This window comes from Tachypleus tridentatus, chromosome 5 (genome assembly GCF_004210375.1).
Source record: "Tachypleus tridentatus isolate NWPU-2018 chromosome 5, ASM421037v1, whole genome shotgun sequence".
In the NCBI taxonomy this organism is placed as follows: Eukaryota; Metazoa; Arthropoda; class Merostomata; order Xiphosura; family Limulidae; genus Tachypleus; species Tachypleus tridentatus.
Window position 1 is genome coordinate 33,174,339 of NC_134829.1, and position 132,134 is coordinate 33,306,472.

At 33.1% G+C, this 132,134-nt stretch overlaps 2 protein-coding genes across 19 annotated transcripts; both read right to left on the reverse strand.

The window, feature by feature from the left end:
- Positions 1-1,899: 1,899 nt before the first annotated feature.
- Positions 1,900-34,155, reverse strand: LOC143250877 (homocysteine-responsive endoplasmic reticulum-resident ubiquitin-like domain member 2 protein). Of its 4 annotated transcripts, XM_076502011.1 has the most exons (10): positions 33,834-34,051; positions 29,938-30,117; positions 23,857-24,013; positions 20,960-21,049; positions 17,055-17,144; positions 13,480-13,625; positions 12,393-12,536; positions 11,107-11,424; positions 10,062-10,230; positions 1,900-4,031 (listed from the first exon to the last, which is right to left on the reverse strand). In XM_076502011.1, the coding sequence occupies exons 3-10, from the start codon at positions 23,998-24,000 to the stop codon at positions 3,852-3,854; spliced, it is 1,281 nt and encodes a 426-aa protein (XP_076358126.1). In that variant the 5' UTR covers positions 24,001-24,013; positions 29,938-30,117; positions 33,834-34,051; the 3' UTR covers positions 1,900-3,851. The 4 variants fall into 4 exon arrangements, with proteins under 4 accessions (XP_076358126.1, XP_076358127.1, XP_076358125.1 ...); XM_076502012.1 differs by lacking the exon at positions 29,938-30,117 and having other exon boundaries at positions 34,004-34,155; XM_076502010.1 differs by lacking the exon at positions 29,938-30,117 and having other exon boundaries at positions 33,834-34,086.
- Positions 34,156-46,413: 12,258 nt separating this feature from the next.
- On the reverse strand, positions 46,414-117,777 carry LOC143250878 (5'-nucleotidase-like). Of its 15 annotated transcripts, none has more exons than XM_076502017.1 (17): positions 116,746-117,777; positions 113,830-113,883; positions 107,841-107,987; positions 106,735-106,807; positions 105,822-106,056; positions 102,430-102,516; positions 98,066-98,205; positions 79,145-79,270; positions 76,771-76,896; positions 73,358-73,523; positions 68,989-69,084; positions 68,162-68,329; positions 67,396-67,568; positions 66,698-66,775; positions 65,287-65,414; positions 61,513-61,711; positions 46,414-52,155 (listed from the first exon to the last, which is right to left on the reverse strand). In XM_076502017.1, the coding sequence occupies exons 5-17, from the start codon at positions 105,994-105,996 to the stop codon at positions 52,033-52,035; spliced, it is 1,785 nt and encodes a 594-aa protein (XP_076358132.1). In that variant the 5' UTR covers positions 105,997-106,056; positions 106,735-106,807; positions 107,841-107,987; positions 113,830-113,883; positions 116,746-117,777; the 3' UTR covers positions 46,414-52,032. The 15 variants fall into 15 exon arrangements, with proteins under 15 accessions (XP_076358132.1, XP_076358145.1, XP_076358134.1 ...); XM_076502030.1 differs by lacking the exon at positions 116,746-117,777 and adding an exon at positions 116,358-116,647 and having other exon boundaries at positions 46,414-49,462; XM_076502019.1 differs by lacking the exon at positions 116,746-117,777 and adding an exon at positions 116,385-116,644.
- Positions 117,778-132,134: the final 14,357 nt, after the last annotated feature.

A 132,134-nucleotide genomic window follows, 5' to 3' on the forward strand; every position in this document is an offset into this window, starting at 1 on the left:
AAACCTGTTATTTTCAAGTTGATAGTTGTCAATGTGTCATGGATGATCTACAAAATGTAAACTAATGTGCAATATTGAACAAATAGATGTGCATTGTGTGTGTGTATATTATACAATTACATTAAAATATTTTAAAGACAGAAATAAAAGTTACTGATGCTGATTTTTTTTTTTAAAGAATCAAGCCATTTTGTCATCACACATTTAAACCCTTGTAATCTATAACAATTTCCCACTTAGTGAGTCAATATTTTACTTCAGGTTGAATTATGTTGCAAGAATTGTTACAATTCATGTTTCTTATGTAATTTTAAGCAGGTAAGAAAATTCAACTGGCAAGGCCAACTTTTTGCCACTGAAAAGGAAATTTGAACAATCAAGGTTTAATCCAAATTTTTAGTTAACATGGTAAGAAAACTTATTTTTGCAAATTATATATATTTTTCACTTTTCATCTATGATGATACATCAGTATTAGAAAACAAAATGTAAATTATCCATTGATAAACAAATTCAAGATAATAGTACTGGACCCAATATAACTAAGACTTATTTTAAAGCAGTATGCATCAATTTTGTAACATGTTACTGTTACTTTAAGATATTTTATTCATTAGTTATTAATTCAAGCATCTTACAGTATTGACCTATCTAGTAAAAATTCAATTACAAATAGCACACCCAATTTTGTAAATACACCCATGTCTTTCTTTAGATAATCAGTAATGGTTAGAAAATAAACCTTGTAAGTTAAAATGTTTTCTGGCTATAGCTTACAACACTAGAATCTGATAAGGAAGAGATCTGGTATCTGATTACAGTTGTAGCTGAAATAACTATTTCATTCTTCCATACCTGATATAGAATACATCAATACCTCATTTAGTGCTCAGGAATGGTTCCTGAGAACAGAGCTCTAAACAGGGTCATTTTAACATTACCTTGAATGGAGAGATGTAACGGAAGGCATTGTTTTGTACCTGTGACTGATGTACAAGTGCTTTATTTAGGTATTGGTACACTTAGTGTAAATTACTATAATAACATCATTGTTGATGGAAAAAATTCAAATTTTTAATGGCATCCAATATTTGGTTACATATCCATCAAATAGTAGATTACACAATCTTCCTGTGTTTACAACTTGTACTAGTTACAATTAATACAAAAGTAAGATTTTAATTTATCAAATGTATTACATGTTTCTGTATAGAGGTTCATGGACTGTTTTTCTAAGAGTGATTTTTTACTGCATGCAAATATGGTGGAGATGGATGACATTTTAATGGTTCATACTCCATCACTGTAAATTCCAGAAACATTATGATAATTATAGGACATTACTTTTTGCATATTATTATTCTTTGCAGCATTGTTTTAATAAATAATTTTAGTGCAGTATGAGTTGTAATGTTCAGTTTTGGAGTATCAATTTTTTCTTTTGTTTCTTGTGAAAAAACAAACTTGAGGAGACAGCAGCTCTGTAACAAATCAGCTTAAAATGACATGGCACTGACCAGGATCTGATTGTATATATTTATTATGGTATTTTCATATAATTTTTTTCTAAATTGTCTTGCAGGTTTTCTACATGTAGTTGTAACATTCTCACTAACAAAATGTCAACATGTACTAATTTTTACTTGCACAGGAGTTGTGTGTAACCAAAGCTCAGTTTTTTTCTTATCGAGGAGCGATACTGATGCTTGTACAAATTGATATGAATGTTTGTTCTATTCTGTTTAAGTTAGTAATTTAGAATAGGCAATAAGTATACAGCTTGGGATTGTGATTTTGTGTCTGTGTGGATGTTGAAGTGTCCTCTTCACCACAGCAGCCAATGAGAAGTCATTATATAAAATACAGAGGTTGGCCACTAAGTTAAGACATACACAGCTGTGGTAGATGAAGGTTTTATTTGTTCAATTACGTACTACAGATTTAACTTCTGTTTTTGTTCAACTAATAGTCCTGAATTTACTATGAAGTATAAATGCTGAGCCAAAATTATTTGAAGATAAATAAAAACAAGAACTGAAAAAAATCTTAATATAAATTTAAAAATGTAATTAATAAACCTGATGGACCAACATAAGTTTGGTATATGAATTATAACAAACTAAAGTTATACATACAGTGCAAAGATCTTGGGCAAAGTGGTACAAAATGTTATTAAAAACAACATAAAACAGTAAATGTACCATCAAGTGAAATAAATCCTTGCTATAGTTGTAACAATGACTATCATCAGTTTAAAAGAATCTAATTTTATATGTTCAACACACATACATGAAAAAGGAAAGCATGCTACGGACTTCAAATTTGGAGCTTAGAGCCAGTAACCAAGATAAATTCAAAAGCATCTCTGGTCCATTATTTACAAGTGAAATACAAATGATAACATCAAAATAAATCCAACAATTACCAAAGTGCCTTACAAGGAATACATTTTAAAATGTCTTATAATTTTCTATGAATCTCTTCTGAAATATCATATTTGTACCTTTGCAAGATGAAACATGGGTGTATTGAACTGCTTACTCTTTCAGTTACATTTAAAAATAGTCATTATAAAAGTATTCTGAGAAACTATCTGTGGAAAAATGTCTTTATTTATTCATTATATGTACAGGTAAAACAGTTGAAACTGATACAGCACTGACTAGGTTAGAACTGGGTGCTACTTTGCAACCCATAAAAATAAAAGGAAAAGCTTACTGGCATCATATCATCAAAATAGGAAGAAAAAATATTACTGGCATATCATCAAAACTGGAAGAAATACACCAAGCTACTTAAAATATTTATTGACATTTTTTGCAATAACTCCAGCTAGAACATACAATACTTTATTTCCATATACACCACATATTTTACCAAATAACATATCTCTTAGTTCCATCAAGTCCTGTGTGTAAAATAAAAACTAGCAAACAACCAATTTTTCTTTCAGAAACACATTTTGCACAGTTATGTTTAAACATAATTAGAGATTAATTCCTTTTACTATAATGTTTAGTACTTCTTCTTAGAGAATCAACTCCTACCAAACAATATTCCATTTTAGACCGAGTTTTTCTTATTTTGTTTTTATTAGAAAGTAATTTGGCACAGAAAAGCGTGCAGTGAGATTTTCTTGTAAAGCTATGCAAATTTTCACATGTAAAATGTTACACTGTACTGGTTTTCCTGCTTAAATTGTATGGCATTACAAATACATAAATAGGTATTCGACAGAAGCACCACAGATGTTCATGGTAATTTTTCAATCTAACACCAAACGTTTTTGTTTTATATAACACATAATTCAACATTATATTAAGGTTTGTGTAGGGTATAAAAACACTTACAAATGGTGTTATAGTTGCATATTATATCTACCAAGGTTCTCGGAAAGTTAAAATATTAACTAATTAATCTCGTACAAACCATATTTTCAGTACTTTGAGGGTTTTAATTTTTTTGAGTTGGGTTTGTACAAAATATAAGCTAAAAAAATGGGTGTGGAAGGCCTTCCCTGATTGAATTAGAACAAGAAAAAGGAATGTTAATTTTTTTTCAAGCTTAGTGCAGCATAAATTTAAATTTATGAATAACATTTAACTTGAAAAACAGCAACTCAATGCTGACTTTCAAGAAAATAAATACAGTTAACTTGCAGGAAAAATATATTGCAAAAGAATCATCATAAATTCCAGTTTGAGACCAATAATTATCATGTGAGCTTTAGACATAACCTACGATATGCTGTTACAATCCTCACTCTTGAGTACTAGGATAAAAATTGTCAATGTTTTCCAACCTACCAACAAATATGAAAAGAAGAAATCACAGGATTCAAATCGAGCATGTTAATTAATGTTGACAGGAGGAGGTTGCTCAGGTATCAGAGACAAGAAAAAACTAGAGATAAAGCTCCACAAGCTGACTAACAGAGAGGGTTGCGGAGTAACAACTGGCCATCGTTCAGTCTGATGTGGGTCATTCTCGGCATCCATTATAGCTTCTAGCTGACGAATCTCTTCAGCATCCTAAAGAAAGAAAAACATTTAAATGTTACACATGCTAAGCAGTGACACAACCAGTCTAAAAAATGTTAACAAAAATATTTTATTTTGAAAAAAATAAGTAAGTACATAAAAATGCTATATACAAGTTGCTGTTTCATTAACTTGTTTTCCATAAAAACATTATTTCTTTTTCTTAGTCAGAAAATACATAAATGTTGAGAAGAAACAAATGTAAAAACACTATATACAGGTAGCTTGAATAATTTGTTGTTTTTTCTGTTACAAGGTGTTCCGCGAGTTTGATCGATAGAAAGCTGAAACGAACGCCCTCTTTAACGCACATAATTTTATTGGACGTGAAGATCACGAGGCTCACTTGCTTCAACAAATTAATAGTTCTTGTTTCCAATAATCAAGCCCATACACTTTACCTTGCAGTTATACCAGGCTCTCCAAACATATTTGCAAATCTTTCAAGAAAATTTTGTTAAAAGAGAAAAAAAACAAATAGTAATGAATGATTGACAGTTTGAGAAGGCTAAATGTGTCAGTCCCAATAAGATCTGTTCAAAGTTCCCATCCAACAGTTGCTAGTCGAAAGATGTAGTTACAACTAAAAGCATCAGTACTTTAATTTAAAAGTAAAACATTACCATGAAACTTCAACATTACACTGAAAAACTAACTATCAACTCAGAACCCATTGGGATCCTCTTAAAATTGGTCATAAAGTGTATTCCATAAGTAAAACTAATCTACAACTAGAGTAGAAAACAAAAGTTTTGGCTGTTATTTATAAGGGCTGCACTCTTTTGCTGGATTGTTCTGATTGCTGATACAAAATGTATCTTTACATGGCAGTAAAGTATTTATAGTATCCTACATAAGTTTATGGGTTGCTAGTAACTGAAGAACTTTGGAAAACAAATGAAATAAACAAGTAACCTCATTATTCTGAACAATAACTAAAAAAAAAGCACTAAAATAATATTTACAAAATCAATTTGTACTTGCCCCAAGGAATGTATATGTATGCATGACTCAACTTCAGAACCATTTCAACCTTATTTGTATTTTATTAATAAAGTAATCAATTAATGGTAGATTAATTAGATAATAGGTGATCACACATCACATGACCCTATGCAACATTATTACACAATTAAACATCCAAGATAAATTATACATATATTATTGTAAAAATCTTCCTTAAATGTTTCACTCATTCACATCGTTCAAACACACAGTAAATTTAAGGAACATTGGTTAAATCAAACATATTTCAAAAGGGAGCCTAAGTACTTCAGTTGACAACAAAGAACGTCTACACCAAGATGGTTCAATCTTTCAGTGAAGCTTCCTCAGTTAGTAAACGTATGGAGCTGTTTTCTTTGGAAAGGTTTGCGTTATTTACCTGTGATGAATTTTCAGACTTGTCATCTAGCTATTGATCCACAAGCTCACCTTTAAAACAATTTTTCATATTCCTTTTGTCAAAATTTAGAATTCCTTTCAGAGTTTCTCAGCCCTGGCATAAAAGTAAGCTGGTTCCTTAGAAAAGACAGCAGAATTATTCAGTTCTTTTTTTTTTGAGTAAAATACAGTATTCAGGTATTGTTTTAACCTTCTACAACAGGAAGGTAATAATGCTTACATAAGTTATACATATAAAGAGAACACAGTTGTTTTGAATAATAACAACTGTTCCTCCTTTAAAAGTTTAATTTCATACAGAGTTGGTTCATACGCAATGAAAAACAAAAGTGTATTTTGAGTTGTGGAGCAAAATTTATAGTACAGAATCTGAAAAAGAAAATCCTAATTTAAAGGTACTCTTAGTTTTCATATCTACTGTGTTAGTTTTAATTTTGTCTTAAATATTAGTAGTATTGTTTTAATTTAAAATTATGTATTTTTTATATAAATATTATTACACTGACTACAAACTTAAGCCAATTTGGAGAAATGTAACCAAGAAACTATATTTACTGTAATTCTGAATGTAATAAATATATTTTCATGAAATTTGGAAATCTTCTAGTAAACAGTACATGTTTGTTGTACCCAAAATATCAGGTTTTTTAAGAATGGATTTTTTATTACAATTTGGTATGTGAATTAAGTTAGTCTAACTCTTATTCTGCTTGTTTTGAGCGAGGTGTTTTCCTTGGACCTCCTTAATGAATATCAAAGCTTATTTTAGTGAAACTTTATATTTAATGGATTATTTTCTCTACCCTAACACTAACTGCAGTAAAATCAACAATCAGAGTAAAATTAAAAGTTAAGGAATACAAACAAATAATTCTCAGTTTTCCTTTTTAGCCATGGTGCAGCAGCTCGTAGCATAGCAGCTCATTGAATAGCTTAGTTTTTTTAATTTGTTTTTTAGAGTACACATTTGGTATAGCTGGCACACAAATATATATAATAAAAAGGAAAAAAAGGTCTCATTAATTTACTCTAGTCCTGCCTAAAATAATTTCAAGTGCCACAGCAATTGAGGATTCCTTCTTGTTTCTTTCAACAATAATGACATGTTTTAATAAACAATTAAATACCACTTACTCTTCAACCAAAGCTAGTATTTACTTTTCAAATTTGGTTCTATTTAGATTTGTTTTAAAGCTACATTTAAGACTCTCACAGATATTGGCTAAAACCATTTATTACAGCTGGACAAATGTGTGTAAACAAATGATCAAGTTATAAACTAGCTTCAAAATGTGTGCACACTGGCACTATAGTATCCCAAGTATTTTTACGTTTTCATGTCTAATCTAGTAAATATATAATTTTTTACTTTTATAACAATAAGTACAAAATATTCATAACAAACAAGAAATTTAATATTTAAATTATGGTTTTTCTTTTGGAAGTCAGAAAATAAAGCTCTGTAAACCTTTTTTTTTTTTAACAATGTTAGTATTCCAAAATATGATTGTTTTATTGAAATATGCAATTTAGAACACAAAATACTATTACTCACAAGAAAAGATAAAATGTTCTGAAACTTTATAACTGAGCTATACACAAGTTACAAAAATGTCTTATAAAACTAAACCACCAGAGTAAAAATGAAACTTGGACCAAATATTTTCCAAACAGTTAAACTAACAGCGTAATAATAAATTTAGTAAAGTGGAATCTTCAATTTGTATTAGTTATAAATAATCAAATATCAGAGGAAATTGTTCACATTATTTGAAAGACAGGATGTAACAGAAGGGGAGTGATGTGGGTTTTACAAGTTCACATTAAGATTATACATTACAGTAAAGTTATTTATAAATTTGTACCAAACTCAAAAGATCATATGATTTGTGATGCAATGTTTGTGAAATGTGCGCTTTTACTTATATTTGCAGAGTTTACAATATAAATTTTATCAGAATGTTGTGAAACAGTCTCAGGAATCAGTGATGTCAAGAAAACCCACTTATATATTTCTCTACATGTAAAAACACCTTGTTTGGGTTAAGAAAATTTTTTACGTAGAGGAGCGAACAACGTTTCGACCTTCTTCGGTCATCGTCAGGTTCAGAGATTTACGGACTTATACAACGAACATAAACCAAATCAACACTAGGAATGATAGAGACAAAAAAGATCTGCTGAAACAAAAAACCTAAGATGCAAACAACAGAAAAGACATCAACATGACAAACCATTGACTAACCTCATAATTAACAGATCAGACCAACAATTAAACACAGACGAGATACATCTACTTAACAAAGGACTCAACTTCGCAATAGCACCTAGGTACATTCCAACTTTAGAAATCAAAACATGTTTAGAAGATCTAGCCAGGAGACTTGTGATACTTTTCACAAAAAACAAAAACAAGAAAACAACCAACAGAAACAAGACAACTTAGACAATTTTATTGACATCCAACAGCCAAACTTCCCAGGTAAAATTAAAAATTTATTTTCCAGAAACACCTAAAAACAAAATTTTAAACAATTTTTTCAAAGAATTGTCTCGCAAAAACTATCAACATAATTTCACAAAACCAAAAGTTAAAAAATAATCTTACAAAAAGAGACATTAATTCCATTGAAAACCTAAAACAAGACAAAAATATTAAAATTCTAAAAGCAGATAAAGGAAACGCTATAGTCATAATGAACACGAATGAATACGTCCAAGAAATGAATAACATCCTATCAGACACGAACAAATTTAAACCAATACACACAAATCTAACAAAGACACATGAAACGCAACTAAACAAAATACTACTACAAATGAAAAAAAGCCAACACAATTTCACAAACACTTTATTCCTACCTACGTAAAACCGACTCACGCACACCGCAAATATACGGCATCCCCAAACCTCATAAACCAGATTGTCCATTACGACCAATAATATCCACATATGAATCGTTTAATTACAATCTTGGTAAATACATAGCATGGGTATTCTCCAAATATGTAACATCAGCCAGCTCATTCATCAAAGGCTCTTTTAATTTCAAGTCTAATCTAAATCAACTTAATCATAAAGCCTTAATGGCCAGTTTCGATGTTATATCCCTCTTTACAGAAGTTCCAACCGCTGAAGCCTGCAAGATAGCCTTAGAACTCTATATCCGAGACCCTAACCCATCAATAGACATTTCCAGCAACCAATTAGCAACCCTCATAAAATTCACCACGATGAAGACAAACTTCATGTTCAACAACCACAACTATATACAAACAAATGGCCTAAGCATGGGCAACTCAGTATCACCAGTTCTAGCCAATATTTGTATGACACAAGTTGAAACACAAGCAATTAACACAGCATTACATCCAACACTATACTGGTACAGATATGTAGATGACATGATTGTGGGATTCAGATCTACAGAACACACTTAAATTTTTTCAATATGCTATACATCCCAACATCAACTTCACATGTGAACAAGAAGGAAGCAATCAAATATCATTCTTAACCTCAAAATTACAAGAACTGATACACAATTTAAAACAAATCCACCAAAAAATCACCCATACTGGACTATACATTCCCTTGGGACTCAGTACATGAAACAAAACAAAAACTCAACATACTAAGAAACCAAATAAACAGCCATAAAACTATGCTCACAAGATAAAATTTATGATGAATTAAACAAAATAAAACAATACTTCATCAACATCAATAAGTTTCCTCCACAAACCGTAAAAAACATTATATGCACATACCTAGACAGAAAGCAAAATCAATCAGCAAAAGTAAATATATCTCACGAATCAAAAAATCATGAAACCATATACTGCTGCATACCATAGACTCCCAACATCAGTAGAAAAATAACCACCACTTGGCAAAAACTAGTAACAAAATATGATATTCCAGTTAATACCAAATTTATTCAAAACCCGGCACAAAACTGAGGTCTATATTATGTAAAAACTACACTGACAAACACCACACCAACATTATTTATAAAATACAATGTGATAACTGCCACGACTTCTATATTGGAGAAACAAGTAGAAAAATGGAAACCAGATACAAAGAACATAAAAAGTCAACTTCACAAGTTTTAAACACTGCAAGTCAAATAAACACAACATAACCATAAAAAACACTCAAATACTAAATAAAGAAACAAACATAAACAAATGCAAAATTAAAGAAGCCTTACTTATACAACAACTTAAGCTCAAAATAAACCAATACAAAGAACACCTTTATACTTATATTAAAAAATAATATAATAAATAATAATAATAATAAAATAAATAATATAAAATTATATATTCAAACATCTAAACCCGCCCTCTACATTCCGACACTCAGTTACACAACCCTTTTAAAAAGTGAACCTGACGATGACCGAAGGTCGAAATGTTGTTCGCTCTTCTACATAAAAAATTTTCTTAACCCAAACGAGCCATTTTTACATACATGTCTCAGAAATATTTAAGATTAATCAAATATTCTTCAGAATGGTAAAATTTGTTCTTTTACTATAAAAATCCCAAAAGAAACTGTAGGAATGCCTTAGAAAGCTTGGCAACATGTACTTAATAAAGTATTTTCACCTGGTCTTGAGGATAGCCTCTTGGATGTTCCTCTGGTGCTGGAGAGAAAGGATTTTGGTGCTGCTCACCAGCAAGATAATTTCTTTCATTGTCTTCTTCTTGATTTCCAGCTACCTGGTTTTCACGAGCAGGTGTCTGTACTCTTCTAGCAAAGAATCCTCCGTGGTAGCTATACAGTGTTAAGTATAATACTTTCACTGCAATTTCATGTAATTTAGTTAAATAGCTACTGCCACGGAAAACATACATTCCATAGGTTAGAAATGTTATAATATTACTCAAATTTTACTAAACATACAAACATTAAATTTTCAGTAACTTACTAAAGGGTTAATTCATTTTCAATATGTTTTTATATAATAATTAGATCTTACTTTTAACACTCTGCTATCAGAAACTTGTTATATATTTACTTGCTGTGTCTTAAGTTTAATATTCATTTTAAACAAAAGGAAAACCTATGTCGCAACCAAAATGATTCCAGATGGCTAAAATGACCCAAATAGTTTTCATGCATATTTTGGTTTCTTTACATTTATTATTTTTGCACACTTCCAACGTATGAACTATCTACGAAATATGATACTTTATTACTGTCGTAGAATTTTTATGCCAGGTTGATAATCAAGTAATCTCTCTCCAAGAATGATTTTAAAAACATTATTGCAGGTTTGTATGTTAATAAAATTAGGTCTGTAATGAGATGTACAACTTTCAAATACAATATTGTTTTTACCATTGCATCAAGGTGAGGAAGGTTAACATGTTAACACTTGAAAATAATTTTTATATCAACACAAATAAATAAGAAAATTATGAAGAATTAACTTTCAAGCAGCAAAATTTGGCTTTGTTACCAGTGAGTACTAAACTAATACAAAGGAATACTTTTAAATATTGTATACAATATCACCAGCACTTCTGAATGGTTGAATTACATCTAATACTTCTGAGATATAGAAAAGCTTGGCAAGGAAGACAAGCTTCAATACACATGTATATTATTAAGGTAGTCTGATCATTACAAATACTCTTCTGTACTTACAGATACATTAATAAGGAAATTCCCATGACAACTAAGAATCTTCCAAATGATGAGTAGAAGTAAACAATGCTGAAAAGAACAAGGCTGCGGCAGATAACGTAGAAGTAGTCCAGCCAGTCCCGATTCATAACTCCTTCCTCTTCGTCATCCAGTAGAGGACCCCCTTGAGCATTCATTCGAACATTGTTATTGTTGGCAGGTTGAGGCTGGACTCTCTGGTTTTCATTGGCAATATTGATGTCAGCTCCTGTTTGGGATGCAGATCCAGCTGTTGCAGAAGTCCTTGGCTGGAGATTATTGTTAGTCCCTGCCTGAGCACTGAAAATATCCAAGCCAAAGTTCATGATCAATAGACTGAATTTTATTTTTTAATCTAATGCTCAGATACTTTGTTCATGATCGATAGACTGAATTTTATTTTTTAATCTAATGCTCAGAGAGATTTAAGAAAATGTGGGGGTGGATGCTATGATACATAAGACAAAAATCTTAACTTTCACACAATGTACTTATAACACATTATTACTTTACCCAAAGTTTTTAATAAACTTTAAGAACTCATTATGTATATATATTGATGTACAATGTGCGATGGTAAAGGGGACAATCTAGAAAAAGAAGTGATCAAAGTAGTGGCTTTAAGAGAGTTTTTTTCTGTTATCCAATTTAACCCAGCTCTTAATGTCCTTCCACACTGTTTCACATAATTAATGAAGTGACTGTCACTGGCTGAAGAAGTGTCCTATGGGATAAAGTTATAAGGTCACGAGTCAAAGTAAAAGATGGATATAATTCAAGACACGGTTATTCATGCCAAGAGTTATGGCGGCTGTTGTAGTAGAAACCTCATCCGAGTTTATTTATTATTACAACAGTGTGGCCATAGAGACTACTGGCATACTGTCCGAGATAGACACAGTGTGTATGTTGTGTTATTTTTTTTTGTTTATTGTAAGACCATAGACCCATCTGTAAATGTAGTTAATGTTATCTTATAACAAAGTTAATAAATGGTCAATAGCATCAATAGTAATGGGTGGAGAGTGTTTCAAACCCCAATTAACATGCCTCATGTTCCAAATTATCATCCCATAAACTTAACATAAAGTTTGATTGAGACTAATCCAGCAACTTAGTGGTAGTTACGTAATGGACAGACATACAGATTTTTGTGTTTTGTGTGTGTAAATTACAAAGAGTAGTAAAATATAAGCTAATTATTAAAAGTTTCTCTAAAGTAAATCTACTAAAACAGAAATAAAAACAATTGTGTTTCTGTAACTTACTGCTGCATGTACTGGGCTATGTACTGTGCATACATCTGCTGAATGGCAACCATCTGCTCCATCATGTGTTCAGGATTTATGGGAACACCTGGGACAGATGGAGATAAATGCAGCAGCTGTTCTAGGTACTGGTAGCTGGGAAAGCTGTATAAAACCAATATTTATTAACATAATCATATCAATATAACATTAATTTTAAATGTTTTCATAAGGTTCTTAATAATCTTTTTCTCATGTAAGTAAAAAGTATGTTAAGATATAATAACCTAGATATTTATTTAAAATACTCTTAGAAATGTTTGTACTAATTTTTCACATCAGTCAAAGATAGTGTCACAGTGTAACAAAAGTTCACCTTTGAATGCTCTTGGTTTCAATACAAATTCAACAAGATTTCAGAAAAATTTCTCAATAAATGTAGATACTTTGGAAAGGCTTTGATATTCAAACTGTGTATTACCCCTGTTGAGACTAGTATACTTATGACTGAAAACAAATTTTGTGATTTCCTTTATGGGTCCAAACATTTACCAATATTCATCAAGACTTATACCAAATGTGCCTACTGCAGAGGAGCTATAACTGTGCAACTATTATGTACACCAAATAGATTATGCACAAGAATACCAAGCAACCTTAAACAAAAACGTCTGAGATTATGGCATAGATTTAAATTATTAAAACAGTGTGTCGTTCTTGTTCTAGTAGGACAACATTCCATGCCACAAACTGTCAAGATTCATGCATGGTTTCGCAGTGTCTATCAATGTGACTCCCTTAGAAAGGCTTGCTCAGAGCTCAAATCTTAACCCAAAGGAACATCAGATACCTTCTGAAGAAATTACTTTGAATATTAAGACTGGACATCTAGACAGCAACAGGCTGATTTTTTAAAATAACAAGAGATAAACTACAGTGCACACTTACCAGAACCTGATTGAGAACCTTTCCTATCAGAACAGAGAAACTAATCAGGGTAAGATAAGTACTTACAATATAGAAGTGTGATACTAGTAATACAGCAACAATAATATACCTTATTTGATAGATGTATTACAATGTAGAAAGTACTACTATAGGGTATAACCTGTTAGCATTTAAATGAGTTGTTGACCGGTGGTGAAGAGTTTCAGTACTAGCAGCTGAAGACAAAGAATCACTTTGATTACTGATATTTGTGTGGCTTGAACTGGAAATGATGTTTTCAGCACTGTTAGAATTTTCACAGGCCTTCTGGCAAAGACACAAAATTAATGTATGAAGCAAATTCATTAAAAACATCAGATAAAAGTAGACTCACAATATAGATCATAGCTAGTACAATTTAAATAGCAATTTAAAATTTAAGCAACACAATACAACAAACTGACAACAAATACAGAATATTATAAATACATTAGAAACATGAAGACTGAATAAAATGCACTGATTAGTTAGATCTATACAGTCAACTATTAATAGCATTTTGGTCTGCTCGTTCGTTTTGAATTCGTGCAAAGCTACTCAAGGGCTATCTGCGCTAGCCATCTCTAATTTAACAGTGTATGACTAAAGAGAAGGCAGTTAGTCATCACCACCCACCGCCAACTCTTAGGCTACTCTTTTACCAACGAATAGTGGGATCGACCATCACATTATAATGCCCCAATGGCTGAAAGGGTAGGCATGTTTGGTGCGACAGGGATTCGAACCCACAACCTTCAGATTATGAGTCGAATGCCTTAGCCCACCTGGCCATGCTGGGCCATTTTGGTTTGCAATCCTATTATTATTTCAATAGGTTTTATCAACAAAGTCACCTATACAAATGGAATAGCTTAGTAACTTAAAAAACAAAAAGCCATTTGTGACTAAGATCCACACACACTTTATCAATACATAATCCAAGAACATAGTGATCAGTTTAGTTTTGGCCTGCCTTTACTGTAAACCAACTTCAATCCATTGTGAACCTGTCTCATAATAATAAAATTGTTCAAAATTAAATGTAACTAAAAAAGAAAAATAAGTTTTTGAAGAAGACAAAGCAGCAGTAAATGATATTTCAAAACCACTGGAAGTGACACCCACTGGAAGTGACACATTCCTTTATTGTCAGAAAATGATATTCACCAGCAGTGGAAGGTGTTGGTGAGACCATCAATTAAACTAAAACATATATTAGCCAGTTTTGTAGGTTTTTAATCTTAATACCAAGCTTTTACTGGCTTTGTTCACTTTAAAACAGTAGTTTAATTCTCAAACTACATAATTTAATTTATCTTACAGACTTACTGCAAATTTTATTGTTTGTTATACTTGTGCAATATTCTAATAGTTCAAAACATACACTTTGGAGATTTGGATTTAAGTTACGACTTTTATTATAGAACAACTATATACTGTGTAACAGGCTCAATCTATAAGTAACAAATTTAAGAGAGGAACCAGCATGGGTAAGATAAGTATGGTTTGGCATGTTTTGAATTTTGCACAAACCTACTTGAGGGCTGTCTGAGCAAGCCATCCCTAGTTTAGCAGTGTAAGACTAAAGGGAAGGCAGTTAGTCATTACTACCCACTGCCAGCTCTTGGGCTACTCTTTTACCAATGAATAGTGGATTGACCATCATATTATAACACCCCCACGACTAAAAGGGTGAGCAGGTTTGGTGTGACAGGGGTTTGAACCCTTGACCCTCAGATAATGAGTTCAGTGCCTTAACCATCTGGCCATGCTGGACCTAAGATGAGTATGTTTTCAGTACATCACATAACAGTTTTAGTACAAGTACAGATTACATTTCTTTAGCAGTGTTACAGACCCAATAATTTTATAAAACAGATTTTATTTTGATAATGAAGTGCTTCATTATTAACAAATTACCTGGTTAGAAATTAAAGAAAAAAAATTTGTTTGATTAATATACATTACAAAATATCCAATTTAATTATTTGCATAAAAACACTTCAAGAAAAACTATAATACTGATGTTTTAGAAGCAAAAACTCTTTGTTCACTTTCCAAAACTAGATACTGCTACAAAACAGGAGAGAAAGATTAATCAAAAATGTGTAGACTAGTTACAAAAATGAATATTTTCTACCTTAAGAAGTTACTTTTGTTTTTACTTAGTTAACACTTTTATTACACGGTCAGTCCCAGGTACTGACCTCATAACTGTTTTGCATTTCTTGTAGTTTTCAAACTACAACTTTTAATACAGGAAGTACATCTTCACAGAAGTTTGCCAAATATCAGAAAACATTACATTTGTGTACGAAAACCTCGTAAGATTTAAGTAATGTTTTGCTATGCATGTTTTCTTTTCAAATTATTCTACTAAATATGCAAAGTAATTTTGATTTTAAAATTTAAAATAATTTTATGCATCAGAAAATTTTCAAATTTCCTATCCAAAATCTTTATAATCTCCAGATAGCTATCAAGCAATGCTTTAGAAAAAAAACAACTATTTTGTTTATTACTTTCACTAACAAATATATTGGTCTTCCAGCAATGTCTGGCTAATAATACAGGCTTTGTAATGACATGGAGCACGTGTATTCTTGCTACCATAATCAATAATACAAAAATTGGCTTTTGCAAAGTGACCTGTCTTAATTGTGTTTTAGTAGCACAGTATTTTGTAAAATAGTCACATTTCAGTTATAATACATTATATATGTGTATGTACATTATTATTATTATTTACAAATAAGTTCTTCAGCTTGTTTTTTGTAAAACACAAAACAGTAAATACAAAAATAAAGCAAACAATTGTTTCTTCTAATTATGAACTTTGAACTTGTTTGATGATTGTTGTAAATTGCTAAGCCTTATCCAATTTCACATATGGAGAATGTGAAGCAAAATAATTTTTTTAAAGTTTAAAATGTACATTTTGAAATAACCGAAATCATAAATTACTATAACAATATCACAGAATTCCACTACAATTTATTAAGCCCAGTACCTAAACTATATTTGGGTCTACAAAAAATCAAACTCACTAATGTCTTACCACATGAAATCTAGTAAGTAAGAGAGGAAGCTTTTTACTCAAACACTTTGCAAAAGCTGAGTAAACCACTAGGGGACATTCTGAGCTTTCAAGTGGTTATTCACATATTAGAGACAGGTGTACATGCATGTAAGCATTTCCAAAAATAGAAAGATGTGGGTGGGGCCACTGTGTTTGATTTACCAATTGTAGCAATATCTCAGTAAATATAAAAGATAGTAGGTTCTTATTTTAAATTCTAGCTGGCCAGTATCAGTATCAGTTTACTAATTCATTATAAACTAAATACTTTGCATTTTAACATCATAAACACCTAATTTGAACCAAAGCTGCATTCAACATACCATGTGACACACAAAAATCAATAATTTGTACAACTGTATTCAATGTATAATACTAAACTAAGTTATAATCTGCAATTTCATACAAAACTTATTACCATACATTCATAAAATAATAATTCAATAAAAATTTAAATGTTAAGTCTACCAAAGAAAGACCTGTAGTGAGAAGGTTAAGACAACCTGAGTAAGATACCCTGTAAAGTTTATAAGACCATTTAGGAAACACTAAATATGTTTACAAATTATGCATCCTGGTGAAAGTATAAAAATTAACATTTTTTTTTGTTTCCCTATATAAAACTCAAAAACTTGTACCTCTCTGGTTTCTTCACTGGAATCTGTCATATCTGCTTCTTTTATTGTTGAACATACAAGATGAACTGTATGAGTTTGGTCTTCTACATCCTGTTAAAAAGAAAACGAAAATTTTAGGAAACTAAAAAAAGACAACTTATTTTCATGTGAAAAAACTTATATATAGCATAAAACATTTGCATCAGCATTATGAATGAATTTTTCTCTATTAGAACATGCTTTCGATATAAACACACAACCAGGTCCTGGCCTAGTCTTAAACTTGTACAGAAAAAAAGGAATTATCATTTAACTCACTACATATCTAGTAGATAACCACATTTCTGACAGGTTTTAGCTTCTCTCAACTATTTTGGTTAGATAATTTTGCAATATCATGAACAACTTACCATTAATTATTACTTTTATGTCATACATTAAAGAGGTAAAGAAATGTGAAAGAGATAAAATAGATTAAGAAAAATATTACTTTTAAAACTGTGGTTATAATTTATTAACTTGGTGACATTTCATACAAATGCTCTTTCTCAAGTCAGAAACAAGCCTGTCAGTTAACACATTATTGGTGAACACATCTAAATAGCTTACATCACATAACATTATACATCTATAAACATTTTTCTTTGGTATTTTATCCATGTCTAATATTACAGAAGTTGCAAAAGTTTGTTTATGGATTAAAAAATGTTTTCTTGAAATGTTGTCAAGTCAATAAATTATCACAGTTTTTAAAAGTGATTTTTTCCTCCAAAAGGTTAATTTTTATAATGCAAAATATGGCTTAGGCTCATTATTAATGCAACAATTTATATCTATTAGTAATTATTTTATTTTATTGAAACAGCTCTTCAGACAAAAGAGTATTTGTAACAAATAAATTTCCTAAATTCTGTTTTCCTTATATTTACTTCGTAGCTTTTGTTTTTTTGAAACTGCACCAAACAAATTCTGATTAATATTTTTTGTTGAATTTTATTCCTAGAAGTTGAATTTATGTCCATACAATTATTGCTTTATACATAAAAACACTAACAATTATTTAAATTCAGTACTTTCTTAGTTTAAAAGCTGTTCATCAAAAAGCAAAAATCCTCAACAAGAAATGCTCACACAGGGGTTCTCAATAAGGGGGGGAATTTTAGGATTTCAGGGAAGAAAATTGGGACCACAGATTGGCAGACTCAAACTGTTGGAATATTGATCTTTCTACAAACTACAATCTGTAGAATCGTAGTTTGTTTTTTATTTAATCTGTGACATTCAATTGAGTTTATTGAATGTCACAGATTAAATTAAAAATAAAGATAAATATTTCACTTTTTAACTGTGGAAATATTCCATGTGTAGTTATCTTTGACTTATTCTTGTTTTTTTATTCACGGAATTGGGAGCCCATCATGAGTGTCAAAAAAAAGAGGGTACAATGATTCATATATTCAACATGGAATAATGTCCATCATCATCATCAATGAAGAAGAAAGGCCTCATTGTGTTATTTGTATCAAAGCTTTGTCAAATGATTCATTGAAACCAACAAAGGTGAAGCAACATTTGCAGAATGTTCATCCTCAACACAAGGACAAGAGCAAAAGCTTTTCTGAATATCACAGAAATGTTCTCAAGAAGATGAAGCTGGATTCAACAGGGGCATACCAAGAAATGAACCAAAAGGTTATTGATGCTTTTTATATAATAGCACTGGAGATAGCAAAGCAGAAAAAACATATACAACTGGGGAAACTTTGATCAAACCCTGCACTCTCAAAATAGTAAAACTGTCTTGGGAAATGGATTGGAGAAACAACTTGCAGCACTTTCACTATCAAACAGTACTGCTCAAAGGAGGATCAGCGGCATGGCCATTGACATCAAGGATAAAGTTGTGCAGATCAAGTCTGTAGCATCTGGCTTATTTTCAGTTAAACTTCATATGATGTAGCATCATATTCCCAGTTGCTGGTATTTGCAAGATATGATCATTCAGGTTCATTTAAAGAGTAATTTTTTGTTCACCTCTTGAAACAACTACCAAGGTCTCAGATATTTTGGAAAAGGTTTCATCTTTCTTTGAATCAGAATATCTTTTGTAAAATAATGTCTGTGGGCACTTTACAGAAGGAGCACCAGCTATGTTAAGGACAAAATCTGGATTTCAAGTTTGTGTAAAAAAGCAAGCTCCAAAAGTAAAAGGCATTCATTGTATGATCCATTGTCATGCACAGGCCTCAAAAACACTTCCAGCTCCACTAGAGATGGTTTAAACAATTCAAATTGTGAATTTTGTCAAAGGAGGAGCTCTCAACTCATGACTTTTCAGGCAGTTATGTACTGACATGGATGCACAAAATGTTCAATGGCTTTCAAGAGGAAATGTAACTGAGCAAGTATTTGAGCTTAGAGATGAGCTCAAATTATTTTTTGAAGTTCAGGGTAAGATGAAATTTTTTGCCTGGCTGGATGATGAGGAATGGATCATGCACCTTGCCTGTTTGGTTGACATTTTTGAGCAGCTAAATAAACTGAATCTTCAGATACAAGGAAGGAATACAATCATAAACTTCATGATTCCTTGAAAGCTTTCATAAGCAAGCTGGAAAAGTGGAAGAGAAAGGTCAAGATAAAAAATGTTAATATGTTCAAGAAACTTTTATCAATTATTGTTACTGGTGGTGAAGAGCAAGTGCTTCCAGAATTTACAAAAAATGAAATTTTGTTGCATTTGACAGCACTGGAAAATGAATTCAGTTGATATTTTCCTAAACTCGTTGATGAGGAGTTGGATTTAATGCAAAATCCATTTAAACTGTCAGTTGAAAAAGTTCCTGATGATTGTCAAGATGAATTTCTGGAGCTGAAGACTGATTCAGGAGCAAGAGATATGTTTGATGAGAAATCAATCACAGAATTTTGACCCTTTATGTGAAATTCTTATCCAAAAGTGGCAGAAAGAGTTATCCATGTATTGCTTCCATTTGTGTCGACATATCTTTGCGAGTCAGGCTTTAACTCTGTTGTAAATAAAATCTAAACAATGAAGTAGATTGGAGGTTGAAAATGACTTGCATTGTGTCCTTTCAAGCTCTCCTCCATGCATCCAAGAATTGGCGAAGAAAAACAATCATAGGTTTCTTATTGACTGTGATCTTCATCAGAATAAAATGAATTACAATATCCTGGTATTCTATTGGACTTTTTGTTTATTGAAGTATGCTTCAACAACTGTAAGTCTGTTATTAGTTGTGAATATAAAAAAAACTACTTGTATACCAAGTTCTAAAATCCATCATCATTTTCTATTGCTATTAAATTTGTAAAACTACATTATAAAAATAATCCAAGTAAGTATATATGTACTAATATAGAAAAAATAAGAGATTTTCAATATTATATGCATATAATTTAAAATGCATCTTTTGAGTCGAACAATCTTGGAAAGGGAGTAATGACATTCTGACATATGGTGAAAAGGGTGCATGGGACAAAAAAGGTTGAGAACCACTGCACTAGCTGTTACAGTAACCATAAGTCTTTTCACTTTCCATCACCTCAATGATCAAAATGTCTCCATTAATTATGCTTTAAGTACTTTGAAAACATTTCTAATGTGACAAATGACAATGAGTGTAGGTCAAAATCCATTCACATAAGAATCTAAAATGTTACCAAAATGTATTGCTATTAATAATGTATACATTCGTACAAACAACAATTTCACACAGCTGAAATACTTGAATACATTTTTATTCCATGGAACTGAACTGAGATTTCTCTGAAAGGACATCAAGTGTTTTACTTTATATATCAAATCTACTAAATAAGTCTTACTTAATAACTTGTACTGAATAAGCTTCACTACAGCAAGAGTGCTTTCAATTGCATAACATATACATGTGGCTCTTTCTTACATGGTTACTAACTTGTCTCAAAACATCCTTTAGCCTGAGGTGATCATGTAACAGCCGTCCAGAGTAAATAAGCCTTTGGTCTTCGGCTTTCTAAAGACAAAAAAAATTTAAACAAGTTATTTTTGAAGGATTTAAAAATGAAACTAAAATATATAGCATAATATTACAAAAGTTCATACATATAAAATATTACAAAGAAAATAAAGGGTACACAATTTCCTTTTCTACAGTCAGCAAATTTAACTGCACTGTTTAAACTTCATTTGTACTCAAGTACAAATAGATAATCCTTATTTAATCTTACATGTTTTCAATTAAAAGTTATTTTAAAAATCTCATATGCTCAAACACAGATAATAAATCATTAATAAATTAATACAACTGTTGATTTTAATACAAATTATTTGCAGTTATCAAAATGGGCAAAAAATCTTATAGTACCTACTTATATAAAGTTCTAACATACAACCATACAAGTAAGCTACTAAATATTATGTACTTTAAAACACGTATTACATAATAGTACTTTGGTCAAGACCTTCAACATGTAATTATGAAATACATGCAGGACTATGAAAAATTATAGTGCTATCAAAAAACAGCCAAAAGCAAAATGATAAAATATTTTACCATTAAGGTGAAAGTCCATATGAAGAATAATTGTTTTATGTATGTCTAAACTTACAGATATGATACATAAACTGATATGCAACTTTCTGATGTACAGTAAAATGGAAAATATATTGAAAAAAAATTTTTTTTTACTAGGAAAAATATTTACTTGAAGTAAATCCCTATCACACAGAAGAAAGATGGTATTGCTAATATACATGTATTTTGCTAAATAAACTACAATTAATTAACTAATAGCATCTCACATGACATTGTGTCAATAGCTTGTACCATTAACCAGTACAGTAACAATGTAATTCAGCTTAAAAGCAGGTGTATTTATTCACATACATAACATGTACAGTTCTTCAGAAATGACCAATCACTGAATAGCATTTACAACTAGTCAAAAGAAGCTAAAATAATCACTTTATACAATTGCTTTTTTGCAATATTACTTGGAAGTAGTTTCAATTGAATAATTTTTCAGTATTTACATCATGAATTACAAACATTTATAATTTGACAAAGAAAATGAAGCAAATAATTACATTAAATTTACTAAATCTAAAAGACTGTATAAAATAATAGTATTAAAAAGTCCTTTCAAAATTCTCTTTTAAGACTACTGTTTTAAAATTTAAAATGATGCATATATTTGAGGAAGAAAAAAGACAAAGTGAATATCAGTGCTGAAGGTTATTGAAGTACATGTACAGTATCAATAATCACATATATTGACCAAAAGAATCTAAAACTAACTACAACATAATATTTGTGTACAAGCAAAAACAAATGTAATCTACAGACAATATGAAGTAAGTATGCTTGAGAAATGTTAGTTTTATAAGACATTCCATAAAAAAACAACTTGTATTTTGACCAAAGTCTCTTAGCTAATAATGTTTTGTCTTAAACTGTTTAGGAAAATTTTCTCCTGTTTTAAGTTTTTAAATGAAGTGCTTTCAATAATTATTAATAAACAACATTATAGTCCTAGAATACCAATGAGATCCAAAAGTCCAATCAAATTTCTAAACATCTCTTTTAAACTATGTTTGCATGAAATTGTTTCTGGATTTGTGACTTTGATCACATGGTCCCTAATAGTATAAAAGTAATAAAAGTTGTAATGTTAATACCATACATACTACAGTTACTTCCATTACATGAAATTCACTTATTTATAATGTAAGATATATAGCAATAAAAAAAATTCACCCTTTCATTTTAGGCATCTTTTTAAATATGATACAATGTACAGATTCTACTCATACTAAATGATATGTAATCAAAGTTGGTAGTTCAAAAGTCAACAAAAATATGATTTTAGTCATATAAAGGGCAACAGAAATCCTATTCTGCAAAACACATGGTGAAGATACTTTTCAAAATATTTTTAGAAACATATCACCAAAAAATATTCCATAGAGAAGTCAATAGAAAAAAATAAAGGTCGACATGGACACCTGAAATATTTTGAAAATTAAGTACTCTAACAGCAATTCTGAGTATATTTGAGATACAAAATATGAAAATTTTCAGGTGAAAACTCCACTGTTTCTCTTAATGAAAGGGCTTATCTATTCTGGTTCTTTACCCACAAACAATAAACAGTCAATTGCTATGTCCATTACATTAGCAAATAACCCTATTATTGCCCATATGAAACCAGTGAAGTTCCTACCTAAAGTTGAAAATTTTCAGCTTTCAGAACAAATGTATTCCTTTAGAATCAAGTATTTTCATCTCAAAGACCTGGTATTTATTTATATTACAACATGTGGCTAAAATAGTTCATGTAACTGTCAAAATGTGACTGATTGTCACCATGATGAAAAATATCTATACAGTTTTCATCCAAGTTTCATGGTTCATTTCAGGATAAAAGTTTTGATATATCTAATAAATATGTTAACATATGAAAAGATGTTGGTCCAATGATTAGGTTTTTGAAGTTGGATGGTGAATTATAAAGATTAAAACCATGTATGTATCCACTGAAAATTGACATATAGTTTCCAGAAATAGTCATCTTTGAAATTTATGTTAACATGTATTTGATTTTCATTGTACACTTTATGTTTATAAAATAAATGTAAATATTTACTCACATACATAAAATTTTCTCTCTTTTCCACTTACTTTTTAAAAGCAGTTTTATTGTTTGATGCATTATAAAACCTGCAGAAAACACACACACACACAGAAAGGTGATACAATATCTCACTTATTATCAAAAGCATAAATATATATAAGTAATAAATATTACAAGGGAAACTTACTGGTTTGCATGAATAGACATCTGATAAATGACTTTTTAGCTTTTCTACTGTCCAGTCCAATTCACAGTCAACTGTTTTATCTTCTACTTTCTGATTTGGAACTTTCACAACCAATTTCACAGGCATACTAAGGGTTGTCTCCATGTCAATTTTTTTTCTTGTGGAGTAAAAAAAATAGTATTAAAAGCACTAAATACATAAAAGAAAATCACAAAAAGACATGTATACATTAAATAATTTTAAATATGCAAGTCAGCAACTCACATAGCAAAAACCAATATAAACCTGTGATAGAGTAACATATATAAAAACAAGGTTTTGAGACTGATATTCCATGGGTAGTGTGACACTACTGAACATTAATTACTTTTGGAAAGGGTATGTAACAACCCTTTCTGATCCAAGTATTCATAACCCAGATCATAAAGATGTACAGGGTGTTTGGAAAGTCACTGTGTACTTACATATTTATTAACAGACATGTTTCAATATAGAATACAGGAGGTAAGTATGAATGATAATTATAAACAATGTTGAAAGTGACCCCTGTTGGCATCAATACAGGCCTGGATCCTTCTTATTTTGTTTCTAAACACTGCTATCAGTTGCTGGATTTAAACAGACTGAATAAAATATGATTATAAAACTGCACAGTGACTTTCCAAACACCCTGTATTTAGATTATGGATATCCTTTATACTTAATGGTATTGGAAAACAAAGAAATATGCATCATCTTGGGATACCAGGGTCATTCACAAAGAGATCTGCAACAACTTATACCCCAAAAGTAGTAAGCAGAGTGTAATATACTGTAACTAGTAAGAATCCACAAACAGAAATGTCAGTAACAAAATGCAGTCCATGTGCCTCAGGTAACTAACACAATCAATGACCTCAATACAGACACAAAGATAAGACTTCAAGAGATGACCCCCACTGATGAATGAAATGGGTATTTATGCTATTCCATATGGAGACATACTGGTTACATTAGCACATAACAGAGCCTTCTACAGTAGAAACTATGTTTCAGGGTTCTTGTAAATATACATGATCATCAGGAAGAGTACAAACAGACACAATAATATGTGCTGTAATTATTTGGTGAAGCTCCAAAAATCATTTTAACAAAAATTAACTAAGCCCCCTATTGATGCCTGATATCTCACCAAGAGATTACACTTTACACATTACATTAATTAAAATAGACTTTGAAAATTAATTGCAATATTCTCTACCAATTGAAGTTATGTTAATATGACTGAAATAAACTAATGTCCTCTGAGATTAGAAAAGACTCCAAGGTCTGTCAACTATGACAAATGAAAAGAGAAGTTTTAATCCTTAACCTTATGTGCATATGCTCAGTTGATTTGACAGAAGCCTATACTACTGAACTTACGTTTACTAAATTCTGAATTTACATAAGTATATCTTTCTGAAGTCTAGTAGGCTTTCAATAAACATTAGAAGTAGGCTGCAAGTAAAAATCAGAATTTTTAATATGCTATTTTTGATAATTTGTCATGAATTTATGGAGACAGTGTGATTCTGATAAGTCTAAATGCAGGTTAGTTTTTATTAAAGAATTGAAATACTTATTTTGATCTATAATTTGCATAACCTATCAAATCTCCTAAATGAATATCACTTTCTTTCAGTAAAACATTATTTTATCTTATTTTCTCTACATTAACCCTTTCTACATGGATCATAGGTCAAATGCCATGTCACCATGATTATTGATTAGTACATGAATTTCGGTCAATAAGCTTGGTATTAAACTGTAAATTATAATTCAGATTTTTGTACTATACATTTAAATTTCTTAATTTAAAAATAAATATTAAAAAACACCTACACAGCACTGGTTCAGTTTAGACATTGATGAAGTCAAAATACAAAGTCTATACTTTTGTATGACTTAGAAACTTAAATAACCAACATGAATGAGCTAGAATATAAAATAAAAACCTACTATTTTTCTATTTGCTGAGATTTGCTCATGCATTGAATCAAACAGTGGCTCTGATCACCTCTTTCCATTTCTGGAAATGTCCCCCTATACACACTTGCTTCTATCTTTGACATGTAAATAACTAATCAAAAACTCAGAATGTCCCCCTAATGGCTTTCTCAGCCACTTAAGTATTACTACATCATTTCATTTTTCTGATACAACATTTAAGGTAGCAAGTTCAGCCTTTAGTCTGTTCAAAATTTCGTATTTTTTTAGTTTTAGGCACAAGTTATTAAACTTGATAAATTACAGAGGACTACTAGAGTACTGATATAACAATTTATAATTTTATATATATATATAAAACATAAAAAATTAAATTGTTTCACATCATCTGTGTGTGAAAGTTTAAAAGGCTTAGCAACCTATGGCAAGCAGCAAACAAGTTCAAAACTCATAACTAAATGAGATATTATTTGATTGACTTCTTTATCTACTGTTTTATGTTTTGAGAAAAATAGATTTAAGAATTTATTTGTAAACAGTAATACTGTATAATAAAATGCATGTAAAGTATAATAATTAAAATACATAATATATATATAAAATTGTATAACGTTATGAGATTTAAGTTATTTAGTCTAAACATTTTGTTTTCATGTTATAATCTACAGTCATTCTAGAACATAAAGGGCATAATCTGTGTTTATTTACTAATTTTTTTAATGGTAGTTATGAGATCTATCAAATAGACTGAATCCATACAGAAATTCATAACTGAAAACAACAGATAAAATATATATTGTTTTCTTAAATATTAATAGATTTTGCATGTCAAATTTGAAAATATTCTGATGCATAAAAGTATTTTAAATCTTAAAATGAAAATTACTTTACATGTCTGATAGGCAAGAATGGAAAAGACATAGGACATGAGAAAAACATTACATAAATCTTAATACTATATTATTAACATTTTTTCTTTTGCAAATGAAAGCCTTCTAATGCTTACTGATAATCTGCTAAATTCATGAACACATACTTATTTAAAATTCAAGCATGAAAACCACAGAACCATAAAATGGTTACAAGGTCAGTCCTGGGGACTGAGCCCATGCTGAACAAGTTGAGCTATATCAGAAATGTAAAAAAAATAAGAAGTTAAAAAATATAAAGTAAATCTAAGTTACATTTTTTCTTTCTAGAATGACTGCACAATTTATCACTAGAGCTAACAGACTAACTATGGGTCACTTAATTTTATAGTTTTATAGCTACTGAGGACAATTTCAGCATAAAATAATGGCCAAACACCATAAAGGCAAACAACAAAGCAGAAGTAAAAGATTGCCAATCACAGTGCCTAAATGGAATAGCTTCATGAGGAATATTGCACAATATGACCTTTTCTTTCTATTGATTACAAATGAGGCAACAACAAACAACAAGAATCATTACTATTTTTTAGAAAGATGGGATGAGATAGGAGTAGACGATATGTGGGTTTGACTTTCTTGTCTGTACGTCACAAGAAGCTTTGACATTCTAAATTTACATTTCGGTATAGCAATATTTCAAAATAAGTGTTTAATTGGTGGCAAAAGAAGAAACTCACATGGGTAAAAAGAATATTTAAAATGGTCAATCTAGAGAGAAGAAGAGTCAGTTCAGAAGTGAAAACAGAAAATTTATTTCAATATTTCGCTTTGAAAGTCAAGAAACTGAATCTCAGATAGCACAGAAAATTTGAATCACAAATTACATTTTTATGCAAAACTTAGTGACATATATTGAGAATTAGTTTTTAATTATATTTTGAATGCCATACATACTATGACCCCCACCAATAAACACTGGATTGTAAAAATAAAGTTAGCCCAATAACAACTATATCTGAATAAACATGTCAAGTTTTGCACCAAAATTTTATAAAATGAAATGACAGATTATATATACAATGTCTTTATAATCTTTATAATATAAAGATTTTAAAAACTTCCACTCTGTCCCTGATATCCAATTTATAAAAATTAACATTGAATACAAGTCCAAAAAGCCAGACTTCTTGAAAAATTAATACAAATCCCAAACAAAATTTACAGAAGAACTTTATCACATTTAACATACACAATTGAAACTGCTAGATACTTCTCACTCCACAGTGTGTTAGCACCAGCATCTTGGTTGCTCTTCTGTACTGCTTTTTAATAAAATTAATCTTTCCTACAACAAAGATTAAAACCAAGAAAAGCATTCCAAATGGAAATTAATAAATCTTGTATAAAAAACAACAACAACCTTATTCCTAAATTAATAATTTCCATCTTTGACTCAGTTAATGTGAGCTAATGTATTACAATCAGTTTCTAAAATACTTCTCTATCTTTATACTACCAATATCTTCATAGCAGCAGGTCTCAGCTTCTGTATACAGTTACCCTTTGCTTTTGTGAGAGGCAGGTTCTAGAAAATGCTGGAAATGCTATAGCAATGAACAGCATTAGTAACAGAGATGATTGGCAGCAGGCAAAGGATTCAGAGAAACACTGTGGTTGAATAAAGACTGATAACATATGGGATATTGTGGTTCATGGTGCAAGAGCATGGGATGCACAGTGCAGCACAATGGAAGACTTGCACTAGTTTTAGGGATGGACTCTAGCTGTACCAAAAATACTTGAAACTGCAAGTGGTAAAACCCCAAATGTCAAGAAAAAAACTGTACAATGAGATTCCAATAAAACATATATGTGAAGCAGCACCAAACTAGACTACAATATACTTTTACTTTAATGATGTCTAAAAATAGATTACTGCACTTTACAAATCATAGATGTCAAACTGAAAGGTACAAATTATGATTCTTCAGAACATTTTGAAAAATACACTACATCTCCATAGTTTTATTATTAAAGCATTCACCAATAATTACCAATATACCAAAGAACATTGGCTTGTTTCATTAGTAGAGCATTCCAATGTTAACAAATACTTTTCTAGGTGTACTGTGTATCAATTACTACCAATGCTTTTGAAACAATATCACTTTGTTTCATTACTTGGGCATTAGAACATTGCTGGACTACTTTAATAGGCACTGTGTTCACCCATTAGTGTATGTGCATAAAGCAATACTGGCATGTTCCATTACTAAAGCATAACAATGTTGTCAGACTAGTTCATTGGATGGAGTGTGATACGTCATCCACTGGCCAAGACAATGGAAGACGTTATATTCCTGCATATTGCTTTTTTTACTGCTGTATTTATTGTTGTTCAGCAATACATAAATAATTTGATTTTAAGATTAAAAATACTTTTACACATCAGAAAACAGACAAAATTCACAAGCAAAATCTCTATAACTTCCAGATTATTTAAAAATTTCTTTTGAAAAATTTTATCTATTAATTTCCATAATATATCTCTCTATGGGTCTGGTTGATTTGACCACTCTTGTAACCACCATAAAGAAAATTAAGAAACAGATATGAATTATGGTTTTTACATTCTAGAAAGACTACAAATTATAAACACAAAACCACAACTGTTTAGTCTAAATAATTTAAATCTCATAACATTATCCATCTATCTATCTATACATATATATATTTTAATTGACCTTTCAGTCGTGTCCAACATTACAGAAGTTGCAATGACACAACATACATGCACTCATATTATTGTATCCAACAGTATAAAACTGGCTTTACACCCATCTTTATTTTGTTATAGTGGACCATTATTTTGTAAAATATAGTCATTTATTACTTATGTAACATTACTTGTGTGTGTGTATTATTACCATTTACAAATATGTTTTTAATTTTCAGTTATTTTCTTAAAACATAGAACAGTACATAAAGAAGTATTGAAAACAATGTCTTCTACTTATGAGCTTTGTACTAACCATAATTTGCTAAGCCTTGTCAAATTTTACAAGTGGAAGATGTAAAAAAAAAACAATTTTCCTTAGGTTTAATATATGCATTTTAAAATAACAAAAAGTCAAAAATTACATTATGAAAACTGCAGTATTATATTATAACTTATTAAGCTTAGTAAGCAAGCTGTATGAGAGTTTAAAAAAAAACATATTTCAAGCTCCATATCTCCTACCTTTCTGCTATGGTTCAACCATAAAAGGGAAGGTTTTCCAGTGTTAACACTTCACAGTGTATGAGAACATTCTATCTTTCAATACAACATGCTCACATAAAAGAGTAAAGTGTGTGTAAGGCATGCATTTCCAAATATGGTAGAGTTTGGTGTGGCCACTTTGGTAGATTCACTAAATATCTAAAAGATATGAAGTCCTTATTCTATATTTTAGCTTGTCAATACCAGGAATTTGAGTTTCTAACTTGTAAGAAACAACAAACTTTGTATTTGAACATCACACAACATCTAATTTGAACCAAAGCTGCATTTAATATACCACGTGGCACACAAAAATTGATATTTAGGATTTGTTTTTAATATTTACTTTTGAATCAAGAAATTATCTAATATATAATATTAAAATTTGAATTATAGCCTTATTGTCATACATTAATAAAATAGGGAGTGTTTCATGAAATTGAATGTAAATCTACAAACATGATGACATGCCCTTTAAACCCTGACAATAGAAAGACCCATTGAAATAGTGTTAAAGCATTAAACTAAATTTTTTTGGTGTTTCTAGATGTATTGAATATATTGATGTACTTATAGAATGATTTGGATCAATTTGTAAGTTACTTTTGAGTACAGTAAGAACACTGGAATGATATGTTAAATACAAATGGGAACACAAAAAACAGTTTGTCAGAAGAAAAGGAACTTGGCATAATGGTGGACAAATCACTTAGGCCATTAACAAACAAGCTTGTTTTTGGCTTGTAAAAAACCTAACAGTTTTAAAGGTGATTTTTCTGTAAAAGTCTAATTTTCTTTATATTATATATATATATGCATACATACAGACACACATTTTAAATTATGTACAATTACAGTTCCTATATCCATTACAATAATACTGATGGGAATAATCTTAACAGTGTTATGAAAGAAAAACATTTTAGGGTTTACGCTGATCATTGCTCATGTCATCCAAGCAGTACACTGTTACTAATGGTAGAGCAAATAAGATTTTAGGTTGAATGAACAAAAATAATACGAATTTAAAAAGGTTATAATTTCATTCTATATCACTGTTTTGGGCTCATCTACCTTGAGTTTATCTTAAAAAGAATATTGAATCCTGGAAAGGAGGAGTAAAAAGATGAAGAGGCTGTCATACAAGGGTGGCTTAAGATCTCTAAAACTACTTTCTCTGTAAAAAAGATTTAAATGGAATTTGATCAAGGTGTCTTATATTGTTAGGGAAGTTGATAGACTTGATGTTTTTTTTTGTTTTGTTTTTTTCCTTACTAATGAAAATGGTACAAGATGAGGAAAATATAAATTTTGGCAAATGTAATATTGACCTATGACAGTTTTTTTCTTTTTTAGCAGGACAACTGACCTTTGGAATGGGTTGTTTTCAGAGGTAATAGATGTAGTAATTTTAATGGAGTTAAGAAGGTTAGATAAATGTATAAATGATAAAAGATGGCTTTCAGTTTTTTGAAGTTTAGTGGATGGGGAAGTCTCCTATAACCAATAGGCTCCTTTCTGTCTAACTGAAGTTCTGGTAGATATTTTGGTTTTAAGCCTTCAGAGGAAAACCTAGAAGAACAACTGGAGGAACTTGGAAACAGCTTTTTCCCTTCATCCTACTTGAGGCTAAGATAGGAGCTGCATCTTGGTTATGAATTTACAGCTTAAGTGGCTGAATTGCATGTTTACAGAATTGGTAACTCAAAATTCAAACAAACGGATGACTTTGGATTGGTAAGGCACCAATACTTTACCAATGCCCAATTAATATGAAGATAGTAAAAGACACTTGGTACAATAAGCAAGACTATAGGTTAATTAAAGTGATATAGAGTTTCTCGGGCAGCAAACTACTCTTTGGAAGGAACTATGGCTAGAGAGAAATTTGTTTGAGGTGGGGAATCTTCGTTATCACTGGTGAAAGGCAACAGAAGAGAGAGGAGTGCAAGAGCAACTCACCTGTTTGATTATTCAGTGGAGTAATGTTGGTAGATGTATCAATTAGTAATGCATTTAGTGAATTTGATGATGAATATTCAGGTCTGATTTACAGGAGAAGAATGGTTGTAAACTATTCAGGTTGCTGGTTTGTTGTGATTTCTGGCTGAACATGGTCTTTTCGAGGCAGCTGGGTCTGGGTTGCTTTTTCCTTGTTGCTATTTTTGTTTCAGTTGTCTTGTTGTTCAACTTCTGTGGTAGATGTTATCTGGGTCTGTTGGTCCTTTAGTGTTGTTTGTTGCAAGCTATGGGTTTTGGTACTGATTGGGTATGTTGAAGGGAGGTATGCTGGTTAGGATTGTGGAAAGACAAGGTTTATGGGTTTTTCTGCCTTGAAGCAGTAAAAGTTAAAAGAAACAACCATGTGAAAGCATGAAGTCTGTTTGGATGGTTACAATTTTTATAAAATGTGAGAGTGGTCCTGATTTCCAAGATATTATTTGGTGAATTGCAAGGATATATGAATGGGTGGTAATTTTGAGAGCCTGATGGATTTCATCAGTAGCAAAGGATTGGTTAACATTTCTTTAAAAGATAGCAAGTAGGCTGGAACTGCTTTTAGAAGGACCCCAGGTTACAGGTGGGTTTGAATACTCTGATCAGCATAAGTATCTATGCTCATCTGAAGTCTTGGGCTGAAAAAGAATACCCCCTTTCCATAGTTATCTGATGAGTTTAAAAATTCATTTAACTTGAAGTTTATAACTTCAGATAAAGTTTGTTGCATGCCACGGATAGAAGTTGAAAGTTAACCCATCAATTATTACCAGAAGCATCAGAGAAGTGGTGATTAGCTTAGTAAGGGGAAACATAGCTGAAAAAGTCTCACTGGCTCGATAACTAGGCTGAGAACTCTGACTTTATCTTTCAATGTTATATGTGGGACACAGATATAGCACTAGTTCATCCCTTAGTTAGCATTAAACAAATATTTAGATGCTCCCCTTCCACCAACAAGACCCTAGAATGATCCCTAATTGATGAATGTAACTTTTAGTAATATTAACACTAAAGCATTATACTAACATACTACATCATTCATTGCAGTAATAACAGTTTTTCTACTATACTATGGATTGAAACAGCTCCCACAATAGTATTAATGTACATTTTATGTTACATACTTGCAAAACTGAACACATAATGTCTCAAAACACCAAAAGCTCACAATCATAGTACTGTGCAACGTGAGATCTGCACAGGTAATACCATTTCATTAAACAAGTAAGTTTTTAATACTGCCATGCTTTTAATTGCACATTGCTATACATATATATTTTTTGACACTGAATAATGGGAAAATACGTTAATTATTAATTAATAAAAACAGCTTCTTGGGTAGAAGAAGTCTTTCAAAAACATGGGGTCCAGGAGGAATAAACAATAATAAACGGGAATTTTGGAGACAAAAGGGTTGGAAACCAGTTGCCTAGACAGACTGTAGTCATAAAATTTACAAATTCTGCCCACTGCCGCTGTATCAGCTGTATTACTACGAGTCATTGTCATAATACAAATACAGCATATTTTACATTAAAAAAAAAACGTTGTGAAATATCACCGTTATTATTTTGTAATTTAACTTAAAACTTTAAACAACTGAAACTAAAACAATTACAATTAATTAACTAAGCTTAGTCTATGTAATTAATCAAAACAAGCCTTAGGCCTGTACTTGTTTTAGTTAACTTTTGATATTAAACAGTAAATAAGATTGGTATTAATGTTACTAATTATTAATAGAAATACGATTTTGGTTCTCACAAACAAACCTTCCTTTAAGGTTTAACATTAATGTTTTGCTTTTGGAACTTGCAAGTCCAACAGTCCAATCAAATGAAACATGTAAACATATATTTCGGTATCAAACTTACCTTATCGCTTGAAAATTTAATTTCCAGTTAAGAGTTGAAACTAAAACACATGAAATAATTTGGTGACGTAATTTATACTCCCTCCCAGCCCAAATTAATTTTGCAAATACTGTAAACTACGCTTACAACATATCTTAGTCTTGTTTTAATAAACAAAACATTTAGCTTACGTGTTGCACTTCCACACCCATCTAAACCAATGTAAACATGGCACGGGGCATTCCCTGATGCGCTTCGAAAAACCATGGAACTAGTACCAGTCGCGAAATTTATTAGTCGATGAATTATTTTGCTAAGTATATTAAAAAAAAGAAAAGAAACTTTGGTTACGCGTGTGATGTATTTTATAACAATAGTGGTATTAAATTAATTTAAATAAAATAAATGTCTCAAAGATCTTTTAGTTTGAAAAAGTTATTTCTGCAAAATTAGTAGATGTTATTATACTTTTATTTTATCGCAACATTGTTTTTAAAATCATTAACAGAAAGAAAATAATTTCACTTGATAATAATATATTTGTTTGTTTTTGAATTTTGTGCAAAGCTTCGCGAGAGCTATGTGCGCTGGCCGTCCCTAATTTAGCAGTGTAAGACTAGAGGGAAGGCAACAAGTTATCACCACCTATCGCTAACTCTTGGACTACTCTTTTACCAACATCACATTATAACGCCCCTACGGGTGAAAGGGCAAACATGTTTGATGTGACGGGGATTCGAACCCGCGACCTGCGCATTATGAGTCAAGCGCCTTAACTACCTGGCCATTCCGTGCCGCTTACTATTGTTACTTTCTTTATAGTACAAAGCTACATAATATGTTATCTATATGTGATCTTTTGTAGGTGATCCTGTGTGCTAACTGCTTAACCTGAATAGGTTATCTATGTTAAGCCTAGCAAGTATAATGGACCCCTTGAGTTTAGCATTGTAAGTCCGTATGCATGCCGCTGACCATTTGTAGACCACCCTGCATATAAGTAAGTTAAATGATGCAAACATTTTTAAAAGAAAATCCACAAGCGACTTTTATACTCCCCTTGAATAAATGACTGCGCCAGTTTATAATACAAGAAAAAATTATGTCGGAAAATAATGTGAAAAACAAACGTATCGAATTTAAAAAGAGTTTAAATTGGTTTTGTGAAACTGAAGGATACGAAAATTTCGTTTGCTTATTTAATTAAGCATAAAGTTGCATAATAGGCTATCTGCAGTGTGCCAACCACAAAAGTCAAAGTTTGATTTTTTGTTATAAAACCTCAGATTAACGGTTGCTTTCTGATAACAAAAGGAAAAAAAAATTAATAAGAACAAATGAATTTTTAAATTTTGTCTTTCTTTTTTAGTGTTAACGGAATGCGCCCAACATTTTTTGCACATTGAAGTATAATAAACACGTATGCTCTTTAAATTGCTAGATTTTGATATTTTGAATAATAAATATGAAATTAGCAGCATTAATATTATCTCTGTAAGAGTTATCGTCCTGTCTTAGCCAGGCTTCTGTCCAGTGGTGTTGCCAGCACCCTTTTTTTTTGGAGGGGGGATAGGGAGGTGGTTGCCAAATGTGAAGCTTTCTTGTTACCTCTCTTGATTTGAAAACCTGTTAAAAGACTCAATGACTTAAATGCCCGATACATTTTGGTCCAGGCCTGGCATGGCCGAGCGCGTAAGGCGTGCGACTCGTAATCTGAGGGTCGCGGGTTCGCATTCCCGTCGCGCCAAACATGCTCGCCCTTTCAGCCGTGGGAGCGTTATAATGTGTCGGTCAATCCCACTATTCGTTGGTACAAGAGTAGCCCAAGCGTTGGCGGTGGGTGGTGATGACTAGCTGCCTTCCCTCTAGTCTTACACTGCTAAATTAGGGACGGCTAGCACAGATAGCCCTCGAGTAGCTTTGTGCGAAATTCCAAAAACAAACAAACAAACGATACATTTTGGCATTTAATAAACGGTCTGAATTGCTGTCACTTGTGTCATCTTACCACAAAAATTAAATAAAACAGTGAAACCTTACTTCAGTTGTACTAAAAGCACGCTCCTGGCAAGTTCATCTTATTTCTGATGCTGTTTTAAATTTTACAAGTTTTTCATTTGGATGAATGTCTTTTCTATTTAGGAAGCAATCCACTGTGTATGAGCATTAGAACGACCTTAAAAAATTGTAGCAAGTCTTAAACATTGAGAGAAAGTCAGCCACAAGGGTAATAGATTTTTAAGATGGTGACCAAAACAGTACATGTAGATGGCTAAAGGTACAATTTGTCTTATTTTCTGTTGAACCCCAGAACACTAGTTTCTTATGATAGTGGTGCCATCATATCCTTTTCCAATTAGATTTGTGATACCAAGCCCATTATCCTTTAATTTAATTCCGCCAGAATATATTTGTACAACAATTCTGCCTTGAGTTCATCAACGACTTCCCAATTAAAAAAATTAAGAAACTTCTAAATCATTATGGAGTGCTGAAGTGTTAAACTAATCGGCTCTTTTTTTGGAGAGATTTTTAGTTTCATCAACTAGGAGTAAAACGTACTGAGCTTCACTTATTCCTTCTTTTCGTTCGTCAAAAATTATCAGCGGAAATATCCAAAACGCATCTGGTACACTATAGTGCGTATATCTGGGATTTTTGAAGTCACTGAATTGATGCAGTTGTTTATTTAGTATCGGGGAATGAGTCTTTAAGAAGTTTAATATTATTAAAATGTTTCTTGTATTTTCAACTTTGTATCTTTTACGAAGACCTTTCAAACATATCACGTATTTTAATGTATTCCATATTTTTCTCCACAATCAGCTGGTGAGCTTCATTAACGTGGTCCGCTAATGTTTTCCTTAAAACAAGATTTGATGTTAAATAAGTATTACATTTGCATAAGTGGTTCAAATGTGCATCAGACAGCTTGAGTTTGAGAGGTTTATTGTGTTTTGAAAATTCACCCGTACACTTTTTTCATGTGTTGAAGCCTTCAGACACAAAACTTGCTTACCTGTAGTAAAGTGACTACAAATAAAAACAATAAACTTTGTCAGTAGATGCAGAATATTCAAGCGAAAGCTATGCTTTCTTCCATTTAGTTATGAAGTTTTGTCCATGAGTTTTTGGAAAGTAAAAGGGCTCATTAAGACCTGGTCTAATTGATCCATTATCAGGCGTTCAGGATATGTCAGCTGGACCACCTACTCTAAGAATTAACCTAGGCAGAGTTGATATTTCCTATGCTTCTGCTTAGCTTTTGTAATTCTCCAAAACTATCGGGTTCGTCCAATGTATTTCCATGTTCTTTATCATTAGTATCTACACTACCTTTTCTATTCAATAATCTATCCTTTGGAGAGTAATTAAGTATGACTATTTTCATCTTCAGTACTTCGGTGTTTCTCACTTTGCCCTTCTGTCTCCTCGATAGATTAGATTAATCGTCATAGAATTCTGTGATTTATGCAAGTTTTTGCAAAATTTTCTGAAAGCCATTTTATCGATAACTTGAAAACAATAACTTCATGTAACAATTAACAACAGTAAAATTTATCGCTTAAAAATACCAACGGCCATTTGACCTAGAAACTTGAAGAACAGCCTTGCAATAAGTACTGAGTCGCAAAGTAAAAGCGCCAAAGATAGCTTGGTGCACAACAAGCTCGTGTTTGTCACAACTGCTTATCGTAAAACCGGTCTGACGATTTTATTTATCAACGTTTCTGAGAAAGGCCGGGCTAGGTTTCTTTTGAACCCTATTACAGGAGACAGTATAATATCATCATTGCTCAAAAAAGCATAATACTTATAGCTTTCAGTCTTAATTAATAACAGAGCTATCAAATAGAAAATCAAACCCCTCTTGCCACACACACTTTTAGATCATCATTTTCTGAACTCGTCAATAGTTGTCTCTATCTTTTAGGTTTATATTATGGATAACCAACAGAAAATCAAAGGTTCTGCCTTTAAGGCCCGGCATGGCCAAGCGTGTTAAGGCGTGCGACTCGTAATTTGAGGGTCACGGGTTCGCATTCCCGTCGCACCAAACATGCTCGCCCTTTCAGCCGTGGGAGCGTTATAATGTGTCGGTCAATCCCACTATTCGTTGGTAAAAGAGTAGCCCAAGAGTTGGCGGTGGGTGGTGATGACTAGCTACCTTTCCTCTAGTCTTACACTGCTAAATGAGGGACGGCTAGCACAGATAGCCCTCGAGTAGCTTTGTGCGAAATTCAAAAACAAGCAAAACAAATCTGCCTTTAAATTGGCGTATTATTCTACTTTCTTTTTTCTTCAGAGATAATGTGTAGATTCGGTTTCAGTTTTACTTTTGTTCCAATGGGAAACATATCAACCAGCTCTGCTTATTTTCTGGCATAGTTAGAAAGACAGAAAACTGTAATAGTTATGACACATGCTCTGTTTTTTGCATGTTATTATTCTCTGTTCTTTCAAATATTATTTAATTAAATAAATAATTATTTAGTGCCATTTATACCATTAGTATAAAAGTTTTACTTTTTTTTGGAATTAAGCACAAAGCTGTAGAATGGGTTATCTGTTCCAGAGTTAGAAGAGAAGTGAACCAAAAGGCTGGCAACTCACATGATAATGTGCTCCAAATGCATAGTAAAGTCTACCTATAACAGGAACAGCAGGTTGAGAGGGCAGCCTCATGGACAAGTTTGTTGAGGGACTTTCAGGTTAAGACATGATACAACTACCTGAGTGTGAAGAATATTCTATCCTTTACATACAAGTTTCTGTTGCAATCTGGAATGAAGTGGTGATTTTGAGCCAATCAATAGAGGAAATATTACAAAAACTGTGGCGGCTACATCTAAGGTTGACTGACCTCCTGAGGTACCTCCACCATGAGAAACGAAAGCCATATCAATGTTTAACTAGCCACAAACATATCCAGCAATGCAATGCTACCACATTGGTTTCCAGTGAATTAGCAGGACTATCAAAACTTAACCTGGGGTTACATGACAATTATCCTATCTAGATACTATTCAAAATAGAAGGAACAAAGCCGATAGACTGGTGAGGTATGGTTGGTTAGTTTGTATCTGCTAAGTTATTGACTGAAACTCAAAGGCCTAATCGTTTTGCTGCTCAGCAAAGTACAGCTAGCTCATTCACATATACTTTACCGATTATCACAACCACCAGGGCTATCGATTTCAGTTGAAAATTAAGCTGATACCAGAATCAATCAACAGTGCCTATATTATAACAAGTACAAAAGTAGACACAATTATCAGACCAATCTGATGACTCAGTATATTCAGGATAACAAGCATCAAGCAGCAGATGCTATGTAAAATGCTTTGGAAACCTAAGAGTCCAAGTTGGGTTCGCTTAAGTGGATTGTTTACACTGAAGATGTAAACCTGGGTGAGTTATCCAAAATCAGGCAGATCAAGCCCAGGAACAGTGAAATGCATGAATACATGTAACTGAGAGAATAACAATAATTCCATATATACAAGTGTCATTCCATAGTTAACTATATATGAAGTGTATTAACATGGTGTTATATGGCTATGTAGCCACAGATGAAATGAACCATTTCTTATCTAAAAATGCAGCATTAGTTCAGATAACCCACTTACTATTGTTTTGTAATTATGGGTGACTAACTATCTATCTGTAAATTGTAATTGTTACAGGTGTGGTGAGCATGACAGAAGTAATCAATGCTGAAAATAATGCTTAAGCTACTTCCATCACATCATGGCTACAGTATACAGTATCTAGTATACAGCTGACAACAAATCTGAGATTGGTGGTTGTAGATTGTTCAAATAATTTAGATCCTTTGCAATTAAAGAAATTAAGTGTCTTTTTTGAATATGCCAATATATTTGTGGGACCAGATGGGTGATTAGGAAAACCATGGTAAGTCAGCAAAACATAAATATAAGTAATATATTTCTGATTAAGCAATCGCTGTGCTCGTTTTCCAAGATCTTCAGTATCGTCATCAGCATTGAAACACTGGGATGTTGAGTGATAAAGTTAAACAATCTTTCAATAGAGCTTGTTATCTCCAGTAGCGATTGTCAAGTAGAGGGAAGGTATACAAGAGTTTTGTGCTGGTTTTAGATAGGCAATCATAATAAACTGCAATGATGCATTCCCTTCACCATAAAAAATAAACATCTTGATGTGTTTGAAGTTTTTTTTTTTGGCTCATCATGACATATGGATACTGGAAAGTCAAAATAGATGATGTGAGCAAGCCTTAGGCTGCTTTTAACATGGTAAATGGCTTGAATTAAATCCATATGGTGCCATTTGGGACTGGAAAATGATTACTCACGTGAATGAAAGTGAAATTTTATTGTAGTGAGAGATTAAGTTTTTTAAACCTGACTAAGATAGCCATGATGAGAAATTGGCACCAACTTATGAACAAATGAGAAGTCAACAGATTCCTACGTTTTGTATCATATTACTGATGAGTTGGACCAGCCTCTCCAAGATAGCAACACCATTGTTTTATCCTACAAAAATTGAAAAGCACTTTGTATGAAGGAAGGAATTTAATCAAGTATTCTAATCTCTAAGTTTTGTTTCAATTAATGCTCCAGTGCTATCTATCCCATTGGACACTGATACCAGTAACAATGGAATCAGGGTAGTTTTATTACAAGTGCATGATGTTGTAAAATTTATAAGCATGCACATTACTCATATGTTCGTGACTTCTGAATGCAGATATTGTACGGCAAAGAGGGAAATGTTTTCAATTGTGGTCTCTGTGAAACACAACAGCCACTACTTGTACAACAAAGCGTTCACTGTCTTAGTGGACCATACTTTGCTGAATGACTAATGAACTTTAAAAATCTGGAAGGGATAGTAGCACACTGGATAAAAACATTGCAATAATATGATTTTGTTATAGTGCAACATGCAAACATGGATGAACTATCTCCCTGTACAATTATACCTTGTTCATTTAGGTAATCTTCTAATACTGCAAATTTTATGTAAGATTAAACCATACACATTTCTGCAATATCAAAGACAAATTAAGAAATAGAAGATTCAGCTGGTAGATGGATATCATATTCCTACTTCGAGAATTCCAGAAAGAGCCACTGAAGGACCATGACCTAGCATGAGTGATCTCTCCCACGCAATAAAGTAAATCTTAACCAACAGTTACATAAAAGCATATCATGGACCCACAAAATTTGTAGCACATTATGGTCAGTTGCAGAACCGTGTTTTGTACTGCTTCTTGAAACATTAAGCCGTGGTTCTCAGACTGTGTTGCAGTTAGTGGTCCTCCGAGCTCTACAACAAAAGATTTTCCAGACTTTGCATAACATAAAGACTGGAGGGCACCAAAGAATTGCCTACAGTTGTGATAATATTCAATGATAAAGACATAAACATAAAGACTGGAGGGCACCAAGGAATTGCCTACAGTTGTGATAACATTCAATGATAGTTCTTCTGGCTGCTTTCAGGTTGAGATATCTAGTGGTGATGTGAGTACACAGAAAGAACTGGCCAAAACAGGGCAAAGTTTGAAATATAATTTTTGTGACTTTTCTGCAGAGGATAACCGTATCTATTACTAATCCAACATCATAAACTGAGAGGTCATTGGTACATACTGGTCACTATCAACCTCTTCACAAATTGAAGTGAGAATCTGTTGCTTAATATATTACCAAAGTCTATTATTGAAGCAATTAACTGAAAGGAAGGCAGCTTGTCAACTACCCATTGCTAATTCTTGGACTACTCTTTATTTTTCTTTTGAATTTCTAACAAAGTTACAAGAGGACTATCTGCGCTAGCCGTCCCTACTTTAACAGTGTAAGACTAGATGAAAGACAGCTGGTCATCACCACCTACAGCCAACTCTTGAGCTACTCTTTTACCAATGAATAGTGAGATTGACCAAAACATTATAACGCCCCCACGGTTGAAAAGGCATCTTTGGTGTGACGGGGATTCGAGCCCGCAAACATCAGATTAGGAGTCAAGCGCTATAACCACCTGGCCTACTCTTTGTTAATGTCTAGTGGGATTAACTGCTACCTCATAACACCACTATGACTGAGTGGGTGAATATATTTGGTTATGGGGTTTTAACATGAAACCAGTAGATTATGAGTCGAGTGTCCTAATCACTAGGATTTGACAGGATAATGGAGATTTTTAAATGAATTAATATTGGTGTTAAAAATCTAAATGAATCTTAAAATATAGAATGTAAATATACCACAAAGAAGGAGTTAGAATTAGTTAATTTTTTGAGTGTCAGTTATTTCACTGAAATTAGTGATTAAATTGTTTGCCTAGTGCAAAGCTAAACAACGAGCTATCTAAAGTTAAGCTGTTCACCACGGAGAAATGAACTCTAGATTTTATCACTGTAAATCCATAAATTTGCCACTGACCCATTGGAGGACTTCAGTTTGTCCATCCGTGAATGTTTCAGTCATTTGATTAATTATTGAGTAAGAATTGGACTTTATTATTTCTACTAAAAAATCGATAATAGTCTGTCCAACAACATAATGCGCCACAAGTAGGATTATTTTGACGAAACCAAAATAGAGTTTTGACTAAAGAGTACGAGCACAAAACTAAATTAAAAATTTTCTGCAGGTGATGAAACAATGGAAAGATAAACTAGCAAAAAGAAACAGGGCATTAAAAGCCCAAAGAGAAAGAGACAGGAGTTTAAGAGAAAAATTAAAAAAGAAACATATATGTAAAGGAAAATGAAAAATAAAAATAAATGAATAATGAAGACAGGATTTATGAAGCTATTGGTGGAATTACAAGAAGCAGTGACGATGATATACGAAAGGACATCAATAATATGCTGAAAGACTATAATTACCCAAATAATAAAAAAGTACAAAATAAATCTATGAGGTACAGAAGCAAATAAATAACAGAATAAAACATTTGAAATATGAACTGATAAATGAAACGCCATTCATATGGAGTAGAAAATCCTATTTAGTTTACATCTACTACCACTTCTCCTGTTCTATAGTTCTATATGTAACTGCAGAATCTTTCTGGACTACTACATCTAAGTTACAACTAAAAACAGGTGTAGATTTTAGATAGCTAACACATTAACGCCGCTCAGGAAAAAAAAAAAAAAGACCATGGGTTTTGTTTGTTTGTTTTTAAATTTCGCACAAAGCTACTCGAGAGCTATCTGTGCTAGCCGTCCCTAATTTAGCAGTGTAAGACTAGAGGGAAGGCAGCTAGTCAACACCACCCACCGCCAACTCTTGGGCTACTCTTTTACCAACGAATAGTGGGATTGACCGAATATAATAACGCCCCCACGGCTGAAAGGGGCGAGCATGTTTGGCGCGACGGGGATGCGAACCCGCGACCCTCAGATTACGAGTCGCACGCGTTAACACGCTTGGCCATGCCGGACCAAGACCATGGGTCGTATATCAGAATCTGTTCAAATTAATGTATACAATGAATAGGTGGGATGGTGAATAAAAAACCATTCATTGTACTGTATATTTAGGATATTAAATAACCTTCCATTTAAAAGCTGTAACAACTATCTCAATTAATGGTTTACGAGTAACACACCAGACTGAAGTTTCCAAAGCAACATTGAAAAGCAGAGTAAAAAAAAAGAAAAGAAGAAGAGACCACCTCAGTTGAACATGTAGAAGGTATGGAAAGGCTTGCCTAGTTACCTTACCCTGATGCACTGCATGAAATGATGGATTCATTGGCTGAAAGAAAGCAGGTGTACATTTTAAAGGAAGCTCTCCAGATGGTAATGGAACTTTAATATATTAAACAATTAAATACACCATCTAGTAGTTATGGAACCATTAGATGAAGTAGTATCGAAACCAACTCCCCATGGTGAAGTGAAAGGATTGGTTAGACTACTAGTTACATAGAAGAAATAAACCATAAGGCAATAGGCATTTCAAGTGTAACTTGATGAAACATAACGAAAGGAACTGCGAATAAAAGTATTTAGTTAGAAAGCTATTTATTTTGATGAGGAATTAAACAAGAGAGAGAAGGTGTTAGTACTGTAATGTATGAGAACGTATTTCTATGAAGTGTCCCTGAAGAATAACAGTAGATAAGAGCTGTTATAAAGTGCAGAAAACCCGGATATTACATGTGAAACTGTGTGGAGTCATTAACTGATAATGAAAAAGGAAAATGAAATATTGAAGATGGGAATACTTCATTTACCCGAATCGAAATAAGAAGTGTATTATTATATAAAGAAATTAGTCAATAAATCAATGAGGTAGAAGCTTTGTAGTAAATTAATTAATACTTGTTATACAGCTACAATAATTTGACGATGAAAGGTGAGAAATTACCACTAAGTATAAAGCAAGAATTCTGATTGGATGTAGATAACATGTGATCATGCAGTTTCAATGAGATGAAAGTCACTCTCAATGTTGGGATCTTCCATACATAAAATGATGTGTGGGGAATTGGTATTAAAGAAAAGTCCATGTTAGTAAGCGACTCTAATTCGATACAGGGATGAACAATTTGTTCCTCAGTGAAGTGTATGACAGTTACACCGAGAGGTTTTAAACTTTCAGTGACAAGAAATACGGACAGAGTAGGGAAGACAACTGACCAGGAGTGCAGCTGATCCAAACCAAAAGCCATACGTTGTAATCGTCCATGGAGGAATGGCAATGAAAGTGCAGCCGATTGCGTAAAATCACATGAAACTTCACCCGTAGAATAGTGTCAAGATAACTTTAGAAAGCCGACTATTGAACAGCTCAGAATTCTTATCAAGACCACTTTCAGAGGATAGAAGCACCAGTGACTTCACTCATTGATTTACCAAAAAAGAACTCCCACAGTGACAAGAGAGCAAGTGGATTATTAAGGTACAAAAGGTCATCTCATCTGCATATTATAAGTCTAGGAAAAGCCACTAAAAATGGGTATTTCAGACCAGTAAAATAAAACATTAGAGATCTTTTCGTTAGTCGGAATTATTTACTTTGCTTAAAACACTTAATCGATCGTGCTTTTAAAATCAGTTTAGGCATATTAATTTTTATTAACCATTTTCAGATTAAATATTTACGAGTATTTAACAGTGATTCCGAACACAAATATCATAATTTGAATATAAATAATGACTGAATTATAGCAAATAATTGTTCATAATCAATACCGTCTGGATGTACAATAAAATTCAAAACAGTTTCTATCTTGGTTGAGACACAAGTTCGCTCCACAGTGAGTGGACATAAAATGAGTGGAGTGGCAGTTTTCTTCCTAAGTCACTCGTGTGCCCTCATTCGAATTTCCATATTTGCACATACCTCTTGCTCTTGTATTCCTTTCATTACAAACTCCACAGTTACGAACGGTTTCAGCAAACAATGGAAGATATTTTTCCACTCTCTGAGCATCAGGTAAAACTCTAGTTGATAGTTGACCAGGTCGTTTCCAAAATGTTTTACTGCCAATAAGTAAGGCATCTATTATCAGCAAAAACTAACTCTGTTCTTTCAAACTCAGCAAAAACTAACTCTGTTCTTTCAAACTCAGCAAAAACTAACTCTGTTCTTTCAAACTCGGCAAAAACTAACTCTGTTCTTTCAAACTCAGCAAAAACTAACTCTGTTCTTTCAAACTCGGCAAAAACTAACTCTGTTCTTTCAAACTCAGCAAAACTAACTCTGTTCTTTCAAACTCAGCAAAACTAACTCTGTTCTTTCAAAAGCTAACTCTGTTCTTTCAAACTCGGCAAAAACTAACTCTGTTCTTTCAAACTCGGCAAAAACTAACTCTGTTCTTTCAAACTCGGCAAAAACTAACTCTGTTCTTTCAAACTCGGCAAAAACTAACTCTGTTCTTTCAAACTCGGCAAAAACTAACTCTGTTCTTTCAAACTCGGCAAAAACTAACTCTGTTCTTTCAAACTCAGCAAAAACTAACTCTGTTCTTTCAAACTCGGCAAAAACTAACTCTGTTCTTTCAAACTCGGCAAAAACTGCTACCTTATGAAGTGAACCGAACTCCTCCACTGTTGTGAAAGAGCATCTGGAAAGAGTTAATGGTAAATAATGACTTTATTGCTAATTATGTGTTGTGTATTAGCATTCCTCACAGGACTTCATAATCCAGGAAGAAGCAGTGATATAGTCTATATATATTTAATATTTTGACATATTGTTCATTAGAGGTTTTTTTTTTAATGATGTAATGATTGTGTGAAAAATTAAACTTCTGTGGCATCCAGAAGGTTCGTGAAATAGACTGCACTGTAAAAATGCGAGATTGAGTTAGAATTAATTAATCAGTCCAATAAGAGTTAGTGATTAAACCATCAAGTTAGTTAGTTATTGATGAGCGAGTAGATTTTGAACATGAACGTTTTACGAATTTCAGAATTTCTGTTGAAAAGTTGATTCTGAAGTTAGTTCTACCAGTAGACATGGACATTATAAGAACGTTAATAAAGAAATTAATTACTTATAATTAAATGAACTGAAATTTGCTATATTTTCATCAAATAACCAACAAGCAACCGCCGACGAAACAACACATTACAACAATACACTGTTTATTAATTATTTCTTTACTAATATCAATAAAATATATTTCACATAATTCATTCAGTGAAAGGAACTGTAAATATTTGAAATTAAGTGTCACTATTTTCATAAATGGATTAGGTAACTGTTCATTTTCTAGTTACACCTTCACAAATAAGGAACGTTTCCAAGCGTAACGTTCTATACTATTGATTTAGCTGTGCACTATCGAGAGATAATACCATTGGAAACTATCAGCTGGTTATAGCAGGTTTGTATTTTATACAGTGTGTGCTAACACATTTTATTTTACAGTAATTATTGAATATTTTCTAAAAAATGGAGATACTTTGAGTTAGGGACTTGAGCTCACGCACAATCGCTGAAACCCAAACACTCTTTTTCACACAAATCTAAAATGCATGTATATAAATATATAATTTGTGGATGTTATACAAGGATTTAAATTATTAAGAAATACAAAGTGCCAGCTAATCATTCCTTTCGATATTATGAAAGCTATAGTCCTATTTCCTTAAAGAGAAATGATTGGTGACCATTTAGAATCTCAGTAATTTATTACAAAACTGTGTTATAATTCTTTGGCACCCTCTGATTGTATTATTTACGTTTACATTATTGGACTTCTTAAGTTCAAAAGCATCAATCTCTCCACCCACACACTATCATACAAAGAACGATGTACAGAACAATCTTAAATTATAATCCTAGAAAGGTTTTAAAAGTGTCAAATGTTGTTAAGCAAACAATCGCACACTGAAAAGTACAAACTATTATAATAATTATTCTCGCACTTATGAAACAGAACAACAACAAAACATTTCATCTATACTCTACAGCATTGGTATTAAAGTCTACTACATAACACTGGTGTTTAAGAATATAGCGTCATAAAACTTTTATAAAACTCAACAACAGTAAAATCATACAAATGCATGAAACAAGACGTTATAATTAACCATAACCATAATCTTACTATTGTATTATGTTTCATAATTAAGTTTCATTTCGAGACCTGGGTCTATGGAATATTAAGCTTCAAGTAAAAACAAAACAAACTTTATTGTAATATTTTTTTACATCTGTTAATCAACACTAGTGGCTCTCAACGTGGGTTACATAATTACTTCCACGGCAGCGGTTCAGCATAGTAGGTATAAGAAAGCACAAGTCTAACAAAAGCTGATGTCTGATGCAGACACTGTGAACGCACACGATGGGGCTGAAAATTAACTAGGGATACATGACTGGAATAAGTTAAGAACCACTGAACTACAGCACGTACTTCAGAACAACTACTGCTTAAAAACTTGTCTTAACAATAACTTATTCACTGAAACTGAACTTCATTATCGATCTCGCAAGTGCACATGCAAGTTCTTCAATTCATATCGATCTCACAACACCACATGCAAGTTCTTCAATTCATCATCGATCTCTCAACACCACATGCAAGTTCTTCAATTGATGATCGATCTCACAACACCACATGCAAGTTCTTCAATTTAGCATCGATCTCACAACACCACATGCAAGTTCTTCAATTTAGCATCGATCTCACAACACCACATGCAAGTTCTTCAATTCATTATCGATCTCGCAACACACCATGCAAGTTCGTCAATTCATTATCGATCTCGCAACACCACATGCAAGTTCGTCAATTCATTATCGATCTCACAACACCACGTGCAAGTTCTTCAATTCATTATCGATCTCGCAACACCACATGCAAGTTCTTCAATTCATTATCGATCTCACAACTTCACGTGCAAGTTTGTCAATTCATTATCGATCTCGCAACACCACATACAAGTTCTTCAATTCATCATCGATCTCGCAACATCACATGCAAGTTCTTCAATTCATTATCGATCTCACAACTTCACGTGCAAGTTCGTCAATTCATTATCGATTTCTCAACACCACGTGCAAGTTCTTCAATTCAGTATCGATCTCACAACTTCACGTGCAAGTTCGTCAATTCATTATCGATCTCGCAACACCACATACAAGTTCTTCAATTCATTATCGATCTCGCAACATCACGTGCAAGTTCGTCAATTCATTATCGATCTCGCAACACCACGTACAAGTTCTTCAATTCATTATCGATCTCGCAACACCACATGCAAGTTCTTCAATTCATTATCGATCTCTCAACACCACATGCAAGTTCGTCAATTCATTATCGATCTCGCAACATCACATGCAAGTTCGTCAATTCATTATCGATCTCCCAACATCACATGCAAGTTCTTCAATTGATGATCGATCTCCCAACACCACATGCAAGTTCTTCAATTGATGATCGATCTCCCAACACCACATGCAAGTTCTTCAATTTAGCATCGATCTCACAACACCACATGCAAGTTCTTCAATTCATCATCGATCTCACAACACCACATGCAAGTTCTTCAATTCATTATCGATCTCACAACACCACATGCAAGTTCTTCAATTTAGCATCGATCTCACAACACCACATGCAAGTTCTTCAATTTAACATCGATCTCACAACACCACATGCAAGTTCTTCAATTTAGCATCGATCTCACAACACCACATGCAAGTTCTTCAATTCATCATCGATCTCACAACACCACGTGCATGTTTCGAAATCTTCTTCTTCTATCTGGTTCAAAATGGAAACTACAAGACATCGTAAGGATATCATATTTCTTTACATTTTTGTATTTGTTTACAGATTAAACGCTATTAGAATATCTTTAGTCTTTAAAAAAAAAAAGCGAATGGACAACGCCAAAGGTTAAATATAAATAATATGGGGACTTACTACATGTTCTAGGAAGTAGCTAAGACTAATACGTAACTATAAAAAATGTTTGTTTGCAGTGTAAGACTAGAGGGAAGGCAGCTAGTCACCGTCAACTCTTGGGCTATTCTTTTACCAGTAGATAGTGGGATTTACCAAACATAATAACGCCCTCACAGCTAAGAGAACGAGCATGTATGATGGGATGGAGGTTTGAATCCCCAACTCTTAGACTACGAGTCGAGCGTTCTATCCATTTGGCAATGCTGGGCCTATAAAAATGGAAATTTTCGACTGAAGAACTAACTTCTAGGTTTACTTTCATCACGAACTTGAAAATTCGATAACTTGTATTTGACCCATTTTTAACTGTCAAAATACATTCATGTGGAAATATAACTAATATTATAATAAAAAATAACACTGACTTAAAGGTTAATAAAATATATTTATATACAAGATATGAGCCTAACATACTTGAACATTCAATCACTATGTTCATAATTATGCGTCTCCTACCCCAGTAGCATAGCAGTATGTCTTCGGACTTGCAAAGCTAGAAATCGGGTTTCGATACCCGTTATGGGCAGAGCAGAGATAGCTGAATGAATACCTTTGTGCGTAACTGCAAAGACTAAACAATCGTTATAAACCCCACCCCTCAAGTGGCACAGTGGTATGTCGATACCTGTGATGGGCAGAGCACAGATAACCCTTTGTGTAGCTTTGTGTTTAATAACAAACAACAACGACGACATAACTGTACTTCCTCACACTTCTAAATAAGCATATGATAAAAAAACAACACGAGCTATCATATATCGCATGGTGTTATTGTTACGTCTGTTGACATACGTTTGTTTCAGACCATTAACCATACTACCGTACTTTATCTGTTTGATGCAATGAGCACCCAATATCTCACCATTTTTTGATGTTGGTTGTCTCATGTAGGAGCACAAATCACACTTACGTAGAAAACTTTGACAGGGATTCTCAAACTATGGTACGCGAAGCATTTAACGGAAACAGTATAAGCTCTATAATAGGTCCAAGCAGAATTTCTCACTTACACATGCGCACTATTGTCCTCACGTTTAGACTCGTCAGGGTTTTCTTACGTTCAATTTAACAAAAATCACATCTCATATCCCTCAGTTGTTCCAGAAGAAAACAATGACGTCTTTCCAATTAAGAGTTAAGGGCGTAAAAATGTTAATTTTTGACACTAAGTTTTAGTTTTCTTTAAAATTAAGCTTGGGTTTGTATTTCAAGAAAACAAAGGTGGGTAGTGTGTTAGCTTGAAAAGTTTGAGAGCCACTGAATTATGATTTGTGCTCAGTGGCGAAAGAGAACAGCCTCTGAGCACTCGCACCTACAAATACCATTCACAACATCCCTACATCAAAACCAGAAGGACTGGACGATACACATTACTATTCATAGATCTGACAGACCAGTTGATTGAACGTAAACTGACTTTCTTGTTTTTCAAAAAACTAAAGCGAACAACGCCTTACGAACGAAGACATAAATAAACAGTTTGAATAATCAGATTTGACACCTGCACATCAAATAGACTTTAACAGGTAGCATAGAATTGGTAAACAAAACCCATAACATATGAATCTCAAAGACAACTTATACTTGATAAATCTACAAAGAAATACGTTTTAACAGGCAGTTGAGACTTAGCAATATTTATAACACAAACATTTAACAGGCAACGTACGCTTGGCACCTTTACACCAAACGGAATTTAAAGGTAGCATAGACTTCGTCAAATTTATAACACGTGGATTTAACAGACAACTTATACGTAGCACCTTTACACGAAATGGAATGCAGCTGGGATATACTTGGTAATATTTATAACATATGGATTTAACGTAGAACGTATACTTGGTACTTTCACACCAAATGGTTCTTAACAGACAACACAGATCTGAAACGACTTCCATGAAATGAACCATTCATATCTGACAATTTAAATTTATTAAGTAACTTAAACTTAGTGCCCCGAAATAAAATGGACCATTTGGATGTTTTATATTGGATGGATTTACTTTGCATTTTGTGTTCCTTACGTCTTTGCATACACAACAATTTTATAAACATATTTTACTACACTGTATACACATAAAAGTAACATACTCCTGTATGTTATGTGCGTCATTTGGTTCAAATGTGCTTATTTCACTTCACTTTTAAACCCAAACAAATATTTAAAACAACAGATTTTAAGACACGGTAACAAGAATATTAAAAAGATACAATTTTAACAGGTTAAAAATAAAAAGTAATGTTTGCTTATAACTCATAACATCGGTTTAGTTAATAAATAAATATATTACGACTTTTACCACAATCAATCAACAAGTTTTGACTTGGTAAATAACAACGTTTCTGTTTCAGTATGCTATTTAAACATATTAAACTCTTCATAGTGTAACGATTATTCCTATATATATATATATATATACATAACATTCAAAAGACCCCAACTTTAAACCAAAAACATTATTCATACGCAATATATAACACTTTTCAACTGATCAAAAACCTTAAAGTTATTGACAAAACTGTCAATAATTTTTCTTTAGTTCAATAAGAAGTTTGAATTTCAAAAGTATAGTCACCAAAACTGAAATATATGTCAAGTATCTTGTATGTGAAAATGTTGGGACCGGATAACAACATTTCTCTTCAAAACCCGTTTACACGTTTAAAAGTACATTACATTCAAAATTCTTCACAATAGACGACGTACCTGTAATCATTTTAAAATCAGGATAGCACTTAGATATAATTTATATACATACAGGAAAAAGTAGGTAATGGCTTAGAAATGAAGCTTTGATAGTGTGTTTTTATCGAAACTGCCGAAAAACGACTCTTCTTCTGTGACTTCGTCCATAAAGTGACTCATTTGTTCCTCTCTCTCTTGCTCCAGTTTTTCTCTGACCTAATGATATTAACTATTGTTAGTAAGTATAGTTTAAATAGCTACCGGCTAAACATCAAACTTGTGTTAAGTTTCCTGGTCATCATAACCATCATGACATTGCTCAAAACCATCTTTGGTGAAAACTTAACAAAAGATGTTTTTATTTAAGTCAGTGATATAATGTGTGAATTTCAAAACAGTCCAGGTTGGTGCGTTCCCAAATACCATTTTCTTCAAATTCTGTATCTTTGATCATAATGCGCATGTGCTAGATGTTCATTATAACTATACATACTTAGCTATCATGTAGGTAAGTATTTTTTTCACATTTTTCAACAGTTTGGTGGCAGTTCACCATCATCAGGGCAAATGACAAAAACAACTATTGTTATTCCTAAATAAGTGGTCAAATTATAAGGAAGGTATTATTTTAAATAACAAGAGAAAATGTTATGTATGGCGAGAAACCATATTGTACTTCGCACAAAACATGTGTTACGTAGAATGTCTATTTTTAACACTTTGAACCATGAATTCAATAATAAACTTTTTTCGTCAATTGTATTGACGGTGGTGAACTGTATAGTCTTCGAAACGTTATAAATTTAAAGAAGTTATTTTTAATCTTCAGTACGTATAAATATAATACGCCTTGCAATACTCAACCGATTAATCTTCAAGAAACTAAAATAAAAGCATAAACGTACAACATTTCTAATGAAGTATATTATTGTTATAAATTACATACTTTTATCATGTTATCTAATGTTACCTAGAGGGTGCACAACGTTGAAATCAAGAAAGTTTAGGGATGTAGGCCTAGAAAGTTCTAAAAGCGACGTCACAAAAATCTAGTAAATTAAAGAAGTATTTAGAGTAGATTATAAATACAAAGTTTGGTTTTAATATAACGTAAAGCTACACAAGGCCTTTGTGTGCTAGTTGTTTCTAATTTAGCAGTGAAAGACTAAAGAAAAATTAGCTAGTCAATACCATCCACTGCCAACTCTTGTACCAACGAATAGTGGGATTGACTATCACAATATAACGCTTCCATGGTTGAAAGAACGAGCACGTTTGGTGTGACGGGAATTCGAATCCATGACCCTCACATTGCAAGTCGAGCACTCTAATCACCAGGCAATGCCAGGCTCATAAATACAAGGAATAGCAAACGACTATTATTTTCAGTCATTTAGTGAAGATATGCCCAGCATGGCCAGGTGGTTAAGGCACTCGACTTGTAATCCGAAGGTCATGGATTCGAATCCCCATCACTCAAAACACGCTCGCCATTTCAGCCGTGGGGCGTTATAACGTGATGGCCAATCCCACTATTCTTTGGTAAAACAGTCTCCAAGTGGTGGTGGGTGACTGCTAAATTAGGGATGGCTAGTGCAGATAGCCCTTGAGTAGCTTTGCATGAAATTCAAAACAAACCAAGTGAAGACATAGATCTGTTTTAATTATTGCATATGTTCAGTTATTTTATCACTCAGCCATGAAAGTCAGTTTATTTTCATCTGGTCGTAATAAATATAATATGTAAACATATGCCTACAACTTACAATGTGTATAAGCTTGTAGAAATGTTGAAGAAATAAACTAAGTTATTATCATACCTGGACTGGACTTATTATATTCACTAGATAATTTAAAATATTCAGATATCAGTGATTGGTTAATGGGAGCAGTGTTGCCATAAGTACAACACAGAAAGTAACCCGCGAGTGCCTGTGAAAAGAAAAGTAATGAATGGTGCAAAAGAGAGCTACTGTACAATTTAAAAAGAACCAGTAAGTGTTGTTCAAGATCTAAACCATCAATACTTATATGGACAAAAGTTTACACTCCAGAGAGAAGTGTTGAAGTGGCTGGTGAATTTTACAGTCTAGAAGGTCTGAGAACTTTAATATTGTATACCACTCTGGGTGGAACTGAGAAAATGCTTACTCATTATTTCTGATATCATAATTTAACGAAGAATGTAAACATTGTAAAAAAGAGGGAAGCAGGAGATAAAGATGACCAACCTAAAGTACAACAGAGTGTAGTCCATAAGTAATGGTGAAGAATTAATGTCGTTCAACACTCAACTGAAGGATACTCAAAAAAGAGATACAAGGTTGGAGCCAATGACTCAATTGGGCAAGATTAGTGTAGAAAACAGTTGTTCCACAGAGCCCACGGATGAAGATGTATCTGGCATAATGAGATTTATTACAACAACAAAAATGGTTGTTACATTGGAAGTGAAAAGATGCCATTGGACAGAAACAATGACTTCATTTTTTTTACTTCCACAGTTCTTACATTCTGAAGCACTGCTATCTTCACAGCCTTCCAACAGCTGGACACTTCAATGTTAAGAAGACAATGGAGTGAGCAAGAGAACAGTTATATTGGGTTAAGTATCAGAAATATGAAAACATGGTGTACAATTTCATGAAGTATATTATGAGCAAAAAATTGTCCATAAAAGAAATATCATGAGCAGTTTCAGCATTATTATGCGGGGCACTATTAAAGAGTTACTGTCGACATGCTTTTATGAGTAACTGTAAAAATAAATACATCATGGCTCTGACTGATTATTTCATCAAATAGCCAGAAGCATGTACTGTTCTTAACAAGACATTCTAACGAGGACACTTGCCAAATAATTCAAGGTTTTAGGTGCCTATTAAATGACACTCAGATTAGGGAAGAAATTTTGTATCAGTTTTGTTTGTGAACATTTTGAAAATCCTCGTATTGAGAAAAGACCTGGACAAGAGCCCTTTACTCATCTGATGGTATGATTAAGAGGTACAAAGAAGACACGTTTTAAACCAATTAGTCATTTTTGTGAATGAAAATTCACAACACACTATCATCAGTGATATTTTGGAGGGAGCTTGAAAATGTCATTGGACATTCTGTACTCGCATCTAGAAAAAGACAGTAACTGATCAGATACATATAGAATATGCAGGTAGACCAAGATTCACCATTGATGTCATACATGACTTTACCTGTCTGGTTATAAGATGAAATGTCATGCTGATGTTAAAGCTGATATGTTTTCAACAAAGTGACATGATATGGCTGTACAACCTCCATTGTACAAAAGGTCAAACTCCAAATCACTTTCCAAAGTATGCCAGTGAGAAAATGGCCAACTGTATAAATCCAGAGAAGAATTTGTGAGCAGAATTTCAACTTTCTGAGGGCTCCCCAGTTCCTATTGAAACTACTTCCCCTAAACATAGTTGCCACTGGATTCACTCAAATGCTTACCTAAGAAAAGTTCTCTCAGTGAAAGAACAGCTAGTGATGAAAAGAATAAATAGTTATTCCATCTGCATACAATAGGTCATTGAAGAGACAACAATGCACACAAAAAAAAGATTTGGTGGATGGACAGTCCAATTTAATGTTTTTTTGTGTGTATTAGTTTTGCTTACAATTTAAAAAGGGAGCAGTGTTGTAAGCTATATTTTCAATGTTAAAATTTAGTTGTTTGCTAAAAGGAGCTACTAATCATTATAATAATGATGTTAGTTCGAAGAATTTCATAAATGTTGTCTTAGAATTCCTAGAAAATCCAAGAATATGTAATAAACTGGAATTTGGAAGAACACAAATGTACAATAAATATGAGTAATCAGTGAGTTTACAAATTCAGTGTCAAAAAAGTTGTTCAAAGTGAATTTTACTGCATATGTTAGCAAGGAAATTCTGTAAGTTTACTTGCGAGTTAAACATACTTACTACAGTCTCTGAATTGTTGTTAAAATGTTGTTTTTTTGTGCACTTAGGCCTACAACTACAAATGAAAGTAGCCTGTAGCAACTGTTATGGTAGAAATAAGCTGTTATTTTTACGTTGCTGGATATCACAATATTTTTAACAAATCATCCAAAAGAATACATTCAAAGGTAAAATGTGTCACGACAATGTATTATGCACTGTTCACAAGGGTAGCTTGTCACATGAATCAGACAATTGGTAATTGATTTTGGGATATTTATCTGACCACTCTGCAAAAACTAATTATTATTTTTAGTGTGTGTGTTTTCATATAGCAAAGAAACATCGGGCTATCTGCTGGGTCCACCAAGGGGAACTGTACCCCTGTTTTAGTTCTTTTTCAGTGAGTCATGTTCTTACAACATGCCAAGTAATGATCAGTGTTTTAAGGTTCAATAATAAGTCTTTTGAGAATTATTATAAAAAGTATGACAATAACACTTAATAAAATTACTGTGTAAATCCTAATATTTGCAAAATTTTAACTGAAAACTAAATAAAATCTGTTGTGTAGCAATATATCTGCATAATATTGTAGGCCTTCTTGTAAAGTTTTCAGTTAGACTTCAATGGTCTCATGCAAACTAGGCCTTCCTTTGATTCCATACCATTTTTTGAAAGCTCAGGTGAGAAGTGACAACTGAGGTTGTTCTAGAATTATTCAACAAGACTGACAGTGAGAGACTTGTTGTTCAAAATGTATCCTCATGTTTTGTGTTTTTCCAACATTTTCAAAATTACCAACAAACTCTCTTTCATACAAATATATTAAGAAAACTTGCAAAATACTATGCTCAAACTTTCTTAACTTAGTGAATGAGAAATAAGACAAAAGCATTCAGAAGTCATGAAGAAACTTACTTTAATTTTTAGATCACCACAGTTATTTACATCCAGCTTAATTTAAATTAGCAAATTAACTATTCCCATTAATCAGTAGCCATGTTACACCTGTAACATATTCTTGTAACAGTATCATGAACAATCACGTCAATGTGGGAAACACAACATTCTAACAATGTAAGAGATGTGAAGAATGCCAGATTTATTGTACTAACAAAAAACACTGAAATAACAGCAAAGATAATTGAATTGAGACATAATTTTTCTATGGACTAACACATAATAACCATTCCAAGATATTGTTACCTATCATTTTATTTTCTTAAAACTTCAGCTACTTTAGTTTATTGCACACTACACTTCTTATGAAGTGTTACACACTGTTTGAAATACAGTCATGTGAAAAAATTAGGACACCTTATGAAAGCCTGTGTATATATGTAACAATTTTGGATAAATGGATAAGTAATCTCAATTGTAACAATACTGAGATATTAAAGTAATATAACTAAACAATTACAACTGAAGAAAAGATTTTTCAAGATCTTCTGTAAAATGTAATTTGACAAAAATGCATATTCTAACTGAGGAAATAGTTAAGACATCCTCACATTTATACCCACATAAAATGGCTCAATTCACACACAGGTGTATCACACCAGGTGCACAAACAGAACAATAATAAATGCCAGGAACATTTCAGAACCAAACAATAATCAAATAAGCTCAATTGAGGGAAAACTATATATACATAAATTTACATGAAAGCATAGTGTAAACTTTCAAATTATGATCTCTTTGAAAGAGCTTAAATTAAAAGTTTGGTAACTATAGCCAATATATTTTGTTTTGCATGTGTTTTCCTACACCCAATATATCTTGTTTTGCATGTGTTTTCCTACAACCAATATATCTTGTTTTGCATGTGTTTCCTACACCCAATATATGTTGTTTTGCATGTGTTTTCCTACACCCAATATATGTTGTTTTGCATGTGTTTTCCTACAACCAGTATATCTTGTTTTGCATGTGTTTTCCTACAACCAGTATATCTTGTTTTGCATGTGTTTTCCTACACCCAATATATTTTGTTTTGCATGTGTTTTCCTACACCCAATATATCTTGTTTTGCATGTGTTTTCCTACACCCAATATATCTTGTTTTGCATGTGTTTTCCTATAACCAATATATCTTGTTTTGCATGTGTTTTCCTACACCCAATATATTTTGTTTTGCACGTGTTTTCCTACAACCAGTATATCTTGTTTTGCATGTGTTTTCCTACACCCAATATATTTTGTTTTGCATGTGTTTTCCTACACCCAATATATTTTGTTTTGCATGTGTTTTCCTACAACCAGTATATCTTGTTTTGCATGTGTTTTCCTATAACCAATATATTTTGTTTTGCATGTGTTTTCCTACAACCAGTATATCTTGTTTTGCATGTTTTCCTATAACCAATATATTTTGTTTTGCATGTGTTTTCCTACAACCAGTATATCTTGTTTTGCATGTGTTTTCCTACACCCAATATATCTTGTTTTGCATGTGTTTTCCTACACCCAATATATCTTGTTTTGCATGCATTTTCCTACACCCAAAATATTTTGTTTTGCATGCGTTTTCCTACAACCAATATATCTTGTTTTGCATGTGTTTTCTACACCCAATATATCTTGTTTTGCATCTGTTTTCCTACAACCAGTATATCTTGTTTTGCATATGTTATCCTACAAAACATTAAGAAAAGGTTAAGAATGACACAATTTTGAATTTTTGAAGAACCTATATAAGAGTCTGGCTATCTACTGAGCCCAACAAAGGGAATCTAACCCCTAATTTTGGCGTTGTAAATCTGTAGACTTACCGCTGTACTAGCGGGGGCCTATATAAGAAATAGATATCGAAGTCAAAATTTAGGTTAAAACTAAATTCAATCAACATTTTCTGTAGGTTAAGCACAAAACAAGAGGTATTAAAGAAGTTTCAATAATAAGCATACTGTAGATTACAAATATTAAAAGTACATTGCATTAAAACAATTTTGGAGCCCACAACCTTATTAAATATTTAAGTTCCCATGTCCAGTCACACTTTACCTACCAACCAATGGTGGCTCAGAGTTAATATTGAGAAGAGGGTTGGCAATATTTTAACCCTAATCCCCAAAAGTAAAGATCAGTCAAGCAAGTACTTAACCTCAGCATCTCAACTTATTTATATATGAATCAGTCAATCTTTCATAACTTCAAATATGTTGGTAACATTATCACGCCAGACAAAGCATAATTACTGTTCAAACTGTTAAAATCTGAACTAACATCCAAATCAAGAAAAATCATTACAGTTTACAACTGAGTCACTAAATATCACTTAATGAAACTAAATTTTGTTTATATTCCTGAAAATACAAAATAATCTCAGAAACTGTTGAATTTGTACTAGACCTTAACTAAACACCATAACCTTATGAAGCTTGCATGCTCGTTGTGGTTGCAAACACTTTTTATGAGTTGCATTGGTTTTCATTTTTTAAAAACTCAGATTATGACTCATTCCATTGTGTGTAGTTCAGCTGTTTTCGTGACAGCACAGAGAGCCAGGAGACACAACTACTCTGTACCATATACTACGAGATGTCACCTTAGTGATTGCCATAGAGTGCAACATGAAGATCATTGAATATTTTGCTACAAAATTATGCAGCTTTCCAAGAGCTATATGCCCAAAACAAATAAAATATAGATATTGTTATAAATATAAAAAATATTTCATTAGTTCAAAATTTTTAAGGAGGCATGGTATCCTTTTATTCCTCTAAAAAGCAGCCAACCATGCAACATGACAACAGAATTACTGCACTGTTTCCATTGCGAGAGGCTTTTCACAAGACTACCATGTCTAAAGCACACTCTCCCTGTAGGATTTCTAGGTTCAGTATGAATATCTGTTTCAGTTGTTTGTGGTATGCAACAGTTGAATGGATATGTCATAAATGCAACTTTCGTATACATGACTGGTGGGTCTCTTTCAGACAGAGATCCTTTTTTTATTATGTTGTTGTATTGCTACCTGAGGCACATGGATGGCTTTCCCACTAATTTTTGTGTTTATGGATTTCCACAAAAAGACACCATATTTTCCATACCATAGCTGAAGTACAACTTGTTGCAGATTTTTTTCTGGATAATCCTGGTGCTACAAGTTGATATATATTCCTATGTATTTTTAATGCCTTTAAGTATGAAAGATATCCCAGTCTTGAAAATTCTAAATCCCAATATGAACACATCTTTAAGATCTAAGTTGTATGAATACTTTGTGTTGAAAGAGATGACAGTATCCTTTCCAAAACTGATCAATTTCTAGTTGATCATATTACCTACATGCTATTCCACAACAACCTTATATCACTGTGTTTGATGTGTGATTTGCTGACTTGTATATTCAAAATTATTTTAATATAACATACACAGTCTTCTCTATAAGATAACTAAAAAAACAAAATGCCTAGATATGTCATCTTGTAATACATTTGACTACATAACTTAGAAATAAAACACCTATATACGTTATCTAGCAGTATATCTGATGTTATTGTCTTATATATCACTAACCATTAATACTGATTTTGATCATTACAAAGCTCAGATATCAATCCCAGATGAGTAATCCTCAATGTTCTGACATTAATATATTATCCTTTTCTATTTCAATTTTTTGTTAGTTAACGTCTAGTTTCTCACAACTGTTTCTGGATATAAGTGAAGTTTAGACGACATGAGCTGGAGCACCTTGTATGTTTCAAGTTTTAATTTAAATTCTGAATTAATTCCACCTGTTATTTAGTTTGAATCAGTTAGATAGTGTATCCCTGTAAGAGTTTCAGTCAATACTACTTCTGCAAATATCACTCCCACAGGTAAAATTTTATCATTCTCACTTGGTCCATGGTTTTATTTCCATTAACATGTGACTTACCTTAACAAAAGCATAAAGACGTTTTCTTATGCTATCTTCCCTTTAGATGATAAAATGAAAATATTCAGTTTACATATATTAATATCAGGTTCTTATTAAAAGCTTTAATTCCATCAAGTATAATTATACAAGCTACAAAATAATTGGTATTTTCTAAAAGTAATTATTTCTGTGATTTTGCTGTTAAAGACATACTTGATATTTTATTTTATTGTATTTTGAGTTTCAGCTTTATGTTTTTCTCAGCAAAAAAAAACAAAACGTAAATACTTTTAAATCATGCTTATCTCGTAAAATTAGTTAGATGATCTTGGTACATGAAAGAAAGCAAACAAAATTTATACAGCAGACTACATATTTAAGATTATATCCACTGATAATCTTGCACAGTAAGTTTATATACTGTATTTTAACTAAGGTGGATAACTATTTAGATAGTACTTCAAGCACAAATATAGGTAAGAGCTAAGCATATAGTTATATGTATATTAAAGTTCAGTTTTAAACAAAACTATTTAAAAATTGTGAATCAATTATAATTAGTGTTTACAATAATAAATTTTCTAGTATTTCTCTCACCTAAGTCTTAAATCCTTACACTGATTGCATCACTGTCTATTTCAGGTAATGCAACCAGACATGTAACAGTTACAAATTAATAAAAACCCTGATCTTGGGGTATAATGCTAAGTACAAACATTTTACAGAGAGCTAGGCTGCATTCTTTGGAACACAGATTGAATAGCAAAACTCACCTCTCTAGTCAAGATAGAAATTCGACCATCTTCTTTTGGCTCCAACTTGCATGTTTCTTGCTCTATGTCATCAAGTGATGGTTGTCTTGTAGCATGAAACAGTTTTCGTTTACTTGCTGCATCCAAGCTAGTCCCACGTTGTAGAGGAGCACGATGAATTTGACGGTTACTGTCCTCACACATTTTAACGATACTGTGCCTAAAAGAAAGCATAAGTGTTATAAATTTTTTGTTTTTAAGTGAGATATTAATGAAGAAAGACAAAATATTTCTTGGGTAAAAGGTATGTATGCCTTATCACTATATGCATATACCAATATAGCAGAATTTATTGTACACTTATGAAAAAAAGTTAATTAACAGACCAAAAATTCATATATTATACTTGTGTGGTCTTCTTGTAATGTAAATATGTTTCAAAATCTTTCTTAAAAAAAGTTTGTTGCAATCATTATATAACCTGCACTAACTGATCAGCAATTTTATTGTTTTCTTACACTGAGAATAATTTCCAATAGATATTTACTCACACAGCTGCTTTTATAGATCTAATTCTGCTTCCTAATGAACTGAAAAGAAATGTTGTCACTTGATGCACCAGTCTATGTACCCCTTAGTTTGAACTACTCATTCAGCATGCATATAACAACCCTCCATCAATAGGAGTGCAACATACACTTCAATGCAGTTGGTTCCCTCTGTATTACATTACATGTATTTCACTTTCAAAATAAGGCACATCAGAAGACAGAAGAACAACAGAAACAGGGAAGAAGGATGGGAAGTGTGTGAGAGGAGGTAAGTATCCATCAGAAATCTATTTTCAGTGTAAGAAAATGAAGCTTCCAATACAATACATGGAAGAAGGATGGGAAGTGTGTGAGAGGAGGTAAGTATCCATCAGAAATCTATTTTCAGTGTAAGAAAATGAAGCTTCCAATACAATACATCCCTCCTCTCTCACAGCAGCTACAATCCTACATTGAACAGGTAAGGGGAGTGGTTTAACAGAGAAAACATGAGACCCACCATGGTAAATCAAACAACTATGTCCTTCACACTCAAAGAAGTGAATTGTTGCGAAATAGGATCAAACTGCTTATGAAAGGTCCCATAAAACATTATGAAGTCCCCAACCTCCTGTTTGGTGTTACAAGGCAGAAGTTAGAGTGAAAGTAGCAGAAAAAAATATATATATGATGGAGTGTGGGCATGGAAAGTGGACCATGAACAATATATAAATAAACCTCAAATACAAAAAGAACAACAAAGTGACACATTGCAAACAGCTGGAATTACAGTGAGGAGGTAATCAAACAGTCATCACCAGACAGACTTTCACATCAACTGTAGGAGTCAGGTAGTATGCCAAACTGAACCCACAATAACAGGGCAGCATCCCAGTCTCAATTACACCATATGAAAAGGAAATCACCCTGTAGTTGGTATTATGAGTAGGAAAAGAACAAGATCTACTCAGTCTAAGAGTAGGGAAGAAATCACATGCATCCAGTATTACAAGTAGGATTTGAAATGTCTACTCAACTATAGGAGCAAGGTATCATATGTTCCACAACTAGCATTACAAAACTCAACCACAAGGGCTGGGAAAAGAAATGTCCTGCAACTTGAATTACTGAGATGAGGAACATCTACAGATTTTAATCACAGGAACAGGGTGTTATCAACCTGAACCTATATTATAAGGAAAAATCTAGAAGTGGCTGGCCAGGTTCCTCCCACATCAGACCTCTGGGAACAATACTCCAGAAGGGAAAAGAAATGAGGATACCCAGCTTTGTCCTCCTCTCAATATAACATAGTTAAATGTAATGTTATGACCTGATTCTATGGTCCACCACCCCAGCAGTTAGAAACTGTAAATTGGCAAGGACTCCCAAACTTCACATGAGAATGAGAAGGGCCCAAGAGTGGTGGAAAGTCCAGAGGTGAAACACAGTGGAAAAAGTGAAATAGATGACCAAAACACCTTATTTTAAAAAAACAGACCACTCCCAATTTATTCAACTGAGGGAAAAGCAACAATGGACAGCAATTTTCTTCTGCTTTACTCATGATAGTTCATGAGTGATGGTATATTAAGTATATGACAAAGAAATATAAGTATGTACACCATTAGGTAAGCTGCTAGAGGTATTGTGGAACATCCCATCTCAATAGTAAAGGTAGTTGACGTACGTTCAAGTAAAGCATACATGACCAAGTAATTCTCACCACTGAGCAGGATCCAAGTATGTTTGAAAAAAAGTAGAGGTTCCTGTAAGACAAAATAGCAGGCAAATAAAACACTTACCCAAGCCAGAATCAAATCGGAGCACAGAAAATCACCACAATTTTGAGATTTTATCCACAAGAAATAGATACATCCAAATGGTGCAAGTAACGAGAGACAAAAGTATGAGTAGTAATCTACAATTGACTCAGACAATATCCTCCAGAGAATGACAAAAATAAGCCACCATAGACATGGTGACATGTTGAATCTGATGAGAGGAGAAACTACAAAAAATGCAATCTTCAGAGGAAAGGAAAGAGTAAGCGAACTCAACCATTTGGGATAATGGGTAAAGGATTATGAGACACAGAAGGATTCCAGGGAAGAAATAAACAAGAACTACGAAAGGAAGATGTACAAGAAACAAAACAGTACAAAACCAATAACAAACGAAGGAGGCAGTCAGGACGTGATCTAGAATAACAATGAGAAAGGGAAGGGATGGAGGGGTGAGTGAAGGAATATTCACACCCCTGGGCTGCAGAGGTCTTAGAAAGGAATGAATAATCTTGATAGAGCACAATATAGGTTCTGGGATAAAAGGTAAGGGAAATGTCAATGGCAAAAAGGTCAGGCTAACACTGAGTTCAAGCCAGAACCTGACAATGACTGAAGAAGGTTGAAATGTTGTTCTCTCCTCTGGATAAAAATTTTTCTCAACCCAAACCAGCCGTTTCTACATATATAAATTAAGGTTTGCACCTCCTTGGCTGGTAGCATTGATCCTGTTGTTTGGATGATGGGAATAAGTATGTCTCCAGAAAGGGACAGAAACTGTAGAGGTGGTCACATAAAATTGTGAATTCCTAATTCACACTAATCATGAAAAAAATAATAATATGAGCATGTATGAAACCAAATACAAATTCACACAATGTGTGAAAACCAGCAATAAGCAAAAAGCATGTCCAACTCTCAGGGTGCCAATGCAATAAAGTGAGGTATGCATAACATAATACAGAGAAAACCAGGTACTCTGGGAATGTGTTTCATGCTTGTATTGGTAGAGGATTGTTGTATGTCCTATCATGCTAAATGAGCAGACTGAACAGAGGGATATTCAGGCTAGTGCATCAAGTGAGAAAGTTTCTTTACAACACATTAGGAAAAAGAAAAGCTACTGTGTGAGTGAATATTGGTAACAAATCAGAAAACTGTTTTCTCTATTAATTCCCCTTGGTAGATTCAGCAGATAGCTCAATATGGCTTTGCTATAAGAAAACACACACACTCTATTAATTAGTTTAATAGCTTGATATTTTTAATCTGTAAAATCTTTAAACTCAATTTTCTAAAGATTTTTTCAAGTGCATGAGCTTAGAGACTAAGGTTTATTAATTAAAACTACTGTAGCCTTCAGTACACTGTGAAATCTAACTTATAAAGAGAAAGTTTCCAATAATAATACTAAATATTATCTTACATATATAGTCTATAAATGTGGTTTTTGATTATTTAGTAACAGTAACCTATCTTGCCTGCGAGATAAACACACTAGACTTTGACGGTGACGAGAGTGTCGACGGATAGCACCTGTGAGTACTCTGATGGACTCAAAGTGATTTATTATAGCAGTACGTAACTCTGGACTTTCCTCTTCTGTCAACTGCATGATGGTAAAAAGAAAAAAACGAAACAAATTGAAAACAAAAAAGTGTTATTACCATTATTATTACAACATTTTTAAAAGTCAGAATTATGTCTCAATGTTTGTCTTTAGAAAGGTGCTCAGTGTAATATTTTAAGAAGACTGGAAGAAATAAAAGTTTTCATTTTCATTAACAGAGTTCAAAGAATGACAAACTTCCACCCACAAGTGACATTACTGTAAAGTATGAGCAATCCAGTTACTTACGACTACAAAGATTTACACATGTACATCTAAAATGAATTGTTAGTAAAACATAAAACGTTGAGGGCATCTTTTGATCAAATAACTTAGAAATTTTCTTTTTTAAGTTTTGTATGATATAAAACCAATAGCACACTTACAATAGAACTTATCTAAAATGTTTTTTCCACACAAGATAAAGTAAAAACTAGAACATTCAAAGGACATATAACACCAGTAGTAACACTTCACAACAAAAACATGAAAAATGAAATCAAAACATAAGAGAACATTTTAAAACAAAAGATGACACAGTGAAGTAAACAACCATGATAAAATGGACACATACAAGAAGAACAAGAAAAGTGTCCATGACATCCAAAAAGAGAAACAGAAGCTACTTAATTATGGATAAATAACACTTGTAGTTGTTATCAGTGAAAACAAATTAAATATAAAAACTAAAACTGTAACAAAACCAGGAAATAACATTAAAAGTTGTCTACTAAAGTTATATAATAATAAAAATATGGCAATGTCACAGTGTATAAAATAAAATGTTTAGACTGCAAATGTTTCTTTATAGCAGAAGCAGGTAGGAAACTTAAGACTAAATGCAAGAAAAATGAAAAACAAAAAGTTGAACATAAATGAACATGTTAAAACATAACACAAATTATTAGAGTATTCAATACAGAAAAAAAAATCTGAAAGTACTAAGAATCAAAGAATTAAAACCTAACATTAATAAAACATCAGGAGTACCATTTTATTTGTATTAAAAGTTAGTTACATTTAAAACCAGAGGGAGCTAGTATCATAAGCCTAATTTCTTGATTAGATATACTCGCATCTTAAAATGTCTTAAATGCTGATTGCAATCATGTCTCACTGTTTCATATGAAATGTTGTACAGAGATAAATTAATTTTCTCACAAACTGATGTTTCAAAACTTCATATTGTTTGTAAGTTAAGTGAGTATAAAACAAATAGTCCATAAATATATTATCTCACAACTATATGTGTTAGCATAGTTTAGGATAGGATCAATACTCACCAGAACTTCACAATCTTTGAGTGCATCATATCCATCTCTTCCTTGAGCCAGATAGCTCTTTGTCACTAACTTGTATTTCTGGAACAAACAACTTAATAAAATCAACACTGACTAATTCACATCATCTACATATACACAGTTCCTGCATATCGTTACATATTAACTTTTTCAAACAACCTTAGAGTACTCAATGCTAAGGATAACTTGTTTAATCCATCTTTAAGTGTTTAAAGGCTCAACTGATTTGAAAGTGTTTAGTTTAAAATGGTTAACACTTTCATAGATCTTTACATATTTGTTAGATCTGTTGAAATAATTGTGCATATGTTTGTTATCACTGAAAATGCTTACCTTTTGTTTTTAGGTTTCAATTACTTACCTTTATGTCTTCCTATGTTCTCCTAAAATGTTCCTAGTTTTAATTTTATAAAAAAGAAAATGTTATCTTTGTTTTGATCCCAAAACATTACACACAACTTCACTGTGCTTGCAACAATTGACACACAATAAAAATAATTGTTTCTATTGTTAGCTGGAAGGTTTCTTTTAACATATGTGAAAATTTTTATAGCTGTTTTATGTACACATTTTGTACATTTCTTTTCAGTTGTGACTTAGGTGCCTACTACATTATTCATAAAGCTCACAGTTCTCAACCAATGCATTCTTATCAAATTACTTATTCCTAACATAATCACCTGGTCAAGCTTCATAAACTCATCTCCAATTCTTATATATTTGGGGTCAATTCTACTTCCAGGGCATTTTGTTGGATCGAAAGCAAAACTGACTCCAGCAACTTGAGGGAATCTGCCTTCTAGCTTTGGATATTGAGATACAGAATTCTCTAAAGCTTTCCATATTTGTTCCCCTGATGTTAGAGACAAAATAAATTTAGTAAAACAAAAAGTAGCATTGATATTTCTTTGTTATTAGTTAGAATTTTATTTTATTTTTTTTGTCCTTAGTGTTTCTATATAGCAGGCAAATATTTCTTCAAACAAGGGTTAGCCCAGTTCCAGTGCTTCTTGACAAATACTGTTCAACAGATTTGTTACTAAATTTTGGCTGACTGTTTAAATACATTATGAATTATTTTTTTGTATTTTAATTTACTGTGTATAAGATGGTTGATTAAGAACTGTGTGAAAGCCAAAGCTGGCATTATCGAAGAAAATCCCACTAAAATGCCATTGACCCTCCAAGCTAATGCCATCCATTAACCTGATTATAAATTTATCTTAGATTTGACCCCATTAAATATCTCACTGCCCTTCCAAGTTAAAAAAAAGGCTGGAGATGAAACTGATGAATAATATCCTTTTATTACATTCTTACAGAAAAAAAATTTTCTATTATTGATGAGTACCTCTACCTTAAAAATTCTGACATGATCTAAAATCAGTTAACTCTCTGTAACATTAAAAAAAACCCACAAAAACAAACTTTTACACCAGTGATTACCTGTAGCATTAAGAACTATAAGGGGATCCAGCATGGGCAGGATTGTCACTAAGTTTCTCATCGTGAAAACCCCTGCTGGGTGAATCCTATCTAAACGTAAGGTTCCAGAGTTAAGAATTGCCAGATCGGAGTGAGTAGAAGACAACATTGTGTCACAAATAAAATTACCTAAAAATAAGAACCAAAAACCATCTGTCACAAGGTACATGCTATACAATAATATAATCACTTATTTCAGTTGAACATTATTTTCAGTAAACTAAATGTCTAATAACAAATATTTTGGTCTAGATAAGTCAGAAGTTATTAGTTTGAAATATAGGAACAAAAAAGTTATGGTGATAAAAACGTTAATTAAGTTTGGATTGACATTATAAAATTGGATTGAAACTAAACATAGTGAAGGCACTAGGGTTATTATTATTTATCAAATGAATTTAGAGTTTTGAAAAATTATGAAGTTACACAAATCAACTCTGCAAGGTACCTCTTAGAGAAGTTATGGATTTCAGTTAAATCAAGTAAATCCTGAGGAAATCAAGTTAGGTGTAAAACAGTACCACTCAGACCTAAAAGTCCTTATTTTGTATCTGAGTTAATTCACTAATTCAATCAGATCTAAGAACAGTTCTGATCCAGATTTGAAAGTCCTTATTTTAAATAAAGTCTTTATAAATTACAGATAACCCAACTTTTTCAAGCACTTTAAGTTCATGAAACAGATGCTAACTTGAGTATCAAATGAAAAACTAGTTCAGATAAAGTTTAAAAGCTTCATATATGAGTTTGCCTTGTTTTAATTTATATATTAAACCTTTTCAACTTACCAAGATTTGTCTCTTTAGTTCGAACGCTGGTAAAACGGCCATCCAGATCAACAGTAAAATGGCCAAGAAGTGTGTCCATCTTTCCTTCCACAACCTCTGTACAATAAAAACAAAGCAACTCAGTATAGCCTAGGCATATACAGAATTAAGTACAAGAGATGAAAGACAAAATCCTACAAACATTTTATAAAGGTTACATCTATAATGTCTGTAAAAAAAACTTTATCAAGTTTTCAAACAAAATTTACGAGTGTTACCAGAAAGTAATAAAACTTAACTCTTAGATTAACAGCTTGGTGCAAATGATACAGAATTATATTAATCTTGAAGTAAATACACTATTTATTGGTTTCAAAGATTCATTCTCATGTTTACAACATAATCAATTAGTTTTAAAAATAGTAACTGGTCAATTACAAAAGAACACATCAGTACTCACCTGACTGAAAAATTTACAGACTTAACAGCTCAAACATAATAAATAAGATAATTTAATATCTAAAAAATACTTTTAAGTTTTGTAGTGATTAATGAAGTCTTCCTTTCAAACTGACTCAAAACAGAAGTCAAAGTGTACAAATTCAAATGAGAAAAAATTAAAATTTTGGACAACAAAGGTATATTGCTATATAAGTATCTTGTTTTGACACAGTAGTTTCAAATATACACAATGAAAAAAGAAAGCTTGTTCTGATCATAAGCAAGCAATTCCAGAAAGAGAATGGCAATAATTAAGCAAAGATAATTTTGATAAGTTCCAGACAATTTTGTGTACTTTTTTAAGATTTGAGTTCAATTTCATACACATGAAGCTAGGTCTAATTACTTTTATGAAGAACTGTTACAAGTCTACATTTGGTTAACATACAGGAAATCTGTATTTGATGATTTACTATTTTCTTACAACATCTCATTTTGGCTGCTTTTTTTCATCCCTATCAACGATTCACAATAGTGATCACTTCTGGAACTTATCAAAATACTTGGGCTTGAACACTGAATCAAATAATGCCAACATGTAGTCTCTCATATATAATGGTTGAACTCTTTGAAGTTTTGCATTTGTTAATCAACCAATCATTCGCATTAATAGAAGAGGTGAATTAATAGCTTCAAAGTAAAATTACAACTTTTCTTTTTTTTATAGCTCCATGAAACATTTTTAAACACATTTAGCATTAAAATGTATGTTTTCAAGTACTATTGGAATATAAAACAGTTTTTATATAATTACCTATTACAAGGTTTCCTTTAACACCCATTCTTCAAGTCAGTGAGACCAAATTCAAAAGGACTGACTGGGCTATGGAGGGGGTCATGGCTTCCGATATTCGAGTTAGAACCCAAAAAATTGTTAAAGGTTCTGATCTTTTAAACTAGAAAAAAACACACTTTACTGTCAAAGGAACTCACCTCTCAGGAGTGTTCAGGCATGAAGCTGTGGGCTGTGTTTCTGTTGCACAAAATACACTGGTTTACAAAGAAATTGAGGCAAGCATAAAAATAGCTGTTTTAACCTAATTTGGGGGTGCTGAATTCAGATTTGAAATCAGTTTTTACTCATCACCTCTAGTTTTTTAGATATAAATACTGTACATTTTGTACACATACTGTACATAAAGGCGTATATGCATTCAGGGTTAATTTCTAATATTGTGTGACTTATGTCTTCTTTTTTAGTTATTATGCAATAAGTGTAAGTGATAGCATTACATTATATATATATATAGAGCTATATATCAAGACGGATTTTGGCAGTTAAGCGTAGCCAACATGTCTCAATCAACACCCAGTAGTGCACTGGCAGTCAGCGCAGGAGGTTGGTGTCCCTCGACAATTGTGTTACACAATCTTTTGGGTATATATTTGTATTACAATTTCCAACGACGCACATAATTATTATTGCCTTACATATGATTTAATTTTACTTTGTTTTTTTTCAGATTCTCCAATGGCTTCAAGCTCGTCAAAACACCGAGGATGCCTCAACAAGGCCAATTCTTTCTGCTATGTGTGTGGGGACTTCACGACAGTTGCACAGCGTCGAACCATCACTTCCCTCCTCCGAACTGCCTACTTTCATTATTTTGACTGTAAAATTGGTGATCAGGACAAATCTTGGGCTCCACACACCTGTTGTAAACCCTGCTACAATGAACTAACTGCTTGGTTTAATGGCAAGAAAGCGGCTTTCAACTTTGCAGTCCCGATGGTTTGGAGAGAGCCACGAAGCCATGCAGATGATTGTTATTTTTGTCTAACAAATATAACTGGTTTCAATGCATCTTCTAGAAAAAAGATCAAATATCCCAACCTTCCATCTGCTATGAGACCCGCTCCCCATTCAGATGATCATCCTGTCCCAACACCTCCAGTAAATAAGGACCTTCTTTCCTCATCAGATGAAGAAATGCCTCCAAGGGAAGATTCTGCCAAGTCAATCTCTTCTGAAGATATTTACTCTTCTTATTCAGGAACAAGTGGCAACGAGCCACACTGGATCACGCAAGAAGACCTGAATGACCTTGCTCGTGATTTGTATCTGTCAAAACAGCAGTCAGAGCTCTTGGCTTCTCGGCTTAAACAGTGGAACCTAGTCCAGGAAGATGTAAGGATCACCAGTTTCAGGAATCGGAACAAAGACCTTGCTTCATTTTTCGACATGGAAAACAAGTTGTGCTACTGCACAAATGTACCTGGCTTGTTCACTTTCCTTGGTTTGCCACATAATCCTTCAGACTGGCGTCTTTTCATAGACTCTTCCAAGCAAAGTCTCAAGGCTGTGCTTCTGCACAACGGGAATAAATATCCCAGCATTCCCACTGCACACTCTGTCCATCTAAAGGAGTCCTATGACAATATGGAGCTTCTTTTAGAAGCTGTTAAGTACAACCAGTACCAGTGGAGTCTGTGTGGGGACCTCAAGGTCATTGGTCTTCTTATGGGTATGCAAGCGAGCTTCACAAAGTACTGTTGCTTTCTCTGTCTCTGGGATAGTCGAGCTGTATCCCAGCATTACAAGCAGAAAGACTGGGGGTCTAGAAGCACTTTCGTTCCTGGCGAACACAGCATCAAGGAGAATCCTCTGGTTGACATGAAGAAGGTGCTTCTTCCTCCTCTTCACATCAAGCTTGGTTTGATGAAGAATTTCGTGAAGGCCATGGACAAAAATGGTGCTGCCTTCCAACACTTGTCTACTGTGTTCCCAGGTCTCAGTGCTGCTAAGCTCAAAGAGGGCATCTTTGTCAGACCTCAAATCCGAGAAGTGCTGAAGGATACTGATTTTGAGGAGCTTCTTACCTAAAAGGAACTGAGAGCATGGGAAGCATTTAAGTCAGTCTGTAGTGGCTTCCTTGGTAACACACGCGTACCAAATTACCAAGTCTGTATTGAGAAGTTGCTAAAGACTTATGAGAATATGGGATGTCGAATGTCACTCAAAATTCATTTTCTGCATTCCCACCTCAACTTCTTCCCTCCAAACCTTGGAGCAGTGAGTGATGAGCACAGAGAAAGATTCCACCAAGACATTACGAAGATGAAGAGCAACTACCAAGGCAAGTGGAACCCCAGCATGATGGGAGACTTCTGCTGGATGCTCTTGCGTGACATCCTGGAGGCAAAATACACCAGATCATCTAAGAAAACACACTTCTAACTGTCTGTGGTACTATGAATTGTGTACATTGTGTCATCCAAGTATATTTATTCTGTCAATGTTCTTTATCTATCCTGTTTTATCTGTAATAAGCTGCTGCAACTGTTGAAATAAGCACGTATATACTCTGTATATACTAAAATGAGACTATTTAAAAGCCAGAAAACTAGAGGTGATAGAGCAAAACTGTTTATAAATTTGAATTCAGCACACCCAAATTAGTAAAAAACACCTATTCACATTCTTGCCTCAGAAAAAAAAAATTTTTTTGTAAACCAGTGATATTAGAAGTATTCATGTTCAGGTAGGTACTTCACTAAACCATTTTACACAACAAGCTTCATTGACCCTTCCTTGACCACCTTTACCAATAAATGTTGTAAAAGACTATAAAGAAAATGGCTTTATACAGCTAAGGAACCAGATCTTAAACAGCCTTCTATGGTGGTATGTACAAAACACTGGGTTGGGATGTGGGTTTTTTACTCCTTTGTAGCCTGGAAAGTTGTATGAAATTGGTTTTACTTGTAGGCAATTCAGATTTCAGATTTTACAAACAGTTCAAATCTCTATTAAAATTAAAAAAAAGAATATTCTGGAAAGCTCTGTTTGGGAGTCAACCCACCAAGCATGTTTCCCTGACTAGCAGACTGGATGCTAATATATACAATGTGTTTCTGAAATAAATGTTTTATATGATTAGCAAAATACCAGTGTACTTTTCCAGTAGGTTTTTTAAATCTGGATCCTCTCCAAACTTGGATGACACTTCAATCCTCTCAATTTCCAGATCCACAACAGAGTGAGCAAAAGTCAGTGTGAGAATGGAAAATTCTCTGAAGTCTGTCCCACTTTTAACCACATATTTTTCATTGACCTGCAAGTACAATTGGAAATTAGTTTCATCTTTATATTTTTGAGTAAATAACTGGCACTTTTATGTACTCTGAAAGCAATAGCCCATTTCTTTTTTTCTTCACAATTAGTTTCATAAAATTATATTGGTTATAATGTGTATAATAACATTGAGTATTTTTGTAATTACAGTTACACTTAGAAAGATTACTTGCCATTGTTGTCTTAATGTGTCAACTAAACGTCTCCTTTTATACCCATAATATTATGCTGGAATTATTTTCATGATATCCTTACAATTTTCACCATATTTTATAAAAGATAGATAACAGCATGGTTTGGGTTAGTTTTCAGCCAAAGAGACATAAATGTAATTGTACCCTGTCACCAACTGATGCATAAATTGGAATTTTCATTCAGGTGCTGACAGCATCCACTCAAGGTTAAGAAATTAAGATGGCCAGTTATTGCATTCACACACAAAATATTACTGATACACAGCAAGGTTTCTCAGCTGATGGTTAAATGCATTCTAAGAGCCATTACATATTTTAGTACTCTAGTGTATTTCTAGCTAATTTGTCAAACTAGATTAACTTCATTAATGTTGATTTTTGATTGCTTCAGTTATGATATATAAAGTTGTCTGACATTTTACTAGAAGTTCTTAATAATATAAGGATAAAGAGAAAAGTGTTTTTTCCAACATCCAAAAGTTCAGCCTGTTCTCCATCTCACAACTTTTAAAGTAAGATCAACATATTTTATGATCTTTTTTGATATCACTATAAATATTATCTCAAAAATAAAGCCACTAGCTAAAGTAAGAGCTAATTAGATGAGTGCAATGAGTGAGATAAAAACATTAAATACTAGAAGATTAACACAGGGGTTGAAATATTCAAAACTGTCTCATATTTGCAAGCAGTATTTGGTCAAAATTTGTAAGACTAAATGACTGAAATAATGTATAATTTCTGAAAATTAATACCTTAAAAACCATCAACCTGATATTCAAGAATAACTGATGTAGCCTTGGAAATAAATGGCATCCTTCATATAGTTCTTCTGCGTAAGAAAGGCTTCACAGAAAAAAAACAAATGTCAGTCCCTGTAACAAATTACAAGCTAAGGTACCCAGCCTTTGCCTAAGTTATGAACTTAAAAAAAAAACATGTGAGAGGAACGCTATGATAAATAACACAAAAATCCTAAACTTCACACAATTTAATTATAAGATAAACACATTGTTACCGTATTCTTTGTTACCTCATCCAAAGATTTGTATAATCTTTAAGAACTCATTACGTATACACTTAGAACATGGTGTAACTATGAAATTGTCAGGGTGACTTTGTATAAAGAGGTAGCAGCCAAAGTTGTGGCAATATGGATGCTTCCTTTTACCCATTTTCAAAACCAGGGTCTTAAGGTTCACACTATTTTACATCTGTTAATTAATGGTCATTGGGCACAGAAGTCTCTTATGAAATGAAGATGTAAAATCATTTATCAAAGTAGGAATAGGGTATAATTCAAGGAATGGCTCTTTGTATTAGCATTACAGTAGTTGTTGTAGCATAAATTCATCTTAGTTTACACATTATTATAACAGTGGCAGTCATTTTTCATTGCACATTTCTTCCACTGCACTCCTCTATGGAGAGTACTAGCATGTTCTCTGAGATATACAAGATGTTTGTGTGCTCTCTTCCCACACTGTGGATGTTGTGATATTGAAAACTTATAATATATTTTGTGTTTGGTGTAAGAATATGATGCTAACTATGAATATAGTTAACATAAACTTACATCAAAGATAATAAATAGTCAATAACATCAATAATGAAGGTGGAGAGAGTTTTGAACCCTTAATAGCATGCCCCTTGTTCCAAACTATCATCCCATAAAGCTTGATTGAGATTGGTCCAGCAACTCAGTATTAGTTAAATAACACACAGACACACATATTTTCTGTGCTTTATATAAATAGATTAAGAAGAATTATAGCACAAGAAAAGTATAATAAATTAAAACAAAACCAATATGAAATAATCACTAGTTTTACTTAGTTCCAATCAGAGTATCTTACTATAATTGACATAGCATTTATATATGTATCTCACTATGTATGTGACCGAAATAATAAATATAATGAGGCAACATCTACTGACTGGCAAAAAAACAAAATTTCATAAAAAATTTCACTTTGGGTATTTGAGATTCAAAAAATAAGAAAAATAACTGTATGCATGTACAACAACAATTTCTTTATAGTACAACATAATTTTAAATAAAAACACTCTCCTCATAACAAAGGCACTACTTTCACTAGGACTGTAGGTGAGGATTTGATTATATCTTTATTAATGTAATTTGTAAGTACAATACTAAATAATTAATTTCTTAAAAAAACTACTACTTTTTCAATAAAGTGTATCACTTTTAATTTTTAAAAATATTACAATTGATATCAGCACTATCCAAACACTTTTTCTAAGAAAAAAATCCATTTTTAGAAAATGTTCACTTTTCAAAACTTTTTAAAATTAGGTATGAATAGTATGAATAGTAATTATTAGCACAAACAGCTACCCATAAAGCAGCATTTCTCATAGTAATAATAACTACAATTTTTCATTTTAAAAATTAATAGGATGAGTGAACATTACTATCATCAGTCCCATTGAAGAAGTTTGCCTTCTAAACTTTTGAAAACCTCATAACGTTATAAATAATTCTGAAAAACCTGAATATTCAAAAATACAGTTAATAGTAGTATTCTATATTAAATTTAAGCACAGTTGAAAAGAATATGGTTACACATAAAAAAATATAAAATGTTGTTAATAATGAACTGTGTTACTCCCAAAATCAAAGATACCCAGTTGACAGAGACGTTCATATTAACAAAAAGTTTTCTAATCTAATTAACAAGCAACAGTAGTACTGATTTCAAACATACAGTTTAATGAAAAAATATGTTAAGGTATTGCGACGTAATTTGATGTAACTTACTTAAATAAGTCATGATAATTCAAGTAGCTATATATTGTGTGTGTGCTATAAAACGATTTGAAATCATTTCAGAACAAAACTCATTTTATAGCAAGTAAGGAGAAGTAATAATAAGAATAAAAATGTCACAAGATGTGCCATAACCATATATGAGTTAAATTTATATTTAACCTGGCTTACTATAAATATACTAGATACTATACTGATACAATTCTACAACTTTTGAAACATATTTTTTTCAAGTTCCCTACCTTTTTGACTTCGTAATCGTGATCGTGGCCTCCAAGGATAAGATCTATTTCATCAACATTTTCGGCAAGTTTACAATCATTGGGCCACCTCATGTGGGTAAGAGCAATGACGTAATCAACTTCCTCCTAAACAGTTGGGAAGATCTAGTTATTTACTTCATTAAACTTGAGAATTAGTAACATGTAACTACCAGTTAATTCTGAATTGAACAAAAATAATAATTTCTGTAAGACGTATATTGCTGTAAAGTAGGCAATAAACAGGCTTTCATGCTGGTTCTAACAAAAGGCTCTCACACTTCCACTAACAGACTCTAAAATAGGTTCTTACACTGTCTCTAACAATTTGCTCTCATAAAGGCCCCAACAACATGCTCTATCAACAAGCTCTGACAATAAGCTCTACCAAACAGTTCTCACACTGATTCTAACAATAGACTACCACAACAGTTCTACCAATAAGTTCTCACACTAGCTCCTACTCTCACAATGATTCGGACTCTTGCAACAGGTTCTCAAACTGACTAACAGTAGGCTCCATCACTTACTCCAACAATAGTGTCTCAGAAAATATTTAATAACTGAATCTAACAATAAGCTCTACTAATAAGCTTTAACAGCAGGCTCTTACACTGACCCTAACAGTAAGTTAACAATAGTAATTCTAACAATAGGCTTTCACACTGATGCTGCTAACAATTAATAAACTTTCATACTAACTCTAAGAATAAGCTTTCACACTAATGCTAACAAATAAGCTCTCACATATATTCTGACAAAAGGTACCAACACTACTTCTAACAACAGGGTCTCATGCTAACTCTTAAGAGTTAAAAAGCTCTCATGCTAACTCTAAAAACTAATAATCTCTCTCAGTAACTCTTAACAATAGACTCTGGTAGTTTTTCTAATAATAGACTATTACTAAACCTAACAACAGATTGTCCCACTGGCTCTAATAATAGGCTGTAATACAACCATCATGTTTCACTCTGAATGTGACCATGAATGTAATGAACTTACATTTTTTTGTATTTTTAATATTTGATATTCAAAGTTAAACAGAATTTATTAAGATGTAGATTTGTTTTCCAGAAGAAGTCTGAGCACATTGTCTTCATCACCACCACAGCATTTTATTATACCATGAGATATCATCTTGCCATTTATTAATATTCTCAAAACAAACTTAAATACAGTGTTTAAAAGATAAGCTTATTCATCATAGGAGTCACATTTTAGATGGATGAAAGCTGTGTTTTTTGTACAGTCCTACATATAGGATCAAAATATTGGACATCTATATAATGATACTTTTGTCTCAAACTTTGAGACAGAATGTTTACATTAGTAAATCTATATAATAGGCTAAATTATATATAAATATTAGTTACATCCTTCAGTGTGTGCTTACAATGCAACATTCAAAAGCTTTATAACAAACAACTGCACCCTGTGATTATCAACATGGGTACATTATCCAGCCCCAGTTTTGCATTAGTTTTTTCTTTAACTAATTTTGGTATATTTTATTAGGTAACATTAAAATATATTTTTTAAATAAGCTGAAAGAAATAAGTTAACCTTTTAACTATAGAAATCCCACTCTTTTCAGTAATAACAACCAACATAAATTGTGCTTTTGTATCTACTTGAAGTTTTTAAAGGCTAAATAAGGGTATATACTGACTTGTGTTTTAGAGCTCCATTTAATGAATGTACACATAAATTTTGATCAGAGATTAATAATTAAATTCATTACAGTACATCACATCCCTGGGCATTCTTTTCTTCTATCTCTCTTTCTTCTTTGTTTTATTCATAAGTATAGGGCAAATTAAAACTGTTCTAATATTTTACAGACAATACCTTCATTGATGTTATGCTACAATGGTTTAACAGGGAGATGAACTATTCTTATGACTGAAATGCTGTACACAAACCAAAAATTTCTAGAAGCTATCAATTCACACAAATAATAACTAATTTTTGTAGACAAAATTAAAAATCTGAGCTTCAAATATATTTTTGATCACTAATTAATATTTGTACAACATTACCTCTTTGAATCAATTTTCTCTTGTGGTGGTACTTAACAAAGTTTAACAAATTACATAAATTATTCACTACATAAAGTTAAAGCAAAGCTCTATATAGAAATAACTTCAAAAAAATATTAAAGCATATCAGATGTTCAACTTTTCTTTTTAGTGAAAAAATTAGCTAGCTGTTATGTATATTTACCAAACATTTACATATAATGAAATTCCCAGTGGTTTATATTTATTTTTGCACATTGGAAAAAATCATATTCATAAGTATTGGTGTTTTTCTATGAAAATTGTTTCTAGATAAAACAAAAAGCGACACAAACCTCATCCTTTAACTGACGAGCCAACTTGCGGCCTTCTGTTACAAAGTCTATGTAAGTAACAACATTTGGGTCTATAGTAGCAAGTGTTGCTAACCATTCTTCTTCCACTAAACCAATCAACCCAAACTAGAATAACAAATAACAGCAAATAGAGACATGTTTAAACTCCATAGAGAACTTTAGATCATAACAGAATTCCATTTTTAATATTACATTCCTGTCTCTAATCTTATAAAAGTTATAATTTTCTTATGCTGAAGATATATTTCCAATAAGTACTTCTTCCTCTCACAAACATAGCTATTTTTGTTCAGTACTGCCCTCTATTTCACAAAGCTTTCACTTCCACATACTCCTCAGAAAAGGTGTAACAGATCTGGGCAGAAAAGTGTGAACAACACATCCCAATTGCAGAGACAACTGTTGGACAGTGGACATTACTACAATATATTATAATTTTGATCTCCCTGATGAACAGAATACAAAGGATGTGCTCCAAGATGTATAGTAGCTAGGGCGTAATGGACCATCCATGGCACATCAACAACTGCATCCAATACTTGACCTACAAGAACCAATATCCATGTAGGAGTAAAATGAGGATCATACTGTTGGAAAGCTAACAACAATCCAAAACTCAACTGCTAGGAACAGATATCCATGTGGAAGAAGAAAAGAGGATCATTCCATCTTCCTCTCAAGTTTAACAGATTGTAGGAAAAAATACTATCAACAATTGAGAAACAAGAAATATGTGAGCAAAGAAAAAAACAAATATATTCAATCCAAGTCAGACTGACCGGACAACCTCAAACACAGTAACATCCTTGACATAAGGGCACTGATGGTCAGTACAAGAAGAAGCAGAGCAACCAACAAGTGCACCTACTGTGACCCATAACACTAAGGCAGTGCATCCAAAGCAAAATGAGTTAGATACAATGCACTCTCTGAACATGCATGCGAGAACTTATAGTGATTGGTTCAGCTCTAAATCTAAACTGCTGAATCTGGCATCCATACAGAGGTTGGATGAAGGATCCCTATCACACAACATGTGTGAGTACATATTGTGATTGATCCTACTCTGAATCAAAAGTTCAATGTCAAGAAACTGACAATCATGTGGATATAGGATGAGGGATTCCAGTCATTGTAATACAAGTGTTGGCAATAGGGCAATTAGTTCAGCTTCAAATTCAAAACTCAACAGCTAAAAACTTCCATTCAGGTGTAAGATGAGGAATCCCAATCATCATGACAGCTCACTCCAAAGCTACACCATCCCCTCAGATAAGCCTGTGCAGAGATGGGGCATCTTTTTGGAGGATATCTATCAACTACACCAGCAGAGCATCACCACCCTATTCTCAATTAAATGGAGTTGTTATTGTCTATATCCTGTATATCTCATTGAGGAAGATACCCTCCATGTTACTTCCTCATAGCAGCTTGGAATTAGAAAGTGGTTAGAACTCTCTTACTTCACTGGAAAAAAAGGGAGGAGTAGAGAAAAACATGGTGGAAAGTCTGGAAAAATGTTCACACTTTAAACAGTGAAATGGTTAACCACCACAAAGCCCTATTTTGAAGACAGAGCAAACATGATTTATTCAATCTGAGAAATGACAAGGATGGACAGCAATCTCCTTCTACTTTACCCATTGAATCCAGGGCTTTGTATTGTCTGGTGAGGGCATATTTACAAAGCAAAAGGTATTACAAGGAATAACCTACAGTTCCTGAAAAAATATATACAATAAAATAAAGAAAACTTACCCAGTTATCATCGCACCGAAGTCTGAAGAATGGTAACCGGTGGAAGATGATAACCCAATTAAAAAGAAACAGCAACACAATGCAGAAAGATGAAAACATGGAAATTGCTCTACATGCCTGCTTAAAGAATTTCCTCCAAAGGATGAAGCAAATAAGATGCTAGTGAAAAGTAAAGTGCTTAATCTATTAGGAAGACATTTGGAATAACTGATGAGAAAAAGGAGACTAGGAGAAGGGGAATAAAAAAATAAACCAATTGAATTAAAAGCCAACACCAATTGGTAAAAATGGAACGAGAGAGATGACAAACACAGAATATTTGCCAAGGGATAAATAGGTGTAATCAGTTATGACAAAAGACATGTGGGCAGTATAACAACAGATAGCATGAAATGGACTTAAACATCTATCCAGATCAGATCTGGAATAGTACCAAGAAATGGAAGGAGGAAATACCATCCCAAGATGCCAAGGTTTTGGGAAGGAAAGAACTATCCAGGTAAAAATGAAGATAACAGAAATTGTACAGAGTAGATGAAAATGCCAATGGCAAACAAAACCAACCAACTACATCTACAGGCCAAAAGATAGAAGAGATATACCTTAAAGAATAAAATAAAATTTGGAACAAGAAGACAAAGGTTCAAGTGGAAGTAAAGGAAGGCAGTGAAGCACCATATCAATATCCCAATCTAAAAGAGCTGCATTTTGTGGAGGTCAAGGATTTCAGAAATAGCATAACAAGAATGATAAGGTAAGAAAACAAAAACTTTAAGGTAAAGGGAGAAACAAAAGTATGGGATAAACAGTGATCAAGAAGACCAAAGACTCCTGGTCGAATAACTAAGTGAGAAAATCTGTAATAAAAGAAACAGTGGGATGAGCAAGCAGGTGAGAACCCACAATCCAAAGACCAATGATGGAAGTAGGTAAAAAAAACATGCCATTATCAAAGATACTCGCCATGATAAATCACTAAGGACTGAAAAAATACCTAGTGTGAAGACAAAAGATAAAAATGATAGGATGAATCACCTGGGACTGTAGTTGCCACAGAAGGAATAGAGTTCTAGTAAGAGGCAATCAGAAGCCAAAAAGGAGAAGGTTGGGTCTGACTAAGATGAACAAAACACCCAAATGAATAAGCTATTGAGTAAGAACAAGGAAGGATTTCTCCAAATTGGTCAAACAACTGACCCAAGCCCCTTCCAAAAGAAACGCTGTGTGTCAGATGGACTTCAGTTTGGAATGAGCCAACAGAAGCTAGTTTCCACATAACAGTGAAAGAACAACCATTGAGTATGCACATGTCTAGCAAAAGCCTTGGCCCCTGCCTCCTGCTCGATGCTGTTGCAAGTCCAAAATGTAGAGTACAAAACTGATAAAACACACCATGACAAAAAAAAAAAGGTGGCATCTCAACTGCTGCAATATAGAAATATGGGAAAATGTTGAGCTTGGTCATCCATAAACCTGGAGAAAAAGCCCACCTGTGGGTGAAGAACAACTCCATGGTAAAATGAAGTAGCACTAAGAAGTGATTGAGGCATGACAGATTGAATATAGGCCATCAGTCTCTGGTTTTCTTTCTTGGATACAGCAAACAGCTTGGAATAAAACCTCAGAGAAGTGTGAACCACAGATTCAATGGAATTCTGAAAAAGAAGATCCTGTACTTCCTTGGATACATCCCAACATGTAGTAGGATATCAAGGCAATGAAACAGAAATGTGCATCAGAGACACAGAGTTGAGAAGAGGAAGATAACGACAAGCCCCTGAGATAAACCCTGAAGGACCCATATATTTCTGGCAAATCCTCAACATAGATGAACAAACAGCAATAAATGAGTCCCCACTGAATCAGAATTCATAAGATAGTCACCCAAACTGTGTCTCTCCCAATAAAAAGTACAAGTCAACAAATGTGCCAACAAGGATACAAATAGGGCAAATTTATCCCCCTGAAAAACCCTCAGGATCTTGTCCAATGGACAAGTACTGTAACATAGACATGAGGGTAGGACAGTGGTAAAAATATTGGATCTGGGATAAAAGAACAAGCTAATCAAGTTCCCTCCTTTCCAAATGGGTAAGATGGATTCCAGTTGCTGAGAATCAAAGAACTGAAAATCAGCCTAATGGTAAGCTACAATAAATTGATTTGAAGCCCACAGATGGTGAGGCATGCCAACACCCTCACATAACAATAGTATGAAATGTAACATGTAAGGGAGCAAATTAGAGGAAATTGTGATGATGGACAAAACAGAACATACCTGAGAAATCATGTCTAAAAAAAGCCATATTAGATCTAATGGAACTCACAGTAGGAACTTGGGAAGACATGGCAAATTCAGGTGGAGGAAAAGGGGTGTCAAATACTTCATCATTCCAAATAGACTTGGCTTGTTCAGAAGGAAGTTGGGCAACATTGGAAGAAGGCTGGCTCAAATAACAATTAATCTCTTCACAAATAACTGCTGATAATTCAAGTTGAGTTTCCCCTCCACATGAAGCCTAAGTAAATGTGCTGATACAGGATACACTCTCAGACATGATAGTAACTTGTACTTTGGAGTTCATAGCTCAATTGAAAACCAAATACAACTGTATTAGTAAAGAAAGAAAAGAACTGAAAAGGATTAAGTTCCATAACTGAATAGAAAATTATATGATATCACAACTGTATGAGGTACAAATTAAAACTGGGTAAAATAAGTAGGAAACTAAAAAATGTAAAAATTTAAATAAATTTCTAAATTAGAAGAGAGTACTAAATAAAACACTGAAACTAACACACTGCCAAATAAGAAGTGATATTTAGGTAAAGCATATATAGGGGAGTAATGAGTTGTGTGTGAAGGGCACACTTATTGATGGAAGTTTGTCATGTGATAATTTGCATGCAAAATTCAATTAAAATATGTAAATCAAGGGATATATGAGAGTGAAAGCCTTGTGGTATGGGGAAAATTATTGAAAATAGAGGGTAACAATGAATGATAATAGCTTTGTATGTAAAAAGAGATAAGGTATCTTGTTGTAGCTTCCATTGCCTCATATGCTATATATACCTATAATAATAAAAAATGTGTGACCACTTACAAATTATATAATTTAATCTGAGAAGGCTAGATTATACTACACTTATAGTCTGGAAACATCCTAGCCAAAAACATTTAATTCCATAAAAACTAATTCAACATTTTTACATCTTGAAAATTATCTTGATTTAAGTTAAAATTAAATACAAGTGTACCACAACCTTCGTTTTATCTAGACTTAGAGGATTTAAGTTTTTGCACTAGAAGGCACCTTAGTAAGTAAATTAGTTGGATGCAGCTATAAATCATAACTTATTTGAAAGTAATTAATTCATTATAAATATATTAAATACACATTTTAAAGCTGAACTACTAATAGGCGTTTTCTTAGAAAAAAATGTTTTTTTTTAAAGTCATTACTGTTATATTTAAATTCAACTAATCTGATCAAGTACTTTCAAAAGACAAAACATTATAAAAAGGAAAATTATAAATATGTGGTAGAGCTCAATTAGTCCACTGTATAGCTTTGCTTAACAGCAGACAATAAACAGCTTCAAACAGAAATTCAAATTACACAGTACACTACAAAACTATCTGCATGTTAAATTCCTTGTGTTCACTAGAAGTTAACATTTTCCTACTCTGAAATTGTATCTCTAAGAGATATTTATCTCATTTAACATAACGTTTCTCAACTTGTTTTTGCCCCTTGTATTTACACATTTCCCTCACCATTAGCCTTGATGTTCTCAACTACTCTCACATGATTACATGTGGTACAGTTGCACTGTAAAATACAAATGAGCATGCAACAACCCTCCATCAACAGGTGTGCAACACATCCTCTTAAAGCAACTGACTTCCTATGTACTGCAGAGCACTATCCTCAGTTCAAGATTATTCCAAAAAAAATGCACCCAAATTGAGAAGGATGGGTGGGAAGTATGGGAAGGGGTGAATATCTATCACAAATATATTTTGTTTTGCCAAATGTTGACTTCTACCACAATACCTTACCTCCTCTCACATAATAACTAGAATCTCACATTAAAACAGTGGAGGGTCAGGTGCAAAAATTACCAAGCTTAGCACTCTTCAGAAGGAGCCCAAAGAGAACCCATACAGTGTGATACCCTAATGTATGGATCATACTCAAGGGAGATCACATCACATCACATTTGTCTATTGTAAAGATATTTGTCACTAAACCATGTTGACAAAATGCACATCCAATCTGTAATGGGATATAGTAGATGGTATAGAGTGGCTAGGGTATGTCAGATTGTATTCAATAGGTCAACTCCAATCCAAAATCAGGCAGCATTTGGTAGATGTATTCCAGCTCATGGAAGGAGGAGAATTCCAACCATCTTTACCTCAAGACCAAGAAGCAGAAGTGAAAAATAACATTCATTCTGACAACCCAAACAGGGCTTATGTGTACACACTTAGCACACAACAAACATCAAACACTGACTTCTGGTTTGCAATTTTATAATCCTGTCCATGTTAGAAGGAGAGTCCCTGCCAATCATATGTGTCAGGACTTACGTTGTTTGATCTTATGCTAATCCAATATCTGACCACCCAGAAAACGACTTCTAGGTGATCATAGGATGGGGAAAGCCTGCTGGAGATGTAAACTTCCAAAACCAGGCAACAATGAGTAGTTGTCTTCTGGTTTGCAGTGAGAGGTTGGGACTCACCTTCTACATCAACAAAACACCATTGCCCTACTCTTACATGAGTAGAATTTGTCATACCCTGGTGGAAGCCTCAATGGTCCACCCCTGTAACAGCTAGAATTGGTAAGTGGTAGATGGAGGAAAGCATGAAGCAGAGCCCAGAGGAATGAAACACTGTAATACAGTTCAAAGGATATCCACAGAAACCATATTTTGAAAAGTGGGCCACACCTAGTTATTGTAACAAGGATCAGACAGATGGGCAACAATCCCAACACTGCTTTTCTTATGATAGACCATGAGTTGTTGTGGCCTGGTATTGGGCTTAATTATGAAGAAAGATACCATGAGAAACACTGTTGGAACACCCTATTTCTTAAGTGAGAACTATAGACTTATAAGGTCATATAGTGCAGATTTAAAATTAAGTATGCCTGTAGAGGCACCACTTGCCACAGAGTGAGATACAGTGAAGTAGAAAGGGGTCACTGTAAGAGATAAAAATGAAAAAACTTACCCTTTCAGAGCCAATACAGGGTATGAATAATAGTGATTGGTGATAAGTAATAACCAGATGAAGAAGATATGACCAAATGGTGTAGGTAGTGCATAATAAATGTGTGAGATGTAGTCCACATGCTAGCCCACACAATTTTCTCTAATACATGATGGAAGTGATTGGCCAGGGAGATGACAGACTGGGTGAGAGAAAATGTGGAAGACATGATAAGACTCTTCAGATGTGACGCATAAGCGAGAAGACTAAGCTAATGGAGCAATGTGGTGTGACAGAAAAAAATGTTGGGTAATGAGGAATTTCAAGGTATAAAAAGATAATAACTAAAAACTACAAAATGAAGCTGCATAGATGAAATAACAATGCACAGTCAACACCTAATAAAAAAGACAACCAGAATTAGAACAGACATTGCTCCCTTCATGCATTCCCAACATTTGGGGGGAAAAGCTACAATCTGGATAAAAAACACTTAAATAGTATGAGAAACAATAAGAGCAAGAACACCTGACTTACAACATCCACAAACAAAAGGAATAAATCTAAGTCTTGAGAAAGAGGTGGTACAAAGAGACAAAAAAACAAATGTTTAAATGAAGGAAGGGTAAGAGCATGAAGACCAACACTGATATTCTAACCTGGTAAGGGTACTGGATGGGGCAGATGAATCAGGTGAAAGGACTGAAAAAGAAGAGAAATAAGATGAGAGGAAAGATAGTAGGTAATGGACAAGGCCACTCTATAGCCCATAATGGTAGAAACAAATAAACTTTATGTCAAGAAACCAAGTGAAAAAAGTCAGAAATGAAGGGAACATTTGATATGGAAGATGAGAAGCTAATATGCAAAAACAATGAAAAAAATATGCCATGATTGCTGGTAAACCAGCAAAGAAGAGGATGAGATCAAGTTAAAAAGAAAAAAGGCTACCAGTGTAGAGTGAATGGATCACTTTGCAAGGGAGCATACAAAACACATGTGACGAGGGGAAGTTTGGTATTGGCCAACCACAGGAGTGGATGAGGAGTAAGGGACCATCCATATAATCTTGGCAGGACAGAAGAGCTAACCTGTCAAAAGATTCAGAACACCTAGTATACGACAAGTAAGATAAACTTGTTGATATTGGGCCCAGAATACAAAATCCAGTATTCAAAAACAAAGCAAAAAAAGTCATGCCCCACTCCCTGACATGACAGTTGATGTAAGAGATACTGGTTGAATTATTAGAATGAATCAGGACCAGATGGCTCTGCATAATAGGCAAGAAATAATCTAATATTCAACAAACAGACAGGATTTTTAAAAAGTTAATGTTTGGGAAGATTTAACCTTTAAGTAATGAGCAGCTATCACCTAAAAATCCAAATATTCCCCCATTACATAACAGAAGCTTATGTTAAGAGATGTAAATTGAGACAAGAAGGAGGTAGAAGAATGTCATATTAGTTACTGTCTCTGTTGAGTCATTAGACAAAATCAACCTGTAGGGAGTGAGGAAGGTGGATGGTAAAGTCCAAGGAATCCAGAATGAGATTGCATTGAATGTGCAACACCCATTAAAGGCAACACGTGTGCATGACCACAAAGGATTAGGTATACCATGTAAGTTTAGGTTCCCCAAAGAGAGAGAACACTGCATACAAGAAGAAAAGTTTTGGTCTTGGACACCAAAGGTTTCATATTCTTGAAACACAGAAGATAATGTTGGGCTCTGCTGAGATAGATGTTAAAAAACATTGCAAGATAAGATACTGGGGAGTGAGCTAGGGCTTCTACAATTTGACAAACCATCCCAAACAAGATTCACCATGTAGGAGGAAATTGACATGGTTGTAAGAAGTTTAATGGGAAGGATCCAAACGGAGTCAACTGATCCTATAATGGTGAAACCACTTACTCTGTTCATGAATATGGCAGGAAAAGACTTTGATTATGCAACAGGAGATATATAAAGTTGATGCCAGACCAAACACTATAGTTCAGATTTGAAATACCTGACCTTCACAAACAAACCAAAAGTAATGTCTGGAATCAGGAGAAACAGGAAGAAGAATATAAGTATCTGAAATGCTAACTTTGGTCACCATAGACTTCAACTGAATGATCATCTGAAGATGAGGAAATAGTTCACGGTAAAACACGGAGGTTGATGAAGAAGTTGTGGTTCAAGAGAGTGATTACATGATACCAATTCCCTCTTTATCTGGGAATAAACAACATATAAAAATAAAACCCAGTGAATATTGAAACATCTTTTCTATAACATCCTTCATCAAGAGATCTTAAACCACGTCTGAGAGATCCTGGCAAGAATGTGGATCTAGAAGTTGAGAGAAATGGGAAGTGTCAGTTAAGGAGGATTGGAAAATGAAGAAATAGTTCTTTTGTTTGAACCTGAAAACTCCAAGTGGTTTCCCCACTATACTGAGTTCAAAAAAGGAAGTGAAGGGATGAGACATGACAGATGATGGTTGTATCAGATGAAGATGAAAGAACTAGGCTGGAAGAAAATCTAGGATAATGGAAACATAATAATTTCATGCCTGAATCAATGATTCTAAGATCTGAAAATCCAGAAACTGAGATTTCATCCTATGATATGCCAAAATATGTGAGTTAGCTGAATGTGGGGACTGAAGCATGCTGGGTAAAGAACTGTTCAGCATGGGCCCGAATATCAGGGGAAGATGGTGGAATCAAATAATCAGTCTTCAGACCAGAATGAAGAAAAGAGTGGAAGAATCATAAACAAGGGAAAGAGACAAATGGTAAAAATATGTGAGAAATTATGTCTGGAAGGGCAGTAATAGGATTAAACAGATCCAGAGATATATACAAAGAAGGAACAGCAAAAGCAGGAGGTGGAAATAGGTTGTCCAAGTCTTTGTCTTCAGGAACAGATTCCCCAGGAAATGGGATTTACTTAAGCTCAGGAGACATTGCAGGCCACACAAAATATACTATTTTGCAATGTACCAAATACAAGACTTTCTTTGCTAAAAGTGTGGAGCCTGAGGCTATATTAGTATTAAGTGGGGTTGGATTAGTAGTGGTCAGATATATATAAGTCATTGTAGTAACATTACATCGAAAATTCATCATGTGAAAAAGAAAAGAAAAATTTTCCATAAAAACATTTTGTTACAATAAAAAATAAATGATAACAAATGAAAGTTGCAAATACGTTAGCAAAAAGTTAAAGTGAACACAAAGCACTGATCAAAGCTTTAAGCACAACTACACACTAGAATGTCAAATCAAGAAATGATCACATTGTTCTATGGTATAGAGGGAGTTAGCTGTGCTAGAAGAGTGTGTTGTATATTTATGGGTGAAACATTGTAAAATGCTCGTTTTAATGCTAGAAGCATTAAGGTTAGTGGCAAACAAAAATTGTGCACATGGAAGGCACCATAAATCAAGAAAAGATATTATGTGAGAGAAGGTATGATATCATATTGGAATGCCAAAGTTATCAGATTTTAGTTATATAAAGCTCCATTAGTTCACACTCTATACAGACAGCTAAAAAAAGATGAAACTGAACACTCAACTGTGCTGTTTTCTATACATGAACTTTTTATAACATACCACAAACCTTTCTCATTCCCTGTTGGAAACTTTGATTCCAACATGTCTCTTATGCAAAGCATCATGTGTCATCTCTCCACCAACATAAGAGCAACATTATCACATGATTCATGTTATTTCTTTTATGCACCACTACTGAACTACAACTTTGAAGTTTTGGCAGAACACATAAGCACTGGAAGACTGTGGGAATGAGGGTGGGAAGTGTGAAAGAAGGGAATTACATGCCAGAAATACATTTTCATTGCAGGAAAAATTAAACTTCCAATACAGTACTTTTCTCCACTTAAAAGGTTAGCTAGAATCCCATATTGAAAAGAAGGAGGAGCAGGTGAGAGGGAAGAACAGGTGTACCCCCAAGAGCATCCAAAGGATGTGTCTGTAGATGAGAGAAATAGATCAGATGATCTGAGGAGGGACACCACAACACTTCTGAATAAGATATTTCTTCACCATGAACAAAAATGAATACACATGGAAAAGAAAGGGAGAACATCCAAGTGGATTTAGGATAAGTTAGGAAAATAATCTCAGCCAGATAAATAACTCAATCTTACAGAAGGAAAGTGGGTAAAGGAGAATGTGTTCCATGGTGTAGAATGGTTAGGGCATGGTGGACCCTACTCAGTAAGTCAATTCCACCCAAGTCTCCTCACTAGGTACCAAAATCTACAAAGTGTAGGATAAAGATCATACTATCTTCACTTTGAGCCTTAAAATTGGGGGCGTGAGGAAATGACCAGTTCCATGGCATGACACAGAGTAGCATGAAACCAGGGATTCAAGAAAGTGTCATCCAGTATATAAAGGAAGCCATTACATGCAATAAACTCCTACAATCATGACACTGGTCTGAAACATTCAAAGGTCAATATCATCACCATTGCAAGAGAAAACGAGAGAATGCCCAGGATAAAGATGGAAACAATCCATCTACATCCTTCATAACCCACAACACAAAAGGAAGGATCATGGGAGCAAGATGGACAACCTCAAACCTGTGTGAGGACATGTTGATTGGTTCACTTGATACACAAAACCAGCATGCAGAGGGCCAACACCCACACAAAGGTAGAATGAGGGCAGCCAATGGAATGGATGAACTGCATTGAAACTTCTCATTCTGTTTATGTATCATTAAATCCAGAGGGTGACATGGCCAACTACACCAGCAGAACATCACCACCTACTCTGAACTGAATAGTTACAGCCATCTATGTGAAAACCATCCAGCAGAATTCCTCCATAGTCAACCACTCCCATGCAAGGACTCTCGTGCTCCATGGAATGAAAGGAGAGAAAAGAGCACTGGATAGTATGGAGGGACTGCTACACCCCAGGCATTTTGATCACAAAACATTTTGAAATTGACAATTTTTCAATCAAGGGATGGGCAGTTATCCTCCTCTGCTTTATTCATGCTGTCTATTGGTAGTACAGTTTAGAATGGGACTATTTATGAAGAATATATCATGAGGTTAGTAATTCTTCAGTGATTTTGTGAAATATCCATCTCAAAGATGAACATGAGGATCCATGGAAAAAGTACACAAATCAACATGGCATACAGTGCAAATTATCCAGATGGATGGGTAAACCCAGTCTAGTTATGAAAGACAATCCACCACAAAGTTGAAAACACCAAACAAAAGTAATGATTGCAGGTACCACTTGCCACAGAGTGAAAACCAAGAGAGGAAAGTTGAAGCAGAAGCTCCTGGAAGAAACGAAAGCATTGATATAGACTTGCATTGTGTCATAGCTGCCAGAAAGTATGACATATAGTCATAGGTGATATGTGATACATTGAGGATGTAGACACTGTGGCATAATAAGAGATGAATGTCTGAGAGATAGTCAACATGCCCAATTGCAGTATCTCCTCCAAGACCAACCGAGATTAGAATCAAAGTGAAGTGGAAGGATGGGAGGTAACATGAAACAACATACATTGGGAAGAGGGAAAAGGAGGAATAAACTATCTGGATTAAATGAAGAAACCAACTGGTAAGGGTAAAGGGAGAAAAATCTCTAAAGGAAAAAGGTTACCATGAAAGAAACAGATGGGAATGAAGCCCCTTAAGGAAAACATGCAGGCCTTATAAAAACAAAGGGCACTCACCAGGCATAAATGTATATACAGATCAGGACAAGGGCAGAAAGGAGAAAAAAAAAGAAAAGAAATGCATGAAAAGGAGGAGTTCCTTCATAAGCTACCAAGGCATGGAGAGGGAAGAAACTATTCAGTTAAATGAGAAGATAGGTTTGGTGGTACAGATGATGAATGATGTCAATAACAAATATATTTGACTGATTATGTTTTCAGGCCAAAAAGAAAAAGAAATATCCTTAGAGGATAGGTTAAACAATGAACACAAGATAATGGGCTCAAATGGAGGTAAAGTAAGAGAATAGAATGCAACATTAATGTCCCAATCTGGAAGCACCAAATGCCTAGGCAACCAATTTCATCCAGAAAGAATGAATCAGATGGGTAATAACAGGGAAAAGAAAGATCCTGTGATAAAGAGAAAAAATAGAAAGTATGGGGCAGGGCTGTCCAATACTCAGATGTCAAGGAGATCAAAGGACACTCTCAAAAATTGACAAATGAAACTCAGAGACACCAACAACTATTGATTCAAAGCTGAGACCCCTTCCTGAGCCAGAGCCCAGGTGCAAATGATGAATGAAATGGGCTAAATGAAATGTCACTCAATGTGAAGAACTGGATCTCCTTGCCAGAGACTGTACAACAGTGAGGCATGAAAATGGAGGATGTGAAATGCAGGATACAGAACTGGCAGCTGTGATTGACATAGGAAGTTGGGAAATAAAAGGAATGGGATGGGAGGGAACAACTGTAACTGAAGGAAGCAAGGAAACCATGGTTAAGTGGGCCAATAAGGAGCAATCAAAAGGATTGTGCACAGGGTGAAATGGATGAGGACAACTATCAACAAAGTAACTGGACAAAAGGATAAATATAAAGTAATACATCTGATCAATCCTGGTTGGAAGCATTTATAGCTAAAGCTCGAGGACGGGAAAATAGGGACCAAAACAAAGGAAACCGGTGACTGACAGAGGTGGTAAATGTATATATATGAAAACACCAATGATTGACAATGACACCAAAAACTAGGGGATGAAGGGACCATGTAGATGGGTAAACCCAGTCTAGTTAAGAAAAACAATGCACCACACAGTTGAAAGCACCTGGTATGTGACATACCTTCAAATGAAAGTGATGTTGCAGGTTTAGAAAAGAAGATCCAAGGTGAGTAAACATAGAGATTTTGACTGGGTTTCCCTTTGGTGATGATAAGAGCCACTACTATACAATTGTTGGAGTGTATCATGACCAACCAGCCTTTGGAAATAGAAAGAAATGATTTGAAGCCTAATGAATAGAAAGAAGTTTGAGGACATTGAAAAAATGGAATATTTTTCTATAGATCAATGATCCAAAGTATCTCGGTGGTTGACCCACACACCCCAGCCTTAAAGGGATGCAACCTTGAGCATGTGTAAATATGATCATGGAAGAGGAAGTGTAACACTCATCAATAGATGAGCCTTATCAAACCTCCAAAGACTGTCCACAATGTAGGAAAAAAGGTCGATGAGAAACCTAAGGGATCCCAAGAAAAGTTCCATTGGTCGTGGACAACCCATTGAAGGGATCAAGAATCCAACCTGAAAAATGTGAGAGAAGTCATTGAAGATCACATCCACGTAAATGATAGAAGCTCGTGAGTATAATCTGAAGGAGCTGACAAGGCATTCCGAAATCCAGTTCCAAAGAATGGAGACAGAAAGGAGAAGGTTAGGACTTACTGAGATAAGTGTTGAAAAAAACACCCAAATGAACTAGGCACTAAGTACAATGAAACAGGACTTACCCTTTCAACAATCAGTCCACCTGAGCAGCTTCAAGAAGAAATTGATGAGTATGATAGGCTGACTCCCCTTCAGAAAGAACCAGGAGTAGCCAGTTGTCTATGTAAAAGTGAAAGTACAACCCCAGTGCATAAAGATGTATAGTGAAGGTTTGCACCACCAACCAAAAAACCACAAGGTGCCAAGCCAACCCAAAGAATAGAGAATAAAAGTGATAAACCATCCCATGATGGACAATCTGAAGATAAGGAATATGCAGATTAGAATTGGAGTTGTCCAACAAGATCATCCAATGTCCCACCAAAAAAAAAAGACATAATTTTATGGTGAAGTGTAAACATAACAACTGAGACAGGACAGATCAATGATCACCTCCCAGTACTCAGCCTTTTAGGGAACCACAAAGATGAGGAAGTAAAAACTCCCAAATTGCATGGAGCAAGTGTGATAGCCTGTCATAAAAGGAGGTCCTGTATTGCCTCAGACAGACACTAGCACAACAAGAGATCCTGAAAAGATAGAATGGAAAGTAAAATGCTAGAGAGGGGAGAAAGGGTAAAAAAAAGTATGATTACACCTTCTTACAAGACTATGGGAACCCAAACAAGGGAGATCAAAGGGTTTTTCTCAAAAATGAAGGCCACCAGATGTGCTCCCATCAGACCCAATGCCCCAGGGTAATTGCTAGAATGAGAAAGAGTGGATTATTGTTGGACCAGAGATATCCTCAACCACAAACACTCCAGGATTGTGTCAAACATAAAACACCTAAAAACCAGGGGCATATGAAGGTAGTAAAGTAAGAAGGAAATACTTGCCATCAGGAAGATGAATGAAATATTTGAAACCAGCTCTCCAAATAAGCAAGACCAAATCCAATAATTGTTTGTCCAAATATGGACACTCCACCCTATGACAAGAGAGAGCAGACTGATCCAAACCATGACAGATGAAGCATGCTAACACCATCACCCAGCTGGGAGGCAAAACTATTACCATGAACTTAAATATCAGGAGTCGAGTGAAAACTAAATAAATCTGAAAGCAAAATCATGTTATAGGGAAAGACTTGGATCATAAGAAATATGAATAATAAACAAAACTACACATACATGAGTAATAAATCTGAGAAAGTCGATTAAAGCCAAACAAAATCCTCAGGAAGTAGTCTGAGAAGGTGTGGTAAACTCTATAGGAGGAATATTCAAAATTCTTGTCAAATTGGCTAGGATCAAAAGGCAGAGGTGTTCTACGAGAATGGCAAGAGCAGGAGACAAAAATTGTTCCATATAATGCTTAATCTCCCTGCAAATGAATGCCAATTAATCCTCTGATGGATCACCTGCACCTATGATCTGAATTATGGCATCAGATGAATGAAATGTACCCAAAGTAGTAACATTAAATTTGTAATTCAAGTTTGATATCAAGAAATTACCAAAATATTTAGTGACAAAACATGAGTAACTCAAATGCTTTTGAAACTAAAGTGGAAAATTCTTGAAATAAAGTTAATTTAAACCACTGCAAGAAGTAGTAAACAAAACGAAAGTTGTCTGAACACAAGTACAGCCAAACGAGAAGAGATGGTTTGCTATTGGTACACAGAGGAAGTCACATGTCCTATAATAATAGTACTCTTCTATTTGTGGAGAGGTTATTTATGATGTTTTGCAAAAGAGGCATGTTGGAATTTTTACTCCAATAAAGGAGGGTTGCACATCGCTTGTGGCATGATTTATAAAAAGAGTTTGCATATAGAGGGCAGCACAAAACAGGAAAGGCTAATCTTGTGAGAGGATGGTAAGCCCCATATTGGAATAATTTGTTGTTGTTTTTTTTAAATCTACAAATGTGCATGTTACCAAAATACTTTTATACTTTAAAAAATTATATAAGGACCACAGCCTATATGATTTTTCTAATATGGGCACATTTATGGTATCTGTGTGTGTGTGTACCTGATAAAGATTCTGACAAAGGAAAATTATGGTTTTAAAAACAAAGTAGTTTTTAAATTTTCTTCCAAAAATTTCTAACTATAAATGATGGTGTGCCACCATTACAAGTTTTAAGATATTAAAATAGCCTTTTTACCTAATATGAACTTGATGTATTTCATGGTTTGTGTGATATGCAGTTTTAAAATTAAATGTGTTAGATAAAACAAAATAAAAAAACGAATACTATAGCCAATTCTGGCTTAAGAAAGACACTCAAAGTTTTTTTTAACATATAACTTCAGGGTGAATGTATAAATCCATATATTAAATTGGATCTACATTGCTTGGGTCATTTCTGTTCAGTTCTAGAAAAGCTAATTCAACCTGCTTAACAAATAAACACCAAATACATATACTTAACATGCAGGTATAAAAATTTTAATGTGAAATGTTATTTTTTGCTCCAATAAAATTATCAGTTTTAGTAAACCTGACACATCTTGAAACTGATGCAGTTTCATAAAATATTATGTTTATGTGAGAATATAAAAAGACATTGTACCAACTAAATATTTTTTTAATTATTCATTAAGAGTTTTACAGAAAAATTAGTGATGCTAATATATATTTTATAGTAGTATTTGAATACAGGTTTTGATTTTTCTAAGATGTTCTGTTTCCTCACTTATAATTACTAAACATTATACGGTCAGCCTTGTGTATCTGTGTTTACAGCAGTATTGATTCTTCATTCCTAAGTTATCATAAGTATTCAAATTTATTCTGTCCTATCCTGTGTAAAAATGAAACAGTAATAATGTTATTCTGTCCAAGCCTTTATAAAATTAGATGGTAATAAAACTGACTTTCTCCCATTTTGTGTCAAATTAGGTGGTAGTCAAACTGATTTTTCTCTTCATGTGTAAAATTAGAAAGGATCCATATTGAATCTGTCGCATTCTGTGCAATATTAGAAAGTAGTTTATTCTATCCCACTCTGTGAAAAATTCGATAAGAATTTGAGTAAACAGAACACAGTATGTATCTGTTCTTAGACAAACTGAGTTTTGATTGCCTAGTTATCATTAGCATGCATAATTACTAAACAGAGAAAGATTACACTGATGTATCTGTGTTATTACTCAGTTTAGTTTTAATATCTAAGTTATCATCACTAAACAGATCATAGTCAGTTTCATATATATATATGTTTATAACCAGATTGAGCCTTGATGCCTCAATTTTCAGTACTAAATAGAACACAGTTGGTTTCATTTATCTGCTTACAGGTTAAGTCTTGATCTCTCAGTTATAATTAGCATGTACAGTTACTAAACAGAACACTATCAGCTTCACAAATGTGTTCATTTCTCAGCTATCATTAGCATGTATAGTTACTAAATTGAACACAGTCACTTTTGTGTATCTGCATCCATAGCCAGATAAAGCTTAAGTCATGATTGTGACTTTTCCAATAGATTATCTGCTTACACTTCTGAAACATATTTGATCTTCAATTCTTAATTTTTTCAAGAAATATCATATAAGTGAATTTAAGTTATTTGAGCTAACTGCACATCTGTCAGAAAACACTTAAGTTTTCTTGTTTATACATGTAAGATAGTCACCTGTCAATCCTAAAATAAAGTTTCCAGATATGATAATAATAAAAATTCAAAAACTGAAAATCTGCAGAAACTGCAAGTTGAGTTGAAAAACCATATGGCCAAGGGCCTGAGGGCCTTCAAGGATCCCAGTAGCTGATGTATTTTAGACTCTCTATAATGCATCATTAGCTTTTCCTGGTTCCAAATCTAATATCTTTATAAATTAGTTATTATTCATGTTAACCTTATTTTCCTAAAAGATTCACATTCTCAGGCATCATAATTTTCTATAGATTTGTAGACACAAGTGATTTTCAATGTACTTACAGACATATAAGTCAACTTATGATTCTATTAGCTGAATTTTTGCTTTTGTTTTTTGAGTAATATAATTACTTGAATGTTCCTAGTAGTTAATTATAGTTTTTAAAACCCATTATCTTTTCTCAAATGTATGAATAGCATTAATATATTTAACAAGTAATACTTCAAATTGAAATTAATATTTTATTGACACAATTATAAGAATTAGCAATCAAATGTTTTTATTCCTTAAAATACTGAAGGAAGAATCTGATCTAGGAAGTATTTACTGCTATAATAAATATATAAATTAGTATTTAAATAGTTAATTTTTTATATAATATTACATACAATACTGTTCTTTTATAAAATATAAAAAATAAATCTGAGTGAAAACATGTTAATTCAGAAAGAAATTATAGTAGCCAAAATGCTTACAATATTTTTAAGAACAGTAGCATAAAACATTAATAGCAGTTGAAATGAGAAGTTGAAGCTTCTTTCATAGTTTTTCAATAGTAGATAATTATCTTGTTCCCACCTTTATTCCATCTTTCTCAATGATAAAGGTAGTTTGGCCATCTGCTAAAGGCTGGTCAGTATCATTGTCAATCACATTACTAATTAACCATGGAAAATTTGTCTGCTTCACACAGTCGCTTAGATTATCTACCCCAAAATCTATAAAATATTTTCATTCAACAAAATAGACACATTTCATAAAATTAGCTATAGCACTCTATTTTGTTCCAAAATTTAAGAAAATGCAAAACTATAAAAATAAAATCAAATTTTAAATAAGTCTGTATAGAAGTATAAAAGTGTTCTGCCTAAGCAGTGTATTTTTTAAAGTATTCAAATAATAAAATATAAAACTATGTTGGCTGAAAATGTAAAACTTAGCAGCGAGGATTTATTTAAATACATTAAGGGTAAACAGAATGTTAAGAAGGGAATAGGATCCTTGAGGGATGATAAAGGAAGACTTGAATCTAAAGGTTATGAGATGTATTGAATTTTACTTGTTCTTAAGTTTTTAATAACAAAGATTTAAGCAGCATTCCATTTCTTGAACAGTTAATGGATAGAAACAGATCAAACAAGATACCTGCATTAATTCTGAGTTGGTTAAGAAAAATATTAGGAAGTTTAAAGAATGATAAGGCTCCTGGACCAGATAATATTTCCCTAAGTGCTTTGAAGGAGGATAAGAATTAGATATGTAAAACACTTGCTAATATTTCTTATCAGTCCTTGAACAGAGGGCAGGTACCAGATAATTGGAAGTTACATAATATAATTCTTCTAAAAAGTACTTCCCTCCCTGACAAGATTAGCTATTTTCATTCATTGCTGCCCTCTATATTTGAACCTTTTCTTTATGCATGCCACAATCCTTCTGTTCTCTCCCATTAGAATCAAGTGATTCCAACATGTCTCTCACGTAAATCATCATGCATCACCTCTCCATCAATAGGAACATACTACACTCATGTGGGACATGTGACTCCCTCTATGCACTTCTCCTGAACTATCACTTCAAAATTTGGCAGAATATGGAAACACCAGAAGATTGTGAGAAGGAAGGGTGATCAAAGGGAAGTACCTATCATAAATACATTTTCAGTACAGGAAAATTATAATCTCCAATATGGTACTTCCCTCCTTTCACAAGATTAGCTAAAATCCCACACTGATTAGAAGGAGAAATTAGTTTTAAAGAGGAACAGACATACCACCCAAAAGCATTTGAAGGAAACCTCTGCAGATGAAAGAATCTGATCAGAAGACCTGAAGAGGGTAACTGCATCACTTCTGCATCAAAGAAGGTCGGAACGTTGTTCGCTCCTCTACGTAAAATATTTTCTCAACCCAAATGAGCCATTTTTACATATATATTTCTCTATAAGTGGGTTTTCTCAACATCACTGTTATTGTAACTCAATCCCACAACAAGAAAAGTGGGTAAACAAGGATACTCCCCTCAGTGTAGAACACCTAGGGCATGGCAGACTGTACACAGAAAATCAACTACATCCAAAATCTCCTCACAGGGTACCAACATCCACTCAAGGGTAGGATGAAGATCATAAAGGTTCCACCTCAAACTTAGCTCTAAACTATCAATCTAGGATCTTAAGATCCAGTGCCATAAGGCTATCTATTGCATGCATTTAATTTCCTCAACCATAAAAAAGGATGAGATCATCCAAATGGCAAAAGCATCTTGTTAAGAAAATGGAGAGAATGAGGAATAACCAAGAACAGAGCTAAAACAACCCTACTTACCACTGCTGTGACCCATGATATAAATGGAGGAAGTTGAGGGAGGAAGATGACAACCTGAAACCTATGTGAGAACTTATGTTGCTTGGTTCACTCTAAATCCAAAGCCTGTCCATGTGGTAATGACATATATACGTGAGGGTAGGATGAGAGCTCCCAATCAAAGGGGTGAATTGCATACTGATGTCTCACTCCAATGTACTGTTATTGCAAATTGAAGTACATTATGTCATCTACACTAGTTAAACACCACCGTCCCACTCTGCACTGAATGGTTATAGCCATCTTTGTGTGGAACCCATTCAGGAAGGTGCCTTCACAGCCAATCATTCCAACAGCTTTGAAGTGGTAAGGGCTCTCATGCTCTACTAGAAGAAAGGGAAAGGTGAGAATATAATGGAGAGTTCAGAGAAATGTCATCTACTAAGACAGGACAATGGGTTATCAAAAAAACTCTATTTTGAAAAGCAGACCATAATAATTTATTCAATTAAGGTATGGCAGGGATGTTCAGCTAACCCATTCTGCTTTACCAAGAAGTACATGGGTGGTACAGTCTAGAATGGGTAACTTATGAAGCAAAGATTGTGATTTCTTCATCTACAAGTGACATGGCCATGTAAGATAAAGGGCAACATACAGTCTAGAATGCCCATTCTGGTAACTTATAAAGCAAAGCCATGTAAGATAAAGTGATTTCTTCATCTACAAGTGACCTTTTAAAATACCTTATCTCAACAGTGAGTACTACAAAGCCATGTAAGATAAAGTGCAAGGCAACATGGTTGTACAGTATGGATTTAATGCCCATTCTGTGGGATATACTCACTTGGGATACAAAAGACAATCCATGAACAGATTGGAAGCAGCTGAAACATGGCATGCAATAAGATGAATGTAATGTGTAAGGCTCCAGTATAGGAGATCCAACTTCCAAGAACAAAAATCTCCTAGAAATATGGGGAATGGGTTCACTGCAACAGCGATTTCTGAATTACTTCTAACCAATGCTGGTTTTTCATAGGATCTTGAAAAGGAAGAAAAGAAACTGGGAAGGAGAAACCAGAGGTTCAATAATGTATGGGACTATATTAATTAAAAACATATCTCCAAAATGAAGCCATATGTAAACCATAAGAGAAGTCAAGGGTAAATGGGGCTAAGCCACATGGCACCATAACAACCTAGAAGGTCCCACCAACAAATTAAACTACATATTTAATGACAGAGCCAAAAACAAGACATAGGCTAAAGTGTAGGAGAGAAGGACAAAGGTATATCAAAAACAAACCCAGCAAGATTTCTGTAGAAAGCCTAGTAAGGAAGTGCATGTAAGAAGGATACCTTAAGAGGTTGTTAATGGGAAGATATAAGCAAGAATATTGGAGAGGGAAGAAACCAAAGAGTTTGGTAAGATTTTTTAAGTAAAAAAAAGAAAGAGGTGAATAAGAAATGGATAACAAGAATAAAACATTACAAACCCAAGATATAAAATCCATGAAGACTAAATTATGCCTAGGATTCTCCCCAGGTTGAAAATGGGAATGATCGGCAAACTCTGGAGGAGAAAAAGATGATCAAAGTGTCATCACCAATCAGCAAAGGCTCAACATTTTTCATAGGAGTCTTAATAATATCTGGGGATAAAGGTTCGACTATGTTCAAGCTCCTGTTGTATACAACTCAATAAATTTATTGTCAGGTTGTCTGCACCTGCAGCCTGAGGAAAACTCTGGTCATTGATGTAACCATCCAAAGTGGTAAAGTGAACTTCAGAATCACTGCAGAAAAAATTTTACCCAATTCAAGTGCAGAAATAAAGCAACTTAAACAAACTTATAAATATGAATATAAGAATCAGGTACAATAAATCAAATTAAGGTGAAAAAATAACCACTTCATGAGAAAAACAAAGTCAGAAATGCAAAAATAAACAAACAAGTGAACATATTTGAACTAAAATGATGTGCAATGAAAAGTGGTAGTTCAGGAGAGGCACACAGAGGGAGTCACATGATGATTTATAATTTGGAATCACTTGATTCCAATAGGGGGGAGCAGAAGGCTTGTGGCATACACACACAAAAAAATGTTTGCATAACTAACCTTGTGAGAGGAGAAAAGCACCATATCGGACAATATGGATTGAAGTGTTTTGCCTAAATAGCATATTAAAAAAAATTTTAAAAAATGACACCATGTTTTTAAATAATTTTGTGTCATCCATAGATTGAAGCAGAAAACAATGTTTTTCAGTATGTCGATATAACTGTCAAAATGTGTAAGCAATGGAGTAAAGAATAATATTTTGAATAAAGTTATAAACTTTCAAATATTTAAATACTAGCATTTATCTCAGAACAAAATAACATTATATACATTATAAGCAGTTTTCTTCATAAAGATTATACAGATAATGAAGAGTAACAAAGTTAGTACACACAACAGTTGAAGCAGAAACAAAGTCTCCTTAAATCTAATGAGTACATTATAGTAAACCTAAACAGAAACTTTAGACAAGCAAACAAATAAGTTGAGTTAATCTGTATATATGTACTAACCCAGCAATGTACTACATAAGATAATGCTTGGGCTATTATGAAGAATAAGTTAACAAACCAAAGTCATGATTTCCAAAAACAGCACAATGGACACCAAAAGCATTGAGGGAAGGTATCATTTGTTCTCCCTTGGTGAAGGTGCTCACTGAAAGTTTACAAAACAAGAAGTATTACAGAAGTGATAAAGCTAACTTATAAAGTGTTTTTTTCCAAGGTATATTTAAAGTTATAAACATTAGTTCAACAATTTTTTTTTAAAATATCAAACCTGAGGTTGTAATGAATTGCTTCAACCTATTATCAAATGTTATTTTTGAAAACCTTAACTTCAAGTTATAAGCATATTTCTTAACTATTACTTGACAGCAAATAAAAGCTTTATCTCAACTACTTAAATTTATCAAGCAGATAGTTAATAAAAACATTATAATATACTATTTCAAAGCACTTATAAAACTTCAAAGCTTGTACTAGCTTCATATTTCTTAACTAAAACCAGTGTGATATGCTAATTTTATGTTAAGCAAAATTTCAAAACCCAATGGAATAAAGAGAGGGTCTTCTCATTCTAACTACAGAGTGACAAAATGCAAGAAAATTAACCCTTTACTTTCCTAAAATATACCATTCCAATATAAAATAATGTGAAGTTCAAATTCTAATCAGAAGATAGTATGCTCAAATATGATTTGATAAACGTAAGTTTGAGTAAACCTTGACTTTTTTCTAGTCCAGCATAGGTTTATAGGGTTAGACAAATCCTGGGAGCAAGGTTGCTATAATGACTAAACATTTTATAGTGGCACCTAGTACTTTCTACCATTTTATTCATACATAGGGCTGTGCTAAATAGAATTTGAATGTAGAACAGTTCTAGAATCTATTTTTGCATTCTTTGAGTCCTATATTGAACGTTTTTCTAGGATTTTAACAGCATGTTCAGCACTTCTTCATGTTTTTTTTTAAAAAAGGCACTACAATTGCACAACACATTAATAATTTCACATCATTTTATTTTTCATCTTTCTTCCATTTCAACCAATCAATGAGCATGTAGACTAATATGGGACCAAAGATAGTTAGTTCAAGCAATACTAGCAAAGTGGTTGTTAATATCATGTGACTGTTAACATTCACTCATTACTGTGAAAGTAATGAAATATATGTAGCCCTCATTTCCTAGTATAAACAGTAGTTAAGTTTGGTTAGGCACATCTGGTTCCTGAGTTTTTAAGCTGGATTTCCTAGAATTAAAAATATTTGTCAAAGTCTAGTATAGCAACAAAGAATAAAACAAAAGCAGACACTGTATCAACACTTATAAGAAATACATCGTTTTGTTCAGTTTTCTGTAGAAGTAAAAGAATTCTATACTTATGAAACCAAAACTAATGGAAAATATAAACTATGTTCCATATTATAATGTTTATTATTTATATTTATAGTTTTTGTCTTCTCATATAGCAACAATGTTCACATACATTTTAACCTTATGAGACTGAGGAAAAATACGTTTGACACCATATTAATCTTGGCAGTGTTTTCACAAGCATTAGAGTTTATTTCAGATTTAGGTTAGTGAAACAGAAGGCCTGTCGCATCAAATATATTACACTTGTATGATAATTGTACTCAGAAACCAATTTATTATCAAATTAATGACTTGAAAGTAAAAACATCCCTATATTTATGTTCATTAATACTTAAAGATTTTATAATTTTCAGAGTACTTTAATCAAGCATCTAGAACCAGAAAGTCATAACAAGTGCTCAGGCTGTAATAATCTGTCTATACTAACAAAAACATAAAACAATATGTTCCTATAAGTGATTTAGATAGGTTATAATTTACTAACACTTGTCTTTCTGATTTACTTCATGTTCAACACATTAAAACCTACCTAAACATATTAACAATCTCTGAAGCACTTGACAGAGATTAAAAAATAACTCAGGTGTGCTTATGTTAACTATCCATGTTTTTTCAACTGATTTTTCCTTCTACATTTAATCTTCAGTCAACAAAGTATCACATTAAATCAACAACAAAAGCACCTATTACTGCTGATAAGTATCATGATGGCCATTTTTAGTTTTGTTATCTTATCATTTTCAGTACAAAAATCTGAAAATTTTCTTTCCTTCTTTCCCAGGTAAGGACAAGATCTTAACGAAATGTAGCGTTTTTTGATAGGTCAGATACAACAACAAAAATTATGAAACACAGCTACTAAAAAATAAACTAGCAATACATTTTTAATTTTCTACTTATCAGAAACTTGCCAAAAACCACAAGAAGCAGCTGATAAAAAGCAGGTTAAAAGTATTTTCACTTATCTAAATATTAGCACTTTTTTAAAGCTCTCCTCTATGTCCACCCTTCAATGATTTCTTTTATTTACTTTTTTGAAAAAACTTCTTAATAGTAACAAACAAGTAATTTATTTACAATATTTTATTTTTTTGAATAAATTATATAAAAAAATCCTGAAGTATTACATTCATGACATGTTAGAGGTGACAGTCTTATGCCCACAAAACATCTATTAGATACTGGTAACAAATCATAATACCCTCCTTTCAAGACTCACGGCTTTGGACAATGTATATTATTTTCCATTACAAGATGTTTTTATATAATTACTATAACTGATCTATTCCTACATAAAGTTCTTACACTAACAGGTGTGGTAAAAGTTAATTTGCTACACAAAACTATTTTGGAAATACCATGAAGTAAAACAAAAGCAGCTCCTATGTAAAGCAACTATAAAATAGGTAATTCCTGTTCAAACAAACCTATCTGAATATAAAATAGTAATCAATTTTGTAAAGTTGGTTCCTCCCTAGATTTTCAAAAATTGAAGTATGAATACAACAACTTTAAAATACCCTTATTGATTTTAGATTGTACAAACCAAGTTTCTAGCTTCTTGGAAGATATGACATTGTAGTGTACGACCTCAGTAAAACATGCATCTCTTACTTTGCTAAGTTCTTACTGACTTCAAACATTTGGTTTGTAATGAGATAATGTTAATCCCTTTTTAGTTATAGATTATGCAAACAACTAGTGCACACTATCTTCACCAGAATCTTAATGTAGCTATCTGCATATTTTATTTTCTATACAATACCTTTAACAACATATGAAAGCCAAAATAACTGATAAAACAGAAACTTTCCATTTCATACTAGTCTCATTGCTTATGACAATTAGCATCTCTTTTAGTTACATAAAAGGTTAAAGTATCTTAAGATACTTTATCTCACTTATAAAATCAAGTAATTAATAAAATGTCTCTTATTATCAAGTATTACTCTCAACCTATTAAAAGAGTATCATTATATTTTACCCATTAGTTTTAGAAACTAACACAATTACATTTCACATTATATGTTTACAGATTGTACTCCCCATTTTACCTGCAAAAACTGAAATTCACTTACTAAATGATGGAGCAAATATGTCACCACTAAAAAGTATCAGAGGATCCAAGTCACTGAAGCTCTTGAGAGCATGACAAAATCTTGCTGCTCCTGCAGCAGGTTCTTGGGGCTGAGATTCGACATTGTAGCAATCGTTGAAATGAAGAATGGTCACAACAGTTTCCTCTGCTGGCATGGCCGTTTATGGAATGTCTTCACAGCAACTGCAGCAGCAGTTAGCCTCAAATAATGTTTGCTAGAATGAAAGAAAAATATGATTCTATATTTAGTAATCTGTATACATGTTAGAAAGCCATTTCATAAAACCAGTCCAAAATTTGCAAAACAGGTACTTCCATATAATAATGAAATTCACTCAAACCACTTTATTACATGTAGTTTTACAGATATTTCAAGTATCTGTAAACAGTGTGATACAGGCTGTGCTTTCAGCTGTGTCAACTTTGTTAGTTTTATTATTTAAATCTTATAGGTCAGTAGAGAACTTTCTTCTCTTAGAAGTTAAGCATCTTATAAAGAACACATAATTTCCTAAACTGACAAAGGCATATCTATTTTTTCCTTTAAAATACAAAACTATATTCAAAATTTAAACATTTTAATCTCATTAGACTGTTTTATATTTCACATTCACTATTTTTTTTAATGTGTAATATGCAAATTTCTTACCGCACTGCTTCTCTGTATACTGTTTTGTCAATTTCTGTTAAAAGTATCTAACAGTGTACAATGAATGTTTGTTTTATATATATTCCACACACACATACTCAACTTGTGATTTGACAATAAAGCTTAAAACCATGTACAAATATGTAGCTCTGCAAAAAATTTGCCATTTCTCAATACATGTTATACAAAGACTTTTCTTTACAACCACTTTTGAGCAATAACAGCATTTTCTTTGTTTACTTACACACTGAACAATTACCACGTGATGATAAAAGGCAATCAAAGTTCATGTAACATAAGTTCAGGTTACTTGTTATCTACAGTATAAACAAGAAAAGGAACCTATTAATTGGATTTTCAAAATGTCTGTTTCAACAAATTGTCCAATGGATTACTTACCTAAGGTTGATAAACCTTATCATAAGCAAAATATTTATTAAGTATACAAACACTTCTTTCTGTAAACAATTTAAAAAATGGTTACACAAAAACAACTAGACATTTTGGAAGCACATATATGTTTTTATTATCTTAAAAAAATTAACTTCACTTATGCTTGTTAACTGTAGTTTATGTTAGTTACTTGTCTGAGTGCAGGTTGATAATTTTAAGCCTGCATTCTGTTCTGTAATTTGTTCTTAGCATAATTATTACACAAAAAGTTATAAGAATGCATGGATTAAAGTTTCCCCACTAAATGTGGATCACTGACCCAGTTTGTCCCTAAAGCTAGATATTAATTTCCTGTTAGATTTACTCAAGATTTATGACTCCATGTTTGACACTTTAACATTTGAACTCAACAGAATAGCAAACTGTTTCACTCTTACTTCTTTTTACTAACAATCAGTTTCAGTAATAAGTAGAAGGTAATGTTTTTAACTTATAAATATTAAAAAAACTTCAAGTTCTCATTAACATTTGATATATTCTAATTGTCCATCACCTCTTTCACAGTTTTCAAAACATTAGAAAAGTTATATGGTATATTGACAGATTATTTCACTAAAATCAAGGGTAACACAAGACATGAACAATATAATAAAAAACTTAATTAGCCGTTATCATATAACTTTACATCTTGCATAAATTCTGGAGAAAAGAAAAGAAAAAAAGACTTAACATAAGTACATAAATAACATGACAGTAGCCACTTACACCAAACCTAACAATGTAATGAGGTATATATATATATATATAAATAATTTTACATTAAAAGGGAGCCACTGGCTTACTCTGATACTGCTAAAGACAACATAAATATTAGGATATTTATTTCTTGACTTTTATGCCTTTGCTAGTATTATATTTATATAAATATTACAACTAACAGTTTTGCATCATACTTACATGAAAAGATGGTGATCTGTCTCCCGTGATCTACAAGCATACAGGCTACAATGTTAAAGTGTCCAATTCTACACCTTAGTTCTGACATCCTGTAGGAAAGGTGTACCACTCAGACTCACCTACTGAGTCACCATGACTGGTCAACATCTGATAATGTTAAGGGGGATGGAAATTCTTAGTGTTATTGTTCTCCTAACCATGCTGCATAGTTTTTAATGCAAGATAAGTGGAAAACAACACTTAGTTGAAAGTAGGCAGCATGAATTATACATAACTCATTTAAGTTAAGCATAAACTTTTGCAGTATACTGTGACTCAGAAAATTATTTTCAGCAACTTCTGATATAATCACTAAATCTTAAATTAGGTGACACTACATTACAGCAAAAACTGTATTGAAATATAGCTTTTTAATACAAGAAGTAAGGAAATTCAAAACATGCTAAAACTATCCACATAAAACACATGTTTAACTTAATAAAATTACCTTCAACTCTAGATAAAGGTCATTTAACTAAAATATTAACCAGGTTTTAAGAATTAACACCTTTCCTCAACCTAACTTAGATTACAAAAGGTAATGTATAAATGTGTTCTTCATTTAAATGTTTCAAAGAAAATTAAAACTTAGTATTAACAGCTCCACATTTTCTTTAAATATGAGAATTATTAAACCTAAGAAAGAAATTCAGAACTGCAGATTAAACTTTAAATGCATCAGAATATCTATTTCTAAAAGTATAATTTAATACATTAAAAAATTAAAATATCCAATCAAGAACTTTATAATTTTATATTAATTTTGCAGTGATACTTTGAAAAATAATGTTTAAAGAAAAATACAATTCTAAGTGCAATGTATAAATGTATATTCACTGGAAGGAAAAACCAAAGTACAAAAATATAAATTAAAAAATTTGTAAGAATATAAAACTTAAATTACATCTTAGAATAACATTTTTTTATTGGTTTGCAAAGCTTTAAAATAATTAAACAAAGGAAAATTCTTTATTTGTATTAATATATGATATACTTTTAAGTTCTTTCTACATAAATAAAATAACCAATAAAATTTTGTTATTATACAAGCCTCTTGTGCCATAAGTAAAAATAATAATATAAATATAACATCTATTTTTTAACAAATTATTTAAAAATGTCTTTCACTGACACAAAAATCTCAATGTCGAAGAATTTCAATGAATAAAATAATTTATGTTTGTAATATGAAATAAGAAACAGAAAATCCCAAGTTTCATCACTATTATTGTTCTTCAAGTCTTAATCCTGAGTACACATAAAAGTTTTACCCTCTAGAGTATGATCCCACAAATAAACCATAAAAATTATAAAATATGTAAACTTCTTATAAACTCACTGTAGTGTTATTTTATACACATAGTTGAGAATATATATTACAGGTACTTTCCATCTATACAACATTTGAAAATAACACTACAGTTAGAAAAAGTATCATATTAGATTGTGTTTTACATAATTAGTGATTTGTTATTATTTAAATGTTTTATTAAATCACATCTCACATTTGTAGTGTGTAAATATCTGAGTTTTCTTCATATATATATAAAAAACGTGTATTGTATTTTATAAATGAAAACAAGATTATAACACAGTATACTACAGGGTGTTCTGAATGTCACTGTGCACTTATATATTTATTAAGAGACATGTTTCAATATAGAATACAGGAGGTAAATATGAATGACAATTATAAACAATGTTGAAAGTGACCCCCATTGGCATCAATACAGGCCTGGATCCTTCTTATTTTGTTTCTAAACACTGCTATTAGTTGCTGGCTTGAAATAGACTGAATAAAATATAATTACAAAACTGCACAGTGACTTTCTGAACACTCTGTACTTTCTCAGTCATGGTGCTGTATTAACTGAAAAAAAACACCAAAAAACCTCATCAAATAAATCCTTTTTTATATGCTGTTACTAAATCTGTAAAGATGGCTAGCAAAATATAATAGTAACATATATTTCTCCCTGTAATGTCATATTTTCAACAAACATGTGAAATTTCTTCTTTCAAGAAAAATATCCAACTCACAAACAACAAGGTTTATGACATAAAAACACCATGGTATTCAAAGATGATTGTTTTCAACACTTTGCATGTGATTTGGAAATTTCATGGCAAATTAAACAATTTATTGTTGTTGTTTTTTTCTTGTAAAATCTACTTAATTAGATAGTATGAGTATGCCAACATTTATGAAACAAGTCTCATAAATATGTCCAAGTCAGGTCATTACCAAAATGTTATATATGTACAAGTTGTTTGTTAGATGCATCTGATTTATAATACTTTCTCCCTTATTCACCAAAATCCACCTAATTAACTTTAAAACAGTTTTTAAATACTATTTCCAGACACTTGCCTTTAAAAGGCCATCTATAGCAAAAGTGTTTGTTCAGACATTCAAAGTCAAATGCGACCACTTGCTGATTATATGTCCTGAAATGTGTACTATTAATCTTCTAATAGTTTCTAGTTATTAGGCAAATGTGTGTAAAAAAGATGTAGTGTACAACAGTGGTCAGTTTATTGAAATCCTTCATTATAATTATTATAATGCACTTGAACACTTACTACTGTCTGTTATATCTATTGTAGTTAGAAACTAGAAACTATTAGAAGATTAATAACCATCATGAAGGATTTCAATAAATTGACCACTGTTGTACACATTTTTTTACATACATTTGCCCAATGATTTCCCACAGTGTAACTGGAATATGCCATTCATTTCTGAAAATGTCTCAAAAACCATGAAAATCTAGCAGAAAAATATTCAAAGTTTTTCTTCTAATGCATCTATTTTTGAAATTCAGTTCAATATTTTAAATAAAAAGCAGCAATTCCATATGTCATACAATAAACTTACTACCACACCATCTAAAACTGCTAAACATTTTCATTTTGGGGTAACTCTAGGCTAGTTCACATTATCTTATCAAAAGTAAGACCAATTGCTATTTTTAACAACAAGAATTAAATTTCAATCTCACAAACTATTTTTTTCTTCGATCACATAACTATTTGCAACAGAAGAAAGATTTTTTTGTCCTCACAAAATGCCCATTTTCATTGAATTATGTTCATGAATGATTTATTTCATAAATGCTGCTAGTACCTGATATATTTGCTACCTCATGAATGACTTGATGTATGTATCCAAACAGAAATATAAAACAGACTGTCATGTGATGCTATAATCCTTTGTAAGGTAATAATATCCATAAAAGCTTATTTCTTCAGTCTGTCCTGTCAATAAGATATATGCACATGTGAAAGCTTTATTGTACATACTAAAGACTTGACAAACTATTTTGTTATAGTAGCCAGGCTTTGAAAGAATGTAGTTAGTGACAGAAACAACGTACACAAATGCAAGTTTTTTAAAGTTAACAATATATTTTAGGGGAAAAGACAATTTCATATATTTAACATTCTTTAATGTATTATCAAACATTTGAAAAAGTTGGTAATAATCAAAAATTCACTAAAATATACTCTGGTACTCACTTAAGCTTTAGCTATTATAGTAAGAATAAGAATCTAACTTGTTAATACTCACTCAATATATTAGTAAAAGTACTCACTATTATGACTGCAGAGGTGCTTTTTTTAATCTTTAGAACAAATAGCTTCCTAGACATGTATATTTTCATACTTCAGATATTACCTTAGTGGCAGATTTAAGGTTGTGTGGGCCCAAGGACCAATAATTTATTTGAACCCTACATCCCATGTAATTTTATACAGAATAAAATTATCAATGGGACTCTATTAAGACCATGGGCCTTGGGGCTGAGCCTCCTCTAGCCTCTACCTAAATATGCCACTGCATTACCTAAAATTTGAAATTGTTCTTTAATTTATAGAGATCAATAATTTATTGAACTAAAAAGTTTTTAAATATTATCCTTGATAACCTAAAATTACTGTTTTCTCTGAACATTATCAACTGTTAAAACAGTTATTGTGCAATTATATCCAACTGACATTAATACAAACATTTATAGAAGTTATTTTACATTATACACAAATGATTTTTATGCCTAGTTTAGAATTATATCCAATCAACTTTTTGCTCTGGTTATTTTAAAATTATAACTAAACAACTGTAATGTGGTCATTTGATAATTTTAACCAATTTTTTTTTTACAAATCTTTGTTGTGGTTATTTTAGATTTATCTACTAAACATTTCTGTACAAATACAAGGTATTTATTAGTTTTTTTTTATGTTAACAGTCATATACGAATAACAGAGGTAACAAACATTTATATTTGAAATAACTTCTAGGCTATTAAAGTTCAGCATACCTGAGAAAGAGAACATTCTGTTTACTGGTACATTAATAATCTATTTCTATTTAATCCGTAAACAGCAGGAATGTGGTAAGTAGTGACATCAGTTGATGACACTTAAAGGTTAATAGGAAGTACACTGTGAGGCTGTAACAGGTTTGGCTAGATAAATATCTTCTGGAACCATTTAATTTTTGACCTTGGAATTTGATAAAAACCAGTTAATCACTATATTTAGTATACTACCAGTTTAGGAACAACCTTGGATACTGTTATACAATAATAAGAGGAGGTAAAATCAAATTTATTGTTACATAGTTTTCTCTACTACAAACAAATCCTTTAAATAGGTTGAACAATTTACTGATTCACCTAACTACATCTTTCCTCTTTTTTTCCTTCCTAGTTGGAAAAAATTCGTTTTGATTGATTAGGCCATTAAATCCTGTATGAACATGGCACTTAAGTTTTAAAACACAAAACTTGGAAAAAAGCCTACAGTGTCACACATTCATTTTTTTTCTTTCTGGATGCTTCCTTTGTTAATTTCACAAATTTACTTGTATCTAATACTTTAGTTTTGAAACTTTCTAACAGATATCTTTGTTAGAGGTCAGTTAACCTACACTCTCATTTGAAAATGTAACATAACACAAGGAATGGATTACTTAGCTTTTTCCATACATGTATTATTTCTTGAAGTTTAATAGCAGATTCTTTTTTATGTTGCATATCTACTTTATCATTTTTTGAACTTTTTACAATGTGAATGTTAGGTCATAAATTCCCTTCATTTTTCTATTTTTTTCTTCTGGTCACTGATAAAGCAAAGAGTAACATATATAGAAATTAACATATCTCATAGTGTATACTAATTATATTTATAGATCTGATGATCCATGACTAATACATTATCTGATTGATATTAATCTATAAAATTCAAAACATGAAAAATAATATATACAAAAGACTGATATGAAATAAACTGTAATCACAAGCTAATTATGCAATGATCTAATTTAATGTGACATTAATATTTCATATTTAGTACACATGTATGGTTATAAACTGATTGGACAAGAATTACAGGTAGCAATCTTCCCATGGTCTGATAAGACACTAAACTGTTGAAAAAACTTAAGTCAAGTTGCCATTTGGAATAATTGGACCATGCACTAATCTATAAATGTATCATGTGATGATCAATGTAATCTTCTGCAGCAGTAAACTGTATTCACACAGTAATCACTGAATTGATGTTGGAAGCAAGATGAATATTGACTTTTTACATTATCTGCAGTCATCATTAAAATAGTATTCAAAACACAATAAATAATGGCTTTCAAAATATCTGCTATTTTTGTATAAACACAGCCATAAAACCTATTATGCAGTGATCAATGAATTGGTAAAAAAATAAACCTATAATGAATAAGTATTTTTTAGTTTATCTGATAAGTGATAACAATTATACCAAATTTATTATGGAAGGATCATTTAACTAGTGTCAAATTAATAACGAATAATAATTTTTCAATTATCTGATGTAGTAATATAAATAACTGAAATGGTGTTAAAATAACAATTATTCTAATTATCTGGTAATGTAATAATCACAACTCTTAACACCATTTTAAACCTACCACCAAATTGAAGTCACAAGTTCATTGAAGAGAGTGCGTTTTTCTTCATATTATCTGACAATAAACAAAAGATAAATTACAAAAGTAGTGAGCTTTCATACTCTGATCACTTGCTAAAGAAGTAAACTAGAGACCTACTACGCAGTGATCATCATCTGGTATGGTATTTTTAAAGTACTAAACTACTAACACTCAAAAACTTAATACACTGTGTCCTATGCAACATGTTGTGCAATGCTAAAGTTGTGTGAAAAAGCTATTAATCAATAATACTTAGATCATTTGATGTTGTACAAACTGTAATTGCAAAAGTGTTCTTTAGACCATTTGATATAGTACAAAGCTTTCATTATATGAGCCACTGCTTAGGCCACATTTGGAGTATTGCATTTTGTCTTTGGCTCCTTACTTCAGAAAAGGGTTCAAGGGAGAGTTACTAGAATGGTGCCTGAAAAAGAGGGTTGTCATACAGAGAGAGGTTAAGATGTCTCAGATTGTTTTCTATTGAAAAAAAGAATGGTTAATGGGTTCTGATTGAGATGTAAAGGGAATTGATAGTGTTGATACACTATCATTGTTCACACTTAACAGTAACAAAGTAAAATTGCAGAACAAAATACATATATTTTGACAGCTATGACAGTTTTATTATTCTAACAGGGTGGTTGGTCTTTGGAAGGGGCTGCCTTCAGATGTTATAGAGCCAGTAGGTTTAAGTGAGTTAATTAATGTACTGTAGTGTCAGTTCACTGCTCACTCGATTTATCACTACAGTTTAACATAACATAATGTTTTGGAACAATGTGGGACCTATTAGTTTATCCCCTAAAGTACACTAAAACTATTAAATAAATTAATTAAAAACATGAAAACCCTTAAAGCCATCCCTTATCATTCATAGAGTTTTCAAGCTTTCTCTTAACTCCTATAATAACAAATGATTTGTAAATAATCTGTTAAAAAATTTAATAAACCTGTTATATATGATAATATAATGTGATTATTTTGTTAGCACTGATCTCTACAAAGTTTAATATGGTGTTTATACCAGCTATACAATGATCCTTCCATCACATGACATGATATTAATATGTGTATGGTTGTTACAAATATATTAAGCTGTAAAACTAGCACAAAATTCAATGAAAACAGTATTAGTGTGAGCTAGTTTAACACAGTTACTTTAATATAGGCTAAAAGTTTATAAGAAGATAGGTTATAAAAGACTAAGTTATGATAATTTCACAGTTCTATCTAAATAACATTTGAAGGAAATTAATGGTGCAATTTTATGCCTGGTTGACTATCAGGAATGTTCAAACTTGTCTGTATTTCCTATAAACATAAATCAGAAGCAGATCAAGAATTTGCAAAATGAGGATCCACATGAATCCTCAGAGAATCTGAGAGGGTGATCCCCTCTCTGAGAAGTTAAAGAATTTTTTTTACTTCAAAATCTAAGTCCAATTCCTGAAACTTTCCATTGATTTTTGCCAGCTACTCTCACTTGCAAATTTACAATAAGAAATCAAAATGACCTATATTTTCTGCTACCATTTGAACATCTTTCTCTTAATTTGTGAACCTGATTGTTAAAATCAGGTTCTTGAAGTGACCCTCAGAATCAAGTTGTATCATGTGCTGATGAAAAAGACCCTTCAGAGATGTGTAGTATGTTTTTAACTGATCATAATATTTTGGAAAAAAGGAACCTTTATGGCTACTTTCAACATTTTACACATTACAAAAGGTCCAGGATCCCTTTCCATACAGTAAAAGAATCATACATGATCCCATAAAATATTTAAGGATATCTACTGCTTTTATATCTATTTTTCTCTTTATTTCTGCTTAGTATTTTACTGTTTCCTTCAATTTTATGTTTTGCATTGGAAAGAAAGGAGATCTTAACCCTTTGGATCTGCTACTGATGAATATTACCAAACAATGTAGCTATAAAAAAAAAAAACAGTTCAGTTCTTTCTTCATACAAACAAAAAATACTGGAAAGAACAAATACGAGAAAGGACTCAACAATATGATTTCTAAAAATACTTTCTTGTAACTTTAAAATCCTTTCTTTACGAGTTTTCGGCCCTTTAATAATTTTTGAAAATACACAAACTAAATAACCATATCATTGGTGAGAAAACTATACTACATAATGACTTAAATATACATAAATAATATCAAACTTTAGACTAAGTCTGAATAAACAAGCTGCTTCATCTAACAAATTAAACGGATACTTTTTTATATCCTATCAAGAGTTGTTTCGAATTATGAAGCATTTTTTACTATACATTTCTCACTTTGATTTGTAATGATGTGATTTTCACACGTTATTTACAATTTAGTAAAAAAAAACGCATGAAACGTTAGAATGTAAATCTTATTTACAAAACTCTTATAATTAGAAATATACTTTAAATAAATTTGTTTTACTCATAAGTAATAAAGTAATACTTTATTTACTGATTATTCTCTAATATATTTAGCCTAATACGATAATATTATGATTTATTTACCACAATTCTGCGCAACCAGCCGATTACCTTTGCAGACTGAAGTAGGCCAATGATTATAATTTTTTTAATGTTGTTAATATAGACAGATTCTGTTAAAGCTACTAATTCTCTATATCTCCTTGTTCACCGTCAACAGTAATTACGAGGGAAAACATTTTTTTCTTCTTTCACGTTAGTTACACAGCGACGCAAAAGGTTATGTCAAGTGCAACTATTATATAATTATAAATCTATATTACGTTTTCATTACACAATAGTCAGTAGTTAGAGTATCTGTCTGTTGGACTAGCGAGGTAAAAAACGTTTTCATTTGTTTAATTAACTTAATAAACATTAACAGTGCTGTACAAATAAGTACAGATGCCAATATTGAAGAAAAAAGACATACCGTTTTCAAAAATGTTATTAATATGAAGTTAGATGGAGGCTCCACTCTACTTTCCTTCGTACCACTGTGTCAAGTTTGCTGTTGATTGATCAACAAATATAGAATGTATAAGGAATAGAAATATACATTGACGTTTAATTATAGAGACGATGGGGATCCGGCCCCTTCATGACCTTTCTCATATCATCATATATTACTGTGTCAAGTTTGATGCTGATTGATCAAGAAATGTGAAAACGTATAAAAAACATATATTTTTTACCGAACACACACATATGATAGTCCAAAAACTATTGAATCCGGTACAACAATCATTCTGTTATTTCTAACTCAAAACATAAGAGTAATTATGTTCATAGTACTAACAAATAACTATAATAATTACTATTATTACCGTCGCCGTTATTTATTATTTCCATTATTAACATTACTACTACAACTGTTTCGACTGCACTAAAAACTTCACCGTTAAGATGTTTATTTGGTTGTTTTATTGTTTTCGTCCACTAGCTCCAACTGAGAGTAACAGGTGTTTTTGTATGGTTGTTAAACTGTTGTCTAAACTTGTTAATATTCTGGTGTTTTATGCAGGAATTTCATTAACATGTGGGCCCGGCATGGCCAAGCGTGTTAAGGCGTGCGACTCGTAATCCAAAAGTCGCGGGTTCGAATCCCGGTCGCACCAAACATGCTCGCCCTTTCAGCCGTGGGGACGATATAATGTTACGGTCAATCCCACTATTCGTTGGTAAAAGAGTAGCCCAAGAGTTGGCGGTGAGTGGTGATGACTAGCTGCCTTCCCTCTAGTCTTACGCTGCTAAATTAGGGACGGCTAGCACAGATAGCCCTCGAGTAGCTTTACGCGAAATTCAAAACAAACAAACAAACAAACATTAACATGTAATATTTCTTTAGCACATACTTCGTTGTTTACGAAACAACTACCGAGCCACCAACTTTGGTTCGTATAGCTAGTAATTTTCCATACAGATAATCTTTTCTAAAGAAGTGCTTCTGAGTAGACGTTTAGGTTTCGTTTCAGCGAATCAAACGAAAGAGCCTTCTGCGACGACTCATAAACTGAAGTGAATCACATGCTCAAACTGCTCGTCGTTTAACATAACTTTTAATTTTCATTCAGCCTTTGCAAAGCCGAAAGCAGCTGCAGAAACCTGAAAAAGTCGCTAGATGTCGCTATTTAGACATTCCACAGGTGTCAAAAATGTCAACAAAATCTCTATGGAGTTCAATAAAAATAAAATAGAACAAACATCTATATACTTATATAGAAATTACACACACACATATAGGACGGAAAATTTTCGTTACAATGAGAAGAAACTAATGAAATAATGCATTATGTAATTTCTGGATTGACTAGTTCACTGAACACTTAAAATAAGTTTAGTTTGGTTGTTTTTTTTTTTTTTTGGAATTTCGCACAAAGCTACTCGAGGGCTATCTGTGCTAGCCGTCCCTAATTTAGTAGTGTAAGACTAGAGGGAAGGCAGCTAGTCATCACCACCCACCACCAACTCGTGGGCTACTCTTTTACCAACGAATAGTGGGATTGACCGTACATTATAACGCCCCCACGGCTGGGAGGGCGAGCATGTTTGGCGCGACTCGGGCGCGAACCCGCGACCCTCAGATTATGAAGCGCACGCCTTAACGCGCTAGGCGATGCCAGGCCATTTAGTTTGGAAACAACTTAAATGAGTATTAAAGAAAAAAACAACTGTATTACAAACGTAAAACGTTTCAACAAGCCTGTAATGAATTTTATAATAAAATTTATTTTACAACCCAATCAGTCCGTCTCTAAAAAGTGGGTTTCTCATCAATAAGTTTTTATACTGTAAGTCACGTTCCAACAGCCGTTTGTCACAACGTTTTCAAGGGTATACCTAAAACTCCTTAATGTCCTTGTTCTAGTACCATTCCCTATCTCTGGATGTAATTTTCTCAAGAAACTTGTATGTTCATAGTCACCAGATGCCGTTTCTCTGAAATCGTGTCTTATTTAGACTGTGTAAGTTAACATAAAGATGGCACAACAGAATGTACTGTGATCATGGATTGTATTTATCACACTTAACTGTAGGTGAGTCATTTTGTGGTTATACAGACTGGCGACTTGTTTCTCTGAATATCAGAGAAATTTGTCGGTAGTCGCTCTGACACTAAATTGTGTCGTTAGAAGAGCCCAAAGTCACAACGTCTAGCGACATACGTTGCAACACTGCTACGTTGTTGATTTTTGCGTCATCTAGTGTTTCTAAAGTTAAGGTTGTATTATTTGTAAATGAACACAATTTTGTTGTCCTTTTATAAGGGTGAACTATTTTCACTAACAATGAAAAGCGCATGGCATGTGTATTTGTTTGTCTATGAAAGTATAATAAAAACTTGACCATGATGACGGTCAAATATTATAGGAAGAAAATGTGCCAGCGAATGGACACTAAGCAGAAATTAAGGCAGCGCTTCTACTCACAATGGAGCCTGAGTATTTGACACCCTAGACACCCATCTTTATTGCCTATTTTAAACGCTAGACGTCTGATCATAAAAGTTTTCTTAATCTAATGACTTATCTTCGGAAACATACTATATTGTTCGTAACACCAGATTTTTTTATATATGTAAGTATTAGTGCTAATACGATACGTCATCTAAATACAGAAGTTTTACCAACGATTTGTTACACAGTTTGGCAGTCTTTTCTGTAATTTATTATCTATATTACTAATATTGTCTTAATTAAGTACTTCCACTTTACAGTGCATTTTCAAATTCTCAGATTTGATTAACTAAGTGGCAGCTGGCAAAAGAACTAAAATAAAAGCAAGTTAATGTCTGTCTATCAATTTTGTTACTGTTAATTTGTTATGTTACTTGCATGTAATGTGTTTTACAAAAGTAATAAAGACAACATGTAATACACAATACCCGGTTTATTTTATCGAATTATTTGTACTTAAATCACTTTTGAATTCGGAGTTTCTCGTTACACTTTAACACTACACAACAAAAATATTTTCAAGTACCTAGTAAGTACTTTGTCAGCAAGAAAATTTGTGACAGTCACAGAAAAACCTCAGCTTTCCAAGTGTTATTATTCTGTATTCTAATGTGAATCTGTGGAGTAGTCTTGGTATAAAATATTAGGACTGACACAAAAGGACATTCAACAGCAATAAAAAAAAGTAATACTGTGGTAAATGCCATATTTTTTATCTATTTTTATTTATTATTATAAAAGTAACTAAAATATAAATAATAGAACCATTTAGTTTAGGTAAAGTTAAATTAGGTAAAATAAGTAAAACAATAATGATATAATTTTTTTACGAGGTGCCGTTCGCTAGGACTAACAGCTCCAGAGAAGCATAAGCGTTATGTAACTTTTGCTTCATGTTGTTGTGTAACTTGAAACTTTTAGTAGCGGAAATAAAAAACACTGTTCAAAGGGCAATAAACACAAAAATTTAATTAGAAACAGATGTATAATGTTGAAAGCTTTAAGTTATTTAATTTAAGCAGAGGTAGTTTCCTAGTGTCACTAGAGTGAAGAAAAAAGATAATTTTTATTTGAATTTCGAGAAAAACTACACTAGGGCTATCTTCACTAGCCGCCCCTAATTTTGCAATATAAGACGAGAGGGAATGCAGCTAGTCATCACCATCCACCGCCAACTCTTGGGCTACTGTTTTAACAACGAATAGCGGGATTGACTGCACATTATAACGCCCCAATGGCTGAAAGGTCGAGCATATTTGGTGTGATGGAGATTCGAATCCGCACCCTCAGATTACGAGTCGAGTACCTAAACCACCTGGCCATGCGGGGCTTCGAATAAATGAAAGCAAAACTTTTTCTTGTCTTTCTACTTAATTTAAACTTCACTACTGACTAATAGAGTATCACTAACAAATTATACTACACAGCCAAACATAATTGGACACCCCTTCTAATTAGTGGGTTCGGCTATTTCAGCCACACCCATTGCTAACAGATGCATAAAATCAAGCATACAGCCATGCAATCTCCATAGACAAACACTGGCAGTAGAATGCGTCGTACTAAAGAGCTCAGTGACTTTCAACGTGACATTGTCGTAGGATGCCACCTTTCCAACAAATCAGTTTGTCAAATTTCTGCCCTGCTGGAGCTGTCCCGGTCAACTGTAAGTGCTGTTATTGTGAAGTGAAAACGTCTAGGAGCAACAACAGCTCAGCCACGAAGTAATAAGCCGCACAAGCTCACAGAATGGGACCGCCGAGTGCAGAGGCGCGTAAAAATTGTCTGCCCACAGTTGCAAGACTCACTACCAAGTTTCAAACTGCCTCTGGAAGCAGCGTTAGCACAATAACTGTTCGTCGGAAACTTCATGAAATGGATTTCCATGGCCAAGCAGCCGCACACAAGCCTAAGATCACCATGCGCAATGCCAAATGTCGGCTGGAGTGGTGTAAGTACATCGCCATTGAACTCTAGAGCAGTGGAAACGCGTTCTCTGTAGTGGTGATTCACGCTTCACTATCTGGCAGTCTGACGGATGAATCTGAGTTTGGTGGATGCCAGGAGAACGCTACCTGTCTGAATGCATAGTGCCAACTGTAAAGTTTCATGGAGGAGGAATAATGGTCTGGGGCTGTTTTCATGGTTCGGGCTAGGTTCTTTAGTTCCCATGAAGAGAAATCTTAATGCTACAGCATACAATGACATTCTAGATAACTGTGTACTTCCAACTTTGTGGCAACAGTTTGAGGAAGGCCCTTTTTGTTTTAGCATGACATTACCCCCCGTGCACAAAGCGAAGTCCATAAAGATATGGTTTGCCGAGATTGGTGTAGAAGAACTTGACCGGCCTGCACAGAGCCCTGACCTCAACCCCATCGAACACCTTTGGGATGAATTGGAACGACGATTGGGAGCCAGGCCTTCTAGCCCGACATCAGTGCGCGACCTCATTGATGTTCTTGTGGTTGAATAGGAGCGAATCCCGCAGCCATGTTCCAAAACCTAGTAAAAAGCCTTCCCAGAAGAGTGGAGGCTGTTATAGCAGAAAATGGTGGACCAACTCCATATTAATACCATGGTTTTCGAAAGAGATGCTCAACAAGCACTTGTGGGTGTGATGGTCAGGTGTCCACATACTTTTAGCCATATATATTAATCTACTGATTTTCAGTTATGGCAGTAGGAAGCGGTAATGCTAGTCAGGCCATGGCCTGACAACTATTTCATGACATGTATAACTACTTCTTATGTATTGAAACTTGGTTGTTTTGTTATGTGTATGCAGTATTTGTAGTTAAAATGGTTCAAGATTGAATCTCATAGTATTTAATTTTCATAAATATTTTGATAGATATACCTCCCCTAAAAATGGCATGCTTTACATACCAATAGAGTCCTTTGTATACATCATGTGCCATATTATTTAATGTGAAATGAACTAACAATTTCAGAATTGCTTCCAACGGAAACATCAACAGCATATCATTTCATATCATTGTTAAGGAAATAGGGGGCTGAGCTTATTCATATATATATAGCACAAGGTAATTTAATCTGTGTGTGTTTGTGTCATCTTTATTGAAATGACACCAAAACGAAAGAGTGATCAATTTAGAGTCATTCTTAAACACTGTATTTATTTACAATAAATAATTAAAACATAGTAATACACCCCCCCCAAAAAAAAAAAAAAAAAAAAACAAACACTTTAATATCGATGTTTCGGAATTTCGTTAAATTTCATCATCAGTGTTAATATCTCAAATAATTAGTTTGTAATATTCCAACTGTATATACAACATCAGCATTAAGCAAGTTTAAACATTAACAATATAATGGAATGTATAATAAAACGTGTGGGCTCGGCATGGCCAGGTGGGTTAAAGCGTTCGACTCGTAATCTGAGGGTCGCGGGTTCGAATCCCCGTCACACCAAACATGATCGCCCTTTCAACAGTGGGGGCGTTATAATGTGATGGCCAATCCCACTATTCGTTGATAAAAGAGTAGTCAAAGAGTTGGCAGTGGGTGTTGATGACTAGCTGCCTTCCCTCTAGTCTTACACTTCTAAATTAGGGACGGTTAGCGCAGATAGCTCTAGCGTAGCTTTGGGCGAAATTCTAAAGAAAACAAAACTAAAAACAATAAAACGTGCATCATATATATAAGTTTAATAAATAACATTGTTAAGATAAATTAATATAAAGAAATGCTTAAATATAAATATATACGCTAGATTTTTAATATAATAATAAATATCAAATAAAATCACTGAAAATCCGCAACTGATTACATTAAGAGGAGTTAATGTTATTATTTAGTGTTGGGTGATCATGGGGCCTGGCATGGCCTAGCGCGTTAAGGCGTGCGCTTCGTAATCTGAGGGTGGCGGGTTCGCGCCCGAGTCGCGCCAAACATGTTCGCCCTCCCAGCCGTGGGGGCGTTATAATGGTACGGTCAATCCCACTATTCGTTGGTAAAAAAGTAGCCCAAGAGTTAGCGGTGGGTGGTGATGACTAGCTGCCTTCCCTTTAGTCTTACACTGCTAAATTAGGGACGGCTAGCACAGATAGCCCTCGAGTAGCTTTGTGTGAAATTCCAAAACAAACAATTGGGTGATCATTGAAAATGGAGGGGCTTTCTTTAATAAAGAATTCGTAGCCGATGGTTCCAGAGTTGAGAATTTTAAAGTATCCTAGAAGTATGGGGCGGATGTGAAGCTCACTGTGCAACAAATACAAGACGTGGACGGATTAATTAGCTTATATCCACATCTAGATGAAATTCCCATTTGCTCATGTGCACGTATTTATTAATGAGAATTAGCTTTAGTTAAAATAATCAAAGTTTTCGAGATAATGAAGGGTACATGCTGTTTTGTAAGTAGTATGATTCCACCAACAAGTACCGCCTTTGGAAAGGATATGTAACAGCTCCTTCGAAAGCAAAATATTAATACATTCAGATCATAAAGATATCTTTAGATTGGATATTTGGAATTTCCAAGTCATTTATATCCCTTTTAGTAATGGAATTGGGAAAGAGAGAAATATGGATCAATTTGATGTACCAAGACCACACAGAAAGAGACATGCAACAAATCGTAGGTATTTCAATCGTAGTAACCAAAGTGTGTGTCTCATACCGTGTTTCTCCGATAATAAGCCCTACCCTTAAAATAAGCCCGAGTTAAGAGTGGCAGGAAGAGGAAAGAAATAAAAAAAATTAATATATTAATTAGTTTAATAGTTAGTTAATTAGTTTGTTTAAGTATTGATTAAATTGAGTTTCTAAATGTTTTTCGTAATTTCTATTTATTTAGAGGTCTTATAATTTTTACTTTGTAACTTCATTTTTTTAATATATCAAAATAAGACATCCCCCGAAAATAAGCCCTAGTGTCATATTTTGGAGTGAAAATTAATATAAGCCCTGTCTTATTTTCGGAGAAACATGGTAACAGCTGAGAAGACATGAGCACAGAAGTCTATGGCAAAAGCTGCTCCACTGTTCCAAGAAATGATATGCAATGCAATAAAGAAGGATCTCTGTCTATAAAACTGACATAAGTCATTTGTACACAAATTGCTTCCAATGCATATCCATTCAGTTGATGCATATTTGAAATATGCTGGAGGACGCATATCGGTCAGTTCACTGGGCACATTGCCGTTGAATTTCTGAGTGATTGGAGTGTTACGATAAGCACTGGGACGTTGTTATTATTGTCTAGTAGATTGCTTATTCAAACCAATCAGGGAGGGAATGTGCTTTGCACATAACAGCCTTACAGTGAAGCCTTCTGCAGTTGAAGTTATGATTAAATATCGTTAAGATGAACGACTATTAGATAAAGAACGACTAAACGTGACAATACGGACTGTAACGATTTGGTGAAGTTTCCAAATCGTTTTAATATAGCATATTCAACGTCTTTATGCGTTGACATCAGTTTCTTTGAGCTTTCTTTATAAGCATAAAGCTACACAATGGATTTTCTATGATCTAGCCACTGTAGTTGATGAAAATTTTGGCGTTATAAGTCCTCAAACTTACCGCTAATTTATGCGAGAGTGCTGACGTCAGAAAATAAGCGTTTATTTGATAGAGTCAGAAAACCTTTTAAGAGCATGGGTTTGCTTTCGTTTTTGAATTTAATGTAAATCTACACGAGGGCTATCGGTACTAGCCATCCCTAATTTAGCAGTGTAAGACTAGAGGGAAGGCAGCTGGTCATCATCACCAACCGCCAACTCTTGGGCTACTCTTTTACCGACGAATAGTGGGAATGACCGTCACATTATTACGTCCCCACGGCTGAAAGGGCAAGCATGTTTGGTGTGACGGGGACTCGAACTCGCGACCCTCGGATTACGAGTTGAGTGTCATAACCACCTGGCCATGCCAGACCATAACAGCTTGGGAGAAGAAGAAAATTTTGTAATAAAAATATCATTTTTCTCTAGCCCGTTTTCTTCTTAGAAACTGTTGGTTTTGTTTTAAAGTTATTAGCTTACTTTTATATTAGGACCTTTATTGAAAATATTCTCGTCCTCAAAATTTTTCGACTTGAAGGAAAAAAAACGAAATGTAACCTAATTTTTCCGAATGTTTCTTTTATTTTTATCGAATAATTAGCATAGCGGTAAATATGAAGACATACAACGCTAGAAACCGGGGTTTAGCGGTGTAAGACTAGAGGGAAGGCGGCTAGTCATCATTACCCACCTCCAATTCTTGGGCTACTCTTCTTACCAACGAATAGTAGGATTGACCATCACATTGTAACGTTCCCATGGCTGAAAGGGCAGGCATGTTTGATGTGACTGAGATTCGAACCCGCGACCCTCAGATTACCAGCCGAGCACTTTAACCACGTGGCCTTGCCGGACCAGTTCTTCCTCAAATTATGTTCTTTATAGTAAAGTGTAAGAAAATGTGATTATGAACATATTCGGTTTATTTTTCAGCTAAACTGTTGACGTTTTTCAGGAAATTAACTAAAACCATGCACTCAGTATATATGTATCATGCATTTTGTATCATTATTAGAAAGTATGGGGATCGACAAGGTTTCTAACCACAACGACCGAACCAATTTCGAGGAAAGGTATTCCACTTTCTCATCTAGGGTGTTGAGGGATAAGAGTATCCCCTTTAGTCCTGTAGTCCCTTTAGTGATGTATTTTTAAAGATAATGTTTTGTATTCCGTCGTGTTTTTTGTAGTTTTAATGTTTACTTTTATTTCGCCTACAGAAATTTTTCTAATGAATTGACCACATTCAATTAATGTTGTTTGTGCATTTAAGTTAACTGAGAATTTCAGGTGAAAAAGGCCGTGATAACAGGCAATGTGATTGTCAACTTGGTCTTTAAGTTGTGTATTGAAATGTGGCGAACCAGTGTTTGAAAAGAAGACTTTAAAGTAATCAGCTAAAAGGTCAGCTTTAACAATATCAGTTTAAGTTATTCTATTGTGATATGTAATATGATGTAACAATTTATTGTTGTTTGGGTCATTAGTTAATTATCTCATTTGTTTCCAAAAGTCTTTTCGGTTATTATTGTTCTTATTTAAATCTGTGCACAAAACAGACCAGTTGTCATTCTTTAATGTTGAGATTTTTACTCTAATTAGGGCGTGAATTTGATTAATCTAAATAATTCACGCGCCGAAAAAAAAATCACCCTATCGAATTTCTAAGCGACCATTGAAAGTATTGGTTACGACATACTATGTGCATACATGTTAATAATATGTATTGGTTACGACATACTATGTGCATACATATTAATAATATGTATTGGTTACGACATACTATGTGCATACATATTAATAATATGTATTGGTTACGACATACTATGTGCATACATATTAATAATATGCTAGAAAAGTTGCTAACGTTTTCGGTATAAAAATTCAACAATTTCTTAAACACCATCTTTTTCTTTCACTACCAACCCTATGACGTCAGCGAGGCCAGTTCCTAAACGGCTCGGACTATCGCAACGAGATTTCTCCAGTTTATGTGAGCGAGTTGTGTATTTCCGTTTTTGATATTCCGACAAATATATATAGGTCGTTTCTTTATATAAATAGTAAACACATTATGCACGTACTTAAATTATTTTTCAACCTAACAGATGGTGCCATATTTAACGAATAGACACACCACAGTATCCACAGGTAGAACAAATACTTTATTCAGGTATAACATAAAATAGTGAACAAACAGGAAGATTACAAACTTAAGAATTTTAAAATGAAGTAGAGATCCTGCTAGAGAAAGCAATGAAGTAAGAATCAAAAACCACAACAATTAATTCCTACTTGGGATACATTAGACAGTTATCTGTATGCCAAAGTAAGGATTACATTTTATAAATTTGCGATTTGGTTTTAACTATTGTAAAAGTTATAGATTCGGGATACGGTTATACTGAAGGTTTAGAGATGTATCTATTCCATAAACATGTAAAAGATAAGCAACTAAACATGAAAAATTCAAAATTTTAATAGAAAGAAGGGATTATCGGCCCCCCGCTAGTACAGCGGTAAGTCTACAATTTGCAACGCTAAAATCAGCGGTTCGATTTCCCTCATTGGGCACAGCAGAAAGCCCGATGTGGCTTTGTCATAAGAAAACACACACAGGGGTATTCGTAGAATTGCTACAAGAAGTATCGAAACAAAATAAATACCGCAATAAAAATCTCTTGACTACACCAATGAATAGTGGGATTGACACACTATAACGACTACATAAACCCGCGACCCTCGGAACAAGTCAAACCCACCTGGCCAGGATATTAGTAAACGAAGTAAAGCAATTTTAGACTATCATAGAAAACCAAAATACGAAGAACCCGTGAAATTCACTGATAAAGGTTAAAATTAATAGTTTAATTTATCTTATGAAATACGAAGAAAACTACAAGTTCCACATTTTGAAAGAGCAGGCCTAAGTCAAGTATTTTACCTTTAAGCCTTCAGTATTTTATAGTTAAAAATAAAACATAATATCTTTGTCGTGTATTTTGGAGAGTATAAAATTAACATATATAATTATTTACGAACGTTTATTGTTTATACCCTGTACTGCTGTCGAGGGTAGCCCAGCACACGACCGATAGCTTTTGTGACGGTTATACCTGTACTTTAAAACAGGGATTCTCAAACTTTTTAGACTTGCGGAGCTTCACATCAGAGAGAAAAAAACATTCTGGAGCCTTAATAAAAAAATACACTAAAAATAGAAACAATTGGCCACTAGCACTAGATAAAGTCGTTGATAAAAGAGTAACCCAAGATTTGGCGGTGGGTGGTGATGACTAGCTACCTTCTTTCTAGTTTTACACTGCTAAATTAGGGACGGCTAGCGCAGTTAGCCCTCGAGTAGCTTTGCGCGAAATTCAAAACAAACCAAGCCAACCCAGACTTAGTGGTGGATGCTGTTAACTATTTTTACGTCAATACAAAGTTAGGGACAGTTATAACGCAGGTAGTTCTAGTGTGGTTTTCGGCGGAAATTGTTAACTAAACAAAGCCGATCCAATTTTATCTAGCATTTTCCCTACAACTTCATTCTCACCCTAACTCTAAAGTCTGAAATAGCAACGTGAAATACTGTGTATAACTACCAAACTCTCCTGTTTTTACAAGAAACCTTCCCCTTTTTTGTCCTGTGATCTCTTTTCAGTTGTAGCATGTAGCATGCATAAAGATAAGAAACTATAATTATTTTTGGTTTTTAAGTGAGCTACTTAAGCAACGAAAAAAAAAAAAGTCTCCACTGACAAATCTAAACACTGCAATATAATATCAAACTCACTGAGATTTCTTTACTCCATAAAAAAATTATAATGAATTAAAACTTCAAGAGAATAAGAGAATGCAAGTTAGTTCGGCAGTTTCAGTTTGACTCAGATCACTAGATCTAAATATCAAACACCCAAGTTTAACTCGTGAAGGTCTTTCACAATTAACTGATAATTAGGTAAACATCTTTACTCCTGTTAAATATGCGGTGCGTGCAAGTTTTAGAACAAAATATAAATCATTTCTCGTTAATAAATTTACTGATGTTCTGATTTTTTACTTATAAAATAAAGATGACGTAATGCTGTTTTGTTCCTGTTCTGAAGAAACCAGGTGGCCAAGTTCGCTACGTGAGGAGTAAATAATATAACCATCCCAATAAATCTTCATTGGTCGTTTACCCTGAAAAGGCGGATAAATACATATTATCATCCACGGTGCACCTGCCCAGTGAAGGCCACTATTTCCCGCGATATGTTAAAGCTCAATGAAACATAACCACGTTGAAACAAACACTAATCTGTTAAAATAAATTATTTTTATAATTAGATATAACCGTAAGATATTCAATCACGTGCAAAAGCCCTAAAAGATTACATACCTTCCATAATCATAAGTAGTTACTCGAGTCGCTTAAGAACTAGTTTGTTTTGGATTATGTGAACAGAGTGATTAGGCTACGATTCTCTTCGAAACAAAGCTACGTAGAAAATTCGTAGTTTTTGAGTTGTGTTGGAGAATTGGGGTGTGAAGCGTAGGTTATTAATATTGTGAGAGAAATTAAGCTTTAAATTTGTGTAATGCTCCGCACGAAAGATGTGTGTATCGTGAAAGATCACAGAAAATTGGTTTGTGAAGAAATATTTAAACCAGATTGTGTTGAAGAATTAGTTGTTACCTTCAAACACAATCTTCACTTTAAAGCTCAATCGTGCCATATTTGGAATGGAAAACAAAGGCGTTCGTCACCCTATAGTGTTCCAGTACGATATGTAAATAAACCTAAATATTGTAGTAGAACAGCTTCGCCATTGAATTATCCCGAGTTCTCCTGCAGGACTTGTGCCAAATCAGAGTCTACGCATTCTGTTTATAACACAAAAAATTCTTATGATCTCTTGCAAGAACTGTTGAGAAGTGGAAATTTGATCAAAGAGGCTGTAAGTAGGTTAGCTTTTAAACGCAAAAGTAAAACTGATTGTTATTACTCCGAGTATGATGAGATATAGAATTATCTTCGCTTTGATATTGTGAATCTGGATATTAAAGTGACTTTTGCGTGTGTGACAAGGCGTTTCCATTACTGATCACTTGCTCTCTCTTCACAGGACTTGCAATTTGGTGTAACTTGAAATGTACGTTGATATCATCTGATGAAGTCCACTTTTGTTTCATGCTACGTAATCGATATCTCATTGAAAAATTAAATACAATAACCGTCTTGTTAGGAGGCTAAAATTACACCATGAATGTTGCGAGGAGTGATACTAATAGCAAGAGCTATTACGATAAATTAAGATACCTGCTGAAGTGCAAAAGGCCGAGTAGGAACAACTTGGCTCTCTTTTACTATCTAGATTAGAACACCGGAAGTATGGATACAGTAGAAGGAATTGTGACGCCAAGAGACCATGCGCGAATCACATTTTATAGTACAGAGAGTAGAATTATAACTTTTTATGACTGATAATCGGTGATATTTGCCACTGTAAATTAATTGATAAATGCCTTGGTTTATAAATTGTGTTATTACAACAATGATAGCTATACAGTATTTTGTGTAAGAAATTAAAAAAAAATTAAAAGGATGCGTACTTTGTGTTGTGAATGCGTTAATTTAATACTGTCCGAAACTTAGGAATTCGGAATTTTTAAAACTAATTATTTGAGGGTGTTACTTCAGTTTGGAGAAAAAGATTTTTTTTAACTTTAGTTTCCTTGAGGAAAACTGTGCAGTAACCATTGATAATATTCCTTTTATTATTATTATTAACCTAATTACAAGTAGTTCTGTTTAAAGATTGTCGTGGTTTAGGTGGAATTTTAATCATATTATACAGGGTGTTCGGAAAGTTACTGTGCATTTGTATATTTATTAACAGATATGTTTCAAAATAAATACAGGAGGTAAATATAAATGACAATTTAAACAATGTTGAAAGTGACCCCCGTTGGCATCAATACTGGCCTGGATCCTTCTTATTTTGTTTCTAAACACAACTATCAGTTGCTGTCTTGAAATGGACTGAATAAAATATGATTACAAAACTGCACTGACTTTCCGAACACCCCGTAGTTTTCTAGTATTTTGCAAGTACGTTTTTTTAACTCTGTGCTAGAGTTAAAGAAAAGGAATCTTTATGTTTTTAAGTTATTAAAAATATTAAAAACAAAATTTAAAAGCATTTTTACTTACTGGGTAACTTGTATGCGAGCATTTGTATATTCGCCGTTAATTAATTACATACGTATTTTTCTGCTTTAAAAGTAACCAGTGTCGTGTTATTTGTGCGTAATATACATATAAATAAAACAAAATACGTAAAACGTTATGATTATGCTTAAACTTGATGTGATTTGGAATTTTTTTTAGTTAGAAATGTATTCATTTACTCAAAAGAGTATCTTGCTACTTATTCAGGTTTTTATAAATGAACTTGAAATGACGTTGCCGTGATTACAAATAATACAGAAAAAGCTGGAATTGGTTTCAGTTTTTCAAAAAAACTTCCTTTTATTTTCTAAAATTCCGCAACGATTGCATGTTAAACTTGAAGATACGAATAATGTTCAAAAAAGATGGCGGGAACTTCTAATAAGCCAGTCGTATTAGAGTACATCCAACGAATGTACACTAATAATGTTATGGATATGGACAATTAGCCACTTCCTATTTAAAATTTAAGAAAAAAAAATCGTATACTTTGAACTGTGATGAATTTCTTTTAATATCTTACGAGCTTCCTGATACCACGTAGGTAATATAGAATAAGCCTACAACTGTTGAAAGCGTTGGCTACAAATACTTCTAAAAAAGACGAAAATAAGATTGTACTAAGTCAGGATCATGTATGGGATAATTTGTTTTGTTATTATTATTGAATGTTCTTCAAAATCAGTAACGGTTATCATTCTGTAAGTTTTCACGCAACCAGTTGTGCAATTTGGAAATTAATCCAACGCAAACACACGGAAAAATAATCCTATTATTATCAGCACGCTGTAAAAAAATTTACATAATTGTTTATACACGCCTAAAAACCATTTCATTTTTGTTAAGTCTCTAATCATGAATAAGTAAACTACTACGTGAAGAGATGTGATAACATGCATTACCAGTTCCACAGTTTGAAAAATTCTTTGAAGACGAGAGAATTGACATGTTAGGATGTGGAAAACCTTGCATGGTGATTAATATGGAACCTATCTTAGACACACACAGTAAATACTTAGTTTATTGCTTCTCAACTAATTGTTGTTTGCAGTGTTTAACGTTAAAAATCGCAATTTTGAAGTTTGTGATGGACCTACTGTGCACAAAT

Excerpts from the sequence above, each read along its gene's own strand:
- LOC143250878 (XM_076502023.1), bottom strand. The coding sequence starts at position 105,996 with ATGCCAGCAGAGGAAACTGTTGTGACCATTCTTCATTTCAACGATTGC. Across the intron at positions 69,085-73,357 it reads CCTACTGGAAAAGTACACTG|AGGTTGTGGAAGGAAAGATG; the intron begins GTATTTTGCTAA and ends TTTATTGTACAG. Across the intron at positions 65,415-66,697 it reads TCAAAGATTGTGAAGTTCTG|TTGACAGAAGAGGAAAGTCC; the intron begins GTGAGTATTGAT and ends ACCATCATGCAG.
- LOC143250877 (XM_076502012.1), bottom strand. The coding sequence starts at position 24,000 with ATGGAGACAACCCTTAGTATGCCTGTGAAATTGGTTGTGAAAGTTCCA. Across the intron at positions 13,626-17,054 it reads CCAGTGAAGAAACCAGAGAG|AAGGCCTGTGAAAATTCTAA; the intron begins GTACAAGTTTTT and ends TGTCTTTGCCAG. Across the intron at positions 10,231-11,106 it reads ATTTCCTTATTAATGTATCT|CTACCACGGAGGATTCTTTG; the intron begins GTAAGTACAGAA and ends AACACTGTATAG.